The sequence below is a fragment of the Excalfactoria chinensis genome, chromosome 1, assembly GCF_039878825.1.
Source record: "Excalfactoria chinensis isolate bCotChi1 chromosome 1, bCotChi1.hap2, whole genome shotgun sequence".
NCBI classification, from domain to species: Eukaryota; Metazoa; Chordata; class Aves; order Galliformes; family Phasianidae; genus Excalfactoria; species Excalfactoria chinensis.
Window position 1 is genome coordinate 14,508,320 of NC_092825.1, and position 143,792 is coordinate 14,652,111.

The 143,792-nt window shown below is 44.3% G+C and overlaps 2 protein-coding genes across 2 annotated transcripts; one reads left to right on the forward strand and one right to left on the reverse strand.

Annotated features, from left to right (window-relative positions):
• Nucleotides 1–3,079: 3,079 nt before the first annotated feature.
• Nucleotides 3,080–19,323, reverse strand: LOC140259791 (histone H2B 5-like). Its single transcript, XM_072351469.1, has 2 exons — nucleotides 19,176–19,323; nucleotides 3,080–7,174 (listed from the first exon to the last, which is right to left on the reverse strand). Exon 2 carries the CDS (start codon nucleotides 7,141–7,143, stop codon nucleotides 6,763–6,765), a length of 381 nt encoding a protein of 126 aa, XP_072207570.1. The 5' UTR covers nucleotides 7,144–7,174; nucleotides 19,176–19,323; the 3' UTR covers nucleotides 3,080–6,762.
• Nucleotides 19,324–19,490: 167 nt separating this feature from the next.
• On the forward strand, nucleotides 19,491–92,888 carry GRAMD4 (GRAM domain containing 4). Its single transcript, XM_072351596.1, has 19 exons — nucleotides 19,491–19,640; nucleotides 43,390–43,600; nucleotides 51,153–51,273; nucleotides 62,417–62,537; nucleotides 70,686–70,747; nucleotides 71,773–71,905; nucleotides 72,364–72,389; nucleotides 74,371–74,462; nucleotides 75,818–75,909; nucleotides 76,897–76,945; nucleotides 77,807–77,878; nucleotides 79,441–79,484; nucleotides 79,585–79,694; nucleotides 80,821–80,975; nucleotides 84,675–84,822; nucleotides 85,258–85,351; nucleotides 86,419–86,503; nucleotides 88,179–88,247; nucleotides 88,952–92,888. The coding sequence occupies exons 1-19, from the start codon at nucleotides 19,612–19,614 to the stop codon at nucleotides 89,051–89,053; spliced, it is 1,815 nt and encodes a 604-aa protein (XP_072207697.1). The 5' UTR covers nucleotides 19,491–19,611; the 3' UTR covers nucleotides 89,054–92,888.
• Nucleotides 92,889–143,792: the final 50,904 nt, after the last annotated feature.

Consider the following 143,792-nt stretch of genomic DNA (forward strand, 5'->3'; position numbering starts at 1 on the left):
TCAACCCCGTGTCTTCTGATGGATCCTTTATAATAGCCAGGCACACTGTACACCTGGCTGATTCTGGGGGCTGGAAAACTGCACACATTGCAGCTGCCTCCCTGGGGTCAGCCTTCATCCAGCAGGTGCAAGAGCACCACATAGCCAAGAGATGGGTAAGACACTATTCTCAATGCTGAAACTGTACCAAGAGATTCACTGTTAAACTGCCTGCAGGGGCAGGAGGGAGAGTTGTTATAGAAATTAGTAACAACAATAACAACAGATGCTGCTATCAGTGCCCAGATCTTCCAAGCCAGCCAAGGAGGAGACTTTTGTTTGAATCCAGGAGGAGAAGCAGTTTGGGTTTCCACCTGTGGGCAGGCGTTCAGCTGGCTTAGAGGTGCGTGGGAGATTTAAGTAACGCCCAGCTGTGTTATCCCCAGACAAAGTGAGCCTTGGGATGCTGGAAATAACATGAAAGGTGTGAATCAATTGGGAGCATGTGATCGGAATGATATATTACCCTAAAAAAAAAAAGGGGGGGGGAGGGGGGGGGAAAAATGTTAAAAAGAAAATTAAAGAGTACTGGTTTCTGAACAGTCCAAACTGACCATTCATTTGTATGGAATGAGCACATACGGCATGGATGGCTATTTTGCCTCTGCATGCTCTCAGGTCCGGGGAGGGCTGATGGGTACAGGGAAGTTCATTGGATGCTGCACACACCCTGCAGCTGGTGGAGCAGGATGAGAGCTCCTCCCGCAGCTCCCTTGTAACTGGCTAACATTGCTATAAAGCAGAGAGCTACCGTTGCTTGCAAACTTGCATCTATTTAGTCTTTTGTCATTAAAATTCTTTGTGCCATCTACGCACTCCTAATCCCTTTAAAATATGGCCGAGCTCCTGGTTGCCGCGATACCCTTTGGCACGGAGGATCTTGCCGTTGTTTTTCATGGTGTGCAGCTGCTTGCTGTGAACTTTCTGCTGCTGCTCAGTGTTATTCATCATCCCCCACTACCAACAAGGAATAACTCAAAGGACGATCGGCTCACGCTGGCTCTGAAAGAGGCATGGTGCGTGTGGCCCTGTGATTCCAAAGAGATCTAGCTTTCCCATTTCTTACTGCCAGGAATAGCATTGCAGGCGTGTGTGAGCATGGAATCAGCAGAACTGGGGGCTGCAAGAGCTTTTGTCCTCTTGAGTTTCAAACCTGAGGAGAGGGGTGATGAGAAGAGGGCTGAGCCGGCTGCTGCCGAGCCATAAAGGCTGCTTTGTGCTGAACCCTTTGGGCTAAAAAGAGCTCTGCTCTCCCCTGCGAGCTGCCCAGGGGCTGCTGACAGACCCCTCGGGGACAGGCTTTGTTAGCCCCAGGTCAGCTGCGGTGTGAGATGTCTGGGTCCTCTCTGTATCGCAGCTGCAAAAGGGAAAGGGGGTCCTGAGTTTGAATTTTAGTCTTTTTTCCCACCACCAAGTTTTCTAGTTAGAGTTGGCGCACTCTGCACTGCGGCCCAAGTGCAAAATGGGCTGAAGGTGAGTCTGTGTAGATGTGAGCGAGATGCTGTGAGAAGGGAGGGGAGGGTGCTGCTGCTCCCATCAGCACTTGGATGTGATGTTATTGCCTTAAGGATGGAAGGAAGAGGCTGTGGGACAAATGTTCACCCCAAGAACACTCAGCCAGGCTCTGGTCTCAGTCTGGGGTCGCTTCCAATGCTTCTCAGCCGTTGTCATTTCTTATGAACCACAGAACTTCCCATTTCTCTTACAGCCCTCTAAGAGACAGTTTAATCTGTGACATTTGTTTTCTGAATGAATTTTTTAAGAGCTATAAGAGATTTTTTCTTGGGAAGGATTAGCGTTACAGATACTAACAAGCAAGAATTTAATTTGACTTCTTTTTAACATCTGCATTAAGGGAGAAAATGAGAAATATTTTGAGAACAGCTTTCCTTCATAGGGGAAAGCAGAAGCGCCATTCCTCTCCCTTTCTCACACCATCTGTGTGTATTAACGCTAACTATTTTAGAAACAAAACATCTCTTACATCTTTCAAGCAAGCTGGGCTAACGCAGTCTGTATAACCACCAAGGCAAGCGCAGGAGCCATGTAGAAAGGAGAAAAAGCTTTCTTTTATGCTTTCTTCTAAGCTTCAGAGGCCTAAGAAATCTGCCTGAAGCTCTCCACAGTTCATGAGGAGTGCAAGGCAGACAGTGCACTATCTTGCACTGATACTGCAGAGAGTGCAGTATCTTGTTTCCTGCAATTACTGTAGGGGAATGATAGAATCACAGAATCATGGAATGGCCTGGGTTGAAAAGGACCACAGTGACCATCTGGTTTCAACTCCAATGCTGTGTGCAGGGTCACCAACCAGCAGACCAGGCTGCCCAGAGCCATATCCAGCCTGGCCTTCAATGCCTTCAGGGATGGGGCATCCACAGCCTCCCTGGGCAACCTGTTCCAGTGCGTCACCACCCTCTGAGAAGAAAAACTTCCTTCTAATCTCTAACCTAAACCTCCCCTGCCTCAGTTTAAAGCCATTTCCCCTTATCCTATCACTATCCACCCTTGTAAACAGCCATTTCCTCTCCTGTTTATACACTCCCTTCAAGTACTGGAAGGCCACAAGGTCTCTCCAGAGCCTTCTCTTCTCCAACTAATCAAGCCCAGTTCCCTCAACCTTTCCTCACAGGAGAGGTGCTCCAGCCCTCTGATCATCTTAGTGGCCCTCCTCTGGACCCGCTCCAAGAGCTCCATGTCCTTCCTGTACTGGGGGCCCCAGGCCTGGACGCAGTACTGCAGATGGGGCCTCACAAGAGCCGAGTAGAGGTGGACAACCACCTCCCTCTTCCTGCTGGCCACCCCTTTTCTAATGCAGCCCAGAACACAGTTGGCCTTTTGGGCTGCAAGCACTCTGCTGGCTCATGTCCAGCTTCCCACCCACCAGGACCCCCAAGTCCTTCTCTGCAGGGCTGCTCTCGAGATCTTCCCCCACTCTGTAGAAAGACTGCAGTAGACTCAGTGCTTCTGGATGTGTGAGGGGGAAGTGTCATCCCTGGGGCCCCATTGCCCCCAGAAGAATGAGGAACACAGGGCTTGCTTGAGGTTGCGATATGGCAGAAGCAAAGGCACCTGAGAGCTGCGTCTCACCTGGCTTCCAACAGGTCTGCGTTTATTTATATGTTTAACAGAAAACAGGTAATCAGCTGCAACGTATCTCGTAAAACAACAGTAATATAACACAGACCATACATTATGTAACACTTATTGTCAGAAAAACTCTGTGTACACAAGCCTGCAAGATACCATGCATGGATGCAAGCACGAAAGATTGCTCCCCAGGGGCTGGTCCCAGGAAGAACTTCCCAAATCCTAGCAGCAGGTGATTTTTATGGTTCATATCACATTCTTCCTTTCCTTGTAAACAGTTTGCTCTGGACATAAGGTGTCAGGAGATGCCGTGGTGGGAGGAAGGCCTGGGGCTGTGCACAAGCCATGCCAAGCTTGGCTGGGTGTGGTGGGAACACGGGGGTACCTCTGCCTTGAGGGTGGTCTCAGGTCAGGTCCACACAGGTCTCAGGTCACACACAGCGACCTCCAAGACAGGCCCTCCTCCTCTGTGTGCTGCTACTCGTTTGCCGTCCTTAACTGAAGATCCATCTGCCTGCAGTGTGAGGAAACCTCCAGGCCATGCATGTGGCTGCTCAGTTCTTCAGCAGGTTTAGGTGAAGTGTGGTCTTGAAGTCCCTCTGGGGAATCAGGGTCCTCCCTAGGACACAGATCTATCGCAGCTAATTTCATCTCTTAAATTGTACATAAAACCATAAAATCAACGTTATGTTACTCTGTGCAGCTTCCTTTTCCAACCTTCAATACAGATCTTTTTTTTATTGGTTAGCAAAGCATGGGAATGTCCCAGAGGTGCTTCTGTTGTTGCAGCAGGAATCAGGTGGGGTCAGCATGACTTGGCATATTATTTTCATTTCCAAAGTGTTTTATCAGTTCCAGAGCTGAAAAGACTTCTTCTTAACGAGCACGGACACACAAGCACGAAACCCTCTTTTCTGCAGAACACCCCCTCACCAGGGACCTGTGCAACATGCCACACCAATGCTTAATAAGCGGACAATTGCTACTTTGATCCGTCCACTTTCAGACCATTTTCTATTGCCCCTAAGGCTCAGCCCAAGCCCATCCCAGCCAAAATAGCTCCCGCTGAACTGATGCGATTGTGAGCCTGCACAGATGGCAGAGACACAGGTTTCATTTTGTCACTTGTGCTCTGACACTACAGCCACTGAGCTCACAACTGCTTCTGAGGAAGTCCCAGCTGATGGCAGCCTTGCCTGTCCCAGCTCAGCCCTCCCGTGGCTGCCACAAGTGTCTGTGTGACAGTGACAAATCAGAGCAGCCACCAGAACTGGGTTCAAATGAACCCTGCAAGAGTGAAAAAAAAACCAACTTTCATTTTATCCCAGATCAGTTCCTCAGTCCTCTCCTTCAGCTTGTCAGGGGCAAACAGAAAGTGATAGGAAGGGAGAGCGAGGAGCAAATTATGTGTGAAATGACAGCCTAAGCTGTAGGTGGATGGAGATGATCAGTCACAGCCACCAGGCGTTAAGCAACCTAAAAACCCCCTTTTGGCAGTCTTAAATTGCCATTTCTCCTCTTTGAAACAGCCTTACTCCCCCTCTGCAACCTCTGCTTTCTGACTTCTGCTGGGAGAGGGGACAGTGATGGCAGTTCAACAGTGCAGGTACGACAGTGCAGGTACTTTTTCATCTTTGGTATCTGATTTTGACTGTTTAATTGGAAAACCAAAGGAAGCGCTAAGCTGTCTCTTCCAAAGTGCCATGAGGAAATAAATGGCTGAGGTTGGTGACAGATGGCTGCTGCCAAATCCAGCTGCTGCAGCTGGGAGCTGCTTGCTATGGGTGCTGGGAGTCTAGATATGGCCAGCGATTCCTACTGTATGAAATGTGGCTGAAAACCCTCCTGTGTCCCACCACTGAGCAAAGCACAGCAGGAGAGCCTATTTTTGGCTGTGGGGTGCTCCCACAAGCTGCAGCAAGATGCCACCTGTCCTTAGCTCCTGCACAGTGACCATGTGGGAGCTCATGTTGCTTTGAGGTTTCAGAGGTGCTCTCAGTGGCACAGGCACAAACAGTCCCTTCCTCAGGCAACACCCTTATAAGCCAGGAAATAAATGAATCTTCCAGACATGCAGAATTCTGCATCTCCAAAAGCAGCACTTCAAGGGTCTCCATTATTCTCAAAGGGCAGAGAAAAAAGATGAGGATAAAAAGTAGTGGAAAAAGAGAGACGTACCACAAAACTGTTATTTAGGGGTAGGAATTTACCCTACCATTAGCAGTGAATTTCAGAGAGCATCTGCGTTAGTTCTGGATCCTGTGTCTTTGCTGCTCTTTTTATTTACAGAATAAATTGCAAAAAGCAATTTAGGCATGAATATTTTTGATCTGAGAGTGCTACAGCCTACCAGAAATTCTGACTTTTTTCAGTGTTGGCTAATTTTGTGTTTTGAGTAGGAAGCTTCAGCTTTACACCATTTCTACACATGCTCCTTATCTGTTACCCAGCAGTTCAGGCATGCTAAACTTGTAACTGAGACATTCCTCCACTAATCTCTATGGCTTTATAGGGATTTTGTTATTGCTCACCTTACTGTAGATCTTGAGAAGACATGGGGAATATCTGAAGTAGCTTAGAATGATTAAATCCGTGAAATATGAGTGAGATGCAGTGATATTTTAAGAGTCCCTACCTATTCACCCAGCCCTGACTTTGTTTTGCTTGCCAGCAGATGAGCAAAGCAGGGAAGGCAGGGGCAAGGTGAGCTGCCAACAGCCCCTTGGACAGCACTCACTCGTCCATCCTTACAGTGAACACGGCAGAAGGGAGCACACGGGCAGAAAAAAAGTCTCGAAACAGCAGCAGCCATTAGTAATGTCTTGCACATTGAAGTAGGTCTCAAAGAGGGCAAAGAAGCAGCTGGAGGAGGTAATGACCGGGTCCCACCATTCCCCATGTCTGTCCAGATGCTTTGGCACAAGCTGGGAGGCAGCTGGTTGCTCCAGCATCCTGGTGGGTAAGGCCACACATGCCTGTGCCACCAGCCTGCTCGTTCCTCTTCCTTCAGGAGCAACGAGGAGGGACAGCACATGGCATTATCACAGCATCTTTAACAGAGGCCTTGCACACCCTTGCCAAACAGGATCTCTGCTGGATCAGTACAGATTTTACTCTATGGACTGTGCCTGGTGGTTGCTGTGGCTGTTGATGTCAGCTTGACCTGTACGGCTGTTTTGCTGTACAACAGGATGGATCTGGGCTATCACAGAGTGGATACAGTGCAGTCTTCTTGGTGCCCATCTTGGACGACTGTATGAAAGCAGCCAGGAAGACTTCAGAGGCAATATCTCTGGGGCAGCCAGCCACCATGGCGAGCACCACACATGCATATTTTTCAAGCACAAAGGAGAATCTGGATATTCTGCAGCCAGTCCTTCAGATGAGATGTGAAAGCAGAGGCCTCCTCCACCAGCGTCGCCTGACGCGCAGCATGCGGAACCCATAGCACATCCTGAACTCATAATGAAAATAAGCCAGCATCCAGCTTGCTGCCTCATCTTCCACTAGCCAGCTCCTAATGCCCATCCCAAGTCTGTCCATTGCCATGGAGAATAGCTGTGACCTTCATCCAAACCATAGCTGCCTACCTGTGCCTGTGCTCAGTGGGCCCACTGGAGAAGAAGCGCCGGGCTACTTGGAGCTGGTGTACTTGGTGACGGCCTTGGTGCCCTCGGAGACGGCGTGCTTGGCCAGCTCGCCGGGCAGCAGCAGGCGCACGGCTGTCTGGATCTCCCGCGAGGTGATGGTGGAGCGCTTGTTGTAGTGCGCCAGGCGCGAGGCCTCACCCGCGATGCGCTCAAAGATGTCGTTGACAAAGGAGTTCATGATGCCCATGGCTTTGGAGGAGATGCCGGTGTCGGGGTGGACCTGCTTTAGCACCTTGTAGACATAGATGGAGTAGCTCTCTTTTCTGCTCTTGTGCCGCTTCTTATCGCCCTTCTTCTGGGTCTTTGTCACGGCTTTCTTGGAGCCCTTTTTGGGGGCAGAAGTGGACTTTGCTGGCTCTGGCATCCTGAGAGCTCTTTTTTTCTGGTTCTCGAAGCTGCTTGGAAAGAACACAAAAAATCACATTCATTTTTACCCTCCTATGGTACAGTTCTACTGAAAGATGCATCAGTGCCATCTCCAAATCTGAAACAAACACCCCTTGACCCCATCCAAATGTTTCCGAACTGCCACTGAGAACCACACTGGTCTGTGACTATTTTTGTGTTGTCTCCTGTTTAAATCCCCATGACACTGGCCTCGTCAACACTGCTGAACCCGGACCCAGCTGGCATCTGCTTAGTAAAGCTGGGCTGGGGATGGACATATTTCTGAGAGGAACACCACAGTTCCAAATAAAACATTAACTGCAGCATGGAATAATTAAAGTCCTTCTGGAACATGCTGGAGACACCTGGATGATAACAGTGCCGCCAATTTTTTATGAGGCTGTTTATGTTGTACAGCTACTACAAACTCCAACAGAACTTTTTGTTTGGCACGTGCACAGAAGTTTATTTTGAGGGTGCCCGCATTTATGTGGCTATTGTTTTACACCACGTATTACAAAGGAACATAAAACAACATAGATTTAAGGTAACCAGCTGAAACATTGGAATCTCTCAGCATTAAGGTGAGCAAAAATATCAGGAAGTAGAAAAGCTCAGAGGAGATGTCAGGAATGATGTGACAGAGAAGCAGGAATGCAGATAGGAAGAAACAAAATGCTTTTGGGCAGCATGTTGATTGAGGCAATCTTCACAGACTGAAATCATTATCTGTTTGGGGCTATCAGCTTTGTGGGGAGCAGGCCTCTGTTGGCCAGCCTACGTCAAAGATGCTGGATTATCTCTCTAAGGTTTAATTCATTCTGCCACAACTTGCAGAGCCTTGACCTTTAGCTGCCTGTTGTTGTCAAGGAGTGCCATAACAAAAAGGTGGTATGTAAACAGGTCATAAAAGTGGATGCCTCCTCTACACTACAAATTTACATGCGTTTTATTGTGGGTCAAGGGAATAGCTGTGTTGCAACCTGGTCTCTTGATACAAAGGGTTTTGTGTTTGAGTGCTCCCTTGGAAGACAAATCTCCTGCAGGCTCTGCTGGAGAATCAGCTTCCAGCATCGCCCCAGGGCTTGGGCTTTCATGGCTCTGCAGTCTCCTGCCTCCTACTGAGGCTGCACCTCCCTCAAAGATGACCTGACTTGGCCAGTCAGTTGGCCAAGAGAGACAAGAGAAAAAAAGAGGAGAGTCAGGGCTCCATGTGGATATCACAGAATGGCTTGGGCTGGAAGCAACCTTAAAGACCATCTATTTCCACTCTGTGGGCAGGGATACCTCCCACCAGACCAGGTCACTCAAACGTGTAGAAGGATGTGGGGTGACCATGCATGCCCATCCAGAACAGCTCCTTACCTTTCCACAAACCTCCAAAGACAAGATTTTCACCAACCTACCTACTTGATTCTTCTACCCTTCCAAATTCTTTTCTGGTGTTTTTCTCAGTGGAGTGATTTGGAAGGGTAAATTCTGGATTGACCCAAAATACGGGATGCACCTCAAAACTCCGACACCTGTTTACTCAGATGCTGCGTTTGCCTACTTTGGTGACACCAACATTTTTCTTCCTTTCTTCCTCTACTTGGGAAGCAACATCAAGAGAAGAAACCCCCTGCTGTTCTTGTTTGCAGACTCGAAGATAAGTCTTTGAAAAGGAAAAGGCATTTTTCCAAGACAAGAAATAATTGTGCACTTTCTTCATTTTCTCTTGGGCTAATTCCCTTACTGAAAAAACACTGACACTGAAAAATGGACGTGACTGTTTCTTATGCTTACATGATGGTTTCTAGCTGTTCGACTCAGCCTGCAGCCCTTGGGTAGTGCAGCCAGGATCTCAGTTTTCTCCCATTTATAGCTGTGATGAGGGGAGATGCTAAGGCTCAGAGATTAGCACAAAAGCTTCAGTGTCGTTGCTTTTCCCCACCTATTTCTTTGTAGCATACAGTTTTAACAGCTAAATAATGCCTTCTTTGGGAACTGGCTGCCTGCCTTCCAGTTTGCTGGGATGGTGCCTAGTACAAAGGGCCTGATTGAGGCTAAGTGCTAAATAAATCATGTCAATAATAGCCCACAGTATCACCTAGAATTCTGGTGACACCAGTATTTTCTGCCACACAGACAGGTTCTGCCCTGGCACAGAGGTGAAATTAGAGGGTGGTGTCCACGAGGACAGTCAGCTGAGCAAAAATTACTCTACCTTAGGGAAAAAAAAAGAGAACAGTCACATTTCTTTCCTTTCTCAGGAAAAGAAAAAAGAACAAAACGAAAACCTGAAGAAACTGACATTTATTACTTTGCATTTAGAAGCATTGCCATGATGACTAACTTTATTACATGGAATGTGGCTGAGGCCTGGTACAGGTTGATTGGAGAGGCTGTGGGGTCTCCACCCTTCGGGAAACACAAAACCCATCTGGATCCAGTGCAGCTGGTCCTGGGGGAGCTGCACTAGACAATGTCCAGAAGTACCTCCAGTCTCAGACATTCTGTAGCTGTTGGAGACTGAAGCTGGGTACAAAGAACAGGCTTTAGAAGTTGTGTTCCCCCAGATGGCCATTTCCAAGCACCCCTAGTGAGGGGTGATGACGGTGGTCTTCAGGCACTCCAGGTTTGTGGTAAGCAGGGTATGGCCATGCAAGAAGAGGTGCATGGAACCATCGAGGTGAGATTTAGATTCAGGCTTCTTAGGAAAATCTTCCGGAATGCTTTTACTTTCCATGCTGTGAGTCCATCAGTTACCATTGTCGGCATTTGTTTCCCATCCTCAGAAAAACAACAAAACCACCTCAGTATTTCTTCCAGTAGTCCTAAGCTGTAAGCAGCAGCCTGCCCGCTGCTAGGGAGCACAGCAGTAGGAAGTGACAGATACACCTTTGCTTCAACACCCCTTTCCTCAGCATCATTAAAAGGAAAAAGAGCTGGAAACATATTCAAAGGTATGACTCACTGCAGCCTCTCAGATCTGAAGAATCCTGCTGAGAAATCCCATGTGAAGCCCAACGCCGCCTGCATCTTTCCTATGCCTGATATATTGGTAGCCAGACTGGCAGAGAAGCTCCCTCAGCATTTCTTTCTTATTTGTGGGGTTGCTGCAGTAAAATCAGCACCAAATTAGTGCCGATGGTGCGCATGGATGACAAGGGATGGACCATTCTTTGGCCTTTAGGACCTCTCCTCACTCAGAGGTGGAAACGGCACTCAGATTTTTCCTCCTCTCCCCTCACAGAATCTGTCCTCGCTGAGATGATCTCTGTGGCATCTGCTGTAAATCCTCACTCCCACCGCACCGCTCCCCTGCTGTCATTTACTAACAGCCACAAAGACCACATTTCTATTACCGTACTTCATTCTTGGGATGTTTTGATGAAAGAAAAAAAGGATATTTGTAGGGAAAACTGAAGCTCTCATCTTTCTGACATTTGTTGGCCTTCTGATACTTGGTAATCCTCTGATGGACTACTTTAATCCGTGTTCTAATAAGTGAGAGCCAAGAGGATCCTGCTCTTTACTCTGCCCCTTACACGTGACAGTTTTCTCAGTTCTGGTCAATTATTGTCCCTTCTTTTAGTTTCTCTTGTGATATAAAATCAAGAAAACTCAGCTTTAATCCCACACAAGAAACCTGCAATTTGCTGTTGCTGTTGGTTTTACTCTCAAACACAAAGAAGGGCAACACATTTCAGAATGCTGTAGTAAAACAGATCAGAAGTGGGATGAGTCAGGGTTAGACGTCGATGACACTTCCTTGTGTGTAAAAACTGCTACCATGTCATGTTTTGGACTGGGAAGAACTTTTCTCTTGGCATGTGATGATGAGGTAACACTTGCTTTCTTCTGAAGTAATGAGGAAATAGAGTTTCCTGGAGACAAAGAGCTGATTGCAGGATTCTGAGTAATCCCATATCAATAATAGTGCCCCATCCACAACCCCACGTGCTCTGCTGTGTTTTATTTGGGTGCTCCTGTAAAGTAATCATTTAAATGGGTAAATGTTTAACTTTACACACAAACAGGCAATTGTTTGGGTTAAGAGATTCATGGTTACGTATCAGACCGTGAAATCTGTTAAAACTGAAGATGTTCCCCTCTTCCATCTCATTTAAAGAAGTGCTGCAGCTCAGTCCCACACACAGGTGCACCACGTTCACAGTGACCCACGGCTTCAGAAGAAACCCAAGCAGAGTAACAAAGATAGACACACTGGCATCCTAACCCTGTGACTGCTCCTTATCATTGCTTGTGGTGACACATGACCTGGGACTTCAGTGCAGGAATCTCCTTACAGGAACCCATGCTTTGCTTTTCTTTGCAGGCATTTCCATTTACAGTTTAAGAAAGCACATTTCTGAACACCAGCAGCAGCTGTAGTTTCTTGTGCTACCTCTACCGAAGCTGCAAGTGCTTCGCAGGGCTGTGGGAGCACCAGTCGGAGATGCTTATACACCAAGTATGGAGCAGGACCATAAATCAGAGCTGTCTGCAGGGAACATATACTGGATTTCTAAAAAAAAGAAAACCTTATTCATGAGCCGAGCAGAGCAGCAGAGAGACACAGGACTGCAAGAAGAATGGCTGTCAGGAGGTTAAATACTGCTGTTGTTACTCTGATGAGAGTGCCTGAAGTCAGTGGGGGTTTAACCTGGCTCTGAAACCACAGTATTTAGAGATGCTTAGCACCAGCAGACAGCATTGATTTCCATTGGAATGCTGGAGGTTCAGTACTTAGCAAAAATCTGACTCTGTGTTTTACCGGGGTTTTGGTGCTGCAAATAAATCTGTGGGTACTTACGAAAGCTATTTAACGTGACTTTTATCTGCTCTACAGAAGATCACTTGATAGCTACCTGCTTTGGCATCCCTCCATTCTACGCTCTTGAAAATAAATCCTAACAAATGTAAAAAGGAGAAATAAATTGTTGATAGATCAATAGCCTCTAAAAGTTCACATATCTCGTACTGTAATCTGCTACAATTATGCTCCAGTCAGCTTTCCCATAAAAAGACATGGCTTAGAGAAGTGTTTACTATCACAACCATCCTCCACGCCCTCAGTACTAAAACTGTCCAACAGAGAACACAACCAGGCTCACCTTCATCCTGTGCTTTTATCAGCAAGTCAAAACATTAAACAACACACACTTCAACACAAGCATCCTCTACAAGTTTCATAGTTACTGGGATTTGCTTCTTCTGCCACAAATCCTTTTCCTTAAGCAACAGCCACCTGAGTGATGGCAGGAGCCAGGTGAGAACCAATGCAGACGTATGAGGCACCTCTTCCTCCTCCATCACCCACTGCCAGGTGTCAGGAGGTTTGTGGGACCTTCCCCATTGCTACAGATAACCTGTTCAGCAGAAAGACACTAGAGAAGGGATCGTACTCCAAAATATTTACTGACTGGGAATAACATGGAAGAGCATGCACAAGCGGAAAGCTGTGTTCCCACACAGACTGAAGACCAGATCAAGTCCCAAAAGCTTTAAGAATGTTGGGCACATCAGAACAGAAGTATGGCCATGAGTCTCCTCTGGCACAGACAAAACCTTTTTGTGAACCTTCATGCTGTGTATACAGGTCTGCGCTCAACTGAACAGCAAGTATCACAAACTCTCCTCTATGTGCAGAGATGGAGCTGAGCAAGGGTGTGCTGTGTGCAGCTGTAATCAATCATGACCCACATTCCTTCCAGAAGAGTCTCCAAGTGCAATTATAGTCCTGCAGTTACTGTGCCTGTGCCTCCACAGTGCAGCATTTCCTGAAAATGATTGAAAAAATAATATTGGAAAGCATGCAATTAATGAACAAGTCAGGAATGTGTGAAAGCTGCTTCATCATCAATGTAAAACACGGGAGCCCAGGAGTGCAATGTGCAAATGCAGACAGCGTGCATTGAATCTGTAAACCAAACAGGTGCGTTTGAAAGTGGTATGGCATGCCACAAGCTACACATGTCACATTTCATTCTTGCAAGGTACTCAAAATACTGCTACACGTATATTAATAACAAATTGGGCAATTTACAGCAATTTCACTCTAAAAGGAAGATGTATGACTGTCACTGCAGGGAAAGGAAGACCAGCATCCTTCCCCAGAACTCCCAGCAGGCAGGAACAGAGCAGGAACACAGCCCAAGGCTGCTGACACCTTTCTGCTGCAGCCAGCAGATCACATTACCACAGCCCTGAGTCCTTGAGCATTGGAGGTCACAGCTGCTGGGGCAGGGACAGCCTATCCTAGGGCAGGGGATGAGGAGAGCATGGCTTGCACAGTGCAGCAGACGGCACTCACTGCTCTGCAGGAACAAAGCAGGGTGAAAATGAAGGACAAAAGAATTGTTTAAGTTAAACCCTGCAATAAGAATTGACCATAAACTGTTTCAAAATGTTAATAATAGGTTTGTGCTGGAGATGAGATGTAGAAACCTTTACCTGGAAGTGGTATGAGATGGAGGGAGAAGAGGTGAAAAGAAATCTGTATCTTATAATCATGTAATAGAATCATGGAATGGCCTGGGTTGAAAAGGACCACAGTGACCATCTCGTTTCAACCCCCTGCTGTGTGCAGGGTCACCAACCAGCAGATCAGGCTGCCCAGAGCCACATCCAGCCTGGCCTTGAATGCCTCCAGGGATGGGGCATCCACAACCTCCCTGGGCAACCTGTTCCAGTGCATCACCACCCTCTGTGTGGAAAAACTTCCTAATCTCTAACCTAAACCTCCCCTGTCTCAGTTTAAAACCATTCCCTCTTGTCCTTTCACTATCAACCCATGTTGATATTTCAAATCTGATTTCTTTGGAGAAGATCCCTAGGATATGGATCTGACAATGGCAAGCAGCTACTCTGCATCAACCAGGCAGTGCCCTTCTGCTCCATACTGCTGGGCTACTGAGCTGCTATCCAAAGGCAGAGAAAGGCTATCCAAAGGCCTTTCATCTCGCTTTCTTCTTTCTTTATTATTTTTGTTATTGCCCCTTCCTCCTTTCTCTCCCACCCACTGTAGGGGCCCAGAGCTTCAGAGGAAGTCTGCAACCACTTGTTCCCATTCAACATGTGATACGGGTACCAAGGCTGATACTTTCCTTTGACTGAGCAGTCATGGGGAAAGCCAAAGAGCTTACACTTCCCCAGAAACACTGAAAAAAAGGCATTTCAGGTCAGCTCGCACCCAAATTCCACACTGCACAGCCTGCCTGCAAATGGAGCTGTAGTGGTGTTTTAATCCAGCTCTAACACTGAGGCTAGCATCACTGTCAAGGGGAGTATGCGTGCTGGCCGCTACCAGCTGAAAAAGGCAATCTCCCTCCAAAGAAATCAAAGCATAATTAGGGATAAGTCAATATTTACATCAGGCTGGAGCGCAAAGAGCTCTCTGCTGCAGACTTGGTGACAACTACTAGACCAGCAGTGAAGAGAAGAGGGCTAGAGGACAAAGTGACAGCCCCAGATGCCAGCGGTCCTTGCTGGTAGGTAGCAATTAGAACGCCCAGAGGTAAGACTTGCTTTTCAAAACACAAAAGGGTTGTCAAGCGCAGCCGGTGTAAAATGTCACATTATCTGTACCATCCTGTTATTTTTAGCCATCCACGGCTCCATCCTCCTACGCTCATTTTCCCCTAGGCTCCCACACCTTCAGTTCCCAAGCTGTTTGTCCCCCAGGTGAGGTGCTCGCCCCTCGCTCTGCCTCCTCACTGCTGCTGCCCCTCTCAGCACTCACCCCACAGAGCTCACTGATGTCCTAGATCCAAGAGTCACGTGCTTATGGAGTCTGCCCAAGCTTTTACCTTGTGTTCTGCCCTCGTTGCTTAGCAGGCTGGGTTGAGGACCCTCATATCCTCTGTGTAACATGGAGTAACCTTGCTGAAGGTCCATTTTCATTTCCCTCTTCCTTCCTTTCATTGCCTCCTGCACAGACATTCACTGTATTGCCATCTTCCCTTTTTGTTCTTATTCCTATCCATCCGCTTTCATTTGTGCAGTATTTTCTGCTTGACAAATACCAGCCTACTACATATAATCTCTTCACCCGCAAGTGAGAGATCTATATAGCTTACATAAACAGGTTATAAAGAGCAATTTGATGTGCCCCAAAGCATGCCCATTTGTCGTGGGTTAACCTAAAATCTACCTGCACCTATGACAGGGGAATAGGTTTCCCAACTTGTGCTTTTGATCTGATATGAACATTGCCTCAGCAAAACAAAACATCCTTTATCACCATGGCTGCAGCCGTGCTGTTTCTTCCTCCTGCAGGGGTTACCTGTGGGAAGGACCTCCACATTGACCCACCTTGCGTCTCCGGGTGGCACATGAGCACAGAAAACCTCACTGCAATGGATCACCTGAGTATTTTTGCTGAATTCAGAAGAAAAAAACACCACACCTATTCTAAAGAAGTTTTCAGGATGGTCTGAAAGGTAAATAATCACCCCCGACAGATCACATCTTCAGGAAGGTCGGTGAAATAATATGACAAGAGTGGTGATTAACTCTCGCCGCAAAGGGAAATGTTGAGCTGATGTAGGTGGCACATCAAATCCCCCGCTCCCTTTATGAGTCAGGTAAGCTGCCAGGAGGCGGAGGTGGGATCTGTGGGATGAAGCTCTGTTTGCTCCAGCCACTCAGCGGTGGTTTTTCTTTTGAAAGACAAGAAAAAACAGTTCAATTATTAAACCAGATGTTTCAAAAGGAAGTTTCATTTAAATAGTAAAATCGAACACTTGCCCTCAATCTCCATCGATGCTGTTTGCGGTGATAGGCAAGGAGAAATATTACTAAACGGCTCCACCCCCTGAGGTTAAAATAGCATTTTTGGGTAACACATCTATTCTTCTGCCTCCCACCCACACCTGTGATCCTGCAGTCACATCGCTTCTCTCTCCCTGGCTCCAGGAAGAAGGGAAGCAGGCAAGCCAGGATCCCAGCCCCACACAGAGCTCTGGGCTAATGAGGACAAACACTGCTCTCACAATAGCTGCGGAGTGGACGCATAAAAATGCATAAAACAAGACAAGTGGGGAGAGAAAGGAAAAGGATGAACAAGCTACCTTCCCAGTTTCCCTCCTGAATTTAGGAACGTTTCCCATACACTTAATTCTTCAGTCTACCTGACTGTGTGTCTCTGAGGAAGGGCACAGAGCAGTATAGTGCGGGTGCTGGGAAAGAGAGGCGATAGGATCAGACCTTCAGCATGAGTTAGTTCTTTGTTTCAGCTGGAGAATGGAAGATCCGGAGTGGAGTATGCATATACATATGGATGGGTGTATCTATATACATGGAAATGGCAGCCAGGAGAAAGGACAGAGCAAGACAATGAGCAAAGGAACAGTGTGGGGAAAAAAGCATTAAGGGGAAGGTTGAGTACGGCTCTGAAGGTCCCCCACAACATCTCTCTCTAAATAGGAAAGATAGAGATTTGACAGGGGGACTACTCTTCAATGGACTGGTTGTGAGATTGTACCCAGAGTGGTGGTCAGTGGCTCAATGTCTGCATGGAGATCAGTGATAGAGTGATGTGCCCCGAGGGTTAGTACTGGGACCGGTGCTCTTTAACATCTTCATCGGCGTCATTGAGTTGAGTGCACCCTCAGCACGTTTGCTGGTGACACCAAGCTGTGGTGTGTGGTCAGCATGTCTGAGGAACATCATCCAGAGAGACCCAGACAGGCTCAAGCAATGGGCCCAAGCGAACCTCATGAGGTTCAACAAAGACAAGTGCGAGGTCTTGTACCTGGTTCATGGCAACCTCACCTATCAGCACAAGCCAAGTGATGTAAGGATAGAGCACAACTGGACTTGACCCAGCAATGTGCCCTCACAGCTCAGAAAGTCAACCATATCCTGGGCTGCATCAAAAGCAGCACGGCCAGCAGGGCAAGGAGCTGATCCTGCCCCTCTGTTCTGCTCTATGAGACCTCACCTGGAGTACTGCGTCCAGATAGAGAGTCCTCAGTGCAGGAGAGACACGGACCTGCTGGAGTGTGTCCAGAGGAGGGGCACAGAAATGATCCAAGGGATGGAACACCTCTCCAACAAGGAGAGCTGGGGCTGTTCAGCCTGGAAAAGAGAAGGCTCTGGGGAGATCTGAGCGTGGCCTTTCAGTATCTTAAGAGGGGCTAAATGAAGGAAGGGGACAGACATTTTAGTCCTGCTATGACAGGACAAGGGGAAATTGTTTCAAAGTAAAAGAGGGGAGGTTTATACTGGATATGAGGAAAAAGGTTTTTTACAGTAAAGGTAGAAAGCACTGGAACGGGTCACCCAGAGATGTGGAGGAAGCCCCATCCCTGGAGACACTCAAGGTCAGGCTGGATGGGGCTTTGAGCACCTGACTGAGCTGTAGGTGTCCCTGTGCACTGCAGGGGGGTTGGACTAGATGACCTTTAAGGCTTCCTTCCAACTCAAATGATTCAGTGATTCTAATAGAGATTTCAGAAAGGAGAGAGCAAGACAGGTTATAAAAACCAAGCCAGGAGAAGTGAAAAAAAGATGAGAGAAAAAGAGGACATATGAAATGGCACAAAAGGGAGAGAAAAGACTTGAGAGGACAAAAAGTAGAGAGAAGAGGGCAGGCAGGTAAAGCAACCAGCATAATGTCAGGTAAGACAGAATGATAAATGTGACATATTGAGGAGGGACAAGGAGGGCTGCAAGAAGAAACAAAGACCTGGAACAGCAGAGAGGGAGAATAAGCAACTGTGAGGAACCCTGGAAGTGAAGGGCTACATCTCCATAGACACATCCAGGTTACTGCAGCTCCCAAATTACCGTGAAGGAGTCGAGTATCATTAGTGGGCTGAGGAAGGAAACAGGAAGGGAAGAGGGGCACACGCTCGGGGGAAGGCTCGTTTTGTTTTCATAATTAGCAAATCATAGAGTACAGAGGGAAAAATTGCTGCCGGGACCTGAGCTGTCAGTCCTTCACACATCAAATAATAGGAACCAAGAGGAGGGTGTGGGAACTGCATTCAGGTTATCAAATTCCTCCTGTTATTAGTGTGCGTTCAGTGTAATAAAACCTCATCAGGGGAAGTACACACTGTAACAGGAACCCTATGGAGGCTATAGAGCAAAGCCCCGCCAAGACCAAACAGTGTTCCCAGGCAGCCTGAGACCCAGCACGGTGCTGGCGGCCCCAGGAGCAGCGCATGGAGATGAATGAAGCCCTGTTTGTAAACGTGCCATACGACTGCATGCTCCTGGCTCTCATTTTCTGCGATGTGACTCAGCCTCCACACAGATCCACTCCCCCACGTTTTGATTCATAAATCCTTCATCTCAGGGAAAGTTACGGAGACGTGACACAAGCAAAGGGCACGCCATGACGTGCAATGGGAGAACGGCACCGTGGAATGAGCTCCACCGCGGCCCCGTGCACTGACCCGCTGCCATAAAGCCAGCCCCGGGCCATGCCCCGGGCAGGGCACCTCGCCGGGTACACCACGAGGCCGCACACGGGGCTGCTCCGGAGCTTCATGGTGACCACCGCGCTGTGCGCTCTGCATCCCCCGGGCCAGCGGATGAGGCACGTGCGGGACGGAAAGTAAGAGGCTTTCTCCCTTAAGCAACGAAAGAGATCGGCGTTAACAGCAGCAGTGCAGATACAACAGATGATGCATGATGTACAGATGAGCAATGGTGCACGGCGCTCTATGCTTACTAAACAATTAACGAGCACCCGCAGCGCCGGTACAGCGACGTACCCACGCAGGACCGACCCTTCCCTGCAACCCGCTCTGCTGCGCGCTCAGGGCAGCGTTCCCAGCCGCGGGAGCCACTGCAGCGGGGCAGGGCTGAGCCCCGGCGTGTGCGCGGATCCGGCCCCGCCAGCGGCTCCGGCACGGGGCAGGCAGCGGCGCGGCCCCAGGTGCCGCAGGGCTCCGGGTGCGGCACGGCGCATCTCCGCCGGCGACCGCCCGCAAGCACACGCGTTCCGGCACGGGCCGCATAACAAAGAGAATGGTCAGCCCCGTCCCCGCCGCCCGGCACGGAGGTCCTTGCCTGCTAGGCGTCCGGGCTCCTCCGCGGGCGGGCTCCGGGCGCGCCGCAGCTCGCCAGGGCCGGGTAAGGCCGCCGAGCTCTGCGGGGCTCCGGCTCTGCGGCGCCGCACCGCTGCGGGCCGCCCATAGGCCGGGCTGCGCCCCGCCCGCCCCCGCCTCTGCGGGCTCCCGCCGCCGGGCCGCCGGGGGCGGGGCGCGGCGCGGCCCCGGCGAGCGGCTCGGCGCTGCGGCGGCGGCTGCGCAGGGCGCTCGGCACGGCCTCGGCGCGGCGGCCGGAGGAGGCGGCGGCGGACGGGCACCTGCTGCCGCCCGCGCCCGGAGCCCGCAGCGGGCGGGAGCCGAGCGGGCGCGGCCGCGTCCCGGCGGCTGCGCGGGGCTCAGCGGGGCTCTCGGGGCGGCGCCTGGCTCCGGCGGCCTGGGCACGGCGGGGAGCGTGAATGAGAGTTTGCTCCGATTTCCGAGCCGGGTGAGTGCCCCGCCGGGCGCCCGTTTTAACGTCGAATTCTGCGTACGTTATTTGCGTCCGAGCCTTCCCGTCCCTGGGATGAAGCCGCTTCGCCTCCTCCGCGAGGCACCGCCGGGGCGGCCGCCCCCTCCCCGCGTCCTCCGCCGCCTTTTGTTCGGCGCGCGGGGCCGGGGGACGCGGGGAAGAGCTCGGGCCGGGCCGGGAGCCGCGACGCTGTCCGGCCCTGCGGGCAGGGGGCGGCCGCGCCGCTCCGTCCGCCTCGGGGAGGCAGAGCCCGGTCCGGGCGTGCGGCGCGGGTCGGCAGCGGGCGGCGGCGGAGTAAATACAGCGCGGGGCGGCGCGCTGCGGGGCTCGTCCGGAGCGGGTCACATCGCCGTGCACAAATACGGTAGGGCCGCCCGGCCTCCCTCGCTGTTGCTGGTTAGGGGCTGCTGGGGCGCAGTGTCTCCCTTGGACCTTGTGGTCTGTTCGGTGGCTTCTGGCTGGGAAGCGAGGCCGGCGGTGCTGCCGTTACGAGGCGTCCTGACTTCGTTCTGTACGTTTGGGTGCGCCTGGCTGCGTTGGGGCTGCCCTGTGCCCACTGCTCCGCTTCTCCAGCTGTGCAGGTGTGGGCCGTGCAGTGCGGCTGTGGAGCTGGGGCTGCTGCGGGTTGTTCCATACTGGCCTGAGGGACCCCCGCCGGGCGCTTTGACAGGGGTGTGTTTGTGTTCTGGGCCTCGGGTCTGGTCCGCGGACCGTCCCCAGGTTTGGAGGCAACTGTGGTGCAGGTGGGGGATGTGACAGCTGGCTGTCAGCCTTTCCTGTGGTTACCTCCGCGGCAGAGCTTGGGTAGCAGGGTTACAGTTATGCTGGGAGGGATGTGGAGTAAGTGTTGGAGGAGTTCTTGGGGGTAGATGTGGGTGAAGTTGGAGGTGCTCATCACAACAAGGTCCTGGGCACCTGCATGCCGTGTTACCCGGCCATATCTTTCCTTACCATGGGACAAGTGGTCTTGTTCCTCAGAAGTCATCTAGCCATAGGTGTCCCTGTTCGTTGCAGGACTTGCATCTGCACCTTTAAGGGTCCCCTCCAACTCCCACATCTGGTTACCTGGCCCTTCAGAAATGAGGGCTCACTCAGTCCTAGTCTGCATTCCTTTGAAGCCAGTGTTGGATCTTTGACCTTCTGATTCTAAAATGGGTAAAATATAATATAGTTGAATCGTATGTTGGTACCAAACGACAGAAGAATCCCTGGCAGCCTGAGCTGGGTGTCACTGCTTTCATGCTGGGCTCATTTCCCTGCTATAATGAAGGTGATGTGGGGCTGACACCAGGATGAGCAGGAGACTTACAGTATTCGCTGCATGTCCACAGCTCTGTGGGTATCCTGGAGGCACTTCTGATTGGCAGCAGGTAGGGCTGTCTGAGGGATAAAGTCATGTGTTTTTCATTATAATGGTGGCATTGCTGAGCCCAGGGCTGGGGGTGCTGGGAGGTGCTGTGGTGGTGCCTGGGGGTGCTGGGAGAAGCTGTGCTGAGCCCATCTTTGCCTCCTGCCTGGAGCATCGCTGAGGCCTGTGACGTAAGTGCCTGTGGGGGAGGAGGAATTGAGGGCAGCAGCTGGAAAAGCCTGTCCTCGCTCCTCAAGGATCTGCCTGAAGGGAGAGAAAGCCCCACTGGATGGGAAAGCCCCACTGGGGAGAGAGCAGGGCTGGCCTGGGGTGCTGGTGTCAGTGTGTGGCAGCCCTGGGCACTGCCCCTGCCCTCCTGCCCTTGTGTAGTGTGGAAGCTGATGGGAGTTCCTTGTAGGTGTGAATGCAGTATCAGGTGCCGAGTGTTCAGTGTTGTTTGAGAGCAGGAGGCTCGAGGGGGAAAAACCCTGTATTTTGATTCTGTAAGGAACCTTGTGCAGTGTATGAGAAGTGGTTAATTAGTGTCACTGTTAAATTCAGGTATATCTCTGGAGCCTTGTCTGTCTATAATGCTGTGTATATTCAGCATCTTCCTAGCTTGGTATTTCAGTGTTCACTCTTCAGTACAAAGACTTTATAGCTGAGGAGGAACGTAAACTGTTCAACCTCCAGAATAAAGACCTGTTGGAAAATGAACCACGACCTCATTTCACGTTGTGCTGCTGTGAAAATTCATCGTTTAGCTTTAACTCAGTCACCACCTCTCCTGCTCTTGCAGACAGAAGACTGCTTTGTGTGTGACATACGGCTCCATTAAAAGTTTTATGATGATTGCCTTTTTGTTAAACAAGTCAAAGATCGCGTTTCCTGATGTTTTGTTTCCTAAAGGTCAGGAAAATGAATGTTGTTTAGCAACGCACGAGTACCTGGCTGGATTTTCCTGCTTTAAGCCAGGCAGCGGCTGCTCCAGGTCTCTTCCTTCTCAACCCAGTATTTGTCAGCCTCGTTTGTCAGGGTCGCTCTCGGAGTTCCCGAATCCCAGTCTGTTATAAGAAGCTGCATTCAGATGCTCAGTCTGCCATCCTGAGCTGTGGGCTCTTTTCTCCAGACCTGACTGTGCCCGGCCCAAATGAACTGTACCATTTTCCAGCTTAATCCCACAACACCGGTCCTTTCCCTTCTCTACGTTGATTTGTGTTTCTGGGTTAGGTACAGCCTGCACGTTGGTGAGCTGATCTGTGGAGTGATCTGTGCACAGAAATACAGCTGTGAAGCATCGCCTTGGCTCACAGCATTGGGAACTGCCAGGATTTGTGAGTTTTGGCCTTTAAAGTCTCAGAAAACATGCAAGTTTTCTCCCTTCATCTTGTGGTCACTGTCAGCTGAGGGCTTGGGGAGGGGGACAAGGTAAAGAAGCAGAGCTTATAGGTCAGAATTCATTACTACAGTGACAGTTTGGTGGTGAACTCAGCTGGAAATGAGTTAGTGCTGCTTTGTGTTATGACACACACACACAAAATAATGAAGAAGTCTTTGAAGCCACTTCATATTCATAAATATTAGCAGTCTCTGCAGTCTTTGTGGGGAGGAGGCACTAGTTTATCTTTTTTTTCCTCCTTAATGGTACCATTTCTCTTGTATGGTGAATCGCCTTGGCTAAAGGGCAGCGTTCAGCAGCAAATTAAAAATACATTATCTCTAGTTAGGAGCTTTCTTGCTCTTTTCCCCCTCCTCCCTTTGACACCCAATCCTTTCTCCACATGCACTCTCTGGCAGTAACAGATTTAATTCCCTGACTTAGACCAGGCCTCCAGAGGTGCGTTAATGACTGAAGATGCAGTGATGTGCTTCTGAGAGTGGCAGAAGGCTCCAAAACCTGCTCTTGGTTGCTTTTGAAAAGTTATTTCTATTTGAATCTTGTGTCGTTGTGCGTCTTTAACGTTTGCTCACATTAACAAGGGAAAAAGCTACCAGCTTTGAGGGACGGAGAATGCTTTGGGTTGTCTGGTTTGCTTTTAGTTTGAAAGCTGTGTCTGCATCTCAATGGAAGCTGGAGTTGAGCTGAGCTGAGCTGCTTACAACTTGGAGTTACTGCAGCTGTTCTCTGCCAAGGTCTGTTGAGAACACGTCGCCTGCTCTAGAGAAATGTGCTATCAAGAGTGCGTCGCACTTAGCATAAAGCTTGCTCTATAGGTGTCTGGAGGGCAGAAACAAACCGAGCTTGTATTTCCTAGTATATTGTACAAATAAGGAACTTTTAAAGTAAATTTTCTGTGTCTTGCTTTTCCTTCGTGGGATGCAAGTCCTGGAGGTCACTGTAAGTCACTGGTGCTGCAGCTGTTCCGAGTGCTGCTGCCCTTCTGCAGGAGCTGACATTTCTGGTTGCAAACCCCAAACTGCAGCCCTCTGTTCCGGTCCTCATCGACGTAGATGTTGACACATCTTTTGACCCGTGATTAAGGGATTTATGACTAGGTTTATGGGATGCACGTGCTCAGGAAGCACAATCATTACATGCTGCATCATGTAGATGTGTGTGTTCCTTGGGATGTGTGCGTGCAGACTTTGGTCTCCAACTAATCTCTGTTTTGAGCGAGCACTTGCTGATATATTGTTGCTGTGTAGCGCCCTGGCTTGGCAGCAGCCACTTCACTCAGGGCTCTTCACTCAGGGCTCGTCCCTCCATCAGGGCTCTTCTGTCTGCTCAGTGCATATTCGTACATTCTCAAGATTCCTTTGTGCTGTGCATGAAGGTGAACATCTGCCTTAGAAACTCAAGTCAATGGGGTGAGGTTCAGATGTTTCTTGTTCTGCCACATCTATTTCGTGTGCTTATGTGTGGAACTCTGTGGTCCATGTTAAATTTATAAAGGAGGGTTTTATTTTTAGGTCAGGTGCAGAGGAAAGCTGTTAGTGGAATGTTGACAGCCAGGTAACGCTGCTGTCAGCTGGGAGGGAGGGAGGAGGACTGAAGGAATAAAGTGTGAAATACCACTTTATCTTTGGGATACTCATCAAGCTCTGTGGGAGGGTGCGCTCCTGTTTCTTGAGTGTTGAGTGTTTCCTCCTGTATATCTGTATGTAGTTGGTCGAGTTGTGGCGAATGATTTTTTATGCAGGAAAAGTAGTTAGCAGCTTCTTGCCTTTTCCATATCTAAATGCAGTGTGTTTTAAATGTGTTTGAAATTCCCAAAGTACCCCCCTGAAAATAGCTGCTTAATATGAGAGGTCTATACTTATCTTAATTAAGGAGAACAAAGCCATGCACTTTGTAGTTGCATGACGTATACAACCAGTGCCTGAATTCTGTTATTTTCCACCACTATAGCTGCCTTATCGGAGCTCTTGATAGGACGGTCGGTGGCTTTTATTAGTAGCTCGCATTACTAATGCTTGGCTTTTTTACCGTCTCATAGAAGCCAGTTGTTCCTTCAATATTCATTTCATGTGCAAAGTTACTTATATATAGAACACTGGAGGTTCACAGGTTTGGAAACGAACCAATTTTGAAAGTTAATATCAGAGTTTAGAATGAAGGATCCACAGTGTATCTTTAGATGCTCAAAGCAGAGCTTCTCTCAGAACTCGAAGTTTACTGTGAATGTTGAAAGTTAGGCACATTCTTAAATACAACATGAGCAAGAGTTTTAGCTCTGAAGCTGTCTGCAGAAGTCCTTCTGTCTCACATTGCTGATGTTACTGACAGAAGTGCCACATTCAGGAAGGGGTTTCTCTATTTAATCTCCCTGGATCCCATTTGTGTCCATACGCGTGCATAGTAACTGCTTTTCAAAACAACTTGCTGCGCTTTTCAAGGTTAACAGCATTTTGTCACGCTGGGTAAAATGTGGCAGTGGTGCACAGAGACACGTGGATTTACAACTGTCAGCAGTGTTTAAGCGGTAGCACAGCCGTAGGGATGGGGGAATGTGGAGCCTCTAGAGGAGTTCTTGTAATGTGGTCTGAAGGCCACACATAGACCGCGGTGCTGCTTTATGAGTCTGAAAAAGGTCTGTTTTTTCCTGTTTGCTTTTGGTAGAGCCAGCTCGTGGCTGTAGATGTACAGCCTTGGGGTCCCTCTAGTTATATGTGGACTGGTGTGGAAGCTGTAAGCCCTGTAATTCGTTCCAGACCTTGGTCTTGAGGAGCTGTGCAGTCATGGCTTCAGGCACAAGCTGCTTCCCCCAGACACTGAAACAGGGCCTGCTGTAGGTGTGCCAGGACAGCGTGCTGCCTGCTGACTGTGTGCTGCCTGCATTGGCTGCAGAGCCAGGTGGCGTGCCCAGTTTGAGTTCCAGAGGCCCAAGCAGCAGAGACCAGTTGGAAAACCCCCTTGGGGCTGAAGGGGGTGGTGGTCTGGGCTGAGCGTTCTGTACGACTTGTGACAAGATGTCATGTCACAACAAGAAACAAATAGCACATTCAACACCCAACGATAAGATGCTGTTTACCCTGTGACATTCCTTGCACTTCCGTGACCCTTGATGAATACACCCTTGGCTTCTTGATTCAAAACCAAGATACAAGTCAATACGTAATCCAGGATCCTGTCTCTGGGGTGTATCTCACTCTTGGGTTTGGACTTTCTTCATCTTCCTTCTTCCTCACCTTTTCCCTCCTGAGATAAGCAGTAGTTCTTAGAGTGACCCATCCCAAAGCTCCTGGCTGTTTTGGATAGAATAGGAATACATGGAGCCTGAATTACTGTGTTTTTTATGTAGTCTGTTTTTGTAAAACATCGAACCACTTTGAGCATTACAGCAGTTTGATCAGCTTTGTAACTTTTTGGCACTGAAGTTCAGCTGCTGCTGTGTGAAATGCTGCGTGGTATCAACACTGCAAGAACTGGGAGTGTACAATGGAGACCGTCCTTCACAATAAGCTATAGAGCACCTAGCTAGACGTGTGGATCCTTTAAGAGCTCTGTCAGCTGCAGGATGCTGTATCTTCAAGTTTCACTTGAGCTGTCAAAGCTTCCTGGAAACTTGCAGTAATTCAAACTAAAGTCAGGAGCTTGCAACACACTGCAGAAGTGAGGCCTGTGGTCTCCTCCAGATGACGTGGAGCCAGCCCTGTTGTGTTTCAGGGAAGCATTCTGAGTATGAAGCTTATAAAAGGATCTGTGCTTGTTCTGTGGGTTTTCACTTTCCCTATCTAGCAGAATTACTGATGGGATTGATGAAGGTATGTGCTTTCAACAGCCGTTACTTTTACTCTCCCAGTGGTGTGAAATAACCAGCCTAGGATTGTTCTGATTTCCCCAGAAAACTCTCTGTTAAGAAATACTTTTATGTCAGATCTGCTTCTTTCCTGTTCCATCTAGTAGCAGTTTTGCTTCTGTTTCTGAGGCATCTTCTAACAATGATTTCACTTAATGCTGGATCACTAATCCCTCTACAACAATAAGGGGAAAAAAAATGAGGCACAAACACGATTTCTTGGAATATTTTGTAGGAAGAACATGGAAATGGCATTGCTGAGCAGCTGACTGGTGCAGCTCTCTGGCACTTGGGAGCCCTCTTATAAAGCAGAGCAGAGGCAGCACGTGCTTTTTGAGCAAGAAACTGCCTGGTGTTCTCAGGCTGATCTTCCTGGCAGAGTGCAAGCCTGTATGTACAGTATCTGCTTTGACTTTCATTTTGATGAGTTGGAGATGATGGAATGCATAAGTAATTCCATATTTTGCTGTTCCTACTTTGGAATTGCATAAATATTATTTTCTTTATAGATAAGCATTAAGCATTAGGCTATTATCTGTGACTCATTACTGTGTAGTCTGCTGTTGGTGACAATTTATTGTCTTTGTTAAATCATGAAAAATCCTTCCGTGCAGTTTGTATTTCTTTGTGTCTGAAGCAAACTACATTTGTTTATCTTACCCTCTAGGTGGCTTTGTTCTCAGCTGGCTGGAAGTTCATCATAATATGTGGGCGCAACAGCAGACCTCATTCGTAGCACAAAGATGTCATATGTGTAACTTAGCTGTGGAACAATTGTCTTAGATGGTTTCTGGAAACACTGCATGGACTTAAGCAAAGAAGCATGTCTGTTTGTTCTAAAGGTGGTGATTTGCTTTTCTGCTCGCTCTCTCTCCTTTTCAAACACTTCAGCCAAACAAAGCATTAGCAGTTACGCAGTCTGATATTCCTTTGAGCTTTTTAAAATATAAATATCAAAGTTATGAAGTTAATACTCATAAATGTCAGAAGCAGGTAAAGACAGATGTACTGGAGATGCTAAGGAGGGGCTGGACCCCTGTCTGGCTGACCACAGCTTGTTTGTTGTCTGAAATGATGCCATGAGGTTGAGCAGTTATATCTGTAGGTGCTCCCATCTTGACTTGTATGCATCCTTGTGCAAGGATGCCGCTATGATGTGAGCTCTTTTTGTAGCCTTGTTAAAGCACATGCCCGGTATTTTCTCCAGAGGCTGGTTTTTGTGGTTTTTTTTTTTTGAGCTTTTAGTCAAAGGTGGCTGGGGGGCTGTTGGTAATAAATTGGACCTAGCTTTTGTATCTTACTGCTTGCCCTGGTTCCTGGGTACACAGAAACCTTTCCAATTACTGGCCCTGAAGGCCCTTTTTCAAGACCAGACAAGTGTGTGTGTGCCTTCTGAGTAGTGGGGCTGCCTCTTCTGAAGGGGAATTTGCAGGAGGATGTGGTTTTACTTCTTGTCGCAGTGAAGCTCGTGGAGGCCTGACAGCTCTGGTTTGCTGTGTGCCATTGGGGCTGAATGCAGTAGCCAGAAGAGTCCTTGATTAAAACTGCTTCTCTTAAGATTTGGTAATATCCAATAAATTCCAGAGTTGGGCTAGAGAAGAAGGCAGCCTTTTTCTTGCAGCATGATAAACTCCAGCTACCATACCAGTTTGAAGACCGTGGAGCACATTACCAATCTTGGCTGGACTGTCCACAGCCCCTGTATAGTCTGGATTTGGTGCCTTCTGACTTCATCTGGTGGGAGTGATTAAGATTCAGTGTTTGCCACGTTTTCCTAGTGATGATGCTGTCCTTTTGGTTTTGCTGTGAGATGCTGTTATCATCTCCTCAGCTTTGAGTTGAGAACCAAACGGTTTCTTAGAGGAAGACCTTCTTAGAAGAACTCTACCTTTGTGGCAAAGCAAGTTGTTACCTCTATAAAAACTTCTTAAAAGGCTTCGAAATACGCATAGCTGAAACAATTTTACTGTGGCCTGTGCATGAAAGCAGTAGTGTTACCTCTTTCCCCACTCCCAGCCATGACTGTTCAGAAAGATGCAGTGTGTGTGTACAGCTTTTTTTTCTTCAACAGCTTTGACCTTTGGACCTTTATCATGACTGACTGAAGCGTCATAGTGGCATAAATATCCCCGTCAGCTCAGACAGTGTATCTCTGGCCCTCATCCCAGTCTTAGAGGCAGACTTAGAAATGCCATCCTCTATCTGCCTTTGATATCGCTTGGTCTGGTTGAAATGGTGACTGCATTAATCCTTTATGTATTCCTTCTACCTTGGCTTCTTTGCTTCATTACCCAACTATCCATTCTGCTTTCCTTGCGTTAATTTTATTCCATTTGAAGTCTGAAGCCTCAGTGACGTGTGAGATTCCTACTTACTGTCACTGGCTTTGTATTGCTAAGGAACCCGACTGCCTTTGTGGTGTGTATGTGATGCTTTGAGACAAGGAAATACTTTGTTTTGGAACAGAGCATGCAGAAAGTAGCTCAGTGTGCTAGCACAGGCTTGGCTTATAACCTCTCCCAAAAGTCAGTCCTTCTGGCAGCATTGGATTCAGGGACTACTTCATGTTTAGGATTAAAAAAACCCAGCAGACTGGCAGAGCTTTTCTGCTTCTTCCTTCTGTCCGGTACACCTCATGTTGAGATGCAGCTGAAAGGCTGCTAATATGGCTGTGTCAGAAGAGGCTTCTCTTCGGAGAAATGCCATTTAGAATAGATTTAACCTTTAGTGAGGCTGCAGAGAGTACCTTCCCTCCATAGAGGGTTAGAGCTCAATATGGTGGACTTTGGTTTATTTAAAGACTGGCTCCAAGACGCCTCATTCCAGTTGTTTCAAGCATCTTCAAAACTGTAGTTGTCAACTGTATGCATTTTTTTTTTGCCATTGGAAACATCTGCTGTTATGAGGCAGTAGGATAACAAGTGCCATTAAGATGTTAATTTCCTACCAATGCAACCAAATTAATGAGAACTGGACTAGTTTATGGTAATTGCTTCAGCTGGTTGGCTTTCTTGTTAGGAGGAGGCTTTGTACTTTTCTTACAGATTCACGTAATGCGTCATTTCAGTGTTTTGTTGAAATTGTGCAATTTTTTGCTTAGCTTTCCTCAACTCCGTGCATACTTTAAGGAAGCCTGAACATTTAAAAGATATCTATTCAGACTTGTTTCTCGTATGGTTGCCTGAAGAATAGTTGTCACAAGCTCTATGAAAGCCGTGGAAAAAGCTGAGGGCTGTTATATTAAACTCGAGAAACTGCTGTGCTTTTACATTTTTTATCTGGAAGTTGTATATAAAATTATTTGGACTAAAAGTCTGCCCGTAGGACTGTTGTACTTGCAAGATTTTGGAGATGTTCTTTGGGGTCTGATGGAAACTGACCTGGACGTGACTTTGTCATTAGACCATGGAAAGCAATGGCTGTTTGCAGAGCACTGCTTTAAGGTGCTTTCAGGAAGCACTGCAGGCCTGACACTGAAATTTTCTTATTGTCTCAGAGTGTGCAGTGCCTGGAGGGGAATTTGAGTGTCACTGTAGGGTGACATGGAGGGAAAAAAAGCTGAGGAAGGAAGTGGTTTTGTTAGTGAGTACCCCACTAAGGCTGGTGACCTGGGAGTGTGTAAATGTTAGTTCTTCCGTGATGGCTAATAGCTGGATGTGTCTTTTGGCTTGGCACAGCCTCATAGTTGCTTCCTTGTAGAACGTAGTTGTATATCTTCACCTTTTCCCTCCTCTTTTGCATCAGTCATGCTCATGGTCCCGTATGCCAAGCTGTTGAAGATGGACAGTTGGACTTTTCTGTGTATCTAGGGATGAGGGAATGGTGGCTGCTGACTGATGTTCATTTGTGTCACTGTTGAGTGTTTCAAGTGATTTGAATTGCTTGCAAAATGCCAAGTGGATGAAATTGGTTTCATGAACTAATAAAATCTGAGAGAAAAGACAAGAATGTGTGGGAAACTTGAGGTGGTATTTTCCTTCACTCCCCCACACCGTACTTCCTTACAAGTGCCTGACTTGTATGTTCTGTCATTCTTTCTGAGGTTATTGTGCTTCATAGAATCATAGTATCATTTGAGTTGGAAAGAACCCTTAAAGGTCGTGTAGTCCAACTCCCCTGTGAAGCACAGGGACACCTACAGCTAAATCAGGGTGCTCAGTGCCCTGTCCAGCATGATCTTCAGTGCCTCCAGGGACGGGGTTTCCACCACATCCCTGGGCAATGTGTTTCAGTGCCTCACCACTTGTAATAAACCTTTTCCTTATATCCAATCTAAACCTTCCCTCTTCAGTCTTGAAAGCATTTCTCCTTGTCACATCACAATAGACCCTGCTAAAAAGTCTGTCCCCTTCCTTCTTACAGCCCCCCTTAGATACTCTCAGGTCTCCCCACAGCCTTTTATTCTCTAGGCTGAACAGCCCCAGCTCTCAGCCTGTCCTTGTTGGAGAGGTGTTCCATCCCTTGGATCATTTTTGTGCCCCTCCTCTGGACACATTCCAGCAGGTCTACATCTCACTTCCGGGCACTGCCCATGTCCTTCCCTGTCCATAACTGCTGGTGGGACAGGGGACAACTTCTACTGGGGCTAATGTTTATACTTATCTGCCCCCTGACTATTTAACCATTCACAATTGTTGTGTCTCCTCTGCTTACAGTAGTTAGCAGTAAGACCAAAATTGGCTTCTTGTTTTTTAAACATGCAAAGGTGAGTGGGAGAGAAGGTGGAGGAGATGCTGACAAATCAGGCTCTTGGCAGAATCAGACTCAGTGGCAAAGATCACTGATTTTTGCTGTCCAGAGAATGTTAAAGTAAGTACATGGACAGAAAGGTCTGCAGTTATGATGAAATACTCAGGCAATTAACTAACAGAGAGAGTTAATGTACAGGATAATGGGCGATTATGTTCCTAATGGCTCTTTTATTTTCTCCTAGGGTTGGATGCTCCACTGCCTGGTATGCCTGTACTAGCTTACTTCTTAAATTCAGGATCACTGATCTGTGCATGGAGACAAGAATAGATGTTTTGCATGCTTGAAATTTGACCAAATAGGGGCTTGCTCCTGTAATGGAGATTAGCTTAAAAAGCACAGTTTTCCAACCTTATTTCATTGTTTTAAGGGAAGTCATTTGAATAACCAAATCATTTAAACAATTGTTTGCAGTCCAGAAATCAGAACTCTTTTGGGTACGGTGAGTCAGTTCAGTTTATAGCAAATGTGCCAAAAGTGCAAATGTATTTACATAAAGAATTACAGAGAAGAGGACCATGACACCTACAGGATGAGTAAATTGCTTTCCTGTGTATCACAACATTCTCCATTAATGCCATGTAGCAGTTTGGAAATACTATTTCTCTAATCTCTTCCCAAGCTGCGTGTGTGAGAAGGAAGGAGCGATGAAGTTCTGCCCAAAGGAGCTGCCATTTCACTTTTCCATCAGTTTGGTGGGAGCTTCATCTTAAATGTTTTACTCTTTAAAAAGATTTGGAGACTTTATATGGCTCTTGTGAGCTGCTGGGTAGTACAGGCTGTGCTAGAAATCAAGTTGTTGGAAGACAGACTTACTGTATGCTACTTGCTTTTTCTCTTTTATTTCTTCATTCAACTTATTTGGACAAATTCCTCCTACATGAGTTGTGCAGCATAACATTCTTTAGCAGAGTGCCTTTCTACATGTTATCTTTGCAAGTTTTTACACAATACTTCACTGTGTCTTCATTTAGAAGTTGACATGATGAGGAATTTGAAAACTACATACTTTCCTAATCTATGCAGTGATTTATTTTTTCCTGCCTCCTCAATTCTATGTCTGTAGAGTTAACTGGAAGAGCATTTTCAGGTTTCTGTTGGGGAAAGGAGCAGAATGAAAAGCAGCCCTGCTTCTTGTACAGAAATGTGGGATTTGGGGATTATATACATTCCTTATGAGCTCAGTGCCTGTAGGAATTAAGCTGAGGCTTCTGTATTGTGGTGATGGGTGTAGTTGAGGTGGCAGCCATATCCCTGTCGTTCATTTTCATGTACCAGAAATGTTAAACTTCTTTATTTATGAGAAGGCAGTGGGTTTTTTGGCGTTTGTTCATTTTTATATTTATGAATGTACAGTGGTTGGAGAGCTACTGGAGGTTGGTAAAAGACTTGGTTCCCTCCCTTGTCCGCATCCATCACTGGTTTCTGTAGTCACTGCATCTCAAATACTTGTTAATTTTTGATAAGTTTTATCTCACATCACAGATATTTTAGAGGCTTAGATCTTTCCGATGACAGTAGAATCATCACACCCTCAAAACACGTATGTGAAAGTTCACATATAGATGGTTTCATGATGATTTGGTTACCCGTGAAACTGTTATCGCTAACTTTTGCTGAGTTCTCCCTAAATTGAGGAAAGCCTGTAAAATAGATCATCTTTCTGTACTCTGTATTTTTGCCCATAGCCTTGTTTTCAGTTAGGTGCCCTTAGCTAATAGCTGAATGATCCGGGGGAACCCTATATTTGAACTGTGAATAAGAAGTTAGGGGAGTTCATTTTGTTATCGTCTATCTAGCATAGCAGCTAACTATCTGTGGTCTTTTGTGTGACAGCTTAGTAACTCCTTTTGAGTGCTCTTGCCTAAGAACTGTAATGCATAGGTAGCTTCTGATGCACTGCTCAGCCTGAAAAGGGCGCAGACGTGGCCCTGCTGATGTTTGTTGGTAAAGGCTGGGACAGACTGTTTTGGCAGCGAGCTGCGTGCTCTTAGCTGTGCTGAACTGAGGATAGCTGCATTAGTCACTTGCAGTGAGCTGTGTCCTGCTTTAGGTGCGTGCCTTTTAGCTCTCTTCTATATTTCTAATGAATAGCAAGTTGAAATATTTATTACAGGGTGACTGCGTAGTCATTCTTGTAAGCTGTACTTCATGTTTTACGCTTTTGCTCTGTTTCCAAAGATAACAGGGGGAGCTGTGAGCTGGAGTAGAAGTACTTGCCTGCTGCTGGGAGACCTCTCTGAGAGGCTCCAGACCATCCTGCGTAGACCTCAGCAGGCTGTTGCCAAGATGCCTTTCTGTTAGCTTGCAGCATGGTTCACCGTTCATGGTGCCTTTTGTCACAGCACTCCTTTAATTTATCTGTATTTATCATTGAAAGATGATGACTGTGCTGTTCAGATTGTTCAGTGCTGACTGCGTATTTCCACAGGTTTAACTGCATTGGTCTCGACAGCTTGCGCTTGTTTTTACTTGAAGGAGCTAACAGGGCTTTCACTTTATAAACAGTGCAGTGATCACCTTTCATAATAAATCTAGTACCCTGATTAAGATGTTCCATGCTAGTGTGTGTACTTCCAACTTCAAATGTTTATTTTAAAACAGATTATATGTAAAAGGCCAACTTTATTCTAAGTGTTATGTCAAGGTAAACTTTGTGTATTTCCAGTAGAAGAGTGGAAAAATGGATGTAGTGAGGACATAACCTTGCCCTGTGCCTGCGGTCCCTTCAGCCCCCATGTCCGTTTGCTTTTTGTGGGCAGAAGTCGTGGTGCTTTGCCCGTGCTCTGTGCCTGCTGGAGCTGGGCCAGAGCTGAGCTGTGGGGCCATGCAGCCCTGTGGGCAGCTGCTGAGCTGGTGCTGCTGCTCTCCCCGTCCTCACAGTCAGTGCCCATAGCCAGCCTGCAGAAATCAGTGAGAGAGTGACAAATGCATTTTGTCTGTGTTCATCTGCGGCATGTTTGCCATCCATCCTTCAGAGGAGGGACTGAAGCTCTGTTGTGGGCCTGGTTCTGGAAGATGTCTCAGAGCAGCTTCATAAAGGCAATTTTCAGGGCGAGGTTGCACAGTTGTTGAACCTGCTTTGGGTGCAGGTGGCTGCTGTAACAGGATACCTTCTCCCTCTGCCTGTGACCAAAGCCTCTTCTGTGAGGGAGGTGTGAGGGCCGCAATAACATGCGCGACTGTGAGGCTGAATGGCTGTCTGCTCCAATTAAACCAACCCTGCCAGAAAGCAAACACAGAAATTAGTTGGATCAGCAGTGAATTGATAAACTGCACTGAGCGGCCAAGTGACAGAAAGGCTCTGAGGGAAGTGAGGAGTGTCAGCTGTGTTGGAGCTGCCTTCAGCCTCTGCCAGGGGAAGGCCCTGCAGGGAAGGCTGGTGGGAGATGCTGACCAGGATGGAAGTGTTCACCTGGTGGGTGTCCGGCTGTTATTTCTGTTGCTGTGTGCTACCCCTCTGGCAGGTTATTCGCCATGCTCACGGGACAGCGCGTGTGCTGGTAAACACAGATGCTGAGAAGCTGCCTGCTGTCCTGTGGTTTAAATCCGTGGGCACTGCCTGTCACTGCAGCTCATCTGTGCAGGCAAAGTGATTTTCTGACAGGGTATTTTTGGTGGTGCTCTTCAGGGGGAAGAGTAAATGTTTCACTTTCTCACATGAGTGCCTCGAGAAAAATGAGCTGCTTCTTAGTTCAGGAGACAAAATTGCCACTTAATCAGTTTACAGAGGGATTAATTTAATGTATTTTTCTAATATTGTTTCATGATGAGAGAGTGGTACAGGTGGAAGTAAGGCATCAATGTATTTTTGGAAGGGGTATGTTTTGGGAGGTGGACTTTTCCAGCTGGGAATATGAAGTACAAAGTACACCTCCAATAGCCACCCTGCTGCAATTGCCACTGCTCTTGGTTTCTTCACGCACTGACGTGTGACCTGTGTAGGTATGTCTGTGTGGTGGTGGTGTGGTTTTTTGTCCACTCTGTGTATCCCATAGTATTCTGGTGGTGATCAAGTCAGGCCCCCACGCTTCATCTGTCTGGGACTGCCCCTAGCTGTGGGAGCAGCAGTTCTGCCTTCCTTGGAGGACCACTGGCAGAACTCTGTCACAGGGCCAGAATCCAGTCCTGCAGCCATACTCTGCTGCCTTTTAGTATGAGGCTGTGTTCTGTGGCACCCCTGTCCCTCCTGCCCACAGCAGCCAAAGAGGATGTTCTGAAGACAAATGGCTTTTATTGTACTACCTTGGTCCATCTCCTAGGCAGCTTCATGTTGGATGCTGAATGACACATGAGACTACTGGAAAAAATAGATTTCAGAGTAATGCATATTCATGAGGCTGCACTATGGTTGCTGTGACAACCTCACCTCAGTCAAGATCAGTGTTTTAAACTTCTGTCTCCTGTGTCTGGGTTTCTCTCATAGTGGATGTAACGCGTTTTCCACTTTTCTCCCAACCTTCCAACAATTTAAATTATTGGCAATTAATAGCTGCATCTCATAAAGCTTGTAACACGTCCAAGCACAGCTTCTTGCTTCTTTCCTACTGGTGTTAATCAAGTGTTGTGGGAGTGGGGTGCTTTCTTCTGCAAGATATCCTTAACGCTGGCAAGGATATATTCTGGCTGTGTTTTCCTTGTTTGATTTTCTTTAAACTTGAGGGGGGGGGGAAAAAGGCAACCTGAATTAATGAGCGTATTTCTCCACACCCCTAAGGTAGGTAGCCTAACTGGTAACATAATCTCTCATGCCAAAAAAATCCCTAACAGAGCTGATCCCTGTGCAAGTGTAGTGTTTTAAGGAATCCTGAAAGGATTGGGTGCTTTTGACAGGTGTTACTCGGAAAATAGTTTGCTCTGTGTACTGGATGCATCCTGTGATGACTCTGGGGCCAGGGTAAGATAATTTGAGGAAGATGGTAGCAGGTTGTGGCATGATGAAGGCAGTGACTAATTTCTGGATGAGCTTGTGGTGAGTTGAGCATTTGGAGAGAGCTGAGCTCTGAAGGTCAAGTCCTGCCTGTTGATGTGAGAAATTGAGAGCACTTGTGCAACGTTAGTGACTTTTGGAAGGTGTTTATACGCTGCTCTTGCCCAGTCTGACTGGATGCTTGGCCCAGAGGACTGCAGTTTGTTTCCAGTGAGTATAAAGAGCGTGGCCTTCTTCCTAGCTCTGATGGCAGGCAAGGATTATTGCTTTCGGAAGGCAGCTGCCCACTTAAAGCGTTCCTTTCCGAGGCTCTGGGTCAGTGTGTGGGTGAGGTGCTGGTAGGAGGGGAGCTGTGCTGGCTGGTGCTTGAGTTCTGGGGAAACAGTAACGTAGTTCTGTACGGAGAATTCAACATATTGTGTAGTCCCATGTGAGGTAGGGCTGAGGTGAGACGCGTGTTTCCACAGTGGGGTTTAGGACACGACTGTGTTGGGATAAATTTGTGTCCTCCCTCCCCCAATCTTCAGTGTCGTCTTGAATTGAGCTTAATACCAAGTTTTCTTGAAAGATACCAACTTCATCTGCAAAAAACCACTTCCTGTTGTTCAAGAGAGGAAACTGTAAATAAGGTTTGATTTTTCTGAACAGATTTGAACCGTCTGGAGAGCAAACTGGGAGAACTGTGCGCACAGGGGAAAGAACTGAACAGGCAGGGATCTCATGGTGCAGTCAGTTGAGCTTTCTACAGTTAAAGTTTTTGAAATATTAATAAGTACAAAATGTTCAGACAGTGGCTTCAGATGAGGTTCTGTCCATTAAAAAGAAGAGCCAGAGGAATGTGTATAGAAAGAGGGAACCTTTTGCGCAAAAGCTCTGTACGGAGCTGCCCTTTAAATCTATTGTAGGTGTAGGTGTTCCACTCAGGGCTCCTGTTTTAATTAGGCACGTCCAGAAGAAAGCATGTCAAGCCTTGTTTTCAGTGCTCTATCAGATGACACGTATGGACCATCCACATGCCTTGTGGTGTCCCTGCTTTCCTGTCAAGAAAACACGCTTCACTGGAAAAGAAGTGAATACTTAAAGTAAGCCTGATGCTGTTCACTCCCTCCATTTGCATGTCCCTCCCTCGTGATAAGGCTGAAATGTCCTGGTGTTGACACTGCCTGTGTTTGTTCACGCACACACAATTGAGCTCTTACTGAATACCAGAACTCTCTGACTTCTGTAGAAAGACATTTTGAGATTAAAAGGAGAATGTGAAGGAAAATGAAATGCGAAGATGAGAAGCGGGGGTATGTTCGATCTATTTTGGCTCTAATGTCTTTAGCTTTCTGAAGTACTGTTTTTCTAGCGATAGGAGCGCAGGTGCTTTGAGGGCTGTTTCTCTGTGTCGTAGTCTGGTGTGGCCTTTTTTGATTTTATATACAGTTTATCTATGGTGTTGTAGTGTTACGTGTTCCTTTTTTTCACGGAGTCCCAATGAATGTGTGCCAAGGGGATGCTGTCTGCATAGTGCCTCTGCATTTCATTATCAGATGAAGAGATTGCAAGGGTCGTGAAGCAGAGTCCTTTCTCTGACAAAGTGTACATCAGACTTTAGTGGCAGCATTTCAGCCTGGTCTAGCAGGCCACATATTCAGATTCAGCGAGTTCTGGTGTCAAAGTCTGGATGTGAGAAAAGAAAACCGAAACCCTTAAGCAACTCATGGGAGGCGGCAGGAGAATGAGTCGTCCACATTCAGGCAAGTGCGGGTCACATTTGCTTCTTCCACAGGACAGCAAGGGCTGCTGGTGTTAACTCAGGACCTGCCAAAAATCAGGCGGTTTGTTTCAGGGAGAGCAGTGTTGTGATGAGGTGAGACACTTTCCATAGTAGCAGGTCCTGTAACTGCTGACCCTTGGTCTATGCAGGGCAGGCAGGCTCTCATTCTCCAGCTGCCTGCAGCTTGTGCATAGCTCACAGCTATCTTCATGCTGAAGCAGCTCTGGAAACACAGGCAGGAAGACTGCTCCGGGTGTCACTGTGATTTTAATGAGAAAGTTTAGGAAACTTGAAATTTTCTCCTCATCAAATGTTTGGAATGTGTGCATACGTTGTTCTGGGAGTTGGAGTCTTGATAGCTTAAATGAATCTGGTAGTTATTTTGGTGCTAATTGGGGGGTTTAATTCTAGGACCAAATAAAGTCATCTCTTCTCTGGCCCTCTGTAAAAGAAATGAAACTGCAGCCACTGAGTTTTTGTGTTAGCTGAAGGGTATTGACTGCAATGGAAAAAAAAATTAAAGGTGGTTTTGCTGTTTTAGCATTTGCTTATCTTTTAAATGTGAAAAGTGCAGACCTTTTTCCCTAACCAAGCTCATCAAATAAGTATGTGAGCTGTTGCCTACCTTGTTACTGGATGATTTGGGAGCCAGGATAATTTTAACAGGCTGGTATTTAATTTTGCTGATTTGACCTCTGCCACTGCAACAAGAGAAATGAAAGCTTCCTTCTTAAAAAAGAGAACCTGGGTGTCTGAGTAGCCTTGTCTGTAAGCACGTTAATGTAAGATAGCCACACCGTGTTATGACAGAGAGTCTGCTGGTATTATGAGATCCAGCTGCAGTGCCATGATGTTGGACCTAAATCAATCTTGCAGAGTCAGCGTCTGTCGTGCTGCACCCTGTGCTTAGCGTGACAGAGCTGGACGTGGGAAAGATCTGTCATTGCTTGCATTAATACTACAGTGTTTGCTCCAGAATTAATCTTGTCTTGCAAGAATTTGCTTTTATTTTGCTTGAATTAATAGTTTATGAAGGTGATACCAGTCTTATTTCTTGTATTATTTTTGTAGTATGCTAGTGTGAGCAACTGCTGCCTTATGTACAGCAGTGTTACATACATTTGCAATGTGCAGAGTTAAAGTAGTTGCATTTCTTTCTGCTGATGGTTAGTTTGAGAGAAGAGGGGGCTGTGAGCCTGCGTTCTTGCTTGTAGCTCTGCATGTACAAAGCTGCCTGTCAGGTTTGATATTGCTGCTATGGGATCCCTCTAGAAACAGCCTGAAACTCAGAGCTGAGCTAGCTGGGGCTGGGATATGGATGGGGAGCTGGGAGAGGGCAAGGGGATGAGTAGCTGTGGTGGTGAAGCAGGTGTTTTGGTATTTAGTTACAGTGTTTTACAAGACCAGATTCTGACCTATAAATAGATTTCTTATGTTTTACGTAGACTTATTTGCTTCCTCATGCTTAGCTAGATTTCATCTGAGTCACTTGGAATCTCTGAGAAGCTTTTCTTCTAGCGAATGCGAAGCTATTGAAATGATGCCATATTTATCGATCTTCATTTAAAAATGTTGCTTGTTACAAGAATAGGCTGCTGACATGAAAAGCCTATCTGAGAGCACGTGTTTGGCTTGAGGCCAGTGAGCTTCTATAGGAGCTTCTTGTTGGCAAGCTGAAGTTTTTCTTCTCTAATATAGCTAGGCAATCTGGGAGCCTGTTACATTTGAAGAGTTTTTAGACAAGACGATTGTATTGTTTTAAAATGATAATTTAGTAGATATTTCTGTGTAACAGCATCGTCTTTAATTACTTACAGATATGCCTAGGAATGCCATTCTTTGCTTTAATCATTTAATGATTGACTTACTGAATGATACCTCAAGGAATTAATGCACTGATGAGGTCTTGCTAACCTCTCCATTACAGAATTTAAGCAGATTGTTCAGTGGAGTAATCTGTTAGTGTCTTAAATGAAGGTTTGCATTTTTAAATAAGCAAGTGATGACACGCTTAATGGCAGGTACATCTGTCTCGTTAGTAAAAATACAGTAAATGTATTCTTGGGCACGTCTTTTGGCTTGGTTATTCCATGAGCAGGGCTGAAACACATGAATGGTCCCTAGGAGAGGGCTGCCATTTGGGCTTCTTGTTCCTGAGTGGTGTCCCAGTGCAGGCGGATATACTGCTGGGCATCTTCAGTGGTCTTGTGGGTCCTTCATTCTTCATCCTTTGAAAGCAAAGCTTGAAGAAAGGTATCTGAGTTTGCTGTGTCTCAGTATTTTTGTTGTCTCTTGCTGCTTTTGCAAGGTGTGTATGAATCCACTCTAAGATGAAAACTGACTTCAAATTTCAAAATGGCCATTAAAGTACTGTATGTGCCAACCTGCTGGTGGGTAAGGTCCTGCAGCAGCTCGGGTTTTGGGGAGCAGTGGATGAGCATAACCCTAACAAGGAACTCTGAGGTTTCTAGCCCTGCTGAGGACAGATGCCTATCTGCAACCTTGAGCCAACTGCTTTGGCTGTAGGAGGGTGGAGATGGCTTGGGATGCTTGTGTCTGTTGGTACCAGGCAGCATGTGCCATCCTAATTTCTCCTTCATGCAGTGATGTCAGGGATGATGGCTAGAGAAGTCTGGTTGTGAACTGCCTGCTTGTGGGTCTGACCTGCATACTGTGCGACCTCAGCTGAATGGTGATGGAGATCTTTGAGATGGAGGGAGCATAATGCACTTGTGCCAGTGCTTATCAGGGGTTTAAATTTGCCTGATAGCATTTGTTCTGGAGTTGCTATTAATAGCAGGGCCTAGAGATAGTTCGGGATGTGATAGCTGACAACTTTCTTCATCATATAGTCAATGAATGAGCAGAAGTGTTTCTATTTTAGACTTAGCTTTGACAAGTAATAGGACTTCAAAGAGAAGCAGCTTGTAGAAAATAACCTTGGGGTAAGTTGCCACAAGAGGTTGAAGAGGAAAAATAAACAGAGGGTTGCAACTCTGATAAAGGAAGACTTTTCTTTAGCCAGCTGTGCTGTGGGGAATTTGTATTCGTTTCAAATGTGTTTGTTTAAGGGTGCTAATAAACTTTGGCAGAGGTGCAAGTTAAGGCAGGTTCTGAAGGAATCATCTGGTTTGAACTTGGTGTGAAGAGTTGCTGCAGAAGTGTTGGGAATCTGTGGAGAAAGAAGGGGTGGTCTGCTTGAAAGAGGTTTGTGAGATGAGAATTGACTCCAGTCTTGTACCCTCGGTCTTGCCAAGGCTCCTCTTTCTTGCTATTTATATGTCTGAAGTGTTGCTTGTCTGTTTCTTGCTTGTCTTTTTCACGTTGCATTGGTTCCTGGAATAATGTTATGATGTGCAAGGCAGCTACTGTGCTTCTTTTAATGATGAAGAGGGGGTTGTTGACCCTAGGGAAAAGAGGATAGTAATACGAACGAATGCATCAAAACAGATTTCAACCCTGACAGACGTTCGTTTGTGAAAGTTTTAAAGCATCCTCCATGTGAAGGCCTCTGAGCTGAGGAGAGTAGTTCACACGAGGAAAAGACTGGCTACTTTGCAATAGATTGCCCGTGGAAGGCTTTCTGAGGTGGTGTGATCAAGGAACTAACTTTGAAGTTGGAGTTTGTGACCTTTGTTACCCAGTGGGATAAGTTTACAACACTGAATTGGACTGATTCAGGGTGCCTAGTTTAAATCATAAGTGATACAATACGGTGTCTTAGAAAGCTACAATTACAATGAGTTTACATACATTAGTTCATCTTTCTTATATTGTCTTTTGAAAAGCAAAATGCTTCTCCTGGTAGGATTGAGGGCTTTAGAGCAGGTATGAAGGAGGAGGTTAAAATGAGGGTCGCTAAAGATGAGCGTAGGGGAACAATGTACGGATGGGGTGAGGTAGATGCTCAGCTGAAGTACATCTACACCAACACATGCAGGGTGAATAGCAAAAAGCAGGAGCTGGAAGCTGCTGTGCAGCAGGCAAACTATAATTTAGTTGCCATAACTGAATCATAGAGGGATTGCTTCCCCTGCTGGAGTGCTGTAATAGAAGGCTGTACGTTCTTCTAAAGAGCTTGGCAGGGAAGGAGCTGTGTCATGGCTCTCTGTGCTAGAGAGTGTTTTGATGTTGTTGAGCTTGGGAATGGGAATGATAATGTCGAGCCTCTGTGGGTAAGGATCATGGGGAGCTCCAACCAGACAGACATCCTGGTGGGGGTCTGTTGTAAACTGCCTAAGCAAGATGAAGAGACAGATGAGGCATTCTGCAAGCAGCTGGCAGAAGTTGTGCGATTGGCAGCCCTTGTTCTCGTGGGGGTCTTTAACTTCCCTGATGTATACTGGAAATAGAGTACAGCATAGAAGAAGCGGTCTAGATTTCTAGGGTGTGCGGAAGAAAGTTTGAATGGAGGATTTGGGGAACTACAGGCCTGCGAGCCTGACCTCAGTGACAGATAAGGTCATGGAGTTGATCATCTTGAGTATGATCACATGGCGTGTGTGGGACAACTGGGGGAACAGACCCAACCAGCACTGGTTCATGAAATGCAGGTCCTGCTTGACTGCCTTGATCTCCTTATATGACTGAGTGACCTGTCTGGTGAATGAGGGAAAGACTGTTGACATAGTCTATCTAGACTTCAGTAAGCCTCTGACACTGGCTCCCACAGTATTCTCCTGGAGAAGCTGGCAGCCCATGGCTCGGATAGGTACAATTTTTGCTGGGTGAAGAAGTGGCTAGAGGGATAGGCCAAGACAATGGTGGTGAACAGGGTTAAATCCAGCTGGTGACCAGTTACAAGTGATGTTCCTCATGAGTCAGTGCTGGAGCCCATCCTGTTTAATATCTTTGTTGATGACTTGGATGAGGGAATCGAGTGCGCTGTCAGTAAGTTTGCGATGACACCAAGCTAGGAGGAAGTGTTGATCTACCTGGGGGTAGGGAGGCCCTACAGAGGGATCTGGAAAGTCTGGATTGCTGGGTTGAGACCAATGGGATGAAGTTCAGCAGGACTTGGTGTCAGGTTCTGCATTTTGGCCACAACAACCCCAGGCAACACTACCGGCTTGGGACAAGGTGGCTGGAAAACTGTGTTGAGGAAGTGGACTTGAGGGTATTAGCCAACATTCAGCTGAACATGAGCCAGTGGTGTGTTCAGATAGCCAAGATGGCATCCCAGCTTTTATCAGAAACAGTGAAGTGATCATCCCCCTGTACTGAGCACTGGTGAGGCCACATCTGGAGTTCTGTGTTCAGTTTTGGGCCCCTCACTACAAGAAGGACATCAAGGCTCTCGAGTATGTCCAGGATAGGGCATTGGAGCTGTGAGGGGTCTGGAGGGCAGGTCTGATGAGGAGAGGCTGATTGAACTGGGATGGGTCAGTCTGGAGAAGAGGAAGCTCATGGGAGACCTTATTGCTTTCTACAGCTGCCTGAAAGGAGGTTGTGGTGAGGTGGGAGCCTCTGCTCCTGCGTAACTAATGGTAGGGCAAGAGGAAATGGCCTCAAGCTCTACCAGGGTTGAGGGGAAGGATGCCTCTTAAAAAACAACAAAACTAAGCTGCAGAATGGTTTTTCTTCTAGTGACAGGAAGGCTATTGACAAGATGGCTGTAAGTAAGTAGTTAACAGAATGTATGTGTTTAGGCTTATTGCACTCTTTGTAAAGTACTCTTGTTGTCTTGCTTCTTGCAGAGACTCCAACCGTCATGTTAAGGTAAAGCAGAAAAGTGCAGTGCTGAACATGCTAAAGAAGTTGGACAAAATAAGGTTCAGAGGTCACAAGAGAGATGAGTTCCTTGATTTAGCAGAGTCTCCAAATGCTTCTGACACTGAATGTGGAGATGAAATCCCAGTGAAAATACCTCGAACATCACCCCGAGACAATGAAGAGCTGAGAGACCCTGTAAGTACGAGGTTTAAGTATTTTGTTATGTCATTGTTGGGTAGAAAAAAAATAATGGAAATTAATAATTCCCTGCCCCTTGTATTTTGGATTTAACACTTGAAGATTTGTGGATTGGGAATAAAGCTGTAAGTAGGCTTCCGTGCTGTGGAAAGTTCAAGGTACTTTCTTAAAAGTAGAGTTGCTGTTGTCAGCCTGCAATATCTAAGAACAGGTCTGTTAACTTTGGATGTGCTTCTGAATGCTCTCAGGTTTTAGTTGCTGTGTTAAAATACTAATTAATATGAAGGAGAGACTTCTGGTTGCTTTTCAGTTGGAGAAACTCATAACTGCTCAAATGCTACTGCCCAGAACTGTTGGTATATAATTTCTGATGGCTTCAGTGGAAGGCTGTGCCACCTCGTTGTTTACTGGAGTGTTGTATCCAGTGATGCTGACATGTTTCGTGGCTGTCTTAACCCTATGCAAGACTCTTCTGCTACAACTTTTTTTTACTTGTAAGCAGAAGTAACTGAATATAACAAAAAAAGGCTAAGCATTTCCTTTGGGTTTGGCAACTTATATCCTGTTCATTGGCTATTATTAAAGGTGCTTTTTTTTTAATGTATAGTTTCAAAACAGTCTTTGCTCATATGGAGCTGTTGTGCTGGGTTTTCTTTCCTTTGGTAGTTGAACAAACAAGTGGTAATGACGGCATTTTTGTGTCACAAAAAAACACAACCCTATCGTATTCATATCATCAAGCTCCTCAGACAAAGAAGGTCTTTTGAATACCTTTTCTTTGCTTTTACCCTCCTAAGGCGTCTATCCTTTGTTCCTATTGTATGTACTGAGACTACTCTTCCAACATGGTATTGTCTGAATTTATCTTAGGTAAGCAGTGGCTTATTTTCATCCAGCCACCTTCTCAGTGTGCAGAGCTGAGCAATTTCAGAAACCAATTTGAAGAGAAGCACTTTGCTCGCTGGCTGATTACATGATGTTAAGTGGAGTGCCCCGATCTAGCTCTGTGGGATACAGTTGAGCACAGGGAAACAGAGAGAAAGGGAAGAAAAGAGAAGCAGGAACGCTATCAAACTTATATGCTGCTCATGGTGTTAGTGACTTCTGAATCCAGTGTGATGCTGGAACCACTGGGTAAGAGCAGCAGCTGTGTTACAGATAGTGTCAAAACAAGCAAACTTAGATGAGGAAAGAGACCCGAACTATAAGGGCAAAGTTTCACATGGAAAGTGTGAGGGATTACCTCTTGGCTCTGGAAGGTTTCTGTCCTCCCAAGCACTGCTGCCCACCCATAAAATGATGGGAGAAGAAATAATCCCTAGTGCTGCAGAGTTGCCAGGAGTAACCAAAGTAATTATGTATTTAAGCCAGTGTTAAAATAGTGTCTGAGATCATGTGAACAGAGGGATTCTGAGTTATGTCTGTTTCTTGTTGAAATCAGATGCTTGAGTTCTGCCCAAACTCTTCTTCATGATTAAAACTCAAATCTTAGATTGCTTATACGGGGTGGTTGCCTTTCACAGGCTTTGTAAGCTCTGTAGCATTATACTATGATTATGCTGTCTGGGAGAGGGATCAAGAAAAGATCAAGTTAGGTTGATTTCTTCCCGATGAATGCTACAGGGAGCTCTTCAAGACAGTCAGAAGCCAGTGCAAATCTTGTGCATAAATGGAAGTTAGGTCACGTGTGTTTTCATGTGCAGGTGAGCTGGTGCTGTATTTTCACTTCTGTTGCTTCATTCTCTCTCTTGAAATCTGAGTGAGGAACTGCTGAGCTAGAAACAGCAACATTGGTGGCTTAGACCTGAACATGAGCATGGAAATTTGAGTCTTAGTCCCCGTTAAAGAAAGACCTTGGTCTGTTAAAACAGCACAGCAGTGACGTGAATGAAAGGCCCTTGTGTAGTGGTACTCAGTCAAGGGTATGTAGTGCACATTTAGAAATCTCGTTGCCTCTTCTTTATGTGTGTGTTGGAACTTGTCAAACACATGGGGAAACTTGTCACAAATGGAGTCTATAGAGGAATAAGCCCTGTCAAAAAAGGTTGTAGTTGCAGCTCACTAACAGTGTGCAGAGAAGAGTATTCTCTGTGATCCAGCTCGAGCAAGGTAAATGAATGTTCAGTCACAAGCCACAAACAGAGCGGTGGGAGTTAGTTCCACAAATTCACATCTTATGCAGAATTTACATCCTGTGGACAGAGAAGGGATGGCTGGATGAAAGAATCTTGAATGCTTTATCTTAAACCATGAGCTTTACCTATTTAGCTCCACGATAAACACCTAGACCTGTGTTTGGGCAAAGCAGCTGTTCCATAGGAGCAGGTTGGCACTGCTAGGGGAGCCCTGGAGTTGAAGATTTGTTGGTTTTTCTTTGAATTCTTTTGAATTCTGTTCAGAATCTTCTGTGCTGTTCAGAATATTTGTTGCTTTTGAACCAGTTTAGTTTTGACTTACTTGCTGTCCATTTGCTTGAGTAGTTACCTCATAGAGTCATAGAATTGAGTTGGAAGGGACTCTTAAAGGCCGCCTAGTCCAGCTCCCCTGCAATGAACTGGGATGCCTGCAGCTAGACTAGGTTGTACTTCTCCCCTCTCTGCCCTTACTACCCTGTATTTCTGGGATAGCAGCTACCTTCTTAGGTGTCTGTTTTCCTGGGCACTGTGACCCCATCATAGCCCAAACTCTTTGTTGGTTAACGAGCTCTTAGCTAAGCATTTTTCAGTTCTTGAATGGCTTTCCAGGTTACTCCTTCCTCCCCACTGTAGCATCAGGTATTTTTGGGAAATGTGGACATTCAGCTCTGTATGCAGCACTGCTATTTCAAGCTTGTTTTGTCAAAACATTCTCAATTATTGAATCGACTGTGAGTAACCTGGTCCATTCCATCTTCTTATAGTGAAAGTATTAGCATTTGTCATATTGTGATGTTGGAACTTTACATAATATTTATTACTTGATAAATTAAAGCCCCTTTCATTCAGTGCTATCACGGTTTCCTATTTTATAGATGCATTGTCTGCAGCCTGATTTGCTAAGATGCAAATCTTCAGGGCTGGGACTGCACCCTGGAAATCACGGCCTGTCCTTGTATTTGCCAGTTCTGGCTTGTCTTGCCTTCTTTATAGTATCTTCTTGTTTTGTGATACAGGTGAATTAATGCACTGTTAATGTTAAAAGTGTTCCATTTTTATAAGAGGGAGGAGATGTTTCCTAGTACATCCAGTGAATTCAGTACAGCAGAGGATCACGTCCCCTTCGGCAGAAGAGGGGAAGAACAAATTTGTGTTTCAGCCCCTGGAGCTCCTGCACTGAACTCAGTGAGAATTTCCAATTGGAGCTCTCTGGTACCTGGCATATTGTACTGAAAGCAGCCTAATCTACTTATGCAAGTTCCCTGCCAGTGCGCTAGGATTAAATCTGAGTTATTATGGTGCAGCAAACATTAATTTAATTGCTGTTCCAGTACAGTTTGGCTTTTCCTGAAACATGTCAATTAAAACCTTAAACATTTGTGTATCTGTTGCCTCATTTACGATGATTTGAAGATATAAAGACTCAGGCACACAATACAGATAAAATAAGCTGCCACTAAAATAACAACAAAAGAAGATCTTGCAGAATTCAGCAGTGCTTTGTGAGCTCTCTGCTATGGGTGTGCTTCCCAGAGCAGCTACTGAGGATTAACAGTTGATGCGGATGCTTTGTTCTCGAGCTGGCTGGCTGGGTGTTTTTCCCTTCCCTGCAGCAGGTACCTGCAGCAGCCATGGTTGAACCCTTGCATATTTCAAAGAGTCTTTGAGCAGCATCAGTTGAGAAAAGCGATTAATTCATAGCGTGTGGGTATATGAAAGGAGTGATCTGGAAGTTGTGTGCACTGTGGGCAGCTCTCATAGGTTAGGTGAGGGTTTTTGTTGGGGAAGGGGAGAGAAAGGCAGAATGTTATATTTAAGCTTGTGTCCCCAGGTGTGGCAACCAATGTGGTGGGTGAATTGCAGTGAAAACAGCACTCATCTTTACCTGCATCAGTACTTGTTTCATTTGGGAATTGTTCCTCTCTAATAGGTTAATTACAAACCTGGAAACAAGTCCAGCATCTTGTTAGATGTTCCTATAGAAAAATCTCCATGTGATGTTTATTGTGTGAGTAAGTAAAAGGAATTGGACAGTTACACATCTGTGTGTAACGCTGGGATGTGCTGCGCTGCAGATGGAGATGCATCCATATCTGCTGAGCAGTGGAGTTCCTTAGACCTTTGCTGCAGCTGTGCAGCGATGGTATTCGTGGTGCTCAGCACCCAAAGCCAAATGCCAGGGCTCTCAGGATACAAGGGTGCACAGAAGGTAAAGGGTGCTCAGGTTGAGAGGTGCCGCTGCTAAAAGCCCAACCTGCAGATGGCTTTAAAAGCACATTTTGTGGGTTGGTGAGATCTGCCTTCAGACCTGAAGCTGGATGTGGTGTGGAGCAGGAGCTCGGACTGCAGACTAGAGGTGATCTGTCATCATCAGCAATGTGCCTTTAACCCCTCTGACTCAAACTCTTCCTGCTTGACTCCGTGGCATTTTGCTGGCTTCCTTGGCACCGTGAACTCATCTTTGCTAAGTAATTGTGATTGCCAACATTTTAAGAGGGTCCCTGTGTCAAACATTGTCAAAGCTGGAGAGGCAGAAGGGTATGGAAAAGCAGAAATCTGTGGAAGCCTTTAAGGCTTTTACTGAGTCATGCAGAAGCAAGAAAGGGCATCTGTACAGTAAAGTTGTGTTAATCCAATCCCAGTCCCTGCGCTGTCCTACAGCAGCTGAAGAAAGAAATGCTATTACCCACTTCACACAGGAATTACAACAGAAACGTTTTTTATTAACCTGTGATTGGAGTCAATGATGCATTCCTTGGGCAGGCAGCTGACCTCCAGTGAATGTAACAGGCACATCTCTTATCTTTTTAGCCCATTAACACCTCTTGACAGAGCAAGGTGTGTTGGTGTGGAGAAAAAGCTTCTGTGACAGAAGCGCCATCTGCTTACATGTCTCCCATCTCTCTTTCCTGTATGCGCTCAATTTTTTGGCCCTGCTCAGTTGTGTTCAGCAATACTTTATGGTGTCTCTAAGCTTGGAATGGGTGCGCTGTCTTTCACCAAACTGGTGTTGCTGTGCATCTCATCTTACTACTCAGGTTAAACCATTTCATTATTATACAACACTTGTATGATGTTGCTCCTGGCATTCTTAGCAAGCAGCCTTATATTTTGTCTTTTTATTTGTTTTCCTCTCTCTGAATTAGGTTGTTTGTGGTTAGTTTAATGACCCCCAGCAGGGGGGCTGAAACTAGGTGATCTTTAAGGTCCTTTTCAACCCAAGCCATTCTATGACTCTGTATGTACCTGCTGATTTTTGTCCTGTTACTTGGGTGGAAACTTGAATATCTCAGATACATACTAGCCCCTTTCTCCCTTCACTCCTTCCTCACCTGTCTTCTTCTATCCTGTTTGCTTTGCATGGGGCTGGGGACCAGGGAGCAGTGTGGCAGGAGCTGTGTGCCTCTAGCAGTACAGCTGAATTGTCACAGCGCATGCTATTACATGGCCCAGTGTGCAAAGCTTGTGAGCATTCCTGATGAGTGTGGCATCTTACTCTCTGGCCTTTATGTTGTTGGGGCTTTTTTTTGTTTTTATTTTTAGCTTTGTATTTCTCAGCAGTGTCTTTAGCCGGTTCCATTTCTAATCCTACATGCTAGGGCCAGAAGATGCTGTCCTCTTGCACAAGGCATACCTCTGCCGAGCGTGTTTAGATCCCTCCTTTATGAGTCACAGAGTGATAAAAACTCGGTCACAATATAAAATCTGTGCTTTCACGTCTGGGTAGCAGTCTGCATTTTTATAACGCTGCCTTCTGCCTGCCTGTAGTGTGTTGCAAGGTGTTGCTGCCTGACTTCTGCCACACCTTCCTCAGCACGGCTCTGTGTCTAGCAAGCAGGAACACTAAATCCTACAGCACTGAATGTGTATGATCCAGTTTTTAAGATAAGAAAACAACACTGAGGTTAATCACCATCCTGTGCTCATCTGGAAATAAACTGCTGCTTCTCACCAGGCTGGAGCAGTGTCAGGTGGCCTGTAGTGCTGCACCTCACAGTCTGGATGGGAGATGTGGTACCTGGGCAGCAGGATGCTGCGCTGCATCTCCCCATACCAGTATGGCTGTGGGCTCTGTCTGCCTGCTTTGCGATGCTGCTGGGATGCTCATGCTCCAGCTGGGAGCATAACAGTGCTGACAACTTCTCATTATCAGGGCTGACAGCTTGCACGGTTGTGGGCGTCACTGTGGCACTTTTGGGACTGGAAATAGCATGCCTGCTTGGCACCATATGAAACAAATCCAGGTGGGAAGCTGATGCCAGGAAGATGTCCTGCAGTAAATGTCCACTGCTTCTTCATTTGACTTTATAGACAGTTCTGAGGTTTAAACTGTATCTGTTCAGCTTGAGCAAGAAAACAGATGTTTAATAGGTATTTCCACACTGCTTTATTTAATCATTCCCACCAGTAAAAGTACTTTGCAGCCTGTGATCTTTGTACATCCTTTCCTAAGACATAGCAAATGTATTTTAATTAACTCTCCTGTAAATCAGCTGAGTTGATGTAAGTCTGTAATTAAACTGTCACAGTTATATGTATGTAGCTGACTTCAGAAAGCAGTAGAGCTCCTGTATGTTTTCAGAGGTAAACAAGTGTTGGAGAAGTGTTTAAGATAGATCTTTCTTTGTCTGAAGGTCGTTTTCAAGATGTAGGCTTCTGCAATACACTTCAGTTTGGACTCCTGTAAACCTCATCAGCAGCCTTCATGTAAGCAGCAGGCAGTGCATGCCAGGGCCTTAGCCCTCATTGCTGAGGAGATGCCCTCACGCACTCCTTTCCCTGCTTTCTGAAAATGCTCACTTCACAAGAGATGGGCAGGATCACCTGCCTTCTGCTGTGTGGGCTCACTTTTTTTCTCTGCTCACTTTCTGGAGGTGGCAGTTGTTACTGCTGTTCTTAACTGATCACATTGCTCTTTAATTCTTGTCTCCAGCAGTATTTCCCATGCTCGGGGGTGACAGCAATAAATCAGCCTCCTGAATCCCCTCACCTGGTCCTCCATGATGCTCTTTCAGAGTAAACAGAATAATTTTTCTTCCACTAGCTTTTCAGTTTAATTTGTAAAGTATGTCACATCATTCCTTAACTGGGCAGGGGTGATGGACAACATAAATATGTTTTTCAAATCAGCAGAAGAAAGAGTAAACGATGATACAGCATAGATGATAAGGGGGCAGGAAAACCTTGACGTTTGCATCATTCAAATTCACGTAGGGGAGATGCTGTGCATTGGATTAGTTTTCACTCATTCATTTTTGGCTATTTAATGCAGATTAAGAGATATGCAGGTTTGTTGATACTTGTATGTTTCTCCCGTGGCTGTCTGTTTACTGCACCAGAAGTAAGTTGATATATTTAAATACCAAAACTAAATGTGCCTCTGAGCTGTCAGTGACTGTCTGATTTTCTTACAGGCTGGTCCAGGGACCATCATCATGGCTTCAGGAGTCCAGGACTTTAACAGAACAGAGTCTGACAGACTGAATGAAATCAAAGGTCACCTGGAAATAGCCTTACTGGAAAAACACTTTTTGCGTAAGTATAAAATGAATACTCTGTGGAAAGGAATGGCTTAGGCCTGCTGGAAAAAAGACATGATGCAAAAGATGGCATCAGAATTCTGAGGCATGCTGATGACAAGATAATGCAGGGGCTGACATTTCTCTGAGAATTTACCTTTTCCAAGGTTACTAGGTCACTGAAGTATTTTTTAATGGCATTTCTCACAACATACAACTCCATGTGACAAACACTGCTTATTTGAAGCCTTGGTGATGTAATGGGATGTTGTTGGAAGGTTCAACCTCTCATGCAATACCACCAACATCTGCCTCTGACATCGTGAGTGAACATAATAAAGCAGGAGGAATTATATACAGAGCAGCCCTCATTTCAACACTTCAGTACGGAAGACAGGCATTCCTTTAACTTGATGGAAGCAGAGATCTCCAGCAAGCAGAGTTCTCACTCAGTTGCTTTCCCAAATGGTCACTTTAGTAAATAATTTTTGAACTTCAGGTTTGTAGGTGCTCAAAACTTGTCAGATGTTTTCTAAGGATAAAAATAGCATGCTAACAGATTCTATTCAATAACTAGATAACTAACAATAACGAAGATTTTAGTCTTAAAATAATTTAAGACTCGTGTTTTACCTTCAGCATGTCCTCAAGGACTTGAAATTAATTTTAGGTGACTTGTTTTTCTTTTGGCAATATTTCTTTGATGTTTTATTCCCATGCCAAGAGGGAGGTATGATGAAGAAACTGGACAAAAATGAGCTGATATCAGCTTCCACTGATAACCTGGAAGAGGTATCATGATTGATCTATCAAGCAAAAGCTGGTTGTAATGTATTTGAATTCTAACTCATCTCTGCAGTACTGAAGTTACCTCATACTTCTTATATCCCCAGAGTTGTATGGATTAAGCTACTGTTATCAGATTGTCTTTGAGCCAGATGGGACTTTTTGTGATTTCCTAATGTAATCTGGTGTGTAAGAGAAAGCAGGCCTTCCCAGAACTCATTTCTGGCTTGAACTAGGACATATATCTTGCTATAAAAACACTGTATGGTTGCCAAACGCTTCCACTGCTGGTGAATCCATTTGCAGCCTTTAGTGTGTAGTTACAGGAGCTAAAAAATGTGTAAGGCACACATTTTTGCAAATATTTTTTACTTTCAGGCTTATGCTGTAATCTGAAAACCTTCTTAAACCACTTCTTTAAAGTGGTTGCACTTTAGCACTTGTAATTGAATCCTTTCATTTTGCATATTGATCACAAACCTCAAAGTTGGAAGATAAGGAATATAATTGAGAATATGTTTGGAAATTCAGGCAACAGGAGTGGTTCTGGTGGGTTGGTCAGTCTCACTCCAGTCTTCCTGCTGGGTCAAGAGCTCTTTCCTGAAGCCTTGGCTTTGCTTTAGCCACTGTCATTCTTATCCTGTTGAGTTTTTTGCAACTGTGTACAGAAAAACAAAAGAAAGAGTGATAAACTGGTAAAGGAATAAGCACAGGAAAAAACTCACTCCTCACTCCCACTCTACCCCCTTCAAAATTTGGGCTGAAATATCTAACTGTTCTTGCCAGCTGGAATGAAGTAGGAGTTGACTTTTTTGAGTGTGATTCCTGTATTTATTAATTCTCTTCCTTATTTCTTTGACGTTAATGAGTTGGAGGGTTTTTTTTCTGGTGGATTATTTTTTGGTTCTAGAAATGCTGTATGATATATATATATATATGTGTGTGTGTGTTTGTGTGTGTGTGTGTGTGTTTCCAGAATTGAACTGATGATGAGCAGAAAAACCTTCTTGAAATGTGCAGTTTGTTTGCTTTATTTGCCTTTGGAAGAAAACCTGGTTTTAGTAGTTTTCTGTTGTTGTTTAAATCTTAGAGTTTCAGTGGATGTTTTTAAAACTGTTAGGTGTACTCCCCACTGTACAGTATGTGTATGTACAGCTACACGTCACTTTATGGTTGTAAGTGTATAAGTTGTCAGTGAGTAGCAGACTGCTGATCTTTCCTAAGTTACAGTCAGTCTTTAGTAGGCATAAATAAAAAGTGCAGTTTGGCTCAGTAATATTTTCAGTAAAACACATCTACACATGACCAGAGCCTCTAAAAGCTGGAAAGGAAATCCAGAGCAAATATTTATCCAACACACACACATAATAACGTAGTTGTCTAAAGGGAAAATATCCTCATCCATGGTGCCAAATGAATCTCTTCCTTCCTTTCTAAAGAGAGAAACAAAGAATCCAGGGAGGTGAAGATGGAGAGGCATTACTTAGAATGTTCCATAGCTATAAATGCAAATGAAGCGTGACTGGAAATGCGAGGATTTTAAGCTTCACACTGACAGGAGTCCTCCTGTCACTCACCAGGAGGAATGGATCACAGATAATGACATCTTAAGCATGGGAGGGATCATCTGACTCTTCCAGCCAAAAGGGCTGAAGTTGCTTTTCCTGTCTGTACAGGAACGTTCTTAATCTGCGTAATCTAATGGGTCCTTCCGAGCCTCATTATAGGAGTGATGACAGCACACATTTTGGGTACGAGACTGCAGCATTGGAGTGGATGATTCAGTGATTCGTTCCTGCAGAACAATGTTGAAATGTCTGCTGAATGAAGTATACGAAGAGCTTCGTCTGCTGGAAACACCAAATAGAAGTGGATGATCAAAAAATTCTTTTGGAGCTGTTGCTATTATAGATTTGTAGAGGACCACGCATTACTACAGCCTTGTTTGTGTGCTCTCCAGCACTATGCTGGTGCTAGATGAGGGTTTGGGTTTGGAAGACAGAGACTGAGCTGGGGTGGCTAAACTAATATATTATGGTTAGCAGGGTTTATAGTGTTTGCTTTTTTAGATCATGCTTGGTGCAGATGAACAAACCACTGAACAATGCTACAACAGCTAACTTTCAGTGCTTCCATTTCACACTTTCTGTATCTAAATGATAAGTGAAACCTAATTTGCTGCTATTGTATTTGGAAGATGAAAGGATAGGCAATATCCTTCTGGATTTTTACCTCACTGAGGGCTTTTTTTCCCTGTGTTTGTGCATGACTGTAGAGGGCGGTTCTGCAGCTGATAATAGTTTATGCCAGCACTCTGTGCTACAGGCGTGCTTTGTGGGCTGGCACGCATCTTATGGCACACATGAAGCATTAGCTAATTCTCATTGAAGGATGTTCAAGCCTGCTGCTATACTAATTTTAGCAACTCAATGAAGTGGAGATGATGGTGGCAGCAGCTGAGAGTAAACAAACCAGGTGACTTTGAGAAGAGTCACCTGGTGACGTGGACTGGTGAACCGAAGGAACTCAGCATGAGACTGAAATGCTCTGGTAGGAAATAAGGTCCTTTCCCACAAGGATTTTTGCATCCTGCTCTGTTCAGCAGGCTGTTGGGAGTCCATTCGTGCTTAAAAAACTACTGTTCTGGGTTATGATTTTTATAAGTATGTTAAAGAACTTGAGAGCATTCATCCTTCACACTAAAAGTTCTGCTGAACTTCTCTCCCTCTCTGGTATGTGTTTTTAAACCATGTGTGTGTAACTCTGTGGCTTCTTCTGTTTTGTTGCCAACCGACTCAATGATTCCTTCCGTGAAGAGGAAATTAACAGAATGTACCTATGAAGGTAGAGCTCCAAATATGTGTGTGTGATCTTCGGGCACATCTGGGATGTTAGAAAAGGGGGGTGATTTGTTGCTGGTGGTTGTGACCAGCCAAAATACCCTGTTTGAAGGCCTCTTCTGTATAGAAACGCCAACAGCTCCTATCACAGCCCCAGGAACTGTATGCAGCAAACTGACTGTAAAGCTGTGTTGGAGTCCCTTTGTCACAGTACCCTTGGTGTAATTGTTCCTGATATGAAGGTCAAATACCTGCTGCAGCAGCAAAGCTGGAGAAAAGCAGAGGAACGTTTTCAGTGCAAGTTTTGCTTTCTTACTGACTCAGCAGCCTACAGTCACCTTCGGCTCAGAAATTCTGGAGTAGAATTAGGAGCTGATGAAGCAGCCCGCCTTCTTAAAGTGTGCTGATGCTTTGTACTGCCTCTGCACCTTCACCTCAGCCTTGTTTTTCCTCAATGTAATGTCCTGGACTCCCAGATGCTGACAGGGGTGTTTCTGGGAGATCAGTCCAGTGCTTTACCTAGCTGGTGGAGGATGGGTTGTGCTCTTGCACTCTCTCAGGCTTACCAAGACCAGAGAAAGAAAGGCTTCAATTACAGCCCAGCACCAGCAGCAGGATGGAGTTCTGGTCTAGTCCTATTCCGTGGCTACCTTGTGCAGCCTGCTCTAGATATTGCCCAATACTTGTTGACAGCGGTTGTGAGAAGCTGCCAGAAGCCTGGGGGGCCCAAACCAGGAGGATCCCATGCTCCTCTGATGCCTTCTGTGGGGGCAGTTTATCTCAGTGCAGCCCTGTGCTGACAAAGATAGATTGTTTCTGGTTCTGAAATTCGCTCCTTTGCTGCCTCAGTTGCTGCCCACACATTGTGTTATGTAGATGCAGCATGCTCTTCCTCCTGCTTTCTTCTTGGCTTTTTTTTTGCCTGCCCAGCTTGGCTTCATGTATTGTGAGGCTGGAAGTGGCTGAAACCTCGAGTGGGGCGGCGTGGATGCTGCACTGCTTGCCTCTGTTGTATAACCAAGCAGGAGATTTTAGGAGCTCTGTGTAGAACTTGCCCTTCCCTGCTCGGTTCAGTAACGCAGAAGTCTTGGAGAGTCTGCAGCTATTCCTGAGCCAGGCGTTGAAATGTTTATAGCCTGTTTCATTTCTTCTGCCAAAAACACGGAGTGAAAACACTTCCTGCACTAACGACAACATTCTTCACAGCTCTCTTCATTTTGGATGGATCTGCAACTCTTCTGGCGTTTTTATTCTCTGAAATTTCTGAGAATTCACAGAGCGGTAGTTCTCATGACTTTTAAGCTGACAAAAGTGCATCTAACAATAGAGAACCTCACAGCGGGTGCTTCAAGAGTGGAATCTATCTCAGTGAGCTGTTGATTTTTAAGGTAATTGGCATGTTTTCAGGAAGCTTTTTAAATTAAAGCCCATCACAAAAGTGAAATGCTCCTGTCTTTTCTGTGTTTATTATAACATAATAAAGCTCAACTGTAAAAGCTGTATGTAAATGTAAGGTCACTAATTAAACATTAGCATAATTATTCTGTTCCAACTGTAGACATCTCAGTTCTTTCTAACATCACGCGGTCCAACTGGGATGCAACAGGAGTGGCGAGAGAGGAGACCACACCACTTTGCATAGATTTTATTGAATAAGATGTGCTTTTAAAATTAGGCTTCCTTATCACGTAAGACAGAAGAACATTTGACACATAATACAAAACTCTGCAATTGAGATGAAGAACACCACACCACTGGGCAGCTGGATGAAAGTTCAGGCTCAGCCTTCGCTGCTGCTGCTTCTGGATCAGCTCTGCCTTCTATCAGTGCAGAGGAAGTCCGAGCCTCTCTCTGTAGGTTTATGCTAAGAGACTCAGAAATTGGTTCCCCAAAGCTCTGCCTCTTGAAGATAATGGAGCAGGAGATTTGCCTTAAAAAAAAACAACGAACCAAAACAAAAACAAAAAAAAACAAAAAAACACTCAAAAAATGGTAATTGGAGGTATAACATAACAGTGAAGAAAGGAGAAGGGAGGAAAAAAAGAGCAAAAGGAGAAAGGGGGGTTGTTTAAATGCTGAATTTGAGATAGGTTGGCTTAAAGTGAGCTGGCTTAGCTGTTTCTGAAAGTGACAGGTCCCTTCAGTTTGATGCGTGCAGGTAAACTGGACTGAGCTGGAGAAGGCTTATGGTGAAAATGTGCTTGTGTTTTATTCTCTTTCTTTTTAAATATTTAACTGTTTCATTTCTCTGCTCCTTACCAAAGTGCTCATATAGAATGTAGGAGGAAGGAGGAAAAGATGTGCGCTAGATAAACATAGTTCATTTTTAATGTATCCTGTCTACCTCTCTGGCTTCATGAAACAGCTGTATTCCCATTAGAAAATCTTCTCCCCCCTCGTTCTGCATGAGAAATTCTTTCAAGCAAGCAGGAGGCCTGACCGCAAAGGAGAACTGTTGAATTAACAAAGCAAGGCATTTGCAAATGGAATAAAATGAAAAGCTCTTACTTCCATCTTTCAGATTCGCTGACTTTTTCCCTCCATCTTATCTCATTAGCATTCAAGTGTCTTACTTCTTGTCCTCATGCGTAGTCTGGTTGGATTTAAAAAGGAAGAGTGTTTTTATAATTATTTTCTTCCCCATATCACAGACAATGTAGTTTAGCAAAGATCAGCTAAAGATAAAACAGTGCAGGGTAAGTTTTGTAGGACAACATGAAAGCAGGTTCTTGAGGCAAGAGGAATGACAGTTCTGTAAGAGTAGCTAAATGCGTGGAGAATGCATTTTTGATACTTGTGCAGTAGTATCATAGTCATAGAATGGCCTGGGTTGAAATGGACCACAATGATGTTTCAACCCCCCTGCTACGTGCGGGGTCACCAACCACCAGACCAGGCTGCCCAGAGCCACATCCAGCCTGGTCTTGAATGCCTCCAGGGATGGGGCATCCACAGCCTCCTTGGGCAGATCAGGAGAGGTCTTGGATTTTTTTTGTTTGGTTTTGAATTTGTTCATCCAGGATTCCTCACCACTGAATGTCTCGTGCTTAAAAAATAACAAGCACCAAGAAGCAACCCAACATGACAGAACTTTACTTTTGCTATATCAGATGTTACTGCGGCACTAACTGCTGAAGGTTCCATAGGTGAATCTGAGCCCCTAAACGGCTGTTTTTGTTCTAAGGAATGCATTCACTGATATTTTAAACTGTGCTCATAGAAAGAGGACACTGTAGTTGCAACGTGTTGGAAGTATGTAGGTTGCTCCAAAAGTAATACATCCTATTTATTTCCATGAAGATTACAGCAGCTACAAAGAGCACAATGGCGCTATTTGAACAAATTCTCAGCTACAAAGCACAGTTTTTCAACATCACCACCACCATTAGCTGTGCACTTTGCCCGGTACGAACAAGAGCCTGCAGGCCGTGCTTGTAAAAATCTGTACCAACTTGAAAGCTCATAAATTTAAGAGGTGACTTAAAGAAGAAAGGACAGCTAATAAAGTGAAGCTGCTGGAACAGTGTGTTAGTCAAGTCCTTTTCTCTCCCAAACATTTCTCATGCAAAAAATTAGAATGTCCTGCACTGTCTGGTATCAAAAGCTAGCATATTATTTGAAGTCTTGTGGATAGATGTGTGGTAAGGTTTTTGAGTCTCCATGGCTCTCAAGTCACGGATGGAAAACACAGAAGCCTCTGGGGAGGAGAGGGAGAGAAATGGGAGTCAGGCAAAGGCAGAAGGTACATATGTTGGAGATAGCTTCTAGCACTGGCGCTGAGATCCAGTTTGGTGGTGTGTGGTTGAGATTTAGCATGTTCATTACCTGTTAGACAATGTACTTGAACTCCAGTAATTGTTCAAAGGGTTAAAGGGAGATTTGCCATAATTAACCTAGACGTAGCAGAGTTATTTCTGTCTTATTAAGCACTGGTGTTTCCCCGTGTAAATGTGACAGGATATATCCAATGGTATTTGGCACTTCTGCTATTTTAACTATGTCTCATTTGATTTAACGCTGAGCAGGTTACAGTATTCTCTTTAGGCTCTGCTCTCGAAGCAATTTTTTCTCTCTTTGTCTCACAGTGAGATTTTGCTGCATACCTGTATGCCTCCAAAGGAAAGCTATTATGTAAAATAGCTACTGGGAGTCTCCCTAATCCACCTCCAATCCCCTTATTAAAGGAAACATCCGCTTTACTGCACATGCAGTATTGAATTAGAAAGCCAACTTACTGCGTAATGCCTTCCCAGCCTAACATAGCATCTTCCTTTCCCAAATACTGCTTGGTTTTGTTTGGTCTCTCTGAATTAGATATCTGAGTATTTATGAGGTTTTTTAGCAAAATGTTACTTATGATTCACTTATGTATTCTGAGGGGGGAACTGAATTTTTTCAGTAGCTATCGGGGGCTGATGGCATGGTGGGGAATGATAGAAAGAGTGGTCAGGCACTGGAATGGACTGCCCAGGGAGGTGGTGGAGTCACCGACCCTGGGGGTGTTCAGGGAACAACTGGATGTTGTGCTGAGGGACATGGTTTAGTGGGAGCTATTGGTAATAGGTGAATGGTTGGACTGGATGATCTTTTAGGTCTTTTCCAACCTTGGTGATTCTATGATTCTGTGCTTCTAAAGCTTGTTTTTAAAAGTGCAGCAGCATCCAGAAAGTTCACTTGGAGAGTCTTTAAAGCATTTTTGTGGGGTGTCACCTCCATGTCTAGTTGAGCCATGCCCTCAGTCTCTTGTTATGTCATATGCAGCCGTGACTGACGTGCCTGGAAGGGAAATGGATTAATCATAGACCTGAAGCACGGCCTTCTTTGAGTGTACCCCTTTGGGGTGGTGGGGGAGGGAGGGCACCGGACTTTTGGCTGTCTGAGAACAAGCTCCAAGCTCCAAGAGTGCGCTTCTCTCATCACCATGGACAATACACATCTGTAAAACTCAGTGGGTAGATGTGATGTTGTCTTGTGGGTTGTCCTCTAGAATTTGTGGGTTCTGGTCTTTATGGCCAGTTTGGTTGCTCTGCAGGAGGACAACCTGGGGCTCGAGAATTTCAGTTCAGTTTAGCCAAACTGTAGATTATTTCAGGGCAGAGAGCAAGAAAGAACAGTTCTTTTTTTTCTTTTTCTTTTTTTTTGTTTTTCTTTTCTCTATCCTTTGTGGTTTCTGTTGCTTAGCAAACTCAGAGTATTTAACTAACCAGACATGGAGATTTTACAACACCAGACCCATGCTGCTGCCAAAGTACCAACAAATGCTGCTTTAAAGAGTGGAACAGGCCAGAGCTGAGGTGGGTTTAAATTGCAGAGTTGCATACTTGAAATTTAGGGAACGCTATGTAAAGTGAAGCTGATCAGATGCTGTTGTTTTTTGCCTTGTTTGATAGGAGTTCTGTCTTGTTCATTGTGCACCCTTTAACTCTGCCTCCTTTGCATAAAGTAATTCTGTATCTAGCTCTTCTTGTTCTCCTAGTGTTCACGTTTCTGGGTTTTGTTTTGTTTTTAATAGGATGAGATACAGTACAATCAGAACAGCAAGGATTATAAAAGCTGGAAGATCTGTGTAGGCTTTCAAGAACACTGAGGTTAATTTACACTGTGTGTGGTTTTCTTATGTACACAGAACGCTTATTCACGTCCTCTTTTTTTGTTTTATTTTTCAAATACCTAACAGGGATTTTTTTTCCCTGTAATGGTCTTGAGAGATTAACATCCCCTCTGGAACGTTCTGTGATATTGCACAAGCTCCAGTGTATGGGAATTACAAGAACTGCTTCCGTTCATCTGAGTGCATGCTCTCGTTATGCAGCAAGGCAAGCTCTTGAAAGTGTAGGAAATGCTAAGTGCAAGCACAGTTTTCTTGCTGTAATTAAAATTGCTTGTAGACACGTAATTAGAAACACCTCTGTTTTAATGTGTGCCCTTATGCCCATATCTTTCTCTTTATTTGCAGGGGAAACAATCCCTGCTGCAACAGCAAGAGTTTTCCTCTTGTATCATGTCACAGCATACTATAGTTTTCAGAATAAATTTGGAGTTTTTTTGCTAGAGGATAAGTTGACTTCACTGCTCCACGTCTTCTTTCTGGGGCTGTTAACAAAGCATCAGTGGTGAGATGACAGCACACTCCTGTCTGCTGGAATACAACCTGTAGCCTCCCGGTGGAACACATCACATTGTGCTGTTCTCTCACTTCATCTTTTTCTCTCCTAATTCTATGCTCTGAACCTCTTAGTGTGGCAGGAATATGGATAATCTACCACCATCTAGCTGGCACAGCAGATAAAATGATGGGAGCTTCTGCGGCAGCCCCTTGTGCACTGGGGGGAGTGGATTTATCAGATCTTCTGAATGCTTACAGTTCCAAACTCCTGCGGGCACATGCTGATTGAAGTGACAAAGTTCAGATAACAAAACTTGACCGCAAATTTACAAGACTGTATAAAAAGAAACAGAAGAGGATGCCATAGGGTAGAACATAATCTGTGATTCGTGTAAAACTGCAAAGCTTGAACCCCTCTGTCTATGGTGATAGTAGAATTAGCAAGTATTTCTGTTCTGGTTTGCTGTAAGCTTGAAATACGCCTGCTGTTCTATTTACTGCCAAGGCTGAGCTAAAAAACTCAGCAGCCCAGAGAACAAAAACCAGAGTAATTCTGTCATTAAAAAAAAGGAAAGAACAAAAGAGATTCCCAGTCTTCTTTTTGTCACGTCCCTTGAGTGCTATTTTGGCAAAGCGATTGGTGACAGCAAGTCTGTTGTAGCTCTAGACTAAAATAAGATCATGGCAACGATACTGTCAGTGACAAAAAGCAAAGCTAATTAGCCACAAAAAAGCCTTGTGCATAGTTGATAGTTCATGAAAGAGAATATGTATATCTGTGTATATATATGTACGTTTATACATGCATACATACATAATTTCTTGGAATTTAGTCAGGCACACTGTAACCTTGGAAAAAGTAGAAATCTGAACTCAGTCCCTCATCCCATAACCTGTTCTTGTACTGTGATGTACTCAAGACTGTAATGCATCCATCTGACTTGAATAAAAATATTGGCGTGCCAGAAGTTGACAGAGCATTATATGGCATTGGAGAATGTTATGAGTATGTGTATGTTTTTTCCGACCCACACATATGGGAGGAAAAAGAGGAATAGGTTTTTGTTTTTTTTACATTTGATGAGCAACAGGTAGCCTTTCCTGCTGGTTATTTCTTTGGGGAATAAAGGATGTGTCAAGCTGCATTTAGCTAAAGGTAGCTTGTACCAAAGGATGTATCTGTAAAAGAGAACTTTGAAGTCATTTTTCTACTTGCTTTAACAGTTTGAACTGAATGTTTTTGTACGTGGTGTGCACTTCTTGTAAAGTTATTCCAGATCTTGATTATTTGCTTTTTATGGTGAACATGTTTGCTGTAGCTCAAATGAAAACAAGAAAACAGCAACAAAAACCCATCTTATTTGCCATATTCATGTTTTATTGTTCTTCAGGATAACTGAATCTTTTTCTTCTATCCTGCTTAACAGAGGAGGAACTCAGGAAGCTGAGAGAAGAAACAAATGCTGAAACATTGAGGCAAGAGCTAGAAAAGGAACGACAGAGGAGGCTAGAACTAGAACAAAAAGTCAATGAAGTACTTAAAGCAAGGTAAGAGAAATGTCTTCACTGTATAGCTAAAAGCCACTTGAGGTCTTGGAACTCTCTGAATGAGGAGTTTTGGTGAAAACATCAATTACCAGCCTAGACTCTCTTAGATGAGTAATTCACAGAGAGAGAAGCTGTGTTTTCCTGTAAAAGTACATCAGGAAGCTGAGAGAAGAAACAAAGGCTGAAACATTAAGGCAAGGGCTTTAAAAGAGGAGCAGTAGAGAAACTGAAAGCTAAAACATAAAGTCAAAGAATTACTTAAAGAAAGGTAAGAGAAATGTCTTCGCTGTATAGCTGAAAGCCACTTGAGGTTTCAGACTCAATGAATGAAGAGTTTGGGTGAAAATATCCATTTCCAGCTTAGACCCTCTTAAAATAAATGAGTGGTTCACAGAGAGAGATGCCGTGCTTTCCTATGAAAGTACATCTTGTACAGAGAAGTACTCCCATTTTACTTGACCTTTCATACTATCATAGCAACAGGGATGTCCTGACAGCTGTCTGTTTGGAGTATTCTTCCTATCACCATCTCTGGGGTCTGACCTACCTGGAGCTAGCAGTGTACACCGTGTGCTGCTGAATGCCACAGCCTGTGCCGTGCTGTTAGATATGTGTTGTCTTTTCAAACACTGTCATCTCCTGACTGCCCAGTCAATGCTGCTACTCTTCTGGTGAGTGTGAGGACATCCCAGTACCATACCACAGTCCTTAATGTGTGGGAGTGGCTGAAAATTGAGCCTTCCTTGCCACTGCAGTGACAAGTGAGTATATCCCTCCCCGTGCTCTTAAATTTGCTCATCTCTGAAGACATTTTTCCTGATGCTACTAAGCATCACATTTGATGTTGTCTCTTGTTAGTCTGCCTTTCTGTATGGAGACTTTAGATCTTAGAACTATAGCAGCTGCTTGGTGACCTTGTTGGTCTAACCCACTTGCCTACATTATCTTCCTCTGCATAGCCAAGGTTACTTGACTGAGTAGTTGGAGCTGTGGCTCAACATCAACTGCTGTCATCACTGAATAGTGCAAGCTGAGTTGGTAATTGTGCTCAGTAAACACTGCCAGCTATTTAGAGGTTACAAGCAAGAACAAACTGGCAAAACTTCTTGCCCTGGATATGAGATGTGCAATTCTATACAAACTTCACCTGCTACTTGATGCAGTACTTACCTGAGCATAAAAATGCTTTTATGGTTAGGCCAGCTGCCTATATACCCAGTATTCTGTTGCAGGGGGATGGGAGATGTTTATGGAGAACGTGTGAGCCTAGTTGCTTTCACTGATCTACCTCCCTCTGTAGTATCCAGACCCTATTTGCAGGCCTGCTATCAATGCATTTATTTATTCTTCTCTTTAAAATGCCAGTGCTATCTACCACTGGAAGCTATGGAAGTAGTTCAGAAGTTCACTGTTAAATAAAAAGAAGCACTTGCGGGGGTTTGTTTGTTTCTTTAGTACATTTCATAGTGCCTATATTTACAGAGTTGAGTTATTCACAGAAGTGAATAACTGTTGAGCATTCAGCTTAAGTAATACCTTTGGTTGCTTACTCTTCTCTGCAGACTGTAGAGTTCCAGCTTTTCCTGTGTTTCCCCTTCATTGCTTAAGTTACTATTCTTTATTTCTTCAGAAAAGCCTATGTTCACACAGTATTCAAAATGTAGGTTCACCAAGGCTTTTGTATAGCTGATGAATTAGGCATTCCCTCTTACTCTCAAAACCTAGTGCAGCATTAGATTATTTTTCTTTGCCTGATGATTTGTCAAAATCTCTGGTTCCATGCAGGAACTGGAATTGGTCTGTGTGCAGTCCTGACCCAAGCTGTATGCTTAGAAGGGACTCTGTGATGTCCTTGCAGAAGAGCCTTGTTCCGAAGCCACTCCTGTGGTTATGCACTAGGAATGCGACCTGCATGGCTCTGTATTGGGGGATTCTGAGATCTTCTGGTTGCTCTTAGAGCTGTGAAGTAGGATATTGTTTTTCACCTCCTGTCCTGGTTGGCTTTGCTGCATGCACATGTAACTTCCATTTAGTCTCTGGACTGAAAATTCATTGTTTGAGTGAACTGCTGGGGACGGTGGAAGGGGAACAAACTTGGACCTGCCCCCAGGCTGAGAATATCTGTTTGCTCTATAGCAGCATTACAAAGTGTGAATATTAGTAGGTAAAACTGATGCTTCAGGGCACCTTTTTTCTCTGGTGTGCTACCTGTTGTGGTTCAACCAAGCAGCAACACACAGTTATTTGCTCGCTCCCCTGCTTGGTTTGGGATGGGGGAGAGAATTAAAAAAAACCAAAGGAGAACTTGTGGGTTGAGATAAAACTATTTACTGAGATAGAGAAAAGGAAAATAGTTATCAGTATTTGTATATAAATGTGTATAGCAAGAGATGCAGAAGCAGTTGCTCATCATCCCCCAAACCAGTGCCCAAGTGGACCCTCAAGCAGCAGAATAGAAAGAGATGAACTACCACCACCTTCAAAAATCCTGCCAGTTGATTTCATATGGTATGGAATATCCTTTTGGCCAACTTACGTCGGCTGTCCTAATTTTGTTCCCTCCCAACTCTTTGGGCCTTTTGCTGTGAATGGCCTTGGCCCTATACAGCACAGCTTAGCAGACAACTGTAAACATTGGTGTGTTATCAATATTGCTTTTCTCCTAGAATCAAAACACAGTATTATACCAGACACTCTGAAGAAAACAATTCCATCCCAGCTGAAACTAAGACACTACTTTGAAGGTGTTTGAGTTAGTAGATTCCACAGTACTGGCTGTACCATCAACTCTGGCTCTTAGGCCTTCTCTGGAGACCAGGTGCACCTGGGTTCTAGGTTGTGCCCATGACAGAAGGGGGAGAATGATCTCATTCTTACTGAGAATTCTGAAGAAGGACAAAGACTTCCTCTGTAGGAGGTGCCTATCATCCGGCCTGTGGAGTTGCTCTTACAGGGGGCTTTGGGTTGTCCCAAGGTCTGATATTGGCCAGATATGGGTCTGACTGTGACTTGGAAGTACGTGCATTTTACGGAGAAAAGAGTCTGGTCTTTGTTTATCAAACTTTTAGGCTTTCTTTCAGCTCTCACAGTGTTTTCTGTCCAACTGTCAACATCTGTATTGGGTTGTGGGTGACCATAATCAGGAAGAATCTCTAGCAGGTGTGCTACTACTGAACTAAGGTGGCATGACCTCTCCACCTCAGTGCTGTATTCCCATTTAGATATCCTAAGGATTACACTAGCCCTTTTAACTTGACTTGCATTTGAGGATTACATTCAGCCAATTACCCATTTTATCCAAGTCTTTTTCTGACTCAGGATGCTACCATTCCAATCATTTTGGGACAAAGAGATCTATACCACCAAAAATAAATAAATAAATACATTTGAAATTGCTTTCCAGTTTACACTCAGAAGAAGAAAAATTGGTTTGCCTAGGCTTTTACTCATACCGTGTGTGAAATTCTTTTCCTCTGCTTTTTATTTGTTGGCACTTTACTATAGGCATTTGAAAATACTTATGTTATCTCTACAGGCAAATTGTTGACACAATCAAGCATATAATAGGCTAAATATCTATCTGCTAGCAGCTTAATTTTATTAAGTGAATTTGCCTTGGAAATTCGCTACTTGTAGGTACATCAACAAAACCATATTGGCCCAAGTCTCAGTTAAGTTTTCATGTCATCTTCAAGTAGATATACTTATAAAAATGTTTGCACGTATCCTCTTTGCTTACAGAATGAACTACTAGTGAAAAACAAACCAAGCTGTATTGTAAGGAGAAATTACTTTAGCTATTCCAGTATTCAGAATTATATGTGAAGCAGATCAGTACATGCAGCTGTATGAATACATGCAAAGCGTTCAGCAAGGAGAGAACAATGAATTAATGACATATATTTCATGTGTAGGACATGGGCTTATTTCATCAAATTGTTTGTAGGGAGGAGTGGAAGAAGGGGATGTTTAGTTGGATTTGTTTGTTGCAGTGTTCATTGTGTGTCTGGGCGTTCAGGAGGAGGCCCTCAGCTAAAGTTTTCCATAGATGCTTTGAGACAGCCCAGCATTTGGTGCAACAGCTGAAGCCAGTAACATTTTAGTAGTGGAACAATGAATAAATAATCTGGAATAGTCTGTGTGAGTAATGCTTGTTTAGTGTAAATTGTGGGCAGTTGCTGCCTTGTTTTACAGTTTGTTTCCAGTGCTGTCATACAATAAAAAATAAGATGTATTGCAACAACACTTACCAACAAGCTGTGTCGTATGCAGACCTTTTAGTACTACCATCGTGAGCTATTTTTAAGAAGAACAGACAGTGGTTCAGCATAAACCACCATTTCTTCTGTACCGTTCATTTTTATTGACTAACTGGCTCCTGGCTGAATGGCATCATCTTCCACGCATGCACTGTTTGGGGCTTAGTTGGCTTTGTCCCTCAAGAAGATGCTTTGGATCACAGTGAAGACTGTTGTGAATGCTGAAGACCTCTTTTCCTTTGGAAATGTCTGGTCAGGCTGGGACTCCACAAAGGTAGCAAGAAGCTGAGACCCAGGTCCAAAAGTTTGGCAGTGGTATTGCACTGGGATTGCTAACAAATCCAACTTGCTAAACTGTGTGTCTTATTATGTTTAACTTAGCGGCCTGTCACCAAATCTACTTCTGAAGTACCTCCTGTCAAGAGTAGTTTGGGGTGTTGGGTTTGTTTTTCTTTTATTTTTCTCTGGTCACAGACATTTAGATGAGACCTTGAGTTGATGGCAACTCGTCTGAGAGCTTTTCTTTTGTTTCTGAAGCTACAAACTACATTAGCCATGTAAAATGTGGGAATATCTATGTGGGAAGGACAAAGCCTTCTGAAATATTTGGTGTATTTCAATGGGAGGGAAATTGAAAATGTGAAAGTATTTAACTCAAGTATATAACAGCCCCTCAGGCTGAGATTCCTGACCGATTTGTCTTTAAAGTGAGCTGTGAAAATACCTCACTTTTGCATAATATTTATGCTTCTGTTATTGGAAGGGACCTTCTGTGGAAGTATGTATGTATGTGTGTTTCTTTGAGATCCAACAGAGACTTGACTGGCTTCCACAAAAGCTGTCAAAGGAATAGTGATGGGTTTGTGAACCCAATATTAGAGCTAGTCTGTAGGAAGAATACTTTGCACATGGCTGAGAGCAGCCCTGTAGCTGTTGTAAGGCTGTGTGCAATAGGTCAGGTCTTCGTGTATTTTTTTTTTGAGGGATTCTTTTGATTCACATTCAGTTCAACTCACAGCTGTAGTCAAGGCTGAAGATGCACAAAAGCAAAATATTTAGATAAGGTAAATGACCATCAGTTCAGCATCGAGGTTCCCTAAACACTTAGGTCATATGGCTACAAAAATAACAGTTTGGCACTATTCTGTGTGTTTCTGTGGGGCAGAATTGAGTGAAAGCCTCACTGATGTGTGCTTATCATTTTTGAACACTGCACATGTACTAGTCATGAACAGCTCTAACATCCATGCTTCCCTGCAAAGTGTATGTAAAAGAAATCCCACACTTGCACTCATCTTTTCTTAGCTGTAGCTTGCAATTTCCTGTTTTAATCAGCCATTGCTTCTAAGTGGGTTCAGTCTGTAGTTGTATAAACATGCCCTTCCCTCAGGAGGGTGGCCTGTTAGCCTCATTGACCGTAGCTTTTTTCTGTGCGGAAAGCATGCTTGCACAGGCATTAACGCAGCTTGTTTTCTTCAGTACAGGCAGCAGTTAGGAAGCCTGCATCAAAACACAACCTTCTGTGTTGTTTCAGGGGTGGTTCATATTTTCCAGCCTTCTAATTGGTCTCTGGCATGAGTAGAGGTTTAGAAACTGTAGGGAAGATGATTCCTGCCCATCAGGGGTCTTGCTGTAGTGGGTTGGGCTTCCCAATGGGTATACAAGCCTAAAGAATGAATTTTGAGCTTCCTGGACCAAATCTGTCTGAGGTGGTTAATTATAACCTGATTCACAGGTGCAGTAATGAGTTGTCATTAACCTGGTGATTCATAAAGGTCATGTTCTTCATGGGGAAAGAGTAAGAGGCAGATGGCAAGTAAGAGAGTGCCAAAAAATGAACAAATGGAAAAACCACCGGGAATGGCCAGAGCCAGACTCTGGTGTGCTACTGAGGAAGCCAGTAAGCCTGGCATTCCAGACTGTTGCTGGATGAGATCTTTCTTGATTCTTTTCCAAGTAACATAGAGAGTAATGACGCTGAGCTGCTTCTGAAAATAGATCCCAGCACGTCAAAGGAAGACCCAGCCTGAAGGCTCTGATGGTTGTTGGTAGTGGGATCCTGTCTCCATTCTATCACCAGAGCTGTTCAGGTGTGACATCCCCCAGGATGCTGTTCAAGCAATGGGAACCTGCCTGTGAATGACTGCTGCCTTCCTACCAAAATGTGTTTTCAGGGATACGTGGTGGCAGCGACAGATGGTGACTAAAAATGTCCCACCTGTGTGGTGTAACTGTGTTGGGAGAAAGACCCCGCTATATAACGGTCTGTGCAGATTTGATCATGTTAATTGCTCATCGTCTTTAGACAGACAGACCTGGAAACAAGGAGTTGGATGCATGTGGGGGAAGGAGCAAGGAGGAAGAACGGCTGAGTGGAGAACCTCAGGGTTGTACAGGTCTGGGGAAAAATTGCAGAGAAACACAAGTGAAAGTTTAGTGAGGAAAAAAACCAACTGCTGGGATTTAGGTGACTTCTGAGGACATGTGGAGAGCTGCTGCAAGTATAGAAACAATGTGGAAAAGTCCTGCAGAGGAGTGAAAGCAAGTGGTTTTCAAAGATGAAACCATGGAGTTCACCTTGATGGGTGTTCAGTTACTTTATAAATCAATAAACTATTTCTAAATGCTCCTTTTAGAAATAAACACAAATGTGGAAAGTCCATTATGTATGGGGAGTGCTTGAAGAAGGGAGGTAATTAGTCCTGTCATTTTTCCATCTTAATGAATCAGAATGCACAGATTCACAGAAGCCTTTGATGTGTGCAGACAATACGGTGAGATCTTTACCTATTGTATTCCTAAAGGGAAAGGCAAGATGCCTATAAACCCATCTATATTCTGTTACCTGCCTTGTGCAGTGTGATCTCCATTTGCTGACCTGCGTCCATCCCACTTGATTCCCTTCCTGAGGAGTGAGAGATGAACACTTGAAAGCACCTACCTTGTCTCCTTAAATAAGTGTCAGTGAAAGTACACATCCAACATACTATTGTTTTGAGTGATAACCTTTTTGATTATTCAGTTCTGTGTGATGTAAAGCTTGCTGCAGCTGTTCTGTTGCAAAGCTGCTTCTTTATTAGAGAAATCTTTCTGTAGCATGTCTGCACGGATGGCTAAAGACTTATGGGCTGATGCTGGAAGCGTTCTCAAGACACTTTAGCAGCTGGAGGCTATGGATACTGCAGATGTAATGTGGAGCCTTAACGTGTGCAGAATGGCCAAATGGTTCTTGTTTTCCAGAATGCTTGGTTTTAATGAATGAGAGCATTATTCTTGATCTGTCTTGAAGGATAAGACAGGTGATGCCTGATTCTTGTTGTGTCGTTTTGGAACATTATCATCACTGTTTTTCACACTGTTACTTGAATTTTGCATTTTACTTTTTTTTTAATATAGTTTCATCTTGGCATGGCATCTCTGCACCGAGAGCTAATGGTGTATCATTTGAAGTAATTCTTGGTATCTGCTCTTCTCACTGTGAAGATGAGTGGTATTGACTGTACTAACAGCAGCAGAATTCAAGGGTCGTGTAATAAACTGGTATTGTTTGAATACTGTGGTTATAGCTTGCAGTATGGGATCCCTTTTCATTTATTGCTGTGGGAAGAGTCAGGGCTCTGAAGAGTTTTCTAGCAGCATTGCAATAAACATATAATGCAAAGACAGAAGTAATACAACCAAACTGATACTAAAATATTTTGTTAAAAGATCAGATTGAGCTGTTGCTGACAGGAAATGGCTAAACTACACTTATCTGTCACATAGTGATATTTCTCTGGATCCCGAATGCAGCGTACAGTGATAATTTTAATCCTGCAATAGGACACACGTTTGGTTTTCTCTTAAATTAACTTGCAGGATTTTTTATTGTTTCTGTTTTTCTTTGTAGAGCTGAAGAAGTGTCTGCAGCTCAGCAGCCTGCAAAGCCACAGACACAAACCAATGGAGCAGGTAATTTTGGTCAGATCTGTATTAGCAATTTGATACAGTTCGTTTTTTTTCCGCTCCTTTCTTTTGAAGCTCTTCCAGAAAATGTTATGGGAAAGCTTGCTTGGTCGTGAATCAGACTTTTGAAGAAGCCAAGTAGAAAGAGCATCTGAGCAGATTCTTACATCTGTATATGTATGATTCTGCTTTTAGTCTTTGTAGATGATTTTATATGCTTGAATAAGGAATTTATTTTTTTATTAGAAGACCTTCAGGAATGTGAATGACTTCTTGCATGTCTGGCTGTTCAACCTGGAGAAGAGAAGGCTCCAGGGAGACCTGATAGCAGCCTTTCAGTATCTAATGGGGAGCTGTGACCCTCTTTCTTACACTGTTTTATTGGCCTTTCTTTCCAAAGAATAGTCTGTTGCTGCTAGAAAGTGATTTTCTGAGGTAGAGACAACACAAAAGATGTGTGTCCTGCTCTCATCTGCACTGCCTTATCCTGCTATGTATTTCCACTGAAACCAGCATAAAGAAAGCATGCGGTACTTTGTTGCTTTGCTGAAGTTTCCACCTCCTTTTCCTGTCAAATTAGCATGGCTGTAAGGCGATCATCCTGTTCTCTGCTTGGGAGTGTTTTGCTTTGCACTTCCTTTTCTCCAGATGACCCATCAACACAAATAGGAGTTCTGAGATTTGGGTCAGACTTTTGTTATAAGAAACACAGCAAAAAAATTTGTTAGTGTCTGCTAAAAATTCTCAATTGTTAAGAATATTTAATTGATTTCTGTACATCTATAGTAAGATGTTCCCGTGTGCTGTACTTACAGCAAAACTTGTGCTGGATGCAGGAATCACCTTTAGTCATCTTTACAAGCATGGTATAATCTGTGTTTCTGTGAAATGGTAGAACAAAATTTCCAGGAGACAGAAATACCATTACAAAGAATACGACCCTACCAAAACCAGCATATGGCAGCATGTGAAGTTTCATATGAAGATGTTTTCTAGTAATATCCTGATACACAGTGCTTCTTTTTTTGTAGATAAACGTAGTCACACGGTATGTTCAAGACTCCAGAAGTGGTTTTGTGACAAATTTGGGGAGTATGTTGAGGACTTCAGGTTTCAACCAGAGGAGAACACAGTGGAAACAGAGGAGCCACTTAGTGCTAGAAGGTAAATCTCCAACGTGATTGTAAGAAATCATTGGTTTGTTACAAGATGCTTCTATTCAAAGACAAAAAAACAGCGCCTCTTAGATGATATGAGCAAGTGTTTGTATCAGAAGTAATTAAACTGAAGGCTGTCTCAAATGGTTTGTCAGCACCCTGGATGGAACACAAAACTCTGTCTGCAGCCTGAGGTAGAAGAATTGTTCAGCAGGCTCTGTCGTGCGCTTCTCAAAATGTGAGCAAAAGCTCACAGAGCTTTTACATTTCAGTTTTTGGTTTGATGCAAGATAGCCTATGTTACTAGAAACACATTTCGTAACAGGCAAGAATGAAGCTAAATGCACAAACATTTAATCTATAACTGTGAGCAGTCTTCCAGAGACCAGGGGAGAACGACTGCATTTTAATAAAATTCACTCGTTGTCTTTTTAACAAGTTTCCTTTATTGATTTTTTTTTTCAGGTTGACTGAAAATATGAGAAGATTAAGTAAGTATTAAAAGCATTTCAATTTCTGCAAGTAGCACTTAGTAACTTTGTGGAGAGGACCGCTGCGTACAACATATGAGGCTTAGGAATACTTCTGCCAGTTCAGAAGCAGGAACGATTCTGAAATCCTGCATTAGTGTTTGGAGTGCAAAGTGACTTAGGTGAAGTAGGAGCTTGCTTTTAGTCTAGAATTGCACAGAATATCTCAGCAGGAAAAATGCAGTGCTAATTAAAATGTGAAAACACGTAATAAGTCAGAACAGGTTATTTCTACAGTGGCACGATCCTTATTCCTGAGCTGCCCACATGCTTCTTCTGAACTCCTTGTAGTTTGCTTGCTGGACTTTTGGCTTATGGTCTGACCTTATACTTTCAAAGGTCAGACCATGAGCGGGTCTTGCATTTTTTTCTCTTAGTAAACTAATAACTTATTTTGGAAGGTGAAGGGATGAGTGATGGCAGGTTAAACTAAGTAATTAAACGTCCTAGAAGTTCTGTACAGACAAGAATCGCTACAGCTTGAAAAAAAAAAGCTATTTTGTGCCCCAAATCTTTATGGTGTTATCAAGGGGAGGCACATAAGGGTCTTTAATCTTGGTATAATTGCAATTTTATTATCCTTAGAATCAATACCAGTACTTTGAGAGCAAACCTGTGATCTGTTCTCTGTAGCGAACGTGCTTTGCCTTTTGAGTAGCTCAAAAAAAATTGTACTGAGCTTATGCTTTGAGTGGTTCTTAAAGGTGCCTCTTGTTCAGGGGTGCCTGATTGCCACCTGCAGCTCTCAAAGGCCTTTCCATCAGCAGTGCTTTCCAAGTGGTGACCTTCCCTGTAGGTTTGGTGTGGGATGGTGAAACAGAGCAGATAGGAGGAACTGCTGTAAGCAGCGCTCAAGTCAGTGCCTTGTCTGATGCCTCAAGTCTGCCCTTCCATTTGTTTCATCCGCTGCTTTGTTTATGTCACTGACGCTCAAGGAAATCTGGCTGTTTAATCACTTCCCATAGGGCATGCATCAAGGCTAGCTGAATTCCAAGCCACACAAACTAGGACAGCAAGTTGCAGGCTCTCTTGAGAAAGCCTTTCAAAGCTGTGAGCTGTGCTGCAAACAAGGGTGGGTACCTCTGGGCTACCCCGTGCAAGAAGAATATTTATTCTTATCAGTAGGAGAGGCAAAATCAGTGTTTTTCAATAGAAAAAGCAATGGTCTTCTTGCAACAGCCCCTTCCTGTTTTTCTATGTTGCTTAGCTGAGTGGTAAAAGGGCGTATAGGAATAGAAAGAGTAAAGGTAAAAGTAAAGAAAAAGTAAAGAGTATTACAGGGAGCTGAAAAAGAGCTGCTTTTGATGCTGCTGCCTGTCTGAGTGTGTCTGCAGATGGGAGCAGTGCCCTTCCCTGTATGGAAGAGCAAAGGTCTGCAGAGCTGAGAGAGGCAGCGAGGTCCTGAGCTGTGCCTTAGAAAGAGTAAGCAGCCAAGTCCTGCTACCAGTTTGACTGCAGCAGAAGTGCAGCCAAGAGAAATGTAGCCTGGTTTGAGGTCAGCTTTTTTGCAGTAACAGTCACTCGTTGGTGGCTTGGAGTCTAGTTGGGCTAGATTAGCTTGTTTTACAGTACAGTGGGCTGACTTACACTGAGTTCTTTGGAGCAGTATAAACAGAGCTCAGAACAGCCTGCTGTGGGCATCCAAGTAACCCTTGTGAAAATAATGCCAATCTTTATTTATTTCAGGTGTACTTAGGAATTTAGACATAACTTTTATCTTGAGTGACACTTCAGCTTTTGAAAACTTATTTTTTAACTGATTGTTGTTAACGTTGACGGGTCTCTACATTTTTATTTTCCTTAATTTTGATGGTGCTTTTTTGTACTTACATGTCTCAAATGTTCTTAATAACTTTCTGATGTCATTGTTTGCCATTTACAAGCTACTGAATCCCACTGCCAGCTAATTCTAATAACTGTGTTCTTTCTCTGCTCTGTTTAGAGAGAGGTGCCAAACCCGTTACTAATTTTGTGAAGAACCTTTCTGCCTTATCAGACTGGTATTCTATCTACACTTCTGCTATTGCCTTTATTGTAAGTTATCCCGTTCCTCCAGAAGTTGTAAGAACTTATTTTAAAATGTGTTATTAATGGAATGTCATTGAAACTGCCATATATCCAGAGGGATAATGCTGAAGTCAAATGGAATAGTAGGATTACAGTTAACACAAGATACGGTGTAGTTGCCATTTCAATTATATTTCAGAGCCACTTCAGTTGTACGTTCCAAATTCGTTTTGTAACTGTTAAAATAATGTGGAACAATATGGTCATTGTTCTCGTGTTCTTTGCTTCCTGTCTCCCTGTTCTGTGAATTGATGGTTACTGCGGCCTCTGCAAAATCTCTCTTCTTCTGGAGCTGAAAAGCTGATAGAGGCTATATTTGATAGGAAGATATCTTTCACCATCAGTGCTCTTTTCTATTGATTAGTGTCACACTCTAATGTGATGAGAGACAAAGCGCCTTGATTTTAGTTTCTTTTAATGTGCCAACATGAGATCTGTGAACTAAATTTAAGTGTTCCCATGAGCTAAATTGAAGTGTTCCCATGGGGCAATGTAAGAACATTTGCATGCTGCTGTGATATAACTATTTAGTGGAGTTTTGATTTGTTCTTTTTTCTTCTACGTGTTAATGAAATGATCTAAATTCCTTTGGTTGTGCTGTAGACACAAGATTTAGAATGTCAAAGGAAATTATTAACAGTAATTCTAACTGACTTTATCAGGATGAACCTCTTTGGTGACACACTTTTCCATTAAACAATCCACCTCTGTAAGTTATAGAGCCCTACTGAATGGTACTTTGCACTGCACAGTTGAAGGAATTTTGAGGAGACTTTATCACCATTGTTGAGTCTGGGATTTTATTGATCTGAAATAAAACAGTGAGTTTTGGCCCATACCTGAAGACACTCAAGGCCAGGCTGGACAAAGCTCATGTCAACCTGATCAGTCTGTGGTGTCCCTCTTCAGTGCAGCGAACAGTTGAACTAAATGACTTCTAAAAGTTCCTTCTAACTCTACGGATTCTATGATTGTATGATATTAGACCATATCATGTTTATGTAGTAGATTCAGTCTTGAAGGCTTATGATATTTTTTTTTCCCATACCTTCCCATGATTGCAATCTTGGAAGTAGTCAATCTTGGGCAGCTGAGAGCTACTGAAGTGTTGTCTCTGGAGATCTGGTTCGATCTTATAGTTTCAGCTTTACATTCATTAATGCATTGCTGTTGTCAATCCTGGAGTGGCTAAAATTCATTAATATTCATGATCTGAGTTGTATTCTTCTGAACCCTACAGTACCGTGGGAAGATGTGAATGACTCACTGTACCTGAATTTGTAATCCATGTCCTTTTTTTTCTTTTCCTTCACAATCTGCAGATTTACATGAATGCTGTATGGCATGGCTGGGCCATTCCTATGTTCTTATTTTTAGCAATTTTGAGGTTGTCCCTAAATTACCTCATAGCCAGGTATGTACTTAAATACTTGGTTATTTTCTTGTAGCACTTTGCTTGAATGGTGTTTTTTTATTCTTATATTGAGTTGCTAACTGTTACTTTCTCTAACATTGTGAATTAAGTTAACAAGCTAAAATGCAAACTGTAATATCTTTTATTTCATTGCTTAATTCTATCATTTTTGAATACACTTAGGATTTATCTTTATTCGCCGTGGCTTGGGTCATCATAAATGAGACTGCATGTTCTCAGATAAATCTCTTAATACTTAACAAATTCTAAGATAAAAATAGCCTGCAGTGTTCAGAGTAGTTGGAGAACGTCACCTTACATACTGAAGCCTGCAGCTTCCTAGAGAGAATTTTCACCTAGACCTAAATTGCAATTTAGTCTCTTTCTTTGGCTCCTAAATCCAGAGTTTTCCATTTGTATGCTTGGCCTCTATTAAAAATTAAGGCTTCTTAAAAAATACTTTTTTCTTCTTTCGGTGCTGAGGATCTTTTAAAATGCTATTATGAGCTTATGGTGTTTTTCCCCTTAAAATTGAGGTGAGGACCTTTCAGTGTGTGTATTACAAAATCATTTTCTAATTTCTCAATTAGTACTTGCAGTCTGACGCTCCATTCTTTGAAAATTAACAGGACCAAACAGGCTTCTGAATATGTTTATCCAATTTGTTCACGCACAAAAGTATTCCCATTAGTTGTTCTGTGCATGAAATTCACTTTTATCATAAAATCCACAAGCAGCGTGCCTGATTCTCTGCAGTATCTACTTAGCTAATATTGTTCAAAATAAATATGTGCATTTAAAGCTGTTTGTGGTTGGCTACTCCTGCTTTTGTCACGTTGTAGGCTCCTTGTTGGTTTTTGAATGTTTTGGTTTTTTTTAAAGCTATTTTCCTTATTGCAGAAAACTGCTTTTCAGCCTCTTAGAACCAATCCATGTTGCCAGGTGGCAAAAATACTTGCTCTCTTTAACTATTTCTGTAACTTCCAGGGGTTGGAGAATACAGTGGAGCATTGTGCCTGAAGTTTCTGAACCTGTGGTGAGTCTTTGATCAGTTTGGTCTGTGTGACTATGTTAAAAGCTGCACTTTCACAGTCTTCCTTTGTGTGTGAGTAGCTGAGACAGGAATGAGCAATAAGGTGTAAATAGAGATGTAGCAACTTCTTTCTCTTGCCATTTAGAAACTAATAGCACTCTTAGATATGGGTGCTTCGTAAAATATTCTGAGGTTGATTGAAATTTCTGGAATGAACTTTTATGTAATAACATGGGCCAAGTTAGATCCTGTGGGAACTTAAGCCTTGTGTTCTGTTTTGTTTGTAATGAATTGTATTTATTACTTATGAACTTATTTAAGCAATAAGTTGGACTAGGTGAACTCTTTAAGGTCTCTTCCGACCTAAATTGCCATCTAACTTTACATGCTTCTTTTTGTTTGAAGTACTAATATAAGATGGAGTTCTTTGAATTTCAAAATGTGCACTGAGACTTACTAATATTGATAAAAAATCAATAATCTATTGAAAAAAAAATGTTGTGAAACTTCTACAGAAATGATATTTCTGTGCTAGACCAGAAATAGGTCACTCTAGGTCTACAGCATATACTGAAGGGTATTGTAACTGCATTTCTTCAAAGACATATTGTCTTTTGTCTATAGTCTTGTATGACTCATGTTTGCATACACCATGGAGGAAAAGCATTCATAACTGAATATAACCATCAATGGAATATTCAGTAGATCTAAAACAAAGGAGAAACTTGGTACATTTAGAGATTGTTTAAAGTGAAACCATTGTTCTCAAGAATGTGGAGGAGTTGCATTGTCCTGAGGAGTTTTGTAAAATGTCAGTTTCATCTGAGCCAAAAATTAATTGGTTATCTTTCTTTCTTGCTCAAGGAACCTCCAAAAGAGGATCTGACAGTGTCTGAAAAGTTTCAGCTTGTTCTAGACGTGGCTCAGAAGGCGCAGGTACTGTGCTACTCTCACCTCTTTTGCTTCTTCCCTAAAACAAGGAGGTTTGTTCTGAAGTGGTCAGAGCACCTGCGCAGTATGTTACAGAGAGTGTGAAAACAAGACCTTCAACAATACTTTATTCTCTACTTACAAGCAATAGAGTTATCAGTAAGATGCCTGGAGCTTCTGAAATGCCAAAATGCTTCAGAGAACTGGTTGATGTTCTCCAAGTGATGGTTCAGAGCAGAGTCCAAAGGAGAATAAAAATCATTTCTGACTATTTTTTTCCCTACTGTATGCAGCCAAGTTTCTGAGAATGTAGACCGGGCAGTGAATCTTCGAGCATAGAACCATACCTCAAATCTCCTAGTCACAGAATTAGTTTGAGACTTTATTCCTTCAAGTGTTAAGGTGAAAGTTGCTGCATGTTTAGCTGTGTTAGTTCAACAGTTTGTACTCTGTCACCAAAACGGTCTGGTTTTTAAATACCACCACCTTAGCCTGAAATATACTATTTGTGTGGCAAAAGATGAGGGGAGACTTTCTCTAATCTAAGTCATTTTGGTTAGCTGCACTGGTAGTTCAGTGAGTCAACCGCATAGTTGAACTGCAGCCTTGTGCCCTGTCTAATGGTGTGCAGCCACTCCAAGTAGCTTACCTTTCTATTGCCAACTGGGTAGTCCTATACCCTTCCTTCTGCCGGTTGTGGTTCATACCTGACCCTTTGTTTATGGTGTCCATGCAAATGAATCTGACAAAAATGAAACCCGGTGCTTCTTCAAGTGGAGGCACGTGACTGAGAGCTGGGGAGGAGCTCACTGTGGCAGTGAGCCATTGTTAGCCTCAGGTAGGAGCGTGCCAAGTCGTCAGTGTAGTCTTCACTGGTTGACCCGTTGGTAGCGGTAGTATCAGTTTGTCAGTTCTTTCTTTTTCATGGCAGTAAATAACTGTGTTTCTCTTATGTTTATATGAATGCTTCTCAGACTTTGTTAGGAAGATGACATTTACAGGTCTGTGACAGTAAGGATCAGTTAGAGAAGGTTGTTGAGTAGCACTGTTAATCCAGAGAAGTGGTCAGTTTGTATCTATAAGAGTTATATGGAATCATAAAGGATATATCATAAAAATCCCATTAAAAAAAGCTAGCAGCCCAACATTTGGCAATCTCAGTAACCACTTCCTGAAATTTCAGTGCTCGAATGATTCAACCAACTTTCCATTTCGTTACCAATTGGCAGAAGCTCTTACCTTTCAAATTCTGGCTATTTAACTTTTTCGCAGAGATTTAAACACTTTCCTGTCAGTATCAGTGAGTTTGAAAAACTTCTTTCCTTCACTTCTAATAACTAACCTTGAACTGCAGAACGAGGTGCTAAATTAGAAGTCATCGAATGTTGATGTTCAGTGCTGTGTTTACTCAGTTGTGAAGTCTGTAAATGGCTAAAAAATGACTTTTTAAAAAATCACTTTCAGGGATTGCTTATTCTGTAAGATAACTTTGTTGGTTTCTAATACGTGGACAAAAACCCACCAAAATAACACAAGAATTGGATTTAATTCTCTTGCTTCTTATGCAGAATCTTTTTGGGAAGATGGCAGACATACTGGAAAAAATTAAAAAGTAAGTTATATAATTTAATCATTTTTATTTTTCCTTTTGAAAAAAGACGACATCTAGAAAGCTTGGTAATACAATTTTGATTTCATTTGTTTGTTTTCAGCTTGTTCATGTGGGTCCAACCAGAAATAACACAGAAGCTCTACATCGTTCTATGGGCAGCTTTTATTGCATCCTGCTTTTTGCCCTACAGGATTATTGGACTTGCAATGGGTAAACACATTAAATAATTGACCTATTAAAGTCTAGACTTAATGCTTTAAAATTTAGTATGATCTTCAGAGAGGGAATTTTGGAGTGTAAGAAAGAAAACCGTACATTAATAAATAATGCAGTGTTTTAAAGTGTCTTCATTGTGCTGGGCATCGTTTGTTGCATGCATTTCTGAAAGCTGTATCTGAATACTTAATATAATAGACAGAGACTGGAGACTAAATTCAGTCCTTGAAGTGGGGAAGTTTATGAGGAGCTTTTAGCAGAGATCTTCAGACTGTCAGCTCCAAGGCTTCCAAGAAGTCCTATATTTGGGGCTTTTAACATGTCCTTCCTTGTACGTGAAGGATGTACACAGAGGATGGTAGGGTTTGGAAAAATGTATGAATAGCAAATGAAAAGATAGGAGGATGTGTCTTGTGAGCCAGCATTTTTGGTTTTATGTTTTTTTTTCTTGTGGTAATGAGATGGTCAAATGAGTATTAGCTTCAGTGGACCTGAACTTTAAATCTTCAAACCCTGTTAACCTAAACGTATACGTGGATTTGCTTGATAATAGCTATTGAATTATAAGTGTGAGGTATTATTTTATTACTCTGACTCTTAGGAAATCTGAATTGCATTCACTGAAGTCTTAAGAGAGTATTTCAAGCCCTTTTTAATCTGTCAGAATGCAGGGAAGTACCTTCTGTGAGATAAGATGTGCTGAACTAGAAGATAGAGTTTATTGCAGTACATGAGAGCCCTCTGTTGCCGTATAAATTCTTGCAAGGAACTGCAGAGCTTAGTGCTCTGGCATGTTTCTGTTCTGGAAGTATATTATGTTTTCAAGATGTTTCTGGTAATAAACTTTGTATGTTTGAATTATTTCAGTGCTCTTCTATATAGTAAAATAATTTGTGTTTGATAGAACCTGGGAAAGGGAGAGATCTGTGGGTGAGGAAGGGACAAAAGGTTTTCCTGCCTTTGTAAGAAGACTCCAAGTAGAACCAAGGAATGGTTTAGTGCTGCGAATGAAGATACTTAAATTATTTGGTTTCCTTCATGAACTTGTGAAAGCATGGTCAGAACTGTGATATTGTCAGTGCCCTTTCAGGTGAATACCACAGTGATTTATTTTTTTCAGGACTCTATGCTGGAATCAAGTTTTTCCTTATTGATTTCATCTTCAAACGATGCCCCAGACTAAGAGCTAAGTATGATACTCCTTATATCATCTGGACAAGTCTCCCAACAGATCCTCAACTCAAAGAAAGATCTAATGCTACGGTGTCGAGACGAGTAAGGAAAATAAATCATTTTGTTCCTCTGTCCCCAACATCTTAAAATCAGATACCCTTCTTCCTTCTACTTTTCCCCAGTGGCTAGAGCACAATTAAAGGGAAGATTAATTAAACCTTAGCAATCATTATTAGTTAAATTTTTATAATTATTTTCAAGATTCATAGTGTTTTCGTCTTGACTTTGTTTCTTGTAAGAAATTAATTCAGGATCAAAGTGTGTGTGCACAAAAATAATGGAAATCATGTGAAGCTAACTGCACAAAAGCGATGCCATCCACATTCATTTCCATTACAATTTCTGTAACATACATGCTGTGTGATATTTTTTAATAGTCAGAATTCAGTCTTGTATTGCCTTTCCTCTGTTCTCAGATATTTTTTAGTGGAGATTTGGCTGCTTGCATGAAGAAGAGGAACAAAAAAGTGTATATGTAGCTTACTAATGGGATAAATATTTATAGAATTAGTAAAGTAGTTTATATCCACATATATATATATATATATATATGTAGCCATAGATATGGCTAAGAGTTGTTTGTATTAGTCAGCCCTTTAGCATAGTGATGACAAATGAATTTTCACCATGTTGGTTCTCTTTGCAGTAATTTTTTCTTTTGCTAAAGTCTCATAGACTCTAGTCTAATCCCATTTTAGTGTTGTGTTAATGCCTCTTTACTACAGAAATTGCACCGTGGGGTTTCTGAGTACTCTCATAAACTCCCTGGCTAAAATGTGAAACAGCAGTAACTCGGGCTGGGCATGCAACTGGGGAGCAAAAGGGATAAACATGAACCTGTGGTTAATCTGTCAGGAAAAAGAAGTCTGGGGCCTGGGGGAAGATGAATAGAAGGTGGCAAAAGGATAAGTGCAACATAAGTTGAGTTTTTCAGAAGAAGGCAGAAGAGAGAGAAAATCTGACTGAAGTTGAATCTTCTGTTTGTATGCTCTGTCGGATGAGAGAAATGGACAAGAGGTTGTGCAGAGCTGCACATTCTGTCATCTGTAGCTGCTATTCCTGTCTTTTGCAAAAGTCGGACTTAAAACTTCCTGTATTCCTAGAGCTTACAGGTTATCATTCACTTACTCTGAGGATTGTGTAATCTACCTTAGGGATGGAAAGGCTCTAAGCTGCTGAATCTGAATCCATAAACTTAAAGAATAACTGTCCCTTCTGCTTCTCCTTTACGGCTTAAGTTTTGACAGGTTGACCAGGGTTTTGAGACTGACTTTACAGAGTTGGTTTTTCACCTTGAAAAGTACATGCTGGACTGCATTATCTTCCTCAAAAAGTCTTTAAAAGCATCAACTTGATCTTGATAATTTCATTAATGTTAGACAAACTTTCTTATCCCTTTGGAGGTTTTGGGGAAAACTGTGGAAAAATAGTTGTGGTTTTTCCTTTATTTTATTTCTTTTCATACAAAAGACAAAGCACGAAACCGTGTATTACAGGATATGTGCATTTGCCTTGGCTTGTTCTCCTTAAATGGTGTACAAGACATGGTAAACTTAGACACCATGCAATATTCATTAACTGTACCACCCTGACCCCATGTCCTCAGAGAATAATCTTGATAGCAGTATCTGACGGGTACAGGTTGTATGTCAAAAGCTGATGACAGATCAAGTGGAACCAGCAAGGAATACTGTTTGCCTGCTTCCAGATTGTTGATGACAATTCCAGCCAGGCAGGATTCCTCCAGCATTACAAATCTAACACCTTCCAGTTATATTTAAGCTTATCAAAACTGTGTGTGGTGTTCCTCTTTTAGTAAAGGATCCTTCATTGTCTCATCGCCTCATAGCCGGAGAGGTTATACTTAAATGAGCTGCTTGCTTTAAGGGTAGTGGAAACATGTGTCTGTTTTAGGGAGGATGCAAGGAAAGGGCAGAACTTCTCATATCTCCAGCCTCAGAGTGGAATATGGCATTGAAACTTGGCCCCCCTTTTTTTCCTCTATGAAACTGTTAGGTAGGAAGCTGTGCAGCACAGAGCAGGGATAGTCTTTATTTCAGAACAAGAAGCATTAGGTCTCTTTTCCTGCCCTGTTGTATGTCTCGGACCATGGAGCTTCACCTGGTTACACCAGTATAGAGCCAAATAACTTGTCTAAGAAAGCTTTCCAGAATTTCATGTGGTCTTTAGTCACAAACAAAGAATTGGAGAAGCTATTATTTTCCTTGGTTGCAGGGGCTTAATCATTGCTAAGGGCACAGCAGAAGGGCAGTAACTGAAGCAATAGTACAATTATTGTCAACCGTTTGCTTTCAATCTCAACTTTCTTTATTCTTTTCCCCTGAGGCATCGTTGTATTACGGTTACCCTAAAAGCTGGATGGTAAATACCCTCTGTTGTGCATAACTGTTTTGTCAAGTCTGATTTTATAGTCGGTGATTGCAGTGCACACTTTTCATTTGCTTTTGTTCGAGCTAAATCCTGTGAAGTGCTGAGTGCTGCCAACTGAAACTCAGAAAGCAGCTGAGGCCAGTCAGCTTCCCATGGCATTGGGCTGCTGCAGGAGAAGGGCTTAGTCCCAGGCTTGCACGCTGTCACTTTGCCAGTTGTTTAACTGCATGTGTACAGTAGGACTAAGAATGGAGCTGTTACTGCTTTTGTGACAAAAGCCAGCCTTTAAGAGTTGTGTGGTACTCTACCAAGATGAACGAAGCAAATGGAGGCGAGCTTTTGGAAAATAGCTGCCTGCTGTCCTTCCAGAAGCAAGGCTGTTTTGTTAGGGCTCCAGTTCTTCAGGAGCCCTGCTGAAAAGAAGATTTTACTGAAGTCATTCAACTTTAAGAGCTCCGTGCTACTTCTCACCCGCCCCACCCCCCTCCCAAGGATACTGACTACCATTCTAGTTTTATTTCACATGTCAACGCTCAAAATTCAGTGCAGCTTCAAAGGAAAGCAAAGATCAATGACTCTAACACAACCTGAATAAATTGAACTGGTGTGCTCTAACCACTGCTAACTCTCATTTTTAATTGCATTCTTCGTGTGTAGTCTTCTGGTATGTGAGCAAGGTCTCGCAGCTTCACTCAGTTCATGTTTTATTCTATCTATTATGCTGTTATATAGACTTCACTTTTTTCTTTTGTCACTGTCACATTTTGTGTTGTTTGTTTCTTTTCCTGCTAGCTGTCAGGGCATGAAAAGGTACGGATCGTAGCGTGGAAAACTCCCTTTCAGTTTCAGCATTTGTATTCCTAATGAGCTTCTGCAGTTTTGTGTGACTTTTTCTTTGTTTGCTCTTTTTTTCTTTGTAAACTTAGTTCGTACGAAAATATCTTGGCCTGTCTCTTGAAGACGAGCTAAATAGCGATAACGTTAACTTATTATTAGTCCCAGTAGCGCAGTAATTTGGAGCTGTGTGCAGTGGCCTAGCTGTATCTGATCAGATATACCCCTTACTGTAAAGAAATGATATTTTAAGACAGGAATATCTAGCACCGTGTACTTTCACCTCTGTAAACGCTGCCCTCCAAAGTGTAGCGCTTTGCAAGGCTGCCTTCAGGTAGAACCTTGCAGCCTTGTGATAGAGAAGTAGTGTAGTGCTGCAGCAACAACTTCATTGCAGTAGTTAATGAAAATTGTTGTCCTGCCTTTCCTTAAGGAAGAATAGTTAGCCAGGCTTTTGAGAGCACAGTTCTAAAATGTTGCTGTTCAAATTTTGGAATATGTTTATTTCTTCTTCAGCTTCAAACAGCAGCTTCCAGAAGTTACGTGGGCTCAAATGCCCCAACTGGAATAAACAAAGATGAAGACACGAGTCGCTTCCATACCACCAAGAGGGGGAATTTCCATGAAGTTTTCAACCTGTCAGAAAATGAGCGACCTTTGGCAGGTATTGCAGCATTCATGGAATACGTTCTGAAAAGCCAAGGATGGCTTGAAGCTGAATTCTCCCTCTGTGTAATGTACAGATAGAAGCTTTTGATTTAAAATACCTGCTTTAAATTAGAATGAATAGCGGTGGTCTCTTTCATTCCACGTCTTTACAGTTGTTTGAAAGAATAAACAGCGTGTTCTTTTGTTGTAGTGCAAATGTTAAAGTCAATAATCATGTTTGTGGGTTGGTTCTTTGTTTTTAACTCTTTTTTTTAGACCAGTGTTAGAACAGATGTTACAATGCCTATGAACACCTTCTTTAGGTTTTGCTACGTAAGCACTTGTTTTCAGTATCTAAAGTTGAATTTTCAGTTCTGCCCTTTTGTAAGGTCGTTGTTGTTTTTGTCTTTCTTGAAGTAAGATCTCTTCCTATGATTTTTTCTTTGTTTAGTGTGTGAAAACGGCTGGCGTTGTTGTTTGATCAACAGAGATAGGAAGATGCCTACAGACTACATCAGAAATGGAATTCTTTACGTCACAGAAAAGTGAGTCTTTAAATTTGACACGTTTCTGAGGAGGGAAATGCAGCAGACATTAAAAAAAATGAATCTGAAAGTGATCCTTTGACAATATTTTGAAACAACACTCTTCTTATAAGTGGATATAAAGTGCCTTTTCATGGTGCTTTAAAACCTCAAAGCATGGCAGGAGAGCGAGATCTAAATCTGGGGTGTAGTAAAGCTTAACAAGCGTGGTTTTGTCTTGGGAAGGCTTGGATGGGAGTGAAGAATAGCTCTATATAGTCAGTTGTTAGTAGCTGCAATCCGTGATAAGGATAACATACACTCTCTGTGTGAGTATGCTAAAAAAAAAAAAGGAAAGAAACTTAAAAGCCAGTTGTATTTTGGGAACTGTGATTAACAGTTACTTGACAATTACTCTTAAGTTTCCTTTTTAAAGAATGCGTAGCTTCCTTGAAGCAATGTGCAACAAAACCAACAAACCAAAGACACGCAAGCCTTGGTTTCAGAACTAGTAATTGGGTTTTTTTTGTTGCTGTTTTTATTTCTTGTTTTTAGTCTTTAATTTCTTTTTCTTCCTCCTCTGTGCCGAAATGAGTATCACTACCGTTTGGCTCTTGCACTGAAATTCCTTTGCAGTGTTATGAATGGAAGTAAAACTAATCTGTATGCAGCGTCACCCAGTGACAGCTACTGTTTGGAATCTGTAGCCTTTAAAAATCTGAGCTTTTGTCTGTGTCACAATTACATGAAATTAACTCAGTAATTTTCCATTAGTGCTGTTTTAGGGGAAGGTAAAAGACTTACAAGCTTCTTGAGATATAGTATTTCAACTGTTTAAGTCTTTACTTGCTTCCTGTATTTTTAACGTGCTTGTTGGGTTTACACATTAAGTGCAGTCATATTAAAACTATTTTTTTGATCTGTACTTGCTGTATGTTCCTGGCTTTCCAACGCGTCAGCCAGTTGCTAGATTTCATGAATGTTTGTTCTAATTCGGAAGTTGTAACTGAATTCATTGAATTGCATTTTCTGTGGGCTTTGTTTTAGAATACTGTATCAAAATGAGTATTTTCTTTTCTTGTCTTCAGTTACTTGTGCTTTGAGAGCTCCAAATCAGGCTCATCTAAAAGAAATAAAGTTATAAAGCTAACGGATATAACAGATATTCAGAAGGTACGTCTGTTTTGAGTTGCACATAGAGAAGAATGTTGCTTTTCTGTTCAATTAATTATGTCTTGATTTTCTGCTTACGGTGGTTTGGGATTTTCAGGGAGGAGGGGAAGCATGACATGGATCGTTTATATAACCGAGACAGTTCTTTGATCAAGAGTACTCTTCAGAAACACTTGTTCAGCCATTTAGACTAACCGCACTCAAACTCACTGGGAGCATAAATGTTTACAAAACTCATACACTCCTGAAATATTTTTGAATTAAAATTGTGTTGTTTCTAAGCTCCCCTATTGACTGGATCTGCGTAGTCTTTAAGAAGATTTTTTTTGTTAGCAAGAATCGTGTAACATTGACTTAAATTTGAGTGTTGATGTCAGAAGGTGCACCATCTTAAATGTAGATGCCTTGGAGGGAAGAGGGATTACAGTCAGTGAAGACGGATAAAGCATTAGAGTAGCATTACTGAATCAGATTGGAATTTTGTCTAGATGGAATCCATCACTTTGAGAGTGAAAAGTGGATGGTTAGAAGCCTGGCAAGTACAATGTAATCTGATTGAGCCTGCAGTCACCAGTGGCTTCATTCTGTGCCTAGCATCACGCTGTACGGTGTTTAGTATCACTTCTTGTTACCACTTCTAAATTGTCTTACTCTTAAATACAGACACTCCTACTTTCTGCTATATCTTGTGGCCACGAGAGCCACAGGTTATAACCCACAAAGAAATAAGTCAGTCTGGTGTCTGTTGTTTGGGTACGTCCAGATTCACAAACGAATTCTTTCTATCTACATAACATGTCTATAAAGGAGATGACTTGAGCTCAGCAAAAACATTCTCACTGAAATTAATAATTCATACTGATGTATTTTAAACACCATACTTGAAGCAGCACTGGCTTGTTGTTTAGTTGGTCTTTACTGCCATAAAAGTCCTTTTGTATCCGTGTAGCTTCTTGATGAAGATAAAGCAGAGATTGTGCAGCCAGGCATAAAAGTACAGTGGGCCTCATTTTATTTGTGGGTGGGTGAAAACAGGACAGGCTCGGGCTCCTTCTATATTTAGTATATTCTCTAGTTCAGCCAGCAGCATTTCTGCTTAGCCCAGCATACTTTCTTTAAAAAGCCCAACTATACATCTATTTAATTCTGAAAATAAGGTTTTCTTTTTTTTGGTCTATTTCCTGCTCCTTTAAAGTATCAACAAATATTAGTTCTAGGGAAACCTTTAAACTCTATGCACTTGCACACCTCTCTTGCCTGCTTATATTTATGCACGTATATGTATATAAACAATATATATGCACACACATGCACACTGATGTACTGCAGAAGAGCTGGGTGCATGCCTGATCAGTGACCACTGGTGTCCCTTAGTGTGGAGCTGCTGACTGGAACCCAACAGGGGTAGCTGGGACAGCCCCCAGTAGCAGTGCTGGGCTGGGGACCATTGGGATGGGCTGTCAACAGAATGTGGGGCAGGTGCTTGCTGTGTGAGCTGTGCTGTGCTGGTTTACTTCAGGGTCAGCGAGGAGTATCAGGCCTGTGCTGATTCTAATACAGGCCTATTAGCTGTAGCTGGAAGGATCTACCTCTGATGAATTGCATAACCTCCTCAGCACTGCTTACAATTGTTCAGTACATACAAGGTACCTTAGGTCTGTGCTTGCTCTTTCAGTATAAAGTGCTCTCCGTTCTCCCGGGATCAGGGATGGGTATTGCTGTATCAACACCATCTACACAAAAAGTAAGTAGCTGGCTCTATCTCTATTATCTGTTTGACTTCATGCCCTTTTTGATATCTTTCTCTGGCAAGCTGCAGCAAAAAGTTGGTTTTTTTTTTTCCTTCTTTTTCCTCTTGCTGGTGTTTTACTTTTTCCCCTAATTCACTTGTACATAATTCAACATGTTTCTTTCAGAATCTTAATGAATTAAACATTCAGCCTGTATTTACTGCATACTGACTTTCATTACCTCAGTTGAATGTTCTGTCAGCATCCTTTGAGAGCGTAAGGGGTGATATGCAGTGCAGCAGTCTGAGAATAAAAGTTGGTGGCTTGACAGTATCTTTGGGTGAGGAATGGTCTGCTGGTTGGCATGTTTTGGGGTGGAAGGGCCTGACCCACAGATTCAGTTTTCCTGTTTAAACCTTATTGTATTAAACATTTAAGTATCATCAGGAGAACTTCATGCACTTGATGAGTGAGATAAAATGCCCTCGGTTGCCTGTTCTCTGTGGTTGTTGGATAAAAACAAGATGGAGATGGATACGCAGAGATTAGAAACTTGGGCACATATCCAAGGATTTAAGTAAAGAAGAGGATTCTTACTCTTAATTCATGTGCTTTGAGTACAGCCCTGCTCCAAATGATACAGCCACAACCATCCCTATAGGAAGAGTTTTCTTCTTCCAGACTAACACGATCTTTTCTTTCTTTTCCTGTCGTTTAGCCGTTGGTGTTTGGTGCTATGGTACACAGAGATGAAGCGTTTGAGACCATTTTCAACCAGTATGTGAAAATAACCTCTGCATCATCGAACAGTGAGAGCTAGTATCTTATCTTAGCAAACCTGAAGGAAACTTTCTTATTTTACAATTTGGTAGTGAAAAAAAAAGAAAAAAAAATGAACATCCTCATCTATTTTGCAATAATTTTTCTTGTCTGGTGGTTTATATTCTCTCTGTTACATAAATCAAGTGTATTTTATATATGCCTTCATGTTTGTTTTTAAGGTTTTTGTAAAAAAAACAACAAAAAAAATTGTAAAAAACCCACAAAAAAAAACAACAACACAGAACCAAAATGAAGCAAAACAGTGGAAGTGCTATCATCACTATTAGCCTTGTACATTAAGCACTTTTAATGTTTATTTACTGATGTGAGTAGCTCGAAAGACAGTAGGAGAAGCGACTGCATAATGGACCGCAGCAGACTGATCCCTTTTAACTGCACTTGTATCACTGGGGATACTTCGGACCCATTATCTCGGTTATTTTCCCCCCAAGATGTGAGATTGACGACTGCAATATCCTGAAGTCTGTTTCTTCAGCTTTAAGTTCTCAATTGGGTTCTATATTAAAACTGGTGGCAACACCGAGGAAGTATTACCATCATCTTAGTATTTCCACGTTTGTAACTGCACTTAAAATAACTCCTGCTTGCTAAATCTTTCATCGAAGAAGGTTATTTACCAGTTGGCTTAGGATCAGTTTTTTCTGCATACAGAGATTTAAATTGTTTGTACAGTGAATTGGAGGAATACGTTTCTAGCTATATCTTCCTTTCCTGATTAACTAAAGTAAGAGGAAGGAAGGCAGGCGGATACTTTTTATAAAAGAGGGCATCAAAACGTTGTTCCTAAAATGTTAGGCATCGTATATTTGTATTTCTGTAGATATTTGTCATAGAAGGGCTTAACTGTTGTACATGTTGTATGTACAAGGTGTTTGTATGTTATTGCATAAAAGACTCGCGGGCTTTTTGTGCTGGGGAGCGGGGAGTAGTTAAACTAAACTGCAACACAGCTGTTTTGTAATCTGGCTTTTCTCTAGAGTTACCTTATAATAACACTACGAGATAGCAACCGAATGCACTATTTCCTTCTCAGAACGTCGTTTGAGGGGCATCGCAGTGTCACCGTGTTTCCACTTGTACAATTAAACTGTACTAACAGTTAAACCCAATTGCCAGGTGAAACAGGAAGGCTGTGCTCCTTTTCTAAACTCTCTCAGGCCTTTCTGGCAGCAAAGCACATATTGACCTTCAACTTTAATACAGAAAGCTTTTATACTCTATACAATAGCACCCATCTGAGGGGTTTAGGATTCTATTTGCATTTTCCTTGAAGCACAGTAGGACTTACACTAAGCCTTCCAGTTTGTCTGTTCCTTCTCTGAGTCTTTTGAGTTGAGTAGTGTGATGTCTCCAGGTGTTATATGGAGGACCCCAAAAAAGTAACGGAAATGCAAATTCTTATATAAAAAAAAGACTTAATTTCACAGATTTTTTTTTTAACAGGGATTTATTATTATTTTTTTCTTTATATGGTGAAAAAGATAGAATGAAGGAGTGGCAGAGCCAAACACCAAAGGATCTTTAACACTTAGCACAGTTTTTACTTAGAGTAACTAAATGCAGCAGTACTGAAGGAGGCAGTTAAACTGTACAAAACTATTTCGGTCTGGCTGTGAAGAGCTGTGATGCAATGAACCTGAAGTGCACCTGACATGAAGAAACACCGTCAAATACTGTGATTTGGTTGGATGCTGTGAAGTAAAACACTGATGGTGATAAAGCATCACAGATAGATTGAACTGTGGACAGGAACAGGAGAGAATCCATAAGGGCTGGGATGTCATCTTGGAGATCTCTTGAACTTTGTAACCAGGAAAAGGGGCGCATTTCTAATGCTGCCCACCTGTGTTCATCAGGACCTGAAAGCTTAACATGTAAGTGAGGCTGGGTGGGCATTCCATTTTGCTGCCATCCAACATGGATGTAGCTTAGCAGTTCATGGTTTCTTTGCTTGACATACGCAGGTTTTATGTTTAAATTGCTTGAACTTAATTTTCTTCTTCAGACCTGCTTTAAAATCAATTAATCTTTTTGTAATTGCTTTGTACTTTCCTTTCTAGAAGCTTCCCTGAACAGTGAGTGTGGCTAATAGGCATTAAAACAGCTTAATGTTATATAAATCTTAACCAGATTCATTCATTTTGTCTTAAGGAAGAAATCCCTTGGGTGTGTTTAAAGCTATTGGGTTTTTTTTCTTTCTTTTGAAGAAACAGAAAACTCTATTTTTTACAGAGTGCATGCTCTTTTTCTTATTTTTGTATCATTTTTTCAAGTGTAATTTATACCTTCACTCTGATCATAACAGCAGTTTCAGTAGGAAATGAGTTGACTGACACTTTTTACTTCCCTCACCCCCCCCATCACTGGCTGACCCTGGTTTATAGGGTTGTCCTGGATTCTGGTTCCCAAAGGAGCTGTAGGTCCTGTGCTTGTGCCAGGGTGGTTCAGCATAGCTTGGCTTCAGAGCAGGAGAAAGGAGATCCCGATCCTTTCTCCCAGCCTGAGATGCCTCATGTACAATATGCTCTTAATTTTCTTTTCTTTCCGGACAAAGAAATTAAAAACTTCTTACAAAATCTGATGTGTTGGCATTCAGATTCAATGCACGCTTTAACGGTGCGAATTGGAAAACGAGCAATTCCTTAAGCAGTAAACCTAGGGCAAACCGCAATGCAACACCATTTCATTCTAATGTGTAGAAAACAGACTGGATTTTTTTTTTGTTAGGAGCTGTAATATAATGGACAGAGGTGTATGTACATATTTTGCCAAGTTCACTTTACATTAGGTTGTCCAGGTTCCTGCTGTGTAACTGCTGTGTGCGTTACAGAACATCACTGCTGCTCCAAGGTACCCTCAGTGTGTTTACTTCTGAGAACTGCTGTGCTCGTTCCTCTGCTGCATCCTGGTGTGTTCAGAGGGCAGCAGGGGCAGGACAGTGAGTAAGAGTATACTTGATTTGTACAGAGACACTCAAGTTAACCTTAAATTCCTACATAACTTTGCAGTGTAACCTGCTTTGCTTCATTAGCAGGCTGGGTGGTACCACTTAATGTAAAGTGTTACTTTCTAATAGCAGAAAGTGATGTTCTTGTCATTCTGTTTGCTGTTTATACTTGCAGTTTCTGTTGATGTACGTGGTTCGCTGCTGTTGGATTTAACTTCTTTTAGTAGAAGTGCGTTGGTTAGTTTGAGTCCCTTTTAAAGGAAGAATAAAAGGGAGATGAAAACTGACTACTTCAATTACTTGTTGGTTAAATTCAGAAGGAAAAAAAAAAGAAGCTGAAATATGAAATCATGCCTTTCCATGCACTGTGGCTTTTGTGAGGCAAGATGGAATCAAACAAGCTGTTTCTAAGTAGCAGCATCACATGGGAAGCCAGCAGCAAAACCCCACCGTTGTTCCTGCAGACAAAGAAGAACAGGATTTCACCCAATCTGGAAGAGATGACAGGATGTCCTTTTTTTTTTTGGCTACTTGTATGAAAAAACACTGGTAGGTTTTTATTGAATTCTGTACATTTTTGGCAGGTGTTTAATTTCTACTAATAACCACTGAGATATGATGGATGTGAACAATTTTTATGTCTGAAGTTCGAGTCTATATTTTGAAGTTGTAAATAACTCATGATCAGTGTAATTTTTGTTTGACAAAAGACTTCTACTGTATGAAAAAAACCTGAAGAGAACGAAATGATTCGCCCTGTACATTTTTTTAAGAAAATGTTGTTTGTTTAAAAAAGAAAAAAAAAAAAAAAGTCTTGTATAAATTATAATTTTTATTTAAATAAACATATAAATGCTTTGTGCTAACCCTGCTTACAAACTCCTGTGGTTGGTAGAGCGAATTCAACAGCAGATTCCTTGGCAGCAAGGCAAGATATAGTGCCTTTTGGTATTTTTACAGCAGACTCGAGCCCTTGGCTGGGGAATGGTGTGGTTTCTGGTGCGTTCTGCTTTTGAAGCACCAGAACTGTGCTTTTATCCCAAGCGATCCTGCTGGTGCACTGGGGAGCATGTCTGCTTTTGGCTCCTGTGCCCTTTAGCATGTCGCTTTGTAATCATGTAGTTGACCCGAGGGATGGAAAAGCATCCCTGGTGTCCCTGGTGGTGCACGGTGTTAGAACCGCCGCTTGCAACACCAGAGGGCCCGGGTTCGAATCCCCCTTGTGGCGCAAGGGGTAAAAACTACCGCTCTGCTACACTAGAGGGCTCGAATCCCGGGAGTTGGACTCGATGATCTCTAAGGTCCCTTCCAACTCGCACGATACTATGATACTATGATGAAAAGCAACTGGTGAACGTAAGGTGCTCCCACTGAAGGAGGGCATGTGGGTGAAACGAGACTCAGTGAAAGCTGTTAGGCAAAGCAATAGCTGCGGACTGTGCTACAGGTAGGCATGGAGGTCAGGATGAGAGCCTTTCTGCCTCAGAGGTATGTGGGAGGTGTGCTTAGAAAGCTTGTACAGCTGATGAGTGCTGTCCTTTGTCTTTCAGTACCTGCGGTCACTTCAGGTCTTCTGTCTCACAGGCACGATGTAGCTGGTTGCCTTTGGCTGTGCTGCTGTGAAACCTGTAACCCTGCTGGGGATAAATGGTAGGGCTTCTTTGTCCACCGTGTCTGCCACAGGAGCTGGCTGCACAGCACCGGTTTGCACTGCATACTCAGGGCTTTGTCTCTGCTTAGGAACATGATACCAAGAGTAAGCTTCCTGGTCATCTAATCCGGGTGTATTTGTTTGTCCCTACAATGCTCCTTTTTGTGTTTTGCTCCATTGAAAAAGATCAGTCCACGGCAGACCCCGCAGTCATGAATGCACGCTGTTTCGTTTACCTCTATATTTAGTTTTCTCACGGTGACAGCAACGTGTCTGGTGATAAAGTGCTGCTTTTAAGCTTCTATCTTAAATACTTTAGTGCTCAAGCCATACTGAACTTCTCTCTTGTTCTTCTGTTAATGCCTTTTTCCTTCAATACTTTTGTACAAGATCAGGTACATCAGCAGCAGTGCTCACACAGCACTGGCTGCACTGGCTCATTCAGCCCTGGCTGCCTGCAGCCTGGTGGAAGGAGCGTGTGGAGCCTTGATGTCTGGTTTTGGCTGCAGGCTGCGTGGGAGCCGGGGAGAGGGACGGTGTTCCTGAAAACAGCTCTTGTTTCCTCGGCCTCCCTTTAGCGGCTCATGGAAATAATAGGATTTACTGGAGGAGCTGCATACCTGCTCTCTGTGCAGCTCCAACTCCATCGTGCAGAACAAGTATTAATGTGTTTGTGAAGGACAGTTACTGCATTCAGTTTGGAGAAACAGGTGTGGTTTGTTCTTTTTCCCTATTTGAAGTAGTTTTTTTTTTAAAGACTAAGTTTCTCTACGGAGTTCCTGGATTCAATACATTCCTCTTTTTAGACAGTTTCAGGGCAAGCTGAATGTTCTGTCTACAAGTTATTGGCTCCTCTCGGCTTCAAATACTTGCCTACATCATGAGTTAAGAGTTCTGAACGATGTCTTTTCCGTGTTAGAGAAGCTGAGGCATTTTCAAGAGAACTCTCTTGCAGCAGCTCCTCACTGAGCTGTTGACATGAGAAGTTAAGTGGGCTTAATGCAGTGCCTCGAGGACATAGTTGTGAATATGCCTGGTACTATATTTAACCTCAGCTGATTTCTTTGGCCAGTTTAGCTTTGGTTGGGGAGCAAAGAGGGAAGATGATGGGAAAACAGAGTCCTGTTTCCACGTTTGGATACCTGGCTCTTCTTTGTACCTTGTGAGCTTCACACCTTCTTGAGATGTGAACTGGGTATAATCTGCTTTTGCATCCTCTACTGAAGCTCTGTTTTTACCACTTCAAATGGGAGATGACTATATGTGGTGAAGGATTTCCTTCTCTCTTTCATGATGCTTTTCTTTTGGTTAACTACCAGCTTTGCCTGTTCTTTAGCTTCTCCCCTTGTTTCATCCTCCCCTCATTCCACATGAATGTTTTCCTTCATGCACCTATCTTCCTCCTTCTCATGTGCGTACACAAACCAGAACCATTTGATCCATTTACCATCTGCTCCATTTCATCTCTGGATGATCTCGCATGGCTGGGTAAGATCCCATAGACCAGAAATTAATCATCATCCCCGCTTCAATGGTAATTAGTAGCAGTGAGTGGTGGCTTGTACCCTCCACTCTAGCTGAGATTGAAGGTGAATTATGTCCGAGGGTTCTTACTGATTCAGGTTCACTTTGAGCAAAGTTGTGTCTGTAAAAGAATAAATGTAAAAGTAACTGCATAACACAAAGAGGTCTTTGGGAGATTGTTCAATCCAAGCTGATATTTGCTCGGTCATCTCCATGCTGTTCTTTTGAGCACAGGGCATCAGCTTTTGCTCTCTCTCGCTAAGTCGGTGAGTGCTTCTGTAAATGCTCTCCTTGCTTCTCCTAAGTCAGGGAATTTCTTAAGAGGGACTGCTGTTAGTATAAAGTCTGCAAACCAAACAGGTACATTCCGTGTTATTTAGGCGTTTTGAAAAGTCATCTCTGATCAGAAATGTCTTTAGCCGCTGACAAATGCTATCCTGTCACATGAGAAAGGAGTGAGTTGCGTGAGCTGTTTCGAAAGCCGACCATCCCTAAAAATACCACATAAGTCTATAAATTTGCAGATATGACACAAGTCTGAGAAGCATTTCAGTGCTGGGGGAAATTGATGGCATCTTTCAGATCCCCTTTGGGAAAAGCTGCGGGATGGGCTCCTGTATAAACTAACAGTGACATACACCGAACATTTCTTTACGGGGAATATGCTGTATGAGTTAGTATTTACTCATGTTGCTGTCTTCATACAAGGGCTGAGAGCTCCTGTCTCCTGCCACCTACCTGATGCTGGCAATGGGACTCAACAGGCCTTCCTAAAAAGGCAGGAGCCCAGCAGAGCACCTCGCAGTGCTGTACGCATCTCTGTCCAGCACAGTGGGCCTTGGTGGGTTGGCACAGCTGCTCCAGCAACTGCAGCCTCAGGTAAGTTCTGGGGGGAATGTAACAAACCTGGTATATAAAATTGGCTCAATATTCCCCTGATCTGCAACACTTGAGAACGTTCTGCAATGTCTGTCGAATTTCAGAGGTAACCTTTTCATACAGATTGGATAAACATCATAGTGTCAGCCCTGACTTTATAGTGTTAAAGAGTAATGAAAGGCACTGTGAACTAAAGCTAGCTTCTGTGTGCACAACTTGCTGCCAATCCCAATTGTGCAAATATTTGCAGGCCAGTGTGCTGCTGTTAGCTCTGCCTTTCATCCGCTGCCTTCAAGCAGCAGCTTTTCCCCTGCTCTAGGGGAAAAGAGCCCTAGGTTCACTTAGGGGTGTTCAGACATTGTGTTCCAAGCAGGGAAAGTTGTAGGGCATCCACAAAGCACAGTCCGGGGAAGACTTGAGTTCTGTTGTATGTGTGGTCCTTTGTATGCTCTTCACGTTACTCTACAGCGGATACAGCTGCATTGTAATCCACTTTTTGCCAGAGAATATCAAAATATAAGAGCCTAGTTTCAGCAATTTGCAAGCTTTTGTTCTTTTTAGGATTTATATATATATATATATATATTTTCCCCATCGATACCAAAAAAGCCCTAACGACAGATGCTTCTCTCCCAGCTTTCAGCAGCAGCATTTCAGCAGCCTCCTTAGGTTGCTCATCACCAGACTGGTTGATGAAAGAAGAGCCAGGCTCCTGGCCTGACCGAGGGCATGATGCCACGAGCTGTGCAGCTGGGTGATGACAGGGGGCATGTGGTGGTGGGACAGTTGATAGGACTCCCGATTTTGGGTGCAGGTCATGCAGGGCTGGATCTCTGGTTGGCTGTGCCTGCACCACATGGACAGCAGCTCATGGTCCCCCAGCACTGAAGGTTGCAGAGCCAGGTGCTGCCCCTCTCCAGCTTGGTGAAACTGGGCCAGCTCCAGATCGTGGCTCATCCTAGGCAGAAGAAGCACCCAGGCCTGGTAGCTTGAGTGCCCCAGGTCAATGGATGCAGAGGTCCCTTCTAGCCTCAGCCCTTTTGTGGTTCTGTGATCATGCTGTATTGGCTCAGTCAGGGCTCGGGAGACTCTTCTTGTCTGTGCTTTCTTTTGCTATCAGTGCAGCCGAGGAGCTGAAACTCCTATCCGTCTGCTAAATCACTGCTGAAACATGGCCAATGGATGAGATATTTAACCAGCTTAAAGTGAAGCTCTTGCAGGGAATGAAGTTCAGTGCATTTCCCAGATGCTGGGTTTGATGCTGTCACTAGGAAAAGCTGTGCTGCCTGATTCTCTCTCATTCTGTATGTTTTTAATGAGCAGCATGCATCTTTCTCAGCTGCACGTGCCTGTCGGTTGGTGCAGATTGTCTGTATCTCACTGGAGCCCGTTTAGCTTCAAGGGTGATATGACAGCTCCAGTGCAAGGGATGGGGAAGAGCTGCTCCATGTGGCACTGGGTTTGCTGTGTTGTGCTGTTGTAGAAGTCTTCAGCTCCAAACAGGGCTCAGTTGGGCACCTGGGAGGACTTTACTAGAGGCTTTTACCTAATATGCTTTCCTGTGAGCTCTCCTGATGCATTCAGCTCACTGATACAGCTCACGTCCTCCCCAAACTTTGAGCACAGCCCTGTAAAAACACGCTGAGTCTGCCTGCTGGTGTTCAATAATGAAGAAGCTTGGGGTGTACGTGCTGCTTCAGATCTGCCCCTCAGCAGTCTGCACACACTCATGGGCCGTGAGGTGGGAGCAGCAGCTGGCTGCAGAGCAGCAGGCAGGCCTCAGGGAGGCCTCTGTACCGCGTGTATTCCACACGCACCCAGGCCAGTTAAATGCATGGCTGTACAATCCAAGCAAAGAAGCCGTGCAGTTCATCCAAGTGCACCTCGGCACTGAAATGCTTTTGTGCTGATCTGAGGCTGAAGCTGTGCTTGATTTCCAGCCCCCCGCCCTGCAACGCAGAGGCCTGCAGGCAGGATGGGCACCTCAGCTGCGCTGAGGAGACGTGGCTGCCCCACCACCGGAGCGCTCAAAGCTGTATGGGATGGTGGTTTGAGTGGGAGATGTCCCTGCTGTGGCTGGACCTAAATGATCTGCAAAGAGTCCCTTCCAACTTTGCATGGGTCTAAATGCCATCCTCTCTAAGATTGCTGCCTTCTTGTAGGGTTGGAAGGGCTGCTCCACAGAACTCCAGCTTGGCTACTAAGCTATGTGTGCCTACAGGCAAGCATTCTTCTTGTACTTGCTCTCTGTTCTAGCTAGTCAAGTGCCTGAATAGAACAGCTGCTGTCAGACACGCTGGGACAAAGAAGACACACTTTGGGAAGCCTCTAAACCCCTGCCATGCAGTGGGGATGGGCTCATGGCAGAGAACTTCTCAGTGCCAGGCACAACGTGCTCCCTTTTCACAGCAGGAGTTTTTATGCAGACAGGTTGTGAGGCGTATGAACAGATAGGGTTCCTTCTTTCGAAACTGTATTTGTTTTCAATGGTTTTATTATTATTTGTCTTTGAATCAACTTGCTTCTTCTTGCTGAAGGAGGAAGCAGAACAAGGTAGAGGAACTTTAAAGCAAAGCCAAACAAACCATCTGGGATCTGAGGTACAGTGAGACTGCTGTCTTCTGGACCTCACTTATGCTCTCTCCCAAGTATACCACTGCCTTTTTGCTACCTGAATATGTTATTTACCTTAATGCATTCTTCAGATCCTTGGTGACATATTAATTCTTCTCTATTTATGCCTCTTAAACTTTCCTTCAATGAATCAGAAGTGTGTGTGCTTGGGGATATTTGGTGCTCTCATGAGAATGTATGTATTTTCTGCTTGTTTCTTTCTGGTCTGCTGTCACATTCAGAATCAGAAGAAACTCAGATTCCATTAGAAAGATAGTTGGAAAAAAAATAATCATATTTCCTTTGGAGATGCCAAATTCTCTTGATAGTAGTCCTCCTGGCTGCTGCTTTGTTGCTATGGTGATTACTAGTCCATTTAAGCAGCTTTAAAATGGTAATGATGAGTAGGAAAAAGGGATTCATAACAACATCATTAGCATAGCTATTTCTGTGTGTTTGACGAGATTAGGAAATGGTCAAAGTCCAGTGAATAATAGGATGATTTATTTTCAGTTTTCGTGGATGGGTAATGCTTTAATGGCAAACAGATTTGATATGTGCCGCTATCAGATGCATCAGTTCAGAGCTTTGTGATGATAAAGCTACCGGACTTCTGTGATCTCCTGTGGCAGCATAAACCACCTTGAACTAATTAAAATGCCATCCTTCATCACTGGTGTGACATCAGTCGTAGTCTGTGAGAAAGCTGGCCCTACCGCTGCACTATCAGGGAAGGGAAATCTCTGATGATGTTGAATTTGTAACTTAAGAATATAGTGATTTCTTTACCTGTTCATTTAGATATTCATCTACATTTAGTGGATAAAGCAAATGTATTTCTTACCGACAAGAATCATTGCATAGGGCAGTTCTGGCTGATGTCAGCAGGAGCTGTGATGCTCTCCAGCATTTGGAAGGACACTTCTACCCTGCTGACAGGACAGAGGATGGGGGATGCTGTACCAGCAGGGAGTAGTTGCTGTGGGCAGGCGGCTGCCAGTTGCCCCATCAGCAAGCAGGACACAACAGTGACCTGACTCCAGGGATGAGAGCATTCTGCAGTGCCATTTCCCTACAGAATGCATCCTCTGCAAATCCATCCTTAGCTCATGTATGGGGAAATGAGCTCCAAAGTCGCTCACTTAATGGAATGTGTATTACATAAAAGAGTTATTTTCAGTGACTAAACGCCTTAAAAGTATTTCCTGGTGGCAGGGAGGGGGGGAGGGAGGGAGGGAAGAATTAAGCAAAATAAAAACTACGAAGTGCCAGGCTGTGCTACTGGTGTCACTGATCAGTGCTCTGGCTTAAGACTGAGAGATGAGAGGAACTGAAGACTCAGCATCCTGCCACCCATTCCTAATAGCAGTGTAGCCATATATTAAATGAAAAGATCTTGTCACAAAAGCACAGAATTGCAGGGCTGGGAAGGGACTTAAGGAGATCACCCCCTGCTAGAGCAGCTTCCCTACAATAGGTAGTTAAAACAGCTTTTATGAGTATCAGGTTCTCTTTCCACAATCCCTCGGAGCATCACTCTCCCCCTTCCATCTCAGTACTGTAGAGAAGTTAATGTCATTGCTAGCCTCGTGGAATGCATCCCCCCCTTCTAAGAAGGGAAGCCAAGGTGCACTAGAAGTGCTGGACCTAAGAAGTCCACGTAGTTTAACGGCAGCCTCAGCCTAACTCTGCTGCCACCAACAGGCTGACGTGCTGCCCTCTGTGCTGCCTGCGCGTCTTGGTGATCCCTGCGAATCCACCTCGAACAGCAGAAGGAATGCAGGACCTCCCATGTGTTTTCCTACATCCTAAAGGAGGTGAGAACGTCATTTTAATTTGCAGGCTGTGCACAGTGCTATTTTTTAATCTCCACCGTGTATATATATGGCTTTTATGTGAATAGCAAAGCAAGAGAAACAGTATCGAAATTAAAAACACAGCAGTAGCTTTTTTGTCCAGCTGAAATTTCATCCTACATCCCATCATATCGGTGACGGAGTGGGGATAGACTCAGCTTGTCACTTCAGAGGCGGCCAAAGGGAAAGGTAAACTCAGAGACTGAGAAGGAAGGCGCTGGGTCACTATCTGTAATAACACATCTACTTCTGTTGTTATTCCATCTCCGGGCTGACCGGTGGAATTTGTTGAACTGTGAATTTCTGTACACATATAAAGTTCACGCTCCAGCGCACAGCACTGATTGCTCATCAGAGGCCTGCGAACGAAGGCAACTCCTGCAGAATTCACTTCTTCTCTAACGAGCTTGTCTAGAAGTAAGAAGAAAAAGGATTAAAGTCCGTAATAAATCACATATGTTTTATTTTTCCACTGTCATTTGTCTTTGCAAACATCTTAGGTTTCTCTCTCAAGAGTTCAGCACACGACTGTCTATTTTTCCCACTTGAAACATAGCACCAGAAGAATTCTCTTCTTGACAGACGTAGAATAATCAACAAACCTAAGCCTCAGAATGCTCATTTGTTGCCTGTGATGTTTCAGTGAGGAACGTCTGTCTCCCTGTTACCAAATTAAGCAGCTTCCTCCTCTCTTTGACTAACAGATGAACATTGCTGAAAGAATTTGCTATTGCATCTGCTCCATAGAAAGTAAGCAGGGTGGGCAGCACTGTGCTTGCAGGGCCGCTGCCAGCACAGCACCACTGTTAGTGTGAAATGGGGCTCTTCACTGGTAGGGGATTCAGCGCAGCAAAAAGGGTCTTTCGTGTGGATGGTCCGTGCGGGAACCACACACACATGGGGTGGGTCAGGGAATGTGCTTTAGTGGCAAGGATGAGAGGGCAACAGGAGCTGTTTTCTGTTCCCCTGCTGTTCAAGTGTATCAGAACTTTGTTAGCCTTTTTTCTTCCATTGCAATGTGCATCGAGGACAGCTGGATCCTGTTCAGCTCTGCAACCGACAGCTGTCTGTGAGGAAGCGATGGTCTTTCTTAGGGGGCTCACAGCAAACAATCCTTTCAAATGGAATTAAACTCTGCAGCTTTTAGTGTTGCTTCTTTGAAATCCATCCCAGGGAATCTCTGGTGAGCATTTCCTTCCTCCCACAGAGCGGGCACTGAGGCTTGGGCCCCTCTTCCCTTCAGTCGGTGTTGGAAGTGAATGTTGTTTCCTCCATCTCCAAAGCAATGCTGTTTTTCATTATATCTTCATTGTATCCTGGTGGTAAAATCAAGCAGCTCTATAAAACACACCTCGTTAAAGTAATATTCTCCATCCCGTGGGTCACTCGGTGCTTCGATTAGTCACGTTTATCTCCAAGGGTGCCATCAGTGAAGGTTGCAGTCCCCACACTGGCTGCTTTTCTCATTACACCGCAGACTCAAACTGTCTCCTCTTTTTTTTTTTCCTTTTCCCTTTGAGTGCTCACACAAGCCATTAAGAAGTTGATGTTTGCCAGTTCTTACCACAGGTATAGTCTGCTTATAATTAAGCCTCCAAGCTACTGCAGGTTGTTTATTTTCTACAGGCAAGCAGAAATTAGGTATTTCGTCTCAGGGGAAAAATGGGTTCTTCGGCATTTGTTGTTTTGTCCTAATGCAGACTGAACGTAAACATCAGCACAAGCTATCCCAAAATGCTGTCTAATTTGGAAGCATTTAGGTGTTAGTGCTATAAGGTGTGATCTACAGCTTGCATATGGCCCTGAAGCTGCAGCCCATGAGAGCACGTGGCTGTTCTGTCCTCTCCCAGCATCCCCATGGCACCAGCCTTCAGCTTTGCTACATCACAGCCCACAGCCCTCAGGAGGCACTGCCCATTAGGCAGCAGCCTGCTTTGCTTTCTCTCATTTGCTTCTGTGGGACCTCGTCAGCCCCCTGAGCACGCATTCAGCAGCTGAAAGGCTGAGGCCAGCAATTCCCTACTTTAAAAAGGAGGCTGGTGGAAGCCACAGCATTCCTACTTGATGGATTGACCTGTCATGTGTGTTCCTCCAGCTGCCTTCAGAATCTGTACTGACTTTCAGTTTGCTCTCACGTGAGGTAGGACCCAATTAATATTCTTACGTTCTGCAGGATTTCTTCCGAATCTGCTGCTATGAAATTCTTACAGAAAGAAGCTCGGAGAGGGATTAACCTGGTGCAGAGTTTATAGAAATACAGACCAATCTGGCTAAGATGAGGAGGAGCTCCTGCAGAAACTCAGTATGATGGATTGCAAGAAGGATAATGCCACAGCCTGCAAATACTCTCAAGTCAGCAGAAATAAAAGAGCTCTTCAGAGACTGTAGGGGAAGAAGCTAAACATGAGAACAGGCAGGTCAGATCCATAACAAGCTGAACAACTTGAATAACAGACTTAAGTCACGATGAAATACTAAGCTGGGGCACCAACAGTGCGGGCATCTAGGAACAGGTAAATGAAACTTGGGAAGAAGCATTGCAGCAAGCAGTTTTGTGAAGGTATCAGTGATCAGAAAAGGTGTGGAGGTTCTCTTTGCCCACTTTGTAAAGATATAATAACAAATTTTTCCTGCCATTTGAAAGCAAAGACACAGAATCACCAGGGATGGAAAAGACCTCCAAGGTTATTTAATCTAGCCATCCACCTACCGCCAATACTCCCCCACTAAGCCACCTCCCTCAGTGTCACATCTCCACTCTTTCTTTTCTTGACCACCACCAGGGATGGTGACTCCCCCACCTCACTGGGCAGCCCACTCCAGCACCTGACCACTCTTTCAGAGAAGAAATGTTCCTAATATCCAACCTGAACATCTCCTGGCACAACTCGAGGCCATTACCTATCAACCTACTGAAGAGGCCAACCCCCGCCTCGCCACATTCTCCCTTCAGGCAGTTGTAGAGAGCAATGAGGTCTCCCATGAGCCTCCTCTTCTTCACACCAAACAATTCCAGCTCCCTCAGCCAATCCTTTATGAGGATTGTGCTCCAGCCATGTGCTACATTTTTGTTTTAACATTTTTAATTATGCTTAAATTATGTTTTTCATTCAGAGCAGAGGGCAGAGCAATATTAAAGCTCACTGAGATCTCACAGCTTCCAGTCAGGACGATCTGAGGCCAGGCTCAGAGCTGGGTGTTGGGTATTAGACGTGCATGGGCCCAGGTTGGAAGCGCTCTTTGTGGAACCAACCATTGGATGTAACTCTACATTTCATTTGAGAAAAGGAAGACAAAGAGCCTGTTTCCTCCCCCCAGAGATCCCTACATCAAGCCATTTCTTTTATGAATGTGTGATACTTATTTTACACAGGGAGAGGTAGTTAAAAGCATCCACTGATAAGTGATATTTTTTTTTAATGTTCAGAATTAGAAGATTACAGTGGATGGCTGGAGCAGATTAGGAGGTTATCGATACAAAATGATGTTGGCCCCAAATCCCCTCAAATCCTCCTTGTTTTCTTCCACAGGAGAAATGTCTTCTGAAGGCTTTTTATTCCATGGGAAGTCAAATTGATAGCTCTCCAGTTCTTAGCCTTCGTGATAAAGGCAAAAGAAATGAATGGGATGAAAGCCTTGGAAGAGAGCATCCAAAGCACAGCCCGTCCCTCCCAAAGCTCGGCTCTCTTTTCTGTGCTTCTGGTGATTTGTTTTAGATAAGGATGGAAATACTCAGGACAAATTTTCCTTTGTTATTATTCTTGTGAAAACGGATCTGCATTTCCCCGCCGTCACCATTTGAGCCATTTGAAGGGTGTAAAAACCATCTGGAATTGGAATCCATTAGAAAAAACAACAACAACAACACAAATGGAATCAGATTAATTTCTCTTTGATTCACCGCTCTGAAAGAAGCACAAAATTAGAAGCAACGGTGAAGGAGGAAGAACACTTTCTAAAGGGTTCAGTTGAAACCCCGTAAGCCTCAGAGATTAACCGAGGCAAAGATTTTTTAATTAACACGATTTGAAAAGGAAATAATAAAACACAATAAAGCATTGTAGCACAGAACATTGCGCTGGATTATAGTATACAGCTGCTCCTCGGCCTCCTGCTTCTGTGAGACAACGCCTAAGCAAAGCGCACCCCACTGCTCAGATGCGTACTGTGATGCGGGCAGTCCTGTTACAGAGGTGGGAGCTATGGAGGCTCTTTTCCTCCTCAAGGAGAAAAGACAGGAAGAAAAGGAGAGATGTCTGTGTGTTGTGGATTTGTGGTATGGGGAGACAAAGGCTTTGGTGCTGATGGGGATGGGGTGACCTGTGGGGTGCTGTGCCACACAGAACCTGATAACCAGGACAGCTGGGTCAGGATAGCTGAGATGTTTTCCTGTGCCAGCCTTCCTGATTCAATACCTCTATGGAAGGGTGAATCCCATATATTTGTAATCTGGGGCCAAATTCACCTGAGATTTGTGGAGTATCTGAACAAGGTGTGCTTGAGGTCTTATTTGAGGAATATGTGGCTGTACCAAGAAGTGTTTTCTGGGCCAGGTTTTCCCTTCTTTGGGCTGCCTCGCAGTTTGCTTCCATTTCACAAAGTCTTTCTTGGTCCTCTATTAAGTAGCTCATTGGTATGGAGTATTGACACCACAGCAGTGTATGTGTTAAAAGGCAAAGGTTTCCTCTACATCTAACCACATGCTTGGCATTAATATGTGTACAGCCCACAGCAGGGTTATTCTGATACCCGCTCACGTGCTTCAACATTTTAGTACATTGGAAGTTAAATTATGTGATACTTATGAATGCTATTATGAGTTACTGTGTGGTTAGAGGTTCATTATCTTAATAGAACTTGAAAAGTGATTAACTCACGAATGTAATTAAACTGTTTGGCTACAATTTTGACTAGAATTGCTGTACAATATTTTCCCGTCCCTATACAACATTTTATTTCAGGACAAATCCATACATTGTACCACATGATCACAGGATGGCTGAGGCTGGAGGTGCCTCTGGAGACCATCTGCCCCAGCCCTTGCTCAGAGCAGGATCAACCACAGCAGCTCGCTCAAGGCCACATCCAGCTGGGGCTGAGGAACTCCAAGGCTGGAGATCCCACCACCTCTCTGAGCAGTGAGTTCCAGCACCCGACCTTTCTCACAACAATAATAATAGAAGTGTTCAAGTGCTGTATCCTGCAAGCTCATTCCTTAAATCGGCACTTGATGGCAAAACAGACTTCAGTTTAGATATACTAATCCATGTATTTTCCTCAGCAATTTCTTGCTAAATGTACTATATCGTTGCAGTAGGGAAACTACCACTAGATGGCATAGGTAAACTCCGAGAACGCAAAGATGTCCGCATACATACGGTTCTTCAGGGGTCTCGTACATTCCCAAATCAAGGAGTGCTTACAGAACTTCTAAAGCGGGGTCTGAGTGCTTTGGCGAGGACCAGGATCAGTCTGGCTTCCCAGCTCTCAGCCCCGAGCTCTTCATTGGCTCTGGTTCATGCTCTCCCAAGCTCCTCAGGAGATCAGCAGTAACATTTTCCGGCCCCAAAGCCCCAGTTTTATCCCTTGCAGCACTAAGCCACTCCAACTTGGTCATACGAGCAGAACATGTGATTACCTTCCCTCTCCCTCCCACCCCCCACCATGGACAGTCTATTATGAACACTACTCATGAAAACAGGAAAAATACGTATTGTTTAAAATGTAAATCTCTGCTGGTTCAGCTCTTTTAGCTGTTGTACAAACGTGTGCAGATCTCATCAAGTGTGCGATCCAGGTAAGGATGTAAGATGGATGCTTCTCAAGCGCCGAGCTTTCACTTCCAGCCAAGCAGAAGTAGCTCATTGTGTGAGAGCTGTGTGAATATTTGCAGGCTGCGCTAAAGCAAATCCTGGGTAGGAAATTAAGAGGGGGAAAAAAAAAAAAAAGAAGATTAACATCTTAAAGCCAAAGCAAACAATACTTTAAGGTGCTCATCCTGAATCGTTTTCACTCCAACACCTGCAAACAGCAGCTCCATCAGCCCGCTCCTATGCTGGGCACGCAGAGCCCTCAGGGCAGGTTTGGGCCACTTGAGTCCCATCGTTATGAAGTGTCAGCACAGCGAGACACCGCAGCATCACCAAGCAGTGCCAACAACGGAGCGGTGCGCGGCTTATTGCTGTAAAACACCTGTGGCGCTGCTCCTGCTAATGAGGCCGGCGAATTCATGACGAGCCTAACAGCCGTGCTGTGGGTTAGCTCCGAGCGCGATCTCACACAGAAGCACTGGATGGCAGTAAACGCACAACAAAACCACCGCAGACAAAGGCAATTAAATATAGCACGGCAAAGAGAAGCTGAAAACTTCAACTGCTTCAATGATCAGTTCTTTACAAATGGCTATTATGTAATATAATAAGTAACTGTAGTTTTACTTATTCATTAGAGAGTTTTGTGCATGACTACAATCCATCTGCTTTAAATGGCTTGAGAGTGAAATTAGCTGTCTGAGATGTGATGGGAGTTGCTGCATATCAGTAAGGAGGAGAAACCTTTCTGTTTGCAGGAATATCGCAGAGAGGATGAACTAAAGATTTCTCTTTGTAAATTTAAATAACTGAATATATTTTCTTATTTGCCCAGGTTTTGCAGATTGATTGCTTTTCGTTGTCTGCACAGGCAAATGAGAGCAGAGCAGTATCTCTGTCAAACCTGATATTGCTTTTGCTTTGAGATTCCGCTGGGCTGATAGAAGTAACGTATTGCCAGACGCTGCACTGTCAGGCATCTTGTTGGATAGCATCTGACGTTGGTTAAGAAAACCAACAGCATTTCTGTACACAAAACCCTTATCAAAAGGCTTCGGAAATCTGCTAACGGACAGAGCCTGGAAAGTAATTGTGTTTAGGAGTCAGCATCCCAGAGGAGTGTGTTTGCTGGGATTTACCTGCTCGTGGTCCACATCAGCTGGGGTGCAGCAGTGCCCCGAGGGAGCTGGCTGCCTGTGGCACAGGGCGAGATGCTGAAGGGCAGCTCTTCATTGCTATCAGATTGCCCAGCAGTCTGGCCCTGCTTGAATAATGAGGCATTTAATGCTGTGTTGAACTGCTGGAGATAGAAATGCGTCTGTTGGAACAAAAACGCGGGTGCCAGTGGTAGGACTCGGGACTGTATTTCAGCAAGCAATGGCCAAGAAATGGTTTCACAGTGGATAGCTGACTGCTAATGGCTCCCGTCTAACCAAGTGGCTAAAGTGCTGCAGCAATCCTGGGCTGCGAAGGAGGAAAGTGCTCATGAGAGGCAAGAGGAGAAATTATCACTCCGTGAGGCATTAGCAAGAGCATTACTGGAACAAACTGACCACTTCTTGGATCCCCAGTTTAAAGAGCATGCTGATAAATTGGAAAGGAATCAGAGAAGTGCTGCAAGAATGATTTGAAGTCTGGAAAAGCTTAGAGGGTGCCAAGTATTCAATATAATTTATCCAGAAGAAGCTTAAGTGCCTTCTTCATGGCCTGTAAGTCCCTACCCAGGGAAAAGGCTTCTGAAGTCTCTCATTCACTTTAATGCTGCAGAGGCAGGGGCAGGAGAAGACTAAAGACCCAGGCTGGGGGACAAGGACTTCTTCAAAGCTTTTGTGTGTGATCTATGAGGAGCCCAGGCTCAGCCCTGCAGGGATGATCATCATCCAAAAAAAATGAGCATCCTGCGGCTGCTTCTCCCCTGTTACACCAGAGGGTATCTAGATGAGCAACTGAAGTCAACAGTTGCTTTAGATTTATTCAAACATAAACACGAGCAGATTTTTGTCTGCCCTTCACCAAACTGCAATGTTCCTAATTTTTCACAGCAACGTTCAAACAGAGAACTATGTTGCCATAAAATAAATAGCGTAGTGCTCAGAAGCAATGTAATGTAGACAACGAGGTCCTTAGGATAAACAGACCTTTCTGTTGCAAATGCAACGGAGTCCTTTTTATACAAAGAAAGTCAGAGATGCATCAGATAAAAAGCTTGGAACTCAGCTAGATAACAGACCATATTCAATAAGTTTTCTAAACATCTTGTTCTGTCTGTCAGATCTAATGATGAGTGGTGACTAGACACCTCAACACAGTGCTGCTTTGCTATTTATTTCTCATTCACTCTCCTGAGAAATCTCAAAACATTTCCAATTTGATTTAAGGAAGTTTCCCGAAGTCAATTGTACACGCTACAGAAAACAGTTCACTTACGTGGTCAATATGCAGCCTGTAAAGAACAATAAGAAGAAAGTAATTTCATTTTGATGATGCTAACCCTGTCTATTTATGCTCTACTTGGATTTTAATCCCCCTGTCACTTCCTCTGATATTTGTTTTATCTTGAATCCTGTCACATTCGAATCTTCACTGAGACAGGATACATTGCTGCACCTGAACTCTGCTCCCACCAAGGCCCGTATGGGCAACAGCCCAGGAGGCACACAAGGGAGAGCCCAGGATGGTGGCAGAGGGCTGTGTGATGGGGCTCCTGCTCTCACAGCTTGCCTAAGCATTCCCTTGGCTGCATTCAAAATCATCTCCAGGGAATTTAACTGTTTTTGTTGAAGAGAAGGCAATGGTGAATTGCTTTTACTTCAGGCATCAGAGTCCCTGAAGCGAGGTTACTCTTACACTGACAGCAGTGATGTCCTGACTGTCTTCAAACCCATCCTCATCTTCTGCATACATCTGCTCCCTGGTATCCAGAAGAGATGCCTGAGAATCCAGGGTTGTTATTTCAGCAGTGGGTTTGGATCCCACTACTGCCAGAGGATCTTTTCAGCCTGGAGAAGGCTTCGGGTAAACCTTGTTGAGGACTTTTGGTATTTAAAGGGAGCTTATAAGCAAGATGGAGACCAATTTGTACGCAGTCAGATAGTAATAGGACAAGGGGGATTGGTTGCAAACTAAAAGAGGGGAGATTTAGGTTAGATGTTAGGAGGAAACCCTTTACTCAGAGGGTGGTGAGGCCCTGGCACAGCTGCCCAGAAAAGCTGTGGGTGCCCCATCCCTGGAGGCACTCAAGGCCAGGCTGGATGGGGCCTTGGGCAGCCTGAGCTGGTGGGTTGGAACTAGATGGTCTTTAAGGTTCCTTCCAATTCCAGCCATTCTGTGATTCTTTGAACAAAGGGTTTGTGCTCACCCAGGTAAAACGCAGACTGAGAGGGGATATGCTCACTGCAAAAACACATTCTGGGAGCAGAGGCCGACCTCCACCTCAACATAACCTCCTTTCAGGCAGTTGCAGAGAGTGATAAAGTTTCCCCTGTTCCTCCTCTTCCCTTGGCTGAACCATCTCAGTTCCCTCAGCTGCTCCCCATCAGACCTGTGCTCCGGCCCCTTCACTGGCTTCACTGCCCTTCTTTGCACATGTTCTAGGGCCTCAGTGTGGTCCTGTGAGGGACCCACAGCTGAACGTGGTACTTGAGGTGCAGTCCTCATGGGTCCCTTCCAACCTGGTGTATTTCATGGCTCTGTGATCTGTGGAATCTGCTGCCACCTGAGCTTTTGCAAAGGCTGGTTGATCTTAGAGAGGACCAGAGGACGCTGAGCCACAACAAACATCTGTAGGTACAGTTTCTTTGAGTGCAACCAACAATCTGGGGTGCGTTGCTGATGCCCTCTTTCACCTCCTCCTGCTACAGTCCTAAATAAAACCAATTTAAATCATGGAGGTCCTCAGTTCTCTGCTAAGGACCAAAGGCGCTGAGGCCTTTCTCTGTGCTGAAGGTGGCTCAGAGCAGTGCCCTGGATGCCCTGGTGCAGCCCTGGGCTAAGGAGTCCCATCCTGGCTCAGAACACAGCAGTGTGTGTCCCTGTGCCATGCTCTTCTGTAACCTGCATGTTTTAATGCTCCTCAGGTCTTGATTTTTGTAGGGAAGGCCAACTTGTCTGCCTCCAGGTCTCCCACCCAAGAAACATGCCTACGCCTCTTCTAGGCTAACTCTCCCTGCACATCCATGCGAGAGCCGTGCAAAGGCTGCCTACAACTCTGCGCTGCCACACAGTTTATTTTCCCCTAACACACAATGCATATTGCTGTTAATATATATGAGGTTTCTCAGTCCTGAGAGACCTCTGTCAGCCAGAAGCAGACAAAGCCACCTCCGGGGTCACTTGCCCACATTCTTTGCACTTCCTCCTGGTTCCCAATTCCATTGAAGCGCTGAGTGGCAGGCAGGGGATGTGGGAGGAGAAAATCTTGGCACCAGATACTTATTATTGGGCTTGAATAATATGTTTTCCTTGTGTTTTCTGGCAATTAGCAGAGCACCGATATATCAAAAACACACATATGTTAACTCTTCCTGCTAAGTTCTTCTGCAAATCCAGAATCTCACATCCTTATCCTACAGGATGCTGAGCACTCCCTCTCCCCCAGGGGTTCGTGGTTTGCTACAAGGTGAGCGTTGTCACACTGGTATGGCCATGCTCATGCCACAGGAAAGCTGGAGCTTTGAAGCAGGGAGACAAGCAGCCGTGCTTCCTGTGCATCACTCCTACTTTACTGCAGGCTGCTGTTGGGTGCGTGGAGTTCGGTGCTGCAGGAGTTAACAGCAGCCCTGCTGTCGGTGGCAGAGGGCTGCAAAGCACGCTTTTTAGCATAACAGTGCCTTGCCCCCTGAGAAGCACTGCAAGATCAATCATATTTCTATTTTAAATTCACATCCTTACCTCGACAATATGCAATGCCTCCATCTCCATGGAAATCCTGGTGTTGTACAGGGTTTGCAGCACACAAGCAAGAAGCACAGAAGACACATTTTGCCCATGTAAAGGGCAGGCCCAAATTCTCCAGCAGCTGTGAAGGGCTCCCTGCTGCTATTTACCCATTCAGTACAGCTGCTCTGATTAAAATGCTTTTAAACATCAGAAAGTGTTGGGATTTCAGCCCTTTTCTGTCTTGGATCATGAGGACCTTGCAGCAGATTCCAGGCTGGCATGAAAGACCCGCAGAGAAGTGCAAAACTCACTGCAGTGAGTATCGCAGTCCTCATGAGTGTATGTTATATCTAAAGAGGCTTATTAATGAAGGAGGGTTCTGGTTTGTACAGGAACATCCTTTCTTAAGGTAGAACAGAGCAAGCAGGCTATTCTTTTCCCCCTATGTATAGGTCTTTTTTTGTTGTGTGCCTCGCATTTATAAGAAAAGCAAACACACCTGGAGGTCTGCTTTATTAACACTGTGCAAATTCAGTGTTTTGTTTTCATCAGTGGCACAGAGATGTATAGCTGTTCAGGCTGTGCTCCAGCAAGCTGTTGCTGCCCTGGGATGATGCTATGCAGCGCCGGGCTCCTGGCCCCATCCAACCCAGTGACCCGATGCTTCTCCCACCAGCTGTCCCTGTCCCAGGAGATGGTGAAGGTACAAGGGATGGGCGGTGGACAGAAGCAGCCCTGGTGTGCTTTGGAGTGGTCATGAGTGAGTGGAGGAGAAGGCAGCACAGGGCTGGGGGCTGCAGCCTTCTCTGGTGGGATACGCTGCTGAGCTTGGCTACCTCTTCTTTTGGGAGAATGTGGAAAGTGACTGTGATGTCCTTTTGTGGGAGTGCTTTAAAATCTACAGATAAAAAGCTGCTACATAAAGGCGAAGTACTATTATTTCTACTTCTATTCACACACTATAGGCTTGAAGCACTCTCCTGCTTCTGTTCTCATTTTTAACACAAATAGGAAGAAAATAATAGATCTAAGGGGATGGCCAACCTGGAGCGAGCTGTCTTACTTGAGATTAAAGTCGTCTCAGTGAGGTGATGGTTTCCAGGGGCTGCTGAAGGTACCGCTGCCACCAGCCTTGGTTTTGCTCCCATCCCTCACACCCCGCTGACAACTCACAAGCTTTGTGCGTTTGTTCCATGGGATGGAGACATCAAACAGGCAAGAAATTCTGGTTGCTGGGGTTTGTTGCAGTAGTTGTCCCTGCCCATATCAACACAGCTTTATACTTTGCTGTAAATTCATGTATCGCTCAGTAAATAGCACGGACTTCCTATCATGGCCAACCCAGACTGCTGCTTCTGGAGTAGCAGTGTGTGCCACATGCTTGCATTTCATTTCCAAGTCTCCCCAGCAGATGCTGCGGAGGAAGAGGTTTTAAAGGCTTCTCAACGAGGAGAAGAAAGAACAGACCTTTTAAAATTGATAGGCAAATACAAGCTAATGCTTAGCAAGAAAAGCTGATTATGTGAGGATGAATATGGTATCAAGTATAACAAGGAATTATTGGGTTTATTTTAAGCTGATTTATTTTAAAGTAATTTCTGAGCTCCCGAGGAACTGCATAAACATTTCTCATAGTATTTTACAGCTATAGCAAGAAATCTGGGCTTTTAGTAGAGCTTAAAAGTTGTCTCCAGACCCCACTGACTTTGTATATGTGCTGGGCAGCTTGCAAACCTTGACTTTTTTACAAGCTTAACTCAAGGAGGTTGTAGAGAGGTGAGGGTTGGCCCTTTTTTCCCAGGTAGCAATAGGACAAAAGTTAATGGCTTTATGTTTCACCCAGGGAGGTTCAGCTTGGACATCTGGAACAATTTCAGGAGCGGTGATGCACTGGCAAAGGCTGCCCGGGAAAGTGGTGGAGCACCTCCACTACCCATGAAGGTGCTCAAGAAATGTGGAGATGTGGCACTGAGGGATGTGAGAGCAGTCAGAGGTGTGGGCTGATGGCTGATCTTACTGTCTTTCCAACCTTCATGACTCTACTACTGTGGAATGTTTTAACTATTTTCAGTTGCATTCACTTGGTAATTCAAACTCAAGTTGATTCCCTTTGACTTGAGAAAGATAGGAAGCGGCTACTGATTTTGACCCTGGATGTCCATGATGCCTGCATCTGACCTAGCTCCAGTGATTCCCTTTGTCCTCCAGAGATCCCACTCACAAAAGCCATCTGAGTGCTTGAGATGTCTGACATACCCTGAAACATCACTCTGAAGGTGACACTACTGTAGTCAGGGGTGCAGGGAGGCTGTCCCTGTTGCCCTGCAAGCAGCTTCTCCAGGCAACGGGGAACATGACTCATTGAAGCAGCCTGCCTTGTTAGGAAGGACAATCCCAGTGGGAGATGTGGGTTCTGTGGTCAAGCAACCCGTCAGAAAAGGGCCTGAGCTTCATAGGAAGTGGTGAGCTCCAGAGAGCCACCCTGAGGTGACCGAGATGTGTCTCTGCCTCCTGAGTTCCCTGGTTGTGAAATATATCACAGTTGTGAAGCCACAAATGCCTGTGAGGCATGCAGGCCAGTTTCAGATTCGACAAGTTTGGGATTCCCAAAGAGAGGCAGCCCGTGCGACTTCTGCTACTGGAAGTCCCAAGTTTATTACCAACGCAGAAATTAACATCCTTGTCTTTATAGCCTGTGAAAAACCTGATGGAGTTATTTTTATAAATGAGTTGCATATTTTTATGGGCTTAACCTTTTATCCCGAAACTTCTCATAACTCTTTTATTAATGCTCGAGAGATCTGAAGTACAGATTGCTCAGCTTAACTAGTGGAGGAAATTTAAATTACAGTTAAGACTTGGCAGGAAAATTAACCTGAGCCACAGCTGCAGCTTGGAATGAGTAGCTGGTGGGTTAGGTCATCTGCCACTGACCATCTGCTTGGAAAATGTAGGCTTTGTACACTGATATGTACTTGGTATTTCACAGCAACAGAGATTTTGTAGCTAGACGGTAACCCTTGACATGAAAATTCATTGAGAAGTAGTGTTTTTTATTCCCTTTAAATGCTTTCTCTCATTTTGAAGCTCTTCTTCACTTGAGTAGAAAAATACAATCCATCTGAAATGATGCTGCCGCGTCCCTGTGCCCTCAGCAAGGGCACTGTGAGGCCACTGTTCCCCTGGAGCCGAGCAGGGCACAATGCCCAGCTCTGTGCCAGGATGCACTTTGGCACAGCCAGAAGCTGGCATCACTCTGGAGGGGAAACTCTTCCTCCATTACAAACTGCTGTACCAAGGAAGCAAGTTAAATCAGAGACATCCTAGTCTGACCTAATTATTAAATTAGAGGTGACCTCTAACTTCCGAGTTTTTGCTCGGTTTTTCAAGTGCTGCGTTAAGGTAGTATCTATAATTGTTTTTAGAAACCCATGAAAATTCAGCTCACCGTCACCCTCAAGAAAGGAAAATGAAAAGTCCGAGGGACATGAAAACACTTCACTTGGGGATGAGCAGAGAACAGCCTCTGTAAACAAGGGAAAGTGCATTGGGAATGGACTGATCCCAAAAGGAAAGACTGAACTGAAATAGCCAAAGGACTGCTAAGAAACCAGAAGCAGAGACTTCAGAAAACTCTAAAAAATGTGAATGGGAGGGTCATGATGTGAAGGCAAAAGATGGCTTCTCTTTCCTTCCCTGGGTAGATATAGAAATTTACTGAGCATATTTCAAAGCCCACATTTGTATGTTGGCATGGGCAAATAGTGTGAGTTAATTCTGCTGCAGATCTGGATCAGATGGTGCTCATTAAGGCTATTGTTGGCACTGTGTTCAGGTAAAGAAAGAAATGCATAAATTGATTTCTTGGTTGATATTACAGAGCTCAGGTGAGAGGCTGGTGTCAGCTGAGTTCTCATGCAGGCTCTCAGTTAAGGTTGGTAGGGCCATCTGAGGACCTCTGGCTTAACCCTGCAATCAAAGCAGGGCCAACTTTGTAGTTATCTTCAACTTCAAAGCTAGATCATATTGCTGAAGGTCGTGTCCTGTGCTGCACAGCATACACCAAAGCTACGTGACTCAGTGAGGCATGCAAAACCAGGTGTTGAAAAATTAGGGAATCTTTCTGCTATCAGAGTCTCTGAGGAAGGCCGGTGCCAACAAACAGAGTGACTTACAGTTCACTGAAGCAGAGATGCCATCACCTGGTACACAGTGAGGTTGGCATTAAAGTCTATGAAATCCAGGGCTGGAAACCTAGTATGGTACAGACTCTCGGAAAACAGAAGCCTTTTGTTATGTTTGGTGCCACTGGCATCATGCACATTATAGTTCCACATACCACAAATGTGGGATTCCTGTGACAGAAGCACTTGTGCCATTGCTGTGTCCTGCAGGGCTTGTTTGCTGAGAAGAGGAGCAGCGCTCACTGGGATGACTGATTTGCCTTAGGGTTGGTTGCATTTCTTCATTTGTTAGGGGATGAGATGGATAGTTATGAGGTAGGATTTAGAAATAGGAGCTGAAAAATATATATATTTTTTATGATCGCTGCATATCATGCTGTGCTACTACAGTGCTCAGAAATTGCTCTGATCTATTGGCCTCATTTCATAGCAGCCGACATTGCTGCCTGCAGTCAGCACAGGCTATGACAACCACTTCTTCCTTATCCTGAAACAGTGGCCATCTGTCCCACCACTGTTATCTTCCACATTGGTCTGGCACGTTTACTTGTCTCCTTCTGCCTGCAGAGAAGACTTTTCCCTCTGACAAGAAATCACAAAAGGTAACCATTTGATTTAGTTAAACTCATGGCTGTGATGAAATAAAACACTGAACTGTCCGTTGGAGCCTAACCCAGCACAAGGAATGGAGTGTTCATAGAGATGACAAATCCAAACCCTTCACAGAGATGCAGAAGGAAAGGGTGAGAAGCCACAGGCTGCAACAACAGAAATGCCAGCTTGACATAAGAACAACATTTTTCAAGGGGAGAAGTAATGAACTGGAAAGGGACAGCCAAACTTGTTTTGGAGCATCATCTTGGACAAGGTCCTGTTCTGCTTTGAAACTGCCCTGCTTTGAGCAGAAGGTAGGACCAGAGATCTCTGCAAGATCCTTTCTCATCTCAACTGCTCTGCAATTATCTGGTTTTACTTTTTAACTCCTAGGACTTAATATCCAGCAGTAACCTGTACAACAGGGACCTGCCAGGCCTGGAAAATTAATCATTTATTGTTTATCTGCATTGTATTCTGCCAAATCTTCCATGCTAGAATTGAGACAGGTGCCTGCAGGGTAGAATTACTTCTATTTTATCTAGCAAAGTTATTGTTTATGGCATTACAGCTAAGACAGAGATGGAGTGGGATAAAGAACATGCTTTCTGATCTTGGGGCCTCCAGGGCTGTATTTATTACGGTATCTGTGGCTGTATCTATAGTGGTAAATTAAACAGAGCCAGGATATGCAATTGACTGTATTGTTTGGTTATTAACACTGTCCCTTGTGGGGCATTGGCCTGATCTGGCTGTCTCAGACAGCACCTGTATACAGTTTGGGACATACCTTAGAGCACAGCGCAGCTGGAGGAAAGAGGAAAGCTTCTTTAAGAGGTGCAATGAAGACTTGTGCCTATAGGATGATGTTTTGTGATTTGTCCTGTTCTGGGATAGGTGACTGGGTTGTGATCTACACAAGACTTGGGTCTGAGGTATTTGTTTGGGAAACCACGTGTCAAAGAGCTGGGACATCTCCTGAGCTCCTGAAGGAGAGGAGTGAGGCCTGTTTCCGCTGGAACACAGCTTCTCACAGGCTGTGTGTCATACATAAGCTAGAGTCTGCTTAAAGAACAGGAATTAAAAGCCTGAAGAGGGTTATGCATTGGCAGCCCTGTGCCTCCTATGGAGTGGTAAAGGCCACTGTGTAGTTCTGGTGCATAAAGTATTGCTGAAATTCCCACTGTGGGTACAGAGCTTCATCCCAGCCTTTGAAGGTTTGAAACATAAATCTAGCTCTTTAGTCCCTCCCTCATGTTGACATATTAATGCTGATAGATCCACAAACCTCAAGGAATATAGACATGGTTTGGCTTAGGGTCATGGTTCCAGGTTACAAAAGGGGAAACATGAAATATTAAAATGAGAGATGAAAGCCAGATGAATGTGTTCTGGTTAATGATAAGCTAAATTTATTTCTGGAATCATCCATGCTAAATTCTGAGGACACGGAGGCATTGCTGGGCTGGATTTACAGCTAGAATTAGGGCTGAGGGTTAGAGGTAGAGATGTGCAGTCTTAGAATCAGAATCATTCAGATTGAAAAACAGCTTTAAGATCACCTACTCCAGCCATTCAGCTACCACCAATAATGCCCACTGACCATGTCCCTAAGTAACACATCTCCATGTTTCTTGAACTCCTCTAGGGGTGGTGACTCCTCCACCGCCCTGAACAGCCTGTTCCAGTGCATCACTGTTCTTTCTGAGAATTTTTTGTTCCTAATATCCAACCTGAACCTCTCCTGGCACAACTTAAAGCTATTTCCTCTTGTTCTGTTGCTGTTACCTGGGAGAAGATATTGATCCCCACCTCGCCACTACCTCCTTTCAGGCAGTTGTAGAGAGCAATAATGTCTCTCCTGAGCCTCCTCCAGACTAAAAAATTCCAGTTCCCTCAGCTATTCCCCATCAGAGCTGTGCTCCAGACCCTCTGCAGTTTTTGCTGCCATTTTCTAGGCACGTTACAGGCAACTGAGTCTTTGTTGTAGTGAGGGGCCCAAAACTGGACACAGCACTCAAGCTGCGGCCTCACCAGTGTTGAGTACAGAGGGATGATCACCTCTCATGTTGATGTTATTTACAGGATCTTGGCAGATCAATAAAGTTAGAATGAAGCCCGATTCTCACAAGAATAACTGGATTATAGTTCAGTGACAATTATTTAATTATTGTTAAGCTTACAGTTAGTGCTAAGCTTGGGGATTGTGAGGGCAAATGATTTTTTACTAGCTTTTGGATGCTGTAAAATCCCAAGGAAGGAAAAGAGGCTAAGGCCGGTGTGAGTGGAGAAATGATGGTACCTCTCCCTTGGCTGGGTGAGGATTTGGGTACAGCAGGCTAGAGAATTTAAAACACTGATGGATTTGCCATGATCTGCCACTGTAGGATAATTGTAGATAAAAGCAAAAATAAAAAATAAATAATAAGCAAAGTGGAGAGTTGGCAGGCAGGCCTCAGAATAGAAAGCATCCAGAAGAGCATGGCAGGGCCTACAAAGCACAGATCAGTCCAGCTGCTCACTGTGTCCAGTGCTGGCTTCTTGCTTAGCTCTGTTTGCTGCCAGAATGTGAAATCCAGCCAACGTCCTTTCCTAGCTGAGATTTCCAGTTCAAAAAGAACTGGTAAGCTTTTGAAAAGGGGCCAGATTTGAAGGGACTGACCTTTTTACTCTAAGCATTGGGCAGTATATTCACGTTTCATGGAAGTGTCCATATACAACCTTGATTAAAGGATGAAATGGAAGTCTTCATATGGTTCCCGCTATAATTTTCCTGACCACAGAGGGCAATGTTTAATATTCGTGCTTTGGATGTATTAAAAGATAAAATATAAATCAAATAGCGTGACTGGAAGCTGGTTTCTTCCAGAAGAAAGTAAAAGTTAAAACTTTTATGCATCTGCACATCAAAGTGTTATTACTAGCTAAGGTTTCTTTTTATAATTTAAGCCCATATCTGAATTGAATTTCAATGGGATGGTTGTGCAGTGTATTCCAATCTCCATATCAGTCAAATTTGATGAACACCCCAAAGCTCGGTGGCTGAGAAAGAGAGAAGAAAAAGGCTGCCTAGGAACATCAAATGGGAGTGCAGGCCTGATATCTTTTGTCAGTAGAAAGATTGTTTTAATACCCTGTCGGTCACAGTAATAACCTTAAACAAATAGATCACTTGTATTTACTTTGTAATATCAGTGCTTTTACAAGATTGACTACCTAGTGGGATTGTCTGTACAAATTTCACAGTTGTCCCCAGGCAGCTCTGTGAAGAGGACACTTTAACTCCATATGCCACAGAAAGATGCCTTCAGTGACGCTCTATGAATTAATCATATCCCCAGGGGCTGTGGGAGGATAATCGGAGAAAAACCCTGCTGGAATTGCTGGGAGAGCTCCAACGAGCTGTCTCAGCACCTGGCCACTCTACAGTGGGAATGGGCTGCTGAATGGGCTGTTCCAAGCAACTGGCCCTCAGGGAGCTGCTGGGGTGGGAGATGGCTGTGAGTTGAGACCAAGCGGTTCACACTTCGCATCTGGGTGGGCTCCCTGCCTCCTGTGTCCATAGGGGTTAGAAGGCAGACAAGGCAGCACACAGTTATCTAGCAGATTACTCTTTTCTCTTAATCCCTACCATAGCACTTGTGTTACAAAGGTACTCTAAGGACAAGTTGTGCATGCTCTTTTTCACTGTCAAAACTGCTAAGTAGCAAGCTGAAAGTTTTGATGCAAACACATGCTGTTTGTCTTTATTGGTCATCCTTTGCTGCTTCTCTACTTCTATGATCATACCCTCCAGCCCAGGGCCAGCCAGGGCCCAGCCATTCCCAGAAAACACCGTGCTTGTCCAGGCTGTGCATCCCAGGTTAATTGCTTGCAACAGAATGGCAAAATGATTGCTGAGAGCACCTCTGCTTTCTATTCTTGCTATTTACAGCAGGCTCTGTTAGATCTGGTTCAATATTCTTTCATCTTTTCCGGGCAACAGAAGTTTTCTTTTCAGATGAAAATAAATAAAAGTCTTTCAGAGTAAAGATGTTTGCATGGGCAGTGTGCTAGCCTACAGGAGTGTGAAGTAGGTTTACATTCAGAGAACAATATATGCAGCAGGATTATTTACCATCCCTCCATCCATGTGAAACCTTTCCCTTTTAGTTTCTATTTGTGTGAGGTAGCAGTTCATTACTCTCAGACACTTAAAGTGCATCCAATGTAAGTAACACATCAGCTATTTTTCTAAATGTTTTTTCATTTGGTTTGTTTCTACTGCATTTTAAACCTGTTTTTCCCCGTTAGGACAAATCTTACATGGATGAATATGATTACAGCTCTGGTTTTGTATTTCTTGCACCTGGTTCTGAATTGGCAGGGTCTGATTCACCTCTCCTACCCTGCCCAGGATACCATTGGAGGAATACCTGATTTACAGCTACAGAGAAAGCAGGAAATCAGACCACCAGTTAAAGCTTTCAATATGCCAGACGCGAATTGGCTGACCACACAGACACCTGAATGGCTAGAAATGTTATGTACCCTAAACACTCCTCCTTCTCCCAGATGACATACGTAAATGAAGTCCTGTTGTTACTAGCTTGGATGGCACCCCCTGCCATCTCCGGGTTAATGAATACATTTCCCACCTTTCTTTTCTCACTCCTACTGTTCATCAATGTGCAGGGTACCGTTGCCTTTTAAAGACCTCAAAGCTGAAAACCAGGCTCTGACACAACCAGGATGTGGCACTGTCACCTTGGGGAAAAGTCCACCAGATGCTGCTGGCTGCCCATCCAACCAGTAGCTCTCGCCAACACATCCTGGAAGGTGCCCTTTCTTCCCCACATCAGTGTCAGGGCAGCTAAGGAGGAGCAAGACCCAGAGGAATGAGCTGCATGTCACACTTCATTTCACACAGTTCCCAAGCAGGCAGCCCACATCCTGGCACAGCTGGAGACAAGGCTAGATCCATACAAACCTCAGGTCCTGTCAGGTGCTGAGGAAATCCATACTTTGACTGGAGGTGCTCTGCACTGCAGGAATCCATCCTCTGTGTGACCTCACTGGAGGCTATGGGTCTTGCTGGGTCCAACCTGGTACCCTCACACCCTCTATGACATTTCTGTCTCCTTTCCTTGTGGCACAGCAAAGTGCTTTTGTATTTCTGTGGAACATGAGTGGGCTTTGGACTGGGCAGGTACACACAATCAGTTTTACTTCTACTGTGAGTAAAAACCTGAAACTGTTTTAGTCAACACGTCTCCTCCAGAGAAATACCTCATTGCCCGGCTGTTCTGTTTTGAGGCCTTGTAGCCATGAAATCTGCTGTGAGAACACAGACAGCCGTGATTACCTGACAGCTCCAGGAAATGGCACCCAGACGGTGTTTGTCTTGGAGATAAAAGTGCTGATTGCAGGTGGAAGCTGCAGGCGGATCTTTGGAAGGGCTGCCAGGCCTCTGGGCTCTCAGAGCACCAAAGGCAGCACATCCTGTCAGCCCACCTCCCTGAGCTGGGGTAGCGTGCGGCTGCTCTTCCCCACAGCTCCCAGAATAACTGGTTGTGTTAAGATGAACAGGGCTGTGGGTGTCTGCAAGCCTGATGCCGTTGCTTTTGTTTGATGTTAGTGCGAATGCTGTTATTTCTGTGTAATGTAACTGTTCTGTTACACAGATCCTCTTCATAACACTGAGAGCTCTTGGTACTATATGCACTGTGCATGCCCTTGGGAGGAGAGGGTCCTGAGCCAGAGACTTGGTCTGAATCATCTGCAGGGGGTCATGGAGAGGTGTGCTTGGGAATCTCAATATAGGGATACCAGACAGTTTGCACCACACTGAAAGAATGTCTGTCATACAAGGAGTCAGATTTTCAAGAGCTAAGCCACAGATTCCCCACAAATGTGACTGGAGCGTGCTGCATTTGTATTTGGCTGTCTTGCAGCAGAGCTCACAGGGACAGGAGTGGTCACTGTTAGGTGCCATTTTAGTGATGGAGGTCCTGGGAAGTGTGAATTCCTGGGATCTGGTCACTGAATCATCAAACGTTCCCTAGAGAAGGTTTGGAAAACTGAACCGATCCTCCTTTCTCCCTCACTCCTGCCTATCTCCTGCCTATGAATGCTTTACCCTGTCTTACAGGGCTTCTCAGGTACCAAACCAGGACAGGACGTCAAGTCTGAGTTTCTCAGCCATGAACCACAAATCTTCACTTCTGTCCACCCTCCTTTGCAAAAGGGAGACCCTGTACTTCCTTACACACTATTCCTCCCCTTCTGATTCTCTTTTTTTCCTGCCACAGCCTTTTACCTATCATAGGCCCTGAACCATTTGCTATGGCAGTATAAAGTGCCCAATGCACTTTTCTTTCTGTCTCCTCCTTATTTTCTCCTCTAAAAATCTTTCAGCATTAGAAATCATCAGATCCTGCCAATGCATCTTTCCTCCTGTGACTGTACCCTAGCACTATCTATCTCTGCCACAGTGGAAGAGAGGATGCAGACGTGCAGGATATAAACTAATCCCAGGATCTCACTTCTGTGATGTAAAGAGGAATAGCTGTAAATACCTGGTGGTTATACTTTTGTTGGGTTTTCTTTTAGAAAATGCCTCATTTGAACTGCAGTGTGACCCAGACAGAAAGCCAGGGGCAGAAGCATGTGTCCATCACGCAGAGCCTGGTCAAGGTTAAAGCATTCCTGGCTTACAGGCTCACACTTGAGTTTTTGTCTGCTGCAGATCAGTGTTGGGCCAGCATCTTGCTTTTCTACCAATTGCATAATCACAGGGAGGCTGTAGAGATGTAAAAATCAGGGCAGCACAAAGCAAGCCACCTGGACTGCCCATGGTCACTGCATGCCATGGGGGAACAACCCTCTGTTGTGCTTATTCCGTGGCCAGTTCTGTTCCATTTGTGCCTAAATTTCCTGATAGCAGAGCACCAACCACTGACGCCAGACCATGCTCCCTTTAGGTAGCCCAGATTATTATTGTAAACGATCAAAGAAAAATGAAAGGTTATCTGGACTCATTTGGATTTGAGACCTTGCACATTGGGTAGCACTTCGCTTTAAACTCAACTGTCCTGGAAAATTTCCCTGCAAGATTTTGAACAGGAAAGTTAGAGATATTACAAAATGGATTGCATGCTTGATATTTCTACTACCCTGGGCAAAAATCCCAGGAGAATTGTTATTCTTGTGAGTTTTCATCTGCATCAGAACAAGAAGGCAATACATTCTTGAAGCTTTAAATCTCTCAGTCAGATTCACAACAGAGTGGTACATCTGGAAATTCAATTCTGACACTTCCCAAAGACTGAAGAATGAAGTGGGCTGAACTGTGTGAGCATTTTTCTGCCCCTTGCCACATCCACAGAATCACTGTGAAGGCAGTGCTCAGCTCTGTGGTGTGGCATGTGGGGGTGGCTCAGCCTGGGGACAGCGAGGAGGGCATGACTGTCCCTCCTGAATGGTCTCTAGTGGTGCCATGTGAGATGACTGGCCCTTTGCAGCCCCATCCCACATCCAGTACAGCTCTTCATGGGTGAATATCACTTATGCATACACTGTAGAATCCCACAGAAAAACTAGAGACTGAGCTTAGATGACCAAGGCAGTCACAGGCTGAAATTTTGAAACCAAAATCTGCAGGAGGATCTGCAAAATTTGACCACAACAACAGCCAGAAATGGGGCACACAGCTCTAAGAGGGGTAGGGTTTTAGGCATGGCCCCAGTCCCCAGCCCCAGGCTAGGAGGTGCTCTCCTCTCTCTTGCTGCCATCCAAGATGAATGGACCATGGTTGAAAGGTTTTCTTTTTTTGCAAGCAGACTCAATAACAGGAATTTCAGATTACTGAAACGTTAAGAAAACAGGCAGAGTTTGCATTTGGTTTTCATAAAGAAGTCGGCTATGACCTGATGTATGCAAATGCCTTCTGATGCAGAGAAAAAGATTTCAGGACTGCGGAGGTGTAAGAGTTGGCAAATTGCATAGCATTATGGAATAATACTCCATTTTAGTGCAAATTGAGGAACCACAGCTGTTACAGCATGTCAGCATTTGGGGAGGTTAATTCTCAGAGCGGAGGAATAGAAAGCATCACTGTCACGTACTCGGAACAGAAAGGAAGAGAACACAGCAACAAACAGGTGGAAAAGCCTCACGTTGTTATCCATAGAAGGATAAAACCACTAACTCCTTATTTAATCCTTGTTGAGTTATTTAAAATATTAAAAATAGTGAATCTCATAGGGGATTTAGAATAGTTATAGAGAGCGAGTTAAATTATAAAGAGAGCATTTGAGGTTTGGGACATACTTGCAGGAATAAGGCAATTATTTCTTTTTTTATGATTCATTTTTCTTTTTCTTTTTCAAAACACATGCAGCAGTGTTTGTACTTTTAAAATCCAGAGGGTGACTCCAGCCTTACCCCTGTCCTCCAACAGACACTTACTGACCCCTGCCAGCTGCCACAGAGGACTTGGCATCTCACAGGTTCTCCCTCAGCCTTAGTCTCCTTTCCACCCAAGGTGTAAGCAATGATCTGATTTTCTGGCTTCCAAAAGCTGACACTTGTCCCTCCAGCTTCTTGATCCTACTTTCTCATGTTCTCTTCTCTACATTCAGTGAACAAGTTCTGTGCTCTCTGTATACACTCTTGGTCCCTCTATTCCTTCCTCTGCCTTCTGGGACTGTTTTTCTGGAATTGGAGAGTGTTTGGTTCTATTTTGGCATGATCATACTGACAAATTGCAGGCTTGTCATAGAATCACAGGCTGGTTTGGGTTGGAAGAGACCCTAAAGCCCACCCAGCCCCACCCCTTCCTGTGGGCTGGCTGCCCTCCACCAGCTCAGGCTGCCCAGGGCCCCATCCAGCCTGGCCCTGAGCGCCTCCAGGGATGGGGCACCACAGCTCTATGGGCAGCTGTGCCAGGCTCTCACTGCTCTCTGAGAAAAGAATTTCCTTCTAACATCTAACCTAAATCTCTTCTCTTTTAGCTTATAACCATTACCCCTTGTCCTGTCACTACACTTCTGGATATACAGCCTCTCTCCAGCTTTCCTGCAGTCTCATTTTAAGCACTGGGAGGCCATAATGAGGTCTCCCAGGAGTCTCCTCCAAACTGAGAAAGCCCAGCTCCCTCAGCCTTTCTTTGTAGGAGAGGTGCTCCAGCCCCCCAGTAATCTCTGTGGCCTTCCTCTGGGCCCACTCCAACAGCCCTGCATCTTGTGCTGGGTGCTCAGGCCTGGATGCAGTGCTGCAGGTGGGGGCCTCACGAGGGCAGAGCAGAGGGGCACAATCCCTTCCCTCTCCCTGCTGGCCACCCCTCTCTTGATGCAGCCCAGGCTGCAAGTGCACACTGTTGGCTCATCTTCGGTTTTTCATCCACTACGTCTCAGTGACAGTCTGGCACTGATTTCATATTGAAGTGGAGCCTGAGCAACCAGCTCTAGGTGGCTCTGCACAGGCAGGGATGCTGGACATCAAGGCACCTTAACAAAACATGATTGTGACTGCAACATTTGTCCTGGGTGCCAAGGTGCAGTCAGTTTTCCTGCATAAACATCTAGTACCATGAGAGGTGCTTGGTGTGTCTGCTAGTCCAGGAGCGTGGGGCCTTTTGCAGGCCCTGGACCATCTGAATCCAAGTGCACTTTGCTTAGGGAATTCTCTGAGATATATATCCACAGCTAGGAATTAGTGAGACCAACACCCAGGACAGGCAATGGATGGCAGGATTTAGATACCTGTGTTAAGAAAAGACAATCTGAGATGTTCTACATGTAGCTGAGATGACTTCACCGGGTAAGCACACAAAACAGGGTGAAGATGACCTTCTGGTGCTGTCTTTGAAGCACTCTCAAGCATCACAAATGTCATTAGATGCCTCTTTCAGTTTAGGCAACGGAATACAGTATACTGAGCCCTTGTCCTCCTGGCTGTGGAGGGTATCTAAACATAGATGTCTGCATCGATCTGGATGTCCCAGGACACTTGAAACAGTTGCTAAGGCTAGTGGATGTGGTAGCAAATCAGTAAGCTCACTGCTGCTGTGCCAGCAAGGTTCCTATAATATCTGAAATGGTACTTGATGTCTGTGTTTGTGCAGCTGAATCACTCTGGATGTGACCTTGTTAGTGAACTGAATCACTCTCTATGCTCTGCTGACTCTATTGACTGGGCCCCCCTGGACTGTAATACAAACTTATACATGCAGCATAGGAGGTGGCACCTTGATTTAGCCTGGAGCTGAGTCCTGTCCTTGGCGCTGACAGTCTGAATGTAGCCCTGTGGTTTTCTGTGGAGCATTTAGCACACTTCAGAAGTTTAAAATCTTAATAATAATGGCAGAATAATATTGCAAGTGTAATAATGTCATTATTTTAATTCTAATTTGCTAATAATGAAGTCGTATTGTTTAAACTATTTCTATGCCCCTGTAGTAAACAAAAGATGAGGTTAATTTGCTCTCCAGAGCTTATCTGTAATTACATTATATTTATTTAAGTAGCAGTTACATTCTATATGTATATAAAAACGACATATTGCCCCCATTAAGAAATAAAAACTACCCACCAGTAGAGGTACAAACTAAAAGACACAGGCTACAACCCCTCTGGAACAGTGAAGGCTCAGAGTCTCATTTGGAACAAAAACCAATTTATTTTCTCTCTTTCTTATGGTGCTTTCAGCCATGCAGAGGAACAAGCCACACTACCCTGCCTGGCTCCTCTCAGCCTCCCTGCTCTCAGCTGCTCAGTGCTTTTCTGGCTTTGCCTGTGCTAAGAGTTGGCCAACAGCACACCTTGGCTGGGATTTCCAGGCAGAGCCGCCTCTGAAAGCAGAGCAGGGTGCAGAGCCCAGCTCTGTCTGTCCTTGCCATCAGTCCAACAAGAGTCGCTCCTGTGGCAGAACCAACAGAAATATTGTTTCTCCAATTTAGGCTATGCCAGCTCTTATTTTTCATGTTCTATCTGCGCTATAACTTAGTTGATGCAGCAGGTGCTTTTTAAACAAAAGGAGATATATTGCTTTCCTGTTTATTTCGTGTTTGATAACTTCTAGGTGGATACATTCTGCCTATGCCATCCTTAATAGAAACAGGATTTGAGAGAGCTGTTGTAATATCACAGGAGCCAGTGGTACTCTGGGAAGCCTTAACCCTCTGCTCACCAGGCAAGGCTGATCCTTACATATGTGGTCACTCAAGAGCTCCCACTTCCCACTTTAAACCGAAGCAAATGGCAGGAAATTAAGTTATTTAAGTAGCCCCTTACAAAGGTGAATAATTTGCATCTGGTTGAATTACAGCCAGAGCAATTACTGGTTTTGTTACATGCAGTTTTATTTGTAGTTATGGACTGAGTTACTTTTATGCAGCTACAGAATGACAGGGTTTATTGCTATACAGGAAACCATTTTGACCTGCGATATGATAGCAGGAGGAGGACAAAGTCACATTTGCCCGCTTCAAAGAATAAAACTTAGCACAAGTAAAGAGCAGCCTCAGGCAGTGGCTTGCAGTTCACAAGTGTATGTCCCTGAGTAGCTCTGAGTCTGCTAGCTTGAGCTGGAAAGCTCAAGCAACCCATATCTATCATGGCTGGCCAAAGCCAGTGTTTGAATTGCCTGGCAAACTTTGTTAGTGAGAATTTCAGGGTCTTGCTGCAGCACAGTTCTGTTTGCAGAGCTGATGGGGGTGGCGTTCAAGGTAGGAGGGAGCAGAGAATTGTTAACTGGTTGCAGAAAGAGTGCTTGCATTGGCAGAAAGATCGGATGCGGAAGAGCTCATATCGAGAGGTACTGAACATGAGTAGCAGTGGCAATTTCTTTTGGCTGGACCCAGATTTCTGCCAGTGGAGAGGATGAGACAAAAGTAGAGGGGGCTGAAGTGCCGTGCGTGAAGCAAAGAATGATTTGGACATGAGAATTAAAAAGCAAGAAAAGAAGTGATGGGTAAAGATGGAAAGCAGAAAGGTAAAATTGTAGCTACAATTCCAAACGTTTCTCTCCATTTCTCAGTGGCCACAGGAGAATCCTGGCACATCCCGCCCCACATCAGCACCAAGCATCCTTCTTAGTGTTTGTGCAGTGCCGGTAGTTCCATCCCCACCAACACCTGCACTGCATCTCACTGGTCCCACTGCCAGGTCTGTGTCTGTGCAGTGTGCAACAACCCCCAGAACATCAGGGTCTCCATTTCAGGCTCCAGCCAAAAGAAAATCGCAGTGCTTGATTTACCAGAAGGCCAGGCTGTGTTTCTGTGTTTCAGAGACAGGCAGAGCAGAGTTGGCTGTCTGCTTTATTTTATTGCACCTGTTACCTTTCTCCAACACTGACATGCTGCAAATTGTTTTCCATCTCTCCCTCAGTCTGGGGAGCAAGAAGGTGTTGTTTCCCTTCCCCCCAAACCACATTTTCATACTGAATTTCAAAGGCTTTATTTTAAACCAAAGAGGTGCACCGGCACGGTTTTCATTAATAAAATATCACTGTACATGGTATATAGGTTGCTACTGGCAAGGAGGAAAAATGACTAAGCAGGAGAAATGCTTTTATTTGTTGTAAGCTTATTCTAAAATTGACCTGGCAGTTTCCAGGGTTTCAGACTGTTCAAACAGATAATTTTCAGTTCTTGCATTTCACTTTGGAACTTCATGCACAGACTCTTCCACAATGTTTAGCATGTCAAAGGCTGTCTGACAGCTCAGGGCCCTGCTTGTAAAACACCTGCACGTCGCAGTGTAACAAGATTGTGTTTCAGCAACAAGCTTAAATCTCACAGAAAAGTTCCACTATCCTGATTAATTAAAGACAACCCAAGTGTTAACTCCAGCCTGCACTGGTGCATCATTAAGCAGCCTAATTAATACCAGGACATATTGAAACAAGAGAGGTATGTTGGAATTTTCAGTTACTAAGGGAAACCTAAATGCTGTCTCTTAAATGCTCTGGCCTCCTTTTCTTGTAGAAAATGTGCTTTGTAACTTCCCCATATGCTCCTGCTTTTCTCTTCCTGATGGACGTTGCTATGGAAGCAAACAGGGGAAAAAAACGGAACAGCTAATAATGTTTCTGCAAATGATTGCACAGGTGGAGCTGAGAAGTACAAATGACACAAGTTGGTTAGGCAATAGATGGGAGGCCAGGAATCAAGCCACTCACATTTCCCTTTTCTTCATCTTTATATTTATTTACTGAAACCCAGATCTCTGCAGGCTGCTGAGGTCTGGCCTGTCTTTTATTGAGCCAAATAATTTGGAAAGTTTCAGAGATGCCCTGAACCACTGAATAAAATAGAGGTTTAGGCTGTGAAGGAGAGCAAGGCTGGCTGCTCTGCCCACGTGGGCAGGATAGTTTGGAGAACAGGGGTGCCTTGAGGCTTTGGGATAACAAACTTCTGTCTTTCACTTGAGTTAGAAGAATGGTTCTGTGTGGGAATGATAGAAACAGAGGAGGATGCACATACTGGGCTTTGGAGAGAGAGCGTGCAATTAAATTTCCTTCTTCTTCACAGAGTACTGGTTCTGGAGCAAACATACCCGACAAGTTTATGGGGGTGGGGAGGTACACCAATGTGTCAATATAATGCATTGACCTAAGTACTGCAAGTGGAGACACAAAGAGTGCTACAGCCTGTGGCAGGCAGTGTGGCTGGCAGCTTGTTTGCAGGGCACAGAGCTGGAGCGATGCTATTGCTTGCTTGCTTGCTTTTCAATCCTGTTGGCTGCCGCTTTCCCTGACTCTGTGACACTGAACTTCTCTCTGGCTTTTCTGAGTCTTAGGTAAACTCATACATATGGATCTGCTTCAGGCTGGTTCCTGCTGCTTAACCCCGTGACCAGGCATCCATTCCTCTCTGCTGACAGCTTACAGCCTGGGGCTTCTTCCTCACAAACCAGTTACAAAGCACAGCTAAATGGTCCAGGGTGGTCAGATGGCTGCAGACCTCTTCATCCACTGCAAGATATGACCCAGGTCCCAAAAGGACAATTGAGCCTATCCCGCAACATGAGAGAGGTCAGAAGGTTCACAGAACCACAATTTTAAGATTTTCCAGGCACTTTGCTGAAGTCTTCCCTCCCAGCAGAGGTCTTTGCTGAGTGCCCTCACTGTGTGTTGCTTTGCACTGAAGTTATGGCCAGGCAGGGGCTTGAGCCGAGGGCTCTCATATACCGAATCAGAAACCCACACCTGCATGATTTTAAGAAATTACCTCTTGCTACCAAATCCCTTTGTGAAACTTTTAAGGAAAAAACAACATGTCCTACCAAAACTTTATGATGCTAACATTTTAACCTATTGTAATCAGGAGATGAAATCAGGAGGTGACATCAGGAGGTGACATCAGGAGGTGTCAGGGTCTCCTCATATACTCAGTCCCTAACTAGGCAAGGGGAAAAGTGTCTGAATATCTACTTCACACTCCAATTGTTACCATGCCCACGGATGAAGCCCTGGTGAGGCTGCACCTTGAGTAATGCATTCGGTTTTTGAGCTCCTCACCACAGGGAGGACATAGAGGCCCTAGAGCGTGTCCAGAGAAGAGCAATGAAGCTGTGAAGGGTCTGATGGGGAGCAGATCAAGGAACTGGGATGGTTCATTCTGGAGAAGAGGAGGCACAGGGGAGACCTTATTGTTCTCTCCATCTGACTGGAAGGAGGTATGGGGTTGGCCTCTTCTCCTATGTAACTGGAAACAGAACGAGAGGGAATATCTTGAAGTTGCACCAAGGGAGATTCAGGTTGAATATTAGCAACAATTTATTCTCAGAAAGAGTGGCGAGGCATTGGCACAGGCTGCCCAGGGAGGTGGGTGAGTTACTTCTTGAACCCCTGGAGGTGTTAAAGGAATGTGCGGATGTTGCACAGAGGGATGTGGTTAATGGGTAATACTGTGGTAGGTTGATAACTGGACTAGATGACCTTAAAGATCTTTTCCAAATTTAATGATGCTATGATTCTATAAAAAGAGGTATTAACACCACCTGTACCTAGAAAGTATTGCAACGTAACACAGATGAAGGTGCAAAAGTGTGGTTTGTGACTCCAACCATATATGTGTAAGCTCAAAATGTGGCCAGCTATTTGGGGAGTGAGGCATGAATCACCAGAGTCAGGCAATGCTACTTGTGTTAATTGTCAGCCAAGAGACAAAGCTTTGGGGAGAGCCCAGAAGCTGAGAAGCTCATGAAGTTGGTCTCCCATCACCGTACTATTGCTGTGTGAAGGAGCATGCCCAGAGCCACAGGTGAGCTTTTCTGTGGTGTCTCTCTATTTGTGTACACTGTATGTGTACACAGACATAAAAACACAGCTGCCTACTTCTGATGTTTCATTAGAAACAAGCTTCCCAGCTCCTTGGGGCTACAGACCAGGCTGTCCTAGTTTTTGGCATACTGGCAGACCTGACCTCCTTGCTAAAGAGGCCTGCTCTGGGCTACTCCATACTCTCGGTCTGTTCTTGTGGGAGAATACCTGCTTGCCCCTCTTTTCCCTCCCAAAGGAAAGTCTTTCCAACTGCTTCCGTTGATTATTTTATCTTTCTTTTTTTCAGCCTTGAGCAGAGGGACAGCATACTGTGTGTAGCCGCAGTCACTTGGTATTCAGGGGAGGTTCAGAGTTAGTGAGGCGCCTCTAGAGCAGCTGCAAAGGGCCTAATATAAATATGAAGAGCTGCCGAGATCCATGATTGCACCTGGCTGTCCTGCTGCTTTACAGCCAGTGCAAATTAATTCTTTCTGCATGCGAGTGACTAAGTCAAATCACTTAAACCAGTGGCCTCTTGCTGTCCTCTTAGGAAAATAAATGGATGATCTGTGCTGCAGGGACCTAATCCTGCGCCAGGGGAGTCACAGCTACTCTGCTGTTACCTTTAATGGGAGTTGGAGTGAGCCAGGGAAGGAATTTCAGTTGAAAATTCAGCTCCTGTATAACCCTTGATAAGGTCCAGTTACTGTCCTCTGGACCTGCATTCCTGATAGAGCTCCAGGCCCAGGAAAGCAGAAAAACCAACTCTATATTTTTCCGTTGAGTTCATTGACTGCAGCTGGGATGGCAGGGGACAAAAAAGGACACCACCTCTTTGGGGAGGGACATAATTCAAAATAGGAAAAGCTACTTGAGAATCAGTCTGGTTTAGCAGAACTCTGCAGATTGCACCACAGTCAGGGAGACAGCAGTGCTAACAGCCTGGAAGGTTCCATTTCAGAAGGGGCTGTATCCTCTCCCACAAGTACCACTGGCCACAGAGCCCCGCTGCCATCACACAGTGAAAATGCATGCCATGCTGTGTGGTTTTTATGCAGAGATCACCCTCTTTTGCTTTCAGGAAGATCTGATTTATAGAAGTATAAATACAAAGCACTGCGGAGGGCTCGTGCAGCGTGATAGTGTTTGTGGCATAGTATATCTAATTCTTGTAATATATGCAAAATGCTAACTTTTTATTGCACTCTGAGAAAGAAATATATTCTCTCTGGACTACAGACATCATTACCAGAGCTAATACTGTCAGAGAGAGAGATGTCCCAGGTGTGTTTCTGTCTGGTGATATGTTCTTGGGTAGAGAGAATGTTCCCTGAGCCCTTCTGAGATGCTGTGTGAGCACCACTGATAAATCAGCATATCTGCAAAGCGCGCCAAGTGTGTTGTCTTCTAGGCCAGTGTGCATACTTTGCTGCTCCTTCAGATACATCTTTAGAGATCAGTAGCAGACACCAAAGCAGAGTTTTCTGAAAGCAAAACCTGTTAGACTGCTCCACTGAGGTCCAAGGTTCTATGAACCAGGACTGTTACCTGGTACAACTCGTGGATCTCACATGAAATCTGCAGCAAGCGCTATATGACTCTTCCCACACAACCTGACCCATCAGCTGGGGAGGATTGCGCCAACCCAATCATCACTTCTCCAGAACTCTCTGTGTCCTCTCTGACCAGGATTTAGTTCACAGCTAAAGATGTGCAGATTTAGAAGGTGATTTAGCAGCTAAATACGTGTATAGGAGTGAGCTGAGCTGGTTCCTGGGCTCCGCCTGTCCTTACCCTTAGAAATTTTTCTTGATATCTAAAATGCCTCTACTTCATACTGAACCTATTAATTCTTCCCAAACTTGACAACCCCGAATCCTCCTTTACTGTAGCTTTTCTCACACTGCAATTCCATCAGCTCTCTTTCTGGACTGTCAACATTGACATTTCTGTATAGCATTTGTCTTCAGAAGGAGAAAAGAGTGTTAATCTTTAGTACGTATAGTCAGGATTTGCTCTTCAGGACTTATTGCTGGGGTGTGGCTCGATCCTGCATAATAGAGCTAAGAAGCCAGAACCACTTTTCAGAGAATGAAGATAACACGCCAGCTACAGCCACCACCTGCTCTTTGAGTCCTGCCCAGAAGAGGACTTGAAGACTGGGTGGGAATCCCTTGGATCTCACATTTGCTCAATACATCCTCTATCGTAGGGATAGTTTAAGTCTCTACAGCTCCCTCTGGAGTGCCGTTGCTCCATACGGAAGCAAAGGAGAGACAGAGAAGTGTCTCTTCAATAACTCTGCATCTTAACTGACCTTCAATGGCCTTAAACAGCTTGGACCTAGACCCTAGAGCTAGGGTCTAACTGCTCAAGGTGTCAATGCCTATGCTGGCTTCTGGGATCCAACAGAAAGGATCCTGGAGAAAGAAATGAGAAGGATATTGAACATTAGCAGAAAAATTGATGATCTGTTTATCTAAGTGTTATGAACCTGGTCCAGCACATAGTGCTATCTACGTATACATGCTTCTTTCTTTTTAATGCCTTGGCAATCATCCTTCTGCTTGACACAAGATTCTCTTATTTGCAAAAATAAAGACGCTATTATTACTGACCATAAAATTACTCATCCCTTTTAATGCACAGATATAGTAGTTGAAGTGCTCCACCGATTTTCAAGGATGTTCTTTTGTTGCTCAGATGTAGTTTGTCTGTTAAATCTACGGCCACGATGAATTTGATGTCCTTGCACATGTGGCCTCAGCAAAAGCTTTCAAAGAGTCATTGGCAGTAGCCTGTTACTCTTATGAATGAGTGATTTCTTCATCATCTCTTCATTTCTTTGGGTGGAACTGTATAAAAAACAGGCACTTGCGGATTTTGCTGCAGTATAAAGAAATCTCAAAATCTTTAAAGAAAACCCCTATAATTTTCAAAGAGGATCCATTCTTGATTTTCAGCTCCTTCATCAAGCTAAGATCAAACTGCCATCTGCTTAGCAAAAGTTTTCATGTGTTGATTTAATGATCGTATTACAGTACCGCACTGAAGAGAGTTAGGATAAATAGTAGGATATGTATCAGTGCATCAAAAGAGCACCTCAGCTCCACTCATTTACAGCCTTCTTTGATCTTCCAGGTACCAGTTTAGCTGTGGGAAAAAATCCAACTGGGCCTCATGTTCCTGGCAAGGATAGTGCCTTGTATATACCACTATACAAAGAATTACAGAATCGCCAAGGTTAGAAAAGACCTCTAAGACAGTCTAGTCCAACCATCCACCACTATACCCATTAAACCACGTTCCTAAGTACCACAGCCACGTCCTTAAGTATCATACATGTCATAGCATAAATGTGTTCTGTTAGGGGTCTGCACTTGTATTCCCACTTGCATTAGTGGAATCATGATAATAATGGGCTGTGGAACTGGACCTTGATAGAATTTTTCTGATGAGGCACTTCATGCAGGACACTTCTTTTTTCTCTCCTGTATTATTAACAGAACATTTCCTAATTCATTTGCAGCTATTTCTGTGTCATGGAGATAAGCAGTTGAAGGTTTTTTCCTGACTTCTGGCTGGGAGGACAATGCTCCTGCTCCACTTAAATGGGGTGTTCATTTTGTACGACTGAAGAGGGATAAAAATGTCCCCTGCTAAGGAATGATAAATGGTCATGTCACTGGAATGAAATACAAACTCATAGAGGTAATCAATCCATTAGCTTATCCTAACTCCCCAAATGACTGTATTAATTGCAGCCTAATTTCTGCTGATTGGGACAAAGAGGTGAGATGTGCTCTTGGAAGAAAGGAATGACAAAACTTTTTGTGTTTGAGTGGCTGTCCCTGAATATTCTTGCTCAGAGGCAGCGCTCAGCAGTAAAAAAGAAAAAAGAAACAACAACAACCAATCAACCAAAGAAATAAACAGAAAAAAAATCCAAACAAAAAAAAAAAACCATAAAGAACTTTCAAGCTGTAGGAATTTTTTCTTGAGTTAGCTTATGGCCTGACCTGCTAGCTCCAGCTCCTCTCACTCTTCAAGGGACTGAAAGGAGTTCAACAGACATGGCACCTGTATAATATTTTCTTCCGAATGAATGTGCTGTCAAGCATGCTGTTGAAGTTTCCGCATCTCTTTACTAAGCCATTCTCTGCCTGTAAAAAGCAGGATGTGTTCACCCAAGCCCTTTCAAACTTCATTTCTTTCTGCCAAGGATGCTTGCTAGATGCTGGGATCTCCAGTGTGCCAAGGAGTGGCAGCTTGCTGGATGACCTCCAGCACTAGAGCTTCGTGCTTCTCCTCCCTGCTCCAGCAGCGCATGATTTGGACCTCAAGCTTATTTGCTGCTTTTGAAGAGCAGGGAAGAAAAGCCTGACGTCTTGCTGGAAGAAACCCAGAGTGGAAAGGGTTCAATCACAGTAACTACAATTTGCAGTTCAGCGGCCAGAAGTAGGTCAGGCTTTGTGCTATTTGCAGGCTGCTCTTGCAGGGAGGAGGTGAAGGCTAATCAGCCCCCAGGTTAAGGTTAACGTGGATTGCAACCGTAGGTGCCAGCTCACCCGTTCCCAAGTGGAGGTTTGTGGCTGACTTGTCGCTCCATGCCTGCCCGCTCTCAGAGCCTGTTTTACCAGGCAGCACCTCAAAGCCTTTCTCTCCCTGCAAAATTCCCCCACATAGGTATTGCAAAGCCTCACTCTTTGCTTTACTGCTTTCTTCTTTTGGATGGGAAGTCCCACATAGTCTGGAACTCTCTGTTAGGAAATGGAAGTTGTGCTTTATATTTTACATGTGAGAATCTTTGGCAGCCATGCAAGAGCCACATTTGGGCTCAAATTTAACTTGGCTTGAGACTCAATTCATCTTCATAAAGGAAAGTTTATGGTTGTGCTTTTCTGTTTGGCATCTAATCACAAGAGAGGCGTTTAAATCCCTCAGGAACAGCCATGTCCAAAGACACGAATTTCAGAAAATGAAAACCCTTAAAACACAATGTGGGTATTTACCCCCAGCAAGGTTTAGTAGCCAGCCTCAGCACTGAACTCATCTGGATAGGTTTATACATACCATAGAAGTGAATGATGTCCACATTAACAAAGAACCATATTCCAGCTGCCATCCAGCAGTGTTCAGGATGAGGACTGTGGTATATTTTAATCCATGAGTGCGATGAGTGATTGGGACCACTGCCCTGCTGTGATTCCCTACATATGCAGTGATGGTACCTGAACTACATTTCTGGCTGAATATGTTCAGAAAGGGTGAAGTGCAAATACATGGCAGCTGGTTTAGGTGTCACAAGGAGTTGGGACCTTGCACAGCAGTAGATACAAAGCCAAAAAGCTGTAACTCCCAGGCTCAATTGGCAGATGGGCAGTTATTCCTCACAAATGGCTGCTGTTCTAGTGCCGAAACTAACTTCGTGCTTGGCTTTAATTCATTATTTCTTTCTCAGATGTCACTACTGTGTGTGCTTAAACAAGATCCTAGTTCCAGAAAGTTCATTTATATGGTATTTATATGGCAAAGACATCTTTCTCTTTCTTTTGTGAGCCTGTGTTCTGGGTTTGATTTAGTATATCAGGTCCCTTTAGTGCCAAGAAAACACTCTGCTTCTCTCTGGCTGATAAATTCTGATGATTGCTCTCGTTCTGTTTTCTTATGTGAGGAGACATTTTAATATTGCCTTCTCATCCATCAAACCTCTTCTCCATCTCACGGACTCAGGCAACTATCTATTTGGGCAGTGATTTCTTGTGAGTGTCATTTTCTAAAGGTGAAGTCCTCCTGGCCAGCGCTTTTAATCATATTTAATGGCAAAAGGCTTGCAGAGACATTGTGAAATCAGAAAGATGGCTTTGCACACCGCTGGACTCAGCCTGCTTTCCCCCTCTGTTGTTGAGCAATCACAGCAAGGCAGGAAATGGTGCTCTTCACTTCAAGCTGTGCATTTGCAGTGCTTGGAGTTGGCTCCTCACCCCAAATGTGAAGTGGGAAACAGTTCCTGGAATCTGTGAGAAGAAATGTGTATTTATGTCCGTAACCACCAAAGGAATTTAATTTCTTACGAGTCCGTGTTTCACAGTAAATAGCTATTTGTCCTCCTGTCCTGGGAACTGTGAGATTGCAATTGCTTTCTTCAAAGATCCTGCTTTGTAGGCAGGGCCTTGCTATACAGTGTTGTGCAGGGCCACCTTGTTAAGTGAGCACAAGCAGGCTCTGCTTCCACAGCCTCCAGAGACAGTGCACAGAATACTGCTGTCCTTAGTGTGCAAGTCAAGAATAATGAGGCTAGAAACAACTAGAAATGTGGCTCGGTATGGTTTGTTTCTGGGAAGCCCCTATTTTTTGTTTGTTTGTTTCAGTCTTCGTTTTCAGTACATTGAGCAAAGCATCTCTTTGGGGTGTTTTGATTATTTTCAAGCAGAGCATTTGGTCCAGCAGCCAGAGCTGGCGCTGGTTATTGGCCAGGGATCAAAGAGCATACATGTGGTGAATAATCAGCCTTAAACAGTACTGAGGAAAGGTACCTGGAAACCATTCCCCCTTGACACACTGTGTGGAAGCCAGTGCTGGAAAAAGGACATAGAGCACTTCCCAGGCTTTCTGTGGCATCACTGGGAACACAGCTGAGCAGCACGCTCCTCCTTCCATGCCATCTCTCAAATTGTTGATGAGGATTAATGTGACAGAAGCACTTGAAAAATCTTGCTACTGAATTCTTTTTGCAGCTCCTTTCCAGCCTCCCCTGCTAACAGGGCTGTAGGCTTTCCTTGTCTCTCAGCTCCAGCCCTAATCTTAACCCTAAACATACCGCTTTTCCTCAAACATTACTCAGAAAAAGTATTTCTTACAGCAGCATCTCTGCAGCTTTCGTTTTCCTTTTGCATCCCCATCCCAGACTCAATGCCATGACAACTCAGATTTCTTTCTTTCTTTTCACTCTGACCCTAAATATGGGATGAGTTCTCCTAGGCTTGTGTTAGATCATAGTAACAATAGCATCAAAACCCCTTTCTTCTTCCTCTGGGAAAAGGGCTAGCTTTAAGGTCAGGAGCAGGTTAGGATTAGGTGTACGGTATAAGTTAAGGCAGTCAAAAAGGGAAATGTCGTGCTTTTCCCAGGGATTTGCAGCTTCTGGAACAGTTCCCAGTGGCTTCCTTGCTCCTGAGATTGCAAGGAAACCATTTTCTGGTCTGCCTCAGGTAGACGGTTATTTCATAACAAAATGAGGTGGTGTGTTCCCATACACAATAACTTGTTATCTGGTTTCTTTCCAAGTATGGATGTAGCAAAGGCAGATTAATCATGCTCACTGTAAGACCTCATTTCAGTGTTGGTCAGTTCGTCTTAAACCACTTTTCTTCCTGCATGGCCTCAGGCAGAAGAGCTACAGAGGAGACCCAGTCTGGGGGTGGCTCACAGCAGCGCATGGTTATGGGGTATCTCTCTTCTCCCTGGCTCTGCAGGGTGGTTTTGTGTGTTATTTTGCTAGAATAAATTAGGTCTGTTCTGGTTGTGCCAGTTCAAATAGTAAATAATAATGCAAACAAAGCAGTGGCTGAGATGCCTATGAAGTAGCATCTTTGGGGTATAAGTCTTTGAGAAACAAAGATTTCTTTAAAGGAATAAAACTGATTATGGCAGGCGAGAAAAACAACAAATGGAAATGTGTGGCATGTATTAGCAGTCACAAACAGGTTCCTTCTCTTCCCCTCCAGATGCTGTGGAAAGGAGAGGGCTGGATTCTGTAAAATCATCCTGGAGTGGTCTCATTTACCTTCATTAATCTTTGAGCCACACGTTTCTCCCTTCTGCAAGAAAAACAAATGCACAGCCTTGAATGCGGGATGATGAAATGCTGTAGGCGGCGTTGGAAAGGCAGCGATTGCCGTGTAACAGCTGTGTGTTCTCTCAGGCCAGCAGGCTCATGCTCAGTTTCTCAAACAGGGCCCCCTTGTTTTGTTTTTTGTTGTTTTCATAATACCACGCAGGTGCTCTTTGGTAAATTGCCACTGTGATTTTTCCACATACCTCATAGTTATATAATACTTCAGTTCTGAAGTACCATAAAACCTAGATTAATAATATAATAGGAATTTGGAGAGCAGTGACATACAAGCAGGAGTCCATGAAGCACAATTATAATACTGAGCTAATCAGCGCTGCATTCAGTAGACTAAATTCTCACCTTTTAGATGACAGTAAAAAAACTGAACAGAAGAAAAATTAAGAATGAAGCAAACTCAGGGAAAAGTCAAGGCACGCTCACCTGTTTCACTGGGCAGTTTATCAGTGGTGTCCTGTTGACTAAAGTGAATACTCTAATGGAGCATCACGCTTCCCAACTTGTTCCAGTTTAAAGGCACGGGCAGGAAGTCACTCTTACGGCAGGGAGCATCCAGAGGACATGAGAAGAATTCTGGAGAATGGGAAGGAGGATGCATGGAAGTGGGTAGAGCAGCTGTGATACTGGGAGAGGAGAGATGTTGGAGGCTGGCGCTGCTAGCCCTCTGCATCTCTGCAGGAAAAGCCTTTGGCTTGAGACCTGCTGGGCACACTGATGTCTCCATGCTGGATCAAGTCATAGGCACCTTGCATTTCTGCATGTCTCCTCTGAAGATTTTTGATTTTCTGTCATGAGCTCCGTGAACCTTTCGTGGTAGGCTCCGAACTTCAAATCGGATAGATCAGATGAGTCTCAGAATTGTAGAATATCCCAAGTTGGAAGAGGCCCACAAAGATCATAAAGTCTAACTCCTGGCTCCACAGAAGACCACCCAAAAATCAGACCCTGATTCTAAGAGTGTTGTCCCAACGCTTCTTGAACTCTGGCAGTTCGGGGCTGTGACCACTGTCCTGGGCAGCCTGTTTCAGGGCCCAAACAGTGTCTGATGAAGAACCTTTTCCTGACATCCAACCTGTACCTCCCCTGACACAGATTCACGCTGTTCCCTTAGGTTCTATCCTGGTCACAAAGCCTAAGTTACATTTAAAGGGAAAGCATTGCTTTTCTTAATCTGCTCCTTCCATGTTTTCTCCCTTTTCATGTTGAATTCCTTGTCAAAGCAGTGTAACTCTCAAGAAGCACCTCTAACCCTTTTGCTCTTCTAATTATGGGCTGTACTCAGGTCAAGGTGGTGTGGTGTGACCCCAGTGAAATATCACCTCCCATGTGGGGCTTTAGCCAAGTTATGCAGCAGTTTTTGCTGCTGGTGGTGGCCAAACAAAACACGGCATGTATGCCTGTGCTGGTCCTGCACCAAAGACCAGCCCCAGTCCCAGCTCTGCTGCTCTCAGTCTTTTGGCACCTTATTGGCAGGTCACCCCTTAACACACAGATGACCATTTGTATATCCATGTTTAGCTCTGCCTCTCTGCACAGAGAGACCCATGAAAAGCAAACGGCCTTCACTGTTTTTGACCTTAGTTGCTGCCTGCCCATGAGTGAGGTGGCGCAGATGGAATTGTCTTCAAAAACACATCTCTTGAGCCTCCATTTCAGCAGTTTCTGTACACCTGTGCCATACAGCTTCATTTCAAACACCAAGGCTTCATTATCCTTCACTGAGTGGAGAGCATCAAGAGGAAATAAAAAAATGAGATCTTGATTTCATCCAAAGAACCTGTCACCATTTATTTGCTGTTGTTTGAATCTCAATTAAAAAGCTTGCTGCAGCTTCACCGATGTCTTCCCATTCTGGTTGTCTTGTCATCTGCTTGTGTTGAGGCTGGGCCAGTTACATCTGAATTTAAAAGATGTGTGGCTACCCAGAGCCTGGCAGTGTGCAAACATTAACTTCCCAAGCCCAACTTCCTTCTGCTGCTCCTCTGAGGAAGATGAAAACTAATGAATCAACTTCAGAGACCTTCCGGACTGCATGAAACCCATTCCTCTTGTTACCCAAGCAAGGCAGCAGGCCTTGCTAATGAACCCATCGGAGGGCTGTGCTGTCCTCTCTGTGACAACCGCATCCAGAGCCACGGTGAACTTTGAAGCAGCAATTTCTAATTTGGGAAGTCTCAGATTTATGTAGCTGTTTTCTTGTTTTAAAAGAAGAAGTCAATATGCATTCACAGTTTGACCCCCATTAAAAGCCAAAGTGATGCCACGTATCACCAGGAGAATGTTAATACTATCAATTTTTCAGCTCTCCAACTTTATTTTCAGCATGTCATGTCCCTTCATATTTAGCATGTGCTGGGGGACTGCTGCAATTCAATTACTGCCTGTCACTGTTATTTATATTGATTTATAGATCATCCATTTTGACAAGTTCATCGTGAAGCTTTAATACGCCTTAATAGCCTTATTGTTTATTAATGGCAATGCACTGGTCCAATTTCCAGCCTACATTCACTATCAGCACCTTGATGGGGGTCAGGGAGGGACGGCCGTGTCCTGTGCCAACAGCATCATGCCCCGTGCCCTCCACGGGGGATTAAGAAACGAGGAGCTTTGTCTAGCAAACACCTGTCATGAGGACCAGTGGGATGGGTTGTATCAGTGGGATTTGGTGCTGGGCACCATGGGACCCTGCACACAGACCCAAAAAAAGATGAAGATTAACACTGAAAGTGGTTAATGTATCTGACCAGAATAATACAACCAAGACTATTACAGAGAACCTAGAGGTGAAAAGCTTATGTGCATCATGGGGCTTTTTTATGGCAAAGCTATACAGAGTTTTATAATGAGGGCAGAGTTCACTGGCAATTACTGCCTAGGAGAGCCTGTGTGGATGGCTGTATTTCTGTCCCTTCTTGCCAGATGGCTATCTGAGATAGCAATTTACCATAGGAAACATTCTTGTCAAGAGCACCCTGGGTCAGTAATATTTCAGTAGGTCAAGAATATTTCAGTGGGGCAGTGCCATAGAAAAAGAAACGTCCTGAACAGTAAAATGTGTTGCATATTTTAGGCATATGCTGTTGCATGCCGGTAGGATAAATGTTGAACAGCAGTACATTTCTGAGCATCTTCTGTCTAAAAATACCCAGACCTAATTTTTCCTATGAAGCTTTAGGAAAGAAAACAGCTTTTAGCTGTTCTTTTGTGCTTGGTTTTGTGTTTTCTCCCCCACTCTGCTCAGAGCTGCTCTGTGTGGTACTGGGCATGGCGGCTTTGTTTTTTGGGGTATTTTGCTATCCCAAAATGGCTGCAGGAGAATGGTGCTTTAGTACAGAGGTGCAGAGCCAGAATTATACGTTCATTTCCGTCTTGCTCGGCTGCATTTCCCTGGGAGCATTAATTCATATATTCCTCTTGCCTTGATTGAAATGATGAGGAATGGATGGCACTCACACTCTGTCTTTCTCTTCCTCTCTCTCTCTCTCACACACACACACACGAATATACACATATGCATATTTAAAGAGATGTCTTCAAAGTTAAGTTATAGTCCTGGGCAAATTACTAAAGCTTTTGTTTTTTCTTCTATTTTTTTTCCTCCTGCAAATTCAGTTTTCTAAGTGGATTCAGCAGGAGTCACCACTCCTGATGATGAGATGTGACCTGTTTTAATCACTGCTGTCCACTGTCAGGTATGTCAGGCAATTTAGCTTCAGGTGCATAATGGCAAATTATTATAGAGATAGAATCATTTTAAGTTTCTAGACAGTGGGAGCATTCCCAGAATCCATTACTGCCTGATTAAATTACCCAGATTTCTGTGTGTGAAGGTTTTGTACAGCAGCATGTAATCCACGAGAGTAACTAATCATATCGTATTGATTTAGATGCTGCTAGAATGGGAAATCTAATTGTAATACTGTGAAAGCTTCTTGGGGAATCTGTACTAATGATTGCATTTGTAATCCCATTTGCAGGTGAAAGTTCTGAAACGCAGCCGTGAGATGAATAGCAATGACACGTTTTGGGCAGAGCACTGCAAAATCAGTCTGTGCAAGACGGCGCTGGCAGAGGTGATCCTGAGAGTGTCACAAGCCTCTGTCCTCGTGGTTTTCTCCATTGGCACTTTCTGTAACTCAAGTGGAAAAAAATCATGGAACCTTAGGATGGCTCAGGTTGGATGAGACCCTCAAGCCCACTCAGTTCCAATCTCTGCTGTGGGCAGGGAGATCATCCTCCAGCTGGATGGGGTCCACCTGCCCAGGGCTCCATCTAGCTTGGCCTTGAGCACCTTCAGGGATGGGGCACCCACAACCTCTCTGGGCAACAAGAAACATGAGCAGAAGTTGTGTGCAAATGTGAAAAAGGCAGCTGGGCTCAGCCCTGCTGAATGTTAGCACCCATTCCAGCGACCACTGTTGTGCTCTGACCTCCGCCTTGGTTTTGCTGGGACATGGCTTCTCCACTCTTTGCACCTGGGAACAAACACCTTTGCAAAGGGAATCTTAAGGGAAATTAAAGGCCCATCTGCCTTCCATCTTAACTCCTTGCCGTTTAGTTCTCTCAACATGATTTCTACAGTGCTGCTTTTGTGCTCAGTGCCTGCCAGCCACTCGATCTGCCTTGACCTTTCATGTCTGCACTCTGGCAATATTTGTTGTCTTTCTCGGATACTT

Coding starts and splice junctions, on each gene's coding strand:
- LOC140259791 (XM_072351469.1), bottom strand. CDS start 7,143: ATGCCAGAGCCAGCAAAGTCCACTTCTGCCCCCAAAAAGGGCTCCAAG.
- GRAMD4 (XM_072351596.1), top strand. CDS start 19,612: ATGAGAGTTTGCTCCGATTTCCGAGCCGG. Junction 19,641..43,389: donor TGCTCCGATTTCCGAGCCGG/GTGAGTGCCCCG, acceptor TGCTTCTTGCAG/AGACTCCAACCGTCATGTTA. Junction 80,976..84,674: donor ATGCTACGGTGTCGAGACGA/GTAAGGAAAATA, acceptor TTTCTTCTTCAG/CTTCAAACAGCAGCTTCCAG.